We start from the raw sequence: 144,179 nt of genomic DNA on the forward strand, positions 1-144,179 counted from the left end.
ATTTATGTTTATTCAAGTTGTAGAATTGGGAAGTGGAGGCAAAGGGGGCTCAGTAAGGGAGAAACATGTAACACATCGACCTCATTTTTCTGCTAATTGTATGGAATATATTTGTTGGGGAGGGGAGGAAAACAAAGAGAATCTATGAAATATTTAAAATGTGCTCTGAATAAAAATAATGAGTTAATGTGATACCTTTATTACTTTTAAAATCCCCAAATTTTCAAATTTTTTTTCCAGCTACCTTTTATTCCAGTGTTTTCCTTTGTGTGAGTTCTCACTATATGATACACCCTAGGGTTAGTTCTCTGGTAGCCTAGGGTCTTGGAGTCAGTGCTCCCACTCCAAAGGCTCAGGGTTTAATCTAGACATTTCCTGTATTGTCAAAGCTGGTAAAAACATCTTCAACATTCAAAGATCCTCTATTATGCCTTAAGAAAATACTGTATTCAGGACAGAAGATGCTTGTATATTGGACCCAGGCATCAGCTTCCTCTTCAGTTTTCCTTTTTCTGACTTATGTTACTGAAAACAAATTAAATGATTCAAATCTTACAGATATATGTCATAGATAGTCATCCAAGTGTTTCTGTTTCAGAATCCTACTAGTGGGCAAGAAGAAAAGTCCCTCAGATACAGACTAGTGTCTAGGAAAGAATCTTCTACTTCAATCGGAGTTTCCCAATATTCTCAGCTACCTTTTAAACTGAGATATTAATAACATTGTGCCCTGTTCTGTACATGTGCAAAAATCCATTGTGTCTCAGATCTTTATTAGACATTAGAATTTGCTCTTACATCAGAACAAATGTTAGTTCAGAAATCACAAGCTTTTAGTCCACAAATAGTGTGAATCATATATGTATATTTTGATTTGCAGAGTATTACATAACTTTTTAAAAAAATTTTATTGGAGGAGACTTGCTTTACAATGTTGTGTGGGGTTTCTGCCATATATCAATATGAATCAGCCATAGGTATACATACATTCCCTCCCTCCTGAATCCCCCTTCCACATCCCACCCCATCCCACCCCTCTAGATTGTCACAGAGCACTATTGAGCTCCCTGAGTCATACTGCAAATTCCCACTGGCTATCTGTTTTAAATATGGCAGCATATATGTTTCTATTCTATTCTCTCCATTCGTCCCACCCTCTCCTTCCCTTTCCCACACTGTGTCCCCAAGTCTGGTCTCTGTTCACTGCTGCCCTGCAAGTAAGTTCCTCAGTACTATCTTTCTAGATTCCATGTATATGTGTTTAATATGCAATATTTGTTTTTCAGACTTGCTTCACCTTGTATAATAGGCTCTAGGTTTGTCCACCTCATTAGAACTGAGTCAAATGCATTCCTTTTCATAGCTGAGTAATATTCCATTGTGATTATGTACCACAACTTCTTTATCCATTCATCTGTCAAGGGACATCTGGGTTGCTTTCATGTCCTGCTGCTGCTGCTGCTGCTGCTAAGTTGCTTCAGTCATGTCCGACTCTGTGCGACCCCATAGACGGCAGCCCATGAGGCTCCCCCGTCCCTGGGATTCTCCAGGCAAGAACACTGGAGTGGGTTGCCATTTCCTTCTCCAATGCATGAAAGTGAAAAGTGAAAGTGAAGTCGCTCAGTTGTGTCCGACTCTGTGCGACCCCATGCACTGCAGCCTACCAGGCTCCTCTGCCCATGGGATTTTCCAGGCAAGAGTACTGGAGTGGGGTGCCATTGCCCTCTCCACTTCCATGTCCTAGCTATTGTAAATAGTGCTACAATGAACATTAGGGTACATGTGTCTTTTAGAATTGTGGTTTTCTGAGAATATATGCCCAGTAGTGGGATTGTTAGGCCATATGGTAGTTTTACTCCTAGTTTTTAAAGGAATATCCATAATGTTCTCCATAGTAGCTTTATCTATTTGCATTCTCACCAACAGTGCAAGAGAGTTCCCTTTTCTCCACACAGTTTTCAGCATTTATTTTTTGTAGATATTTTGATGATGGCCATTCTGACTGGTGTGAGATGATACCTTGTTCTAGTTTTGATCTGCATTTATCTGATAATGAGTGATATTGGGCATCTTTTCATGTGTTTATAAGCCATCTGTATGTCTTCTTTGGAGTAATGTTTCTTTAGGCCTTTTTCCCAGTGTTTGATTGGGTTGTTTATTTCTCTGCTATTGAATTGCATGAGCTGCTTGTATATTTTGGAGTTTAATCCTTTGTCAGCTGTTTCATTTGCTTTTATTTTCTCCCATTCTGAAGGTTGTCTTTTTACCTTGTTCTTCATTTCCTTTGCTATGAAAAGCTTTTACGTTTATTTAGGTCCCATTTATTTATTTTTGTTTTTATTTCCATTACTCTAGGAGGTGGGTCATAGAGGATTTTGCTGTGATTTATGTCATGGAGTGTGCTGCTTATGTTTTCCTCTAAGAGTTATAGTTTCTGGTCTTACATTTAAGTCTTTAATCTATTTTGAGTTTATCTTTATGTATGGTGTTAAGAAGTGTTCTAATTTCATTCTTTTTCATATAACTGTCCAGTTTTCCCAGCACCACTTATTGAAGAGGATATCTTTTCTCCATTATATATTCTTGCCTTCTTTGGCAAAGATAAGGTGTCCATGGGTGTGTGGGTTTATCTCTGGGCTTTCTATCATGTTCCATTGGTTTATATTACTGTTTTTGTGCCAGTACCATACTATATTGATGACTATAGCTGTGTAGTATAGTCTGAAGTTAGGAAGATTGATTCCTCCAGCTCCATTCTTCTTTCTCAAGATTGCTTTGGCTATTCAGGGCCTTTTGTGTTTCCATATGAATTGTGAAAATTTTTGTTCAAGTTCTATGAAAAAACACCATTGGTAATTTGATAGGGATTGTGTTTAATCTGTAGATTGCCTTTGGCAGTATAATCATTTTCACAATATTGATTCTTCCAACCCAGGAACATGGACTATTTCAACATTTGTTTATGTCATCTTTGATTTCTTTCATCAGTGTCATAGTTTCCTGTATACAGCTCTTTTGTCTCCTTAGGTAGGTTTATTCCTGGGTATTTTATTCATTTTGTTGCAATGGTAAATGGGACTGATTCCTTAATATCTCTTTCTGATTTTTCATTGTTAGTGTATAGGAATGCAAGTGATTTTTGTGTATTGATTTTGTATCTTGAGACTTTATTAAATTCATTAATTACCTCTAGTAATTTTCTGATAGTATCTTTAGGGTTTTCTGTATATAATATCACATTGTCTGCAAGCAGGAGAGTTACTTTTTTTCCAATCCAGATTCCTTTTATTTACTTATTTTTTCCTTCTCTGATTGCCATGACTAGGACTTCCAAACCTATGTTGAGTAACAGTGATGAAAGTAGGAACCCTTGTCTTGTTGCTGATCTTGGTTCCATTACATGAAGGTTTTAATGCTTTACTCCTAGTGTTGGTCAAATCTTCTGACTCCCATTCCTGGTGTATTGCTTCCATATATATTTTGTCATTTTGGATTTTGAACATATGTTAGATGAAACTTCACTGTTGGTATTCTATAAGTTTGGGGTTGATCTTGTATCATTCACAAGGATCTTATGTTTGATTTTTCTCAATATTAAGAGGTTTTACCAGGCTGTGACTACTTTTTTACACTAGTAGCAAGGCTTGGGGCTCATTACCCCTGTGGGTTGTACACAGTGTACCAAACTAACCTATCATTCAAGAGGGAAGGTTAAATTACATTACCAAACACAGAGAAACCAAATATTCAAAAAGTTTATCACTGAAGAAAAGAAGAATCTGGATAGGAACAAGAATGCAGGGTCTGAGAATAAATATTAAGATTGGACAAACTTGATAAAGTTGATAACTGAATGAAAAGAAGGAAATAGTCAAGTCACCAGTAACAGAAAGGGCGAAGGAGAGAGAGAAACATTGTTAGAAGAATGTGGAAAGGTTATGAGGCAGGGTGGAATCAAGATTGTAAGAGAGTTAGGATAGATGAGTACATGAGTATGTGGGAGAGGCAAAAGCAACTTTGAGAAACTGAGGGGAACAAGAAAGTAGACAGAGCTGACCAAAACCCAGTAAAATAACAGATAAAGAAACCTGAGAGCCCAATTAAAGTCTTAAATAATGAATTACTTACAGCGTAACTCTTACCTTTTCTACTTTTGAAATAAGGAAGAATTAGATTTCTAAAGCACAGCACTCTATTAATATGAGTGAAAGCTAAAAGTCTCTGATGAGATTTTTAGCCATTCAGTCTTTCTACTCGTGGATTTAGAAAGCTAAAATCAGTGATCCCAAAAGAAATTTGGAATGTTTGGATTCCAAAAGAAGTTAGGAATATTTGGAGTATTAAACAATTTATTCAGCTAACTAAAATACTACTTACTCAGCCATTAAAAAGAATACATTTGAATCAGTTCTAATGACGTGAATGAAACTGGAGCCTATTATACAGAGTGAAGTAAGCCAGAAAGGAAAACATCAATACAGTTTACTAACGCATATATATGGAATTTAGAAAGATAGTAACAATAACCCTGTATATGAGACAGCAAAAGAGACACAGATGTATAGAACAGTCTTTTGGACTCTGTGGGAGAGGGCAAGGGTGGGAGGATTTGGGAGAATGGCATTGAAACATGTATAATATCATATATGAAACGAATCGCCAGTCCAGGTTCGATGCATGATACTGGATGCTTGGGGCTGGTGCACTGAGACAATCCAGAGGGATGGTACAGGGAGGGAGGAAGGAGAGGGGTTCAGGATGGGGAACACGTGTATACCTGTGGTGGATTCATGTTGATGTATGGCAAAACCAATACAATATTGTAAAGTAATTAACCTCCAATTAAAATAAATAAATTTATATTAAAATAAAATAAATAAAATAATACTACTTACTTTCATAGTTGGCAGATATTACAATATTAACTTATTTTTGCTTTATTTGGTGAAGCTTAGATACTGGCTGGGATGCTGGCCTTGAGAAATAAGCACATAGGTAGGGGACAGCCAAGTTGTTCTGTGGAGAATGTGGGCTCAAAGACTAGGATGGGAGGTTGAAATTCAGGAGAGAGATGGTTTGGGGGGCATATTTAGCTTTAAAATTTACTTTACATCCCTGTATCTAATTGTCAATCTACTTGTGCTTGGGAAACCAAAGCAAGCGGTCAGTGTGTACTCATTGGGATCAAGGAGAACTAAAGAGAGCAGTAGCATTATTGAGAAGCAATTATGGAATGGCCAGAGGTGACTGGGGCAAAGGTTTCCCAAAACGTTGATCTGGAACAAGACATCTGATGAGGATGGCTTTGGGGAGAAAGTTCAGTTCAGTTGTTCAATCATGTCAAACTCTTTGCAAACCCATGGACTGCAGCATGCCAGACCGTCCCATCCATTCACCAGTTCCTGGAACTTGCTCAAATTCATGTCCATCAAGTCGGTGATGCCATCCAAACATTTCATCCTCTGTCATCCCTGTCTCCTCCTGCCTTCAATCTTTCCCAGCATCAGGGTCTTTTCCAATGAGTCAATTCTTCGCCTTAGGTGGCCAAAGTATTAGAACTTCAGCTTCAGCAACAGTCCTTCCAATGTATATTCAGGACTGATTTTCTTTAGGATTAACTGATTTGATCTCCTTGCAGTCCAGGGGACTCTCAAGAGTCTTCTCCAACACCACAGTTCAAAAGCATCAATTCTTCGGTGCTCAGCTTTCTTCACCGTTCAACTCTCACATCCATACATGACCACTGGAAAAACCATAGCTTTGACTAAATGGACCTTTACTTTCTATTCAACAGAGCTCAATATGAATTATAGCTGATTTGGAAATTGGAGAAAAAGATGACCTTTGAAAACTAGATACTTGATATCAGAGATTTCAGAATTATCTCTCAAACTGTTTCCATTTATATTAAAAATAATTTTTTCACATCCAGAAGACTTAGAACACATAGCATACTCTATGTAGTACCTTTTTTTTTGATACTTAATGAACTCCCTTAAATTATACTTAACTGTATCTTCTCAATATCCTTTCATCATTCCTCTGTGTGTGTTTCATATATGATATTATACATGTTTCAGTGCCCCTCATCACTCTAAGATTAAGCTCTAAAAGGAGAGAAATACACTTTACTTACCTTTTATCAACCTTTAATATCAATGCCAATATTACCAATACCAGAGTTCAACTCTTGAATTAGAGTCTGTTTTTCACATTATATGTTTTTTCTTCTCAATTGATTTGTTTACAAAAACTCCGAAGTCTGCTTCCAACTCATTTAGGTCATGTGATCTCTAGTCAAATCAAAGTATTTCAACCACAGAAACCCTTACTCCCTTGAGCAGTATCTCTCATTTTTCCTCTAACACCATCTACTCATTTCCATCTTGGTATTCCACTCCTGCTTTTCTTGTGTCTGGAATTCTCTCCCTGATTATTTGAGTTCTACATTCACTTACAACTTAATTCCCATGTTTTTCTCACCTACTGAATATTATATATCTGCAATCTTGGACCTTAGTAGGGAGAAATATCTTAGTGCTTTCTGTGCATCTCTTACCATACTGGTACTTACTAAGGCCCCCGATGTACTTAACACTTAATAACTGTTTGTTGAATTGAATCCAAATAATGTCTACCCAGGCAATTCCATGGTAATAAGGAAAGGATAGCATAGGAAAATACTAATTTAGCATGAATAAGCTATAATATTCATATCTCTAATTTTAGCTATAGGCACTGCAACTACTAGATCAGTATTCTTTTTTATTCTAAATCCTCATGGGCTTGACTAAAGAAGTTTAAATTACACCAGTGGATGTCAGTGGAATCACACAACAGGACTGAAACAATGAAATTAACTTTTGCATAATAGACTTCTTTGTTCCACATTATCTTTCAACGGTTGTTTCAATTCAAGTAGTTAAAATGGCCATTGAGTACAGTAACTGTGAATTTTATTAGGATTTCTGTGTATCTCTCTCTCTCTCTAAATATGTATATAAAATACACACACATACACATACACACATGTATATGGTTTGTGTGTTTATCCAATGCCTACTTACCTGATGTATCATCTTTAGCAATAACTTACTATTAGACTGTTTTTTTTCCTCGTGAAAGTGTTAGTTGCTCAGTCGAGTCCGACTCTTTGTGATCCCATGAACTGTAGCCCGCCAGGCTCCTCTGTCCATAGAGTTCTCCAAATAAGAATACTGGAGCAGGTTGCCATTTCCTGATTCAGGGGATCTTTAGAACCAGGAATCAAACTAGAGTTTCCCACATTACAGGCAGATTCTTTATCACCTGAACCACCAGGGAAGTCCCTCATAAATCATATTTACAATCCCTCTGCCCAGTATCCTTCTTAAGCTACATTTCTAACACTCTTGGTTTAGTCCCATTGCTTCAAAATCTTCCCAGTTTCAAGTCTCAGCTTAATTCTTTCCTGCTCCACCAAGCCCACAGAACTACCTTCTACTCCCCCATATTTCTCACTCACTGATCCTACATTCTGTATTGGAATCACACAGTTCACTGCTGAACTGTGTAGTGTTTTCCATAGCTTTTTACTTGCTATGTCTATTTCTGTTTTGTTTTTATTATCTTATACATTGTCAGTACTTCTAAAACTTAGCTTTTTGTCCCTCATTTTTTCAACATGAATGAAAAGAATGCATGCAATTAAATTCCTGTTGGCTGATTATTAATTAGTACATTCTTAGCTAATAAAAATAAAGTTTACCAAAGTTGAAAATAAATAAGAATGTAGTGATGCTGCTGCTGCTGCTAAGTCACTTCAGTCGTGTCCGACTCTGTGCGACCCCACAGATGGCAGCCCACCAGGCTCCCCCGTCCCTGGGATTCTCCAGGCAAGATCACTGGAGTGGGTTGCCATTTCCTTCTCCAATGCATGAAGTGGAAAGTGAAAAATGAAAGTGAATTCACTCAGTCGTGTCCAACTCTTCGCGACCCCATGGACTGCAGCCTACCAGCCTCTCCGTCCATGGAATTTTCTAGGCAAGAATACTGGAGTGGGGTGCCATTGTCTTCCCTGGCAGTGATGCTACTAGGAAACAAAAAAAGTTTCATCATTCTGTTATTATAGTGCATTATGTAAATTACAGCATTTATTTGGAAAGAAAAACAATTGGTGATAATGATACTACCCCAAAATTTCTATTATTCATTGTGTATTTTTCTTATATAATTACTAGTATTTAACTTATTTATTAATGGTAAGCTTTTTTTATTTAAAAAACCCCCTATTGATGTGAATTATAGTATTGATTTCAGCAAATAGACTAATCGTCTATTTGAATTATGGAAGACTGCACTGATCTTGTCTTGTTCTGTTTACAAGCTTCTTTTAAATCAATCTTTCAGATACTCAGCAGTCATATTATTACCAATCTCACTTTAAAAGGATTTATGCTCTTCTATGCCAATTTACATTCAGGTGTAAAATGTCAAAGACAAATTTGAGTAGAGAAATTGGTGGAAGCAATTCAATATTACTGTGTTTAAAAAGAGATTACTGGTTGTATTCATATTCATTGTATTTCAGCAGGATTCTGACTTGAAAATCAGAACATTAGTCAATTCTATAATGACACAGTACCTAGAGGACTATAAAGAAAAATTCAGGGCAGATCAATAGCATTATGTAAACAATAAATGTCATTAATATTATAAATATAATATTTGGAAAATATTATCAAATCAAAGGTATTCCATGTTTCCACTAGAGCACTAAAAGTAAAATTAGAATTAAAAGTTTGATAAATGAATATTATGAGGTAAGAAGTGGGAAAGAAGTGTATTTTTGAGCCTTATTAGATATATCTGTGGAGAAGGAAATGGCAACCCACTCCAGTATTTTTGCCTAGAGAATCCTGTGGACAAAGGAGCCTGGTGGGTTGCTGTCCATGGGGTCACACAGAGTCAGACATGACTGAAGCGACTTAGCATGCATGCATGCATTGGAGAAGGAAATGGCAACCCACTCTGGTATTCTTGCCTGGAGAATCCCAGGGACAGAGGAGCCTGGTGGGCTGCCATCTATGGGGTCGCACAGAGTCAGACACAAATGAAGCAGCTTAGCAGCAGCAGATACTTCTGAGATATAAATAAATACTCTTAAGATAAAATTTAACTCTAGTCTATACCATCAAGTAATATCTGTGCCCCTTAGAAGAACATTAATGCATAAAGAGGGTCAATGGTCATTTGAAAGGAATCATAACTAGTAAACTGAAATTGTCAGCACAAAGCAACATGTTAGTCAAATATTCTTGACCCCAATAGAAGATTTTCTGCAACTTGCTATTGATATTTAGACCATCTGTAAAGGAAGGTACAAATTAGAGTTGTTTTAAGGCTGCCAAGATTTTTATTACAGAAAATGTTTGTGATAAGTTTCAATAGCAGTCCTCCTTTATGATAGAAACTGAGGGAAGCAAAGGGACCTCTATATCCAAGGTCTGTATGTAGGTCTCGCTAGAGGGAAAAACATACCCTTGGCAGAGTGGTGGGCTATTAGGGGTCTCTCAGTAATAACAGAAACTTGGATGAAGTCGTCTATAATGGCATTTTCTTCAAGTTTTAATGCTTTATGTGGTGTCCTTTATGAGTCATCCCATGAGCTTAGTGCCTGGCATGGATCTAATTTTGGAAGTCAAATTTCTAATAAAAATATGTAGTTATTCTTTTTTGAATAATGTACTTGTGGAAATAGTCTAGAGCTTATATTTACATGAAATATGGTAAAGGCTACATTATATTTCAAGTGCTCTAGCATGTGTCTTCCTTAGGATATTATTTTACTTATGTACTACATAAGCTAACTGATCACTGGGGACTTTGTTTCCTCTGAGTAGTTATTGCTTGGCAAAGAGACATATGGTTGCATGCATTTAAATTCTTCATTAAAAATGTTTACAGGAGGGAAAAAGTAATATTCTCCAAAATGGCAAACATTATAGACGGTTGCAGAACTCAGCTTCAAAGAGTTTTATATCATTACACTACTACTTAGAAATAAACATTATGCCTAAACAAGTTGTTTATACAAACGACAAGTAATTCACTTCCCTGAATAAATATTTAGGTTGAAAGTATTCCCCAAGCATTCCATTATTCTAATTTACATGGGATAGAGGGAGAGAGTGTATTTAATCATATAATTATAGCCAATTTTAAGGAAGAGAGGATGTTTTATTGGTGTTTTACTGTTTTAGTTGAAAAGCTATAGATTATTTTGTTAGTCTGTGGTTAAATGTGACTGTATTTGTTTTCAGCAATTAAATTATTTGATTTAGAGTTTGATCTTAGTTAATGTGCCATCCACTTCAGCAGTCATAGTCGGCAACACAGTTTTCATTCTGAGGTGGGTATGAGTAATTGAAGTGTTCCTCCTACCATCTTCTGCTGGTCAGCTCCTGTTCATACAAAAGAAGTCAGAATGCCAAGAATGAGTGACAAAGCTAGACCAATAAATAGGCCAATACAACAGCTCTTGGGGATGCTGAAACCCTATCTTGTTTTTTAAAAAAGTATACATTAAAAGGAGCGAGTTTGTCTAGAGAACAATAAAAAGTAGTGGTTGAAATATTTGTGAAAGAAGGAGGTGGTATTACTCTTTTTTTAAATCTTAAAAAAAAAAAAAGAAGAAGAAGAACTTCAGGTAAAGTTCCAGGCACTAAGCTAGATAAGCATTTGGATGAAGCACAGAGGATGTTAGACACTGGAATACCAAAGGGAGCTCTAATCTGGTTAAGGGTCTAACTGACATTCACATTAGTAGTGGAATTATAGCAGTAAGTTTCTTTCCTTTTGAAATTTATGGTCCAGTGATGATACCAAATAGAGAAACATTTCTTAATAGTCAGGGACAGAAATTTAATCAAGAGTGTGCCATCAGTTGAACTCCAGGTTTTCCACTTAGATTGCCTATCCGCCTGCTTTAAAAATAATGGTACACATGTTACTCTAGGCATGGTTCCTTTTGTTAAACTTCTTTGGCTTAATAAATACCTGTCAAATTCACTTCCGTCCCCAGATAAAGCTCAGTAGTCATGGCAAGAATTCTGATGTTATAGTTTAGAATATAGGTCATTACCAACTCAGCTCCTGATTTCTAAATATCTGCTCAGCATGACATTCAAGGCCATTTATGACCTTTGAAACAAATCAAAACACCAGAATATTTCTAATCTCAACTCCAATTACTCTCATTCATGTTTTTGACAATCCTGCCAAATAAGTGACTCAACTTTTTTCATTTTCAAGTTTTATATGGAGGTTATACAAGTCAATATTTTTAAAAGTAGGGAAAATGATCCAGAAATATATTATAAATAAATAGAAAATTAACAAGAGAACTCCCCATACTCTGCTCCAACACATATACACATACACACCTTTCCTCTAAATAAAATAGACAACAGTTCAGTTCAGTTCAGTCGCTCAGTCATGTCCAACTCTTTGCGACCCCATGAATCGCAGCACGCCAGGCCTCCCTGTCCATCACCATCTCCCGGAGTTCACTCAGACTCACGTCCATTGAGTCCGTGATGCCATCCAGCCATCTCATCCTCTGTCGTCCCCTTCTCCTCCTGCCCCCAATCCCTCCCAGCATCAAAGTCTTTTCCAATGAGTCAACTCTTTGCATGAGGTGGCCAAAGTACTGGAGTTTCAGCTTTGGCATCATTCCTTCCAAAGAAATCCCAGGGCTGATCTCCTTCAGAATGGACTGGTTGGATCTCCTTGCAGTCCAAGGGACTCTCAAGAGTCTTCTCCAACATCACAGTTCAAAAGCATCAATTCTTTGGTGCTCAGCCTTCTTCACAGTCCAACTTTCACATCCATACATGACTATTGGAAAAACCATAGCCTTGACTAGACGGACCTTAGTCGACAAAGTAATGTCTCTGCTTTTGAATATGCTATCTAGGTTGCTCATAACTTTTCTTCCAAGGAGTAAGTGTCTTTTAATTTCATGGCTGCAGTCACCATCTGCAGTGATTTTGGAGCCCAAGAAAATAAAGTCTGACACTGTTACCACTGTTTCTCCATCTATTTCCCGTGGAGTGATGGGACCGGATGCCATGATCTTTGTTTTCTGAATATTGAGCTTTAAGCCAACTTTTTCACTCTCCTCTTTTACTTTCATCAAGAGGCTTTTTAGTTCATCTTCACTTTCTGCCATAAGGGTGGTGTCATCTAAAAAGCAAAATGGCTGTCTGGGGAAGCCTTACAAATAGCTGTGAAAAGAAGAGAAGCAAAAGCCAAGGAGAAAAGGAAAGATATAAACATCTGAATGCAGAGTTCCAAAAAATAGCAAGAAGAGATAAGAAAACCTTCTTCAGCGATCAGTGCAAAGAAATAGAGGAAAAGAACAGAATGGGAAAGACTAGAGATCTCTTCAAGAAAATTAAAGATATCAAGGGAACATTTCATGCAAAGATGGGCTCGATAAAGGACAGAAATGGTATGGACCTAACAGAAGCAGAGGATATTAAGAAGAGATGGCAAGAATACACAGAACTGTACAAAAAGGATCTTCATGACCCGGATAATCACGATGGTGTGATCACTCATCTAGAACCAGACATCTTGGAATGTGAAGTCAAGTGGGCCTTAGAAAGCATCACTATGAACAAAGCTAGTGGAGGTGATGGAATTCCAGTAGAGCTATTTCCAATCCTGAAAGATGATGCTGTGAAAGCGCTGCACTCAATATGCCAACAAATTTGGAAAACTCAGCAGTGGCCACAGGACTGGAAAAGGTCAGTTTTCATTCCAATCCCTAAGAAGGGCAATGCCAAAGAATGCTCAAACTACTGCACAATTGCACTCATCTCACACGTTAGTAAAGTAATGCTCAAAATTCTCCAAGCTAGGCTTCAGTAATACGTGAACTGTGAATTTCCTGATGTTCAAGCTGGTTTTAGAAAAGGTTGAGGAACTAGAGATCAAATTGCCAACATCCGCTGGATCATGGAAAAAGCAAGAGAGTTCCAGAAAAACATCTATTTCTGCTTTATTGACTATGCCAAAGCCTTTGACTGTGTGTATCACAATAAACTGTGGAAAATTCTGAAAGAGATGGGAACACCAGACCATCTAACCTGCCTCTTGAGAAAATAGACAACAGAGCACAATAAATTCTCATTTTATGGGAAAAGACTTTAACGTTAAAATTAAACAGATACAAATCAAAATATTAGGACTGTATGTTCACTTCAGATAGAAATTTTTTTATTATTGTCTATTGTTAACCAGGATATTAATTGCAACACAAGGAGACATTCTCACACATTCATGTCAATGTATGGCAAAACCAATACAGAATTGTAAAGTAAAATAAAAAATAAATAAATTAATTAATTAAAAAAAAAAGAAAGAAATGCAGTGGGGTATTTATTTGGTCAGCCACTTTGGGGGTATATTATTAATTTTTAAAATTACCCTATATCCAGTTTGACTTTTGTGTGTGTAGAGTTCTATGAATTATAACTTGTATGTTGGTTCATAAACATAGCATCATATTCAGGGAAAAAATTAGTTCTAATTCTCTTCCCAAACTCCATTATGGTATCATTTTACAGTTACTCCTTTCCCCACTCATAACTCTGGGAAACATCAGCCGTTCTAGAATGTCATATAAATAGAATCATACAATATGTAACCTTTGAGACAGGCTTCTTTCACTTAGCATAATGTCTTTAAAATTGACAATGCTACTCAACAGTACCCTTTGGAAGAAGGAGTTGTCACTTTTTATGAAGTCCAATTTATCAGTTGTTTTTAATGTTTCATAATTTAAATTTTCAAAGAAACATTGTGTGTACTTCAAGAAAGCAATACTTTTCCCCATGTTTTCTTTAAAAGTTGTGTACTTTTAGATTTTGGTCTTTAATTCATTTTGAGTTAAGTTTTGTGTGTTTGTGAGTTGTGTTCGCCACATCCTCCTGCCCTCACCATTTGGAAACCCTGTTTATTTAGGGTTATTTTTTCCCAAAAGACTCTCCTTTAGTTTAATTGCCTTGATTCTTTTGTCACAAGTCAGTTGAACACACATGTACTGATCTGTTTCTTGACTCTATTCTGTTGCACTGATTTATGGAACAGAATTTTAAGAATTCCAAACTGTCTTGGTTACATGATAGCTTTATAATAAGTCTTGAAATCAGGTATTCTAAATCTTTAAACTCAGTTGTATTCTAAGATTTCTATTTTCACTCTTAGCTATTCATTTTCTCCAGGAAATCCTCCCAAACCAGGGATCCACCCTGGGTCTCTTGCATTGCAGGCAGATTCTTTACTATCTGAGCAAACAGGGAAGCCCCTTGTTTACTTTAGAAGCTTTTAAAAAATTTTAGCAACTGTATTTTTCAGTTTTAAAATTCCGACTGTCTGTTTTTAATTTCAGTTTTTTGATTTGTACACTGATCTTACAGTTCTATTGGAGAAGCAAATGGCAACCCATTCCAATATTCTTGGCTAGGAAATCCCATGGACAGAGTCTGAGCCTAGTGGACTACAGTCTGTGCGGTCGCAGAGAGTCAGACATCACTTAGCAACTGAGCATACATATATATTATAAACTCAATTATACATATACATATATATAATCAATTTTCTTTATCCACTCATCCATTGATGGACACTTAGATTGCTTCCAAATCTTGACTATTTTGAATAATACTATTATGAATATTGGAGTGCAAATACCCCTTTGAGACTTTCTTGATTGGCAGGGCTTTTTCCAGTATTTTGAATACAGCGTGTCACTCCCATCTGTCATTCAAAGTTTCTGCTAAAAACTCTTCTCATGATCTTATGGGGGTCCCCTTGTCATGTGACAAGTTGCTTTTAACTTTTCATAATTTTAATTGTGTGTCTTGGTGTGGGTCTCTTTGGGTTCTTATTTGGAACATTTAGAACTTTCTGGATTTGTATATCTGCGTTTTTCCCAGATTAGGGAAGTTTCCAGACATTATTTCTTTGAATAAACTTTCTGCCCATTATTCTCTCTCTTATTCTGGGATTGCTATAATGCAAATGTTGATCTGCCGGCTGATATACCATGATTTTCTTAAGCTGTCTTCACCCTTTTTTTGCTGTTTTTTCTTTTGCTCTTCCGACTGGATGAATTAAACTGCCCTGTCTTTGAGTTTGCTCATCGTTTCTTCCACTTCATGTAGTCTGCCATTGAATCCCTCTATTGAATTTTTCAGTTCAGTTATTGTAATATTCAACTGTGTGACTTATGTTTGATTCTTTCTTATATTTCCTACTTCTTTGTTGAAATTCTCACTTAGTTCATGCATTGTTCTCTTGATCTTGGTGAGCACATTTATGACCATTATTTTGAACTCTTTATTAGGTAAATTATGTGTCTCCATTTCATTAAACTCTGTTTCTGGAGTTTTATCTTGTTCTTTTGTTTGGAAAATTTTCTCTCTTCTTCATTATCCTTGATGCTCTTGGTTGGTTTCTGGCCTTAGATAAAACAGTCACCTTTCCCAGTCTTACTGGAGTCTTCCTGTGTAGAGATGAACCCTATTATTTAGCCCAGTCTGAGCTCTAGGTTGTCTCTCAAATCATTTCATTGTGTGAACTGTCTTTTTCTATTGTTGTTTTAGTGGCTCCCAGTAGTGGAACGTGTGTCAAAACCTGTCATTATCTTAAAATAGAAGATATCAGTCAGCACTGAAATGCAGGTTAATTGTAAAAGAGACCCTTAGGCAGCAGTTTTTAAAGTATTCAGATATACCTATTTCAGAGAAAGACTTGAAAATGGCCAGTTCTGTCTATTCCCTCTGCATTGAGCCCTGGGAGATAGATGGTTAATAACCATTTGTTTGTCATAGTTGTATGGGACTATATTGAACACAGTTCTGCCTTGAGTGGGTCAGAGGGAGAATGTGGAGATGGCAACCTGCTGCCTCATGGAGAAGCTGAGAACTGTGTGTCCTCTCCTGGATGTCATTACACTGGGAGTGGGGTTTTTGGTAAGAGTGTGTCTCAGCCTTTCCTATCCATATTGATATAGGTTTGTTTTCATTTGCCCAATGTGTAGGAGTCTCTTGGGTATCTATCTTCTGGATTTCTTTCAGAGGAATCTGTTCCCTGTGTAGCTATAGCTGTTGATTTCTTGTGTCCATGGGAAGAGGTAATTTCAAGAGCTTTCCATGTTACCATAATGGATCATAACTCCATATTTTCTGTTTGTAGTGTCTATTATTCTGTTGAGGAGACTTCTTTTTTATTCCCTTTAAGTATTTTTCATTTATCTCATGAGACTCAATTATAATGGACTATAAAGACTTTGACTAGTAGTTTTAACATCTGGGATATCTCAGGGTTTTTATCTTTTGATTATCTTTTCGCTTGAGATTTCTCTTGACATTTTCTGCTTCTTTTTATGTCATCTGATTTTCTATTGTGTCTTGGATGTTGTTCAGACTCATGGGTCTCAGAATATATTTTTTGCATGTTAACGGCCCATCAACCTGTTTAGGGTTGTCTCATACAACCGTTTGTGTCTTCTGTGGGCAGTCAGTCAGATTTCAGTTAACGTCTCTTAAGTCTTTTTTATCACGGTTTAGGGCCATCTTGTAAATGCGTTATTGAAGGTTTAGGCTGAGCCTTGTAAGGATTCATATTGAGAATTAGGCAGTCTCCTGGAGATTTCTCTCCTTCAGACTTCTTAACACGACCCCACCCCCCGCCCACCTGCCCCAAACTATCTGTTCATAGAGCTCTTTTTCTGATTCAGTTCAGTTCAGTCACTCAGTCGTGTCTGACTCTTTGTGACCCCATGGACTGCAGCACACCAGGCCTCCCTGTCCATCACCAACTCCTGGAGTCCACCCAAACCCATGTTCATCGAGTCGGTAATGCCATCCAACCATCTCATCCTCTGTCGTCCCCTTCTCCTCCTGCCCTCAATCTTTCCCAGTATCAGGGTCTTTTCAAATGAGTCAGTTCTTCACATCAGGTAGCCAAAGTATCAGAGTTTCAGCTTCAACATCAGTCCTTCCAATGAACACCCAGGACTGATCTCCTTTAGGATGGACTGGTTGGATCTCCTTGCAGTCCAAGGAGATCTTTTCCAATAGCACAGTTCCAAACCATCAGTTCTTCAGCACTCAGCTTTCTTTGTAGTCCAACTCTCACATCCATACATGACTACTGGAAAAACCATAGCTTTGATTAGATGGACCTTTGTCAGCAAAGTAATGTCTCCGCTTTTTAATATGCTATTTAGGTTGGTCAAAACTTTTCTTCCAAGGAACAAGCATTTTTTAATTTCATGGCTGCAATCACCATCTGCCATGATTAAAAAATACACTTTGTCACTGTTTCCACTGTTTCCCTATCTCTTTGCCATGAAGTGATGGGACCAGATGCCATGATCTTAGTTTTCTGAATGTAGAATTTTAAGCCAACTTTTTCACTCTTCTCTTTCACTTTCATCAAGAGGCTCTTTAGTTCTTCACTTTCTGCCATAAGGGTGGTGTCATCTGCATATCTGAGGTTATTGATATTTCTCCCGGCAATCTTGATTCCAGCTTGTGCTTCTTCCAGCCCACTGTTTCTTATAATGTACTCTGCATAGAAGTTAAATAAGCAGGGTGACAATATACAGCCTTGACATACTCCTTTCCCAATTTGGATCTAGTCTGTTGTTCCATGTCCAGTTCTAACTGTTGCTTTTTGCCCTGCATACAGATTTCTCAAGAGGCAGGTCAGATGGTCTGGTATTCCCATCTCTTTAAGAATTTTCCAGAGTTTGTTGTGGTCCATACAGTCAAGGCTTTGGCATAGTCACAAAGCAGAAGTAGATGTTTTTCTGGAACTCTCTTGCTTTTTTGATGATCCAACAGATATTGGCAATTTGATGATCTCTGGTTCCTCTGCCTTTTCTAAAACCAGCTTGAACTTCTGGAAGTTCATGGTTCATGTACTATTGAAGCCTGGCTTTCCTGATTATTCTGGTCAAAATGATTATTTTCCATCCGGTTTTTTAAAGCCCACAATGACACATTACTCTGCAACTGGGACCTTTCTTAAGGTGTTACCTAGTCCATGCTCACTTTGCTTGCCACATGATAAGACAGTGAATCCAAGATGCGGTATTGGGAAGAGAAAGGGACTTAATTTGGGAGCCAGCTGACTGAGAAGATAGCAGTCTCATGCTTCAAAATAACCATCTTGTCAGGGCCTGAATGCCAGATTCTTTTAATGATCAGACATGGGGGGAAGTGAGGAAACAAAGTAAAAAGATCATTTGATTTCTGCAAATGTCTTCTAGAATGGCAAGCCTCGGATAGAGGATGTATTAGTTTCACTTCCTTACAGTCATTTCATGGGTGGTGTGAAATGGAATATCTCCTGTCATATTAACAAACAAGGATGTCACATTTATCTGTGATTCTGGCCTCCCCACAAGTGAATTTCTGGGCCATGCCGGTAAGTAGCAGAAGAGAAATGCAGGGCATTGTGTCATTTGCCACACAAAGAAGTCAAGAGTGTCACAGTCCTTCACAGGGCTTCCCAGGTGGCACTAGGGGTGAAGAACAAGTGAAAGTCAAAGTAGCTCAGTTGTGTCCGACTCTTTGCGACCCGAAGGACTATACAGTCCATGGAAATCTCTAGGCCAAAATACTACAGTGGGTAGCCTTTCTCTTCTCCAGGAGATCTTCTCAACCCAGGGATCGGATCCTGGTCTCCCACATTGCAGGAGGATTCTTTACCAGCTGAGCCACAAGGGGAGCCCACCTGCTAATGCAGGAGATGTAAGAGACATGGGTTCAATCCATGAGTCAGGAAGATCCCCTGGAGGAGGGCATGGCAACCCACTCCAGTATTCTTGCCTGGAGAGTCCCATTGACAGAGGAGCTTCGTGGGCTACAATCCATAGGGTCAAACAGAACCTGGAGCAGGGCATGGCAGCCTACTCCAGTATTCTTGCCTGGAGAATGCCATGGATAGAGGAACCTGGTGGGCTACAGGCCATAGGGTAGCACAGAGTGGGACATAATTGAAGCCATTTAGCATGCACGCACACACAGTCCTTCTCAGGTGGGCAGGGTCAGGTTATCTCCCTGAGGTATGTCACTGTGTATGCTTATAATAACAAAAGTGGAAAGACGGTGGTTAAAGTTACAGAGGCAGATCCCGCATAAATTCAAAATTAACCCTTCCCAGTTACAAAGGTAAAGCTGGGAAAGAAGATAACAGATTGGTCATTTCTCTAAGGTTTTCATTCTCCTGAATGATCTCCCTCTGTTTATTGTAGAATTTTCAACCCATCAACTATACAGTCCATGGAATTCTCTAGGCCAGAATACTGAGTGGGTAGGTGTTACCTTTTCCAGAGGTTCTTCCCAACCCAGGGATCGAACCCAGGTCTCCTGCATTGCAGGTGGATTCTTTACCAGCTGGGCCATCAGGGAAGCCCAACTAGGTAGGTAGATGTTGATTTTCCTGTCTTATACAGAATTTTTAGTTTCAATAAGAGGAAAGGATGGGCTTTAGGGTGTGATGCCTAATGTTGCCTAGAATCAACTCCTTCCTCTTTTTTGGATAATTATTTTTTAAAATAAATGATAGATAATATTTCTACAATTAAACCATTTAATTAAGGATACATCAATTGAAATCTAGATGTATAGATTGTAAATCTATTTATTTTTCTGAAATGGCCACTTTTTTTTTTCTGTTTTAACCTGGATTTGAAATTTGGGGGAAAGTCAGAGCTATTTCAAAGCCCCTAAATGCATATTTCTGTGCAATTTCCTAATCTTTAAATGTCAAGTTATCATGCTGCTCTCTGATGAGGCTTTTGCTAATTCGTAATTCAGATTTGCTCTCTAATGATTTACTGAGTACTAAATAGGAAAGATTCTATTAGTGTTTTGAACAAGGATTGCCTTTTTGCATTGTCTGCTCTTTGCTCTGACTTTCACTTTAGTAACAGCCAGTTCACTAGTAGGGTCTGCCTCCTGTTCCTTCACACTTGATTGTGTTTATTGCCACTTACTGTGGGGTGTTCGTTCATTAAATCCTTGGTCATGTATTGATAGCTTACCTCCTTACAACCAAAACCCACCTTAAATGCTTCATCAGTTTGTCAGATACTTACATTCTGCCTTATAGCTTTTCAGTCTACCTTTTTGCTGTGGCTGTTACTGACCGCAACAAATGTAACCTGGTAAGCCCCCTATTTTCCCAAGCCCTTCAAGTGAGGAACAGCAGCTTCCTTAGCCTTTCTAGAAGTGAGCTGCTTCCCTTTGCCGGAGACCTACAAACTATCCTGGCAGTGATAGCTACCTCACAAATGATGCTTATTGGCAACATTGTCCCCTCCCCCAACAAAACTGACTCAATATCATTAATTAAAATCAGATGATAGCACAGACCAGGAAACAATATACTGACCCAAAGGAATGTAAGGTTTGGCTAATGTGTTCCAGCAAGAACTATGGTAACATATGTGGGAGACGATGTTGAGGGAATTGGACCAGAGAGGGGAGATGTGAGGCTGGTAGGGAGGACTGTATTGGCAGCACTCTTGTATGACTCATGGTTTAATATTCTGGCAAGGACACTTGGAGTTGGCCCTGATATGCTGCTGGGACGGCTCCTTGAGGCATGGACACAATGACGTGCAGTTAACTGGAGAGAGATGCTAGCACTGCCTTGGCAGAATATTAAGAAAGGGATTTGAAGGCTTGAGAAGGGAAGATTTTAGATTGGGTTTACTATATGAAAAGAGAGTACCCTCTAGCTGACTAGATTCCTCAACAGGGCCAGGAAGAAACTTCCTTCATTAAGACATCAAGAAATAAAGACCTGGTGAGTGTTTGCATTTCTGAAAAGCTTACAGGAGGTTGTTATCTCCTACTGTCAAGCCAGTGTTGACAGTAGGGGTTATTGCCATTTAACTAGGCTCTTTAGTATTAGTTGAATAAATAGGCTTCTAAAATAGAAAAGGATCAAATGACAGAATTTGTTTAATGGCAGCAAGATGTAAAATAGGCAGTAAAGTCAGAGCAACAACCAGAGAGAAACTGTGTCGATGACTGATAGAGCATTCTGTTCTTAGAAATGAAATAGAGATGCAGCTGACTAGGGCTTTGCCTAAAATGTTTACCTAAAAATAATAATAATAAAAATCCAGGGCCAACAAACAGAAGGCTGATGTCAACCATTGCAATAGAAAATTCTTATCCCTTACCAACTTCTAGAAATAACCGAGTTCCCATAGTCACAGCACATTGATTGAAGCAATGGCAAGTCCCTTGTGACTAGCAATTAAAGTGAAATAAAATGAGGTATGACTGTATAATGAAGGTTAAGTTATGGGGTCAGAATGACTACATGGCTTTTGACAAGATTTGATAAGTAAATTAAGGAAATAATATTGAGATGAACTAAGTTCAGGTGTGAGAATTTGTCACTAAAATGCTCAGTACTTCAAGTTAAACTTGGGATTTCTTTTATAGAGTTAAGCGTACTATTTATTTGTAACATAAAAACATTACCTTTGTACTTAGAATTTAATCACATTCTTTTTCATTTGATATTTATGTTTTGTTTATTCCTAGAAAAAACAACTCCTCAAAGTTGAGGAGTACGGTATATTATGATTTCTGTGCTTATGTAGGGGGAGGAACAAGCTGTCAGATATCTCTGGATTTCTCTCTCCTTTTACTGAGTTTAATCTCTTACAATTTACTTGCAAAGATAACAACCAACTAAAAATATAATGGCAAAAATTAATCATTATAGAAACGACATCAACAACAGTTATGACAATATTTCAGAATAAACAACAAAAATGGCCAAGGCCTATGTAAAAATGCTTGTAGAATTTGAGGCACAAAAGAAAACATTCCTTGAAACAAAATCCTCAATATTTCAAACACTTAAATCATCCCCAAATTATGCATTTAAGTACATCTCATTCAAGACCCCAGGTTCTTTTTTTTTCCAAAGAAAACCTAATATTATTATAAGTTTTGCCTAAAAGAATAGTGTAATCATGGCTTCCCTTGGTGACTCAGACAGTAAAAATCTGCCTGCAAGGCAGGAGACATGAGTTCAATCCTTGGGTCAGGGAGATTCCCTGGAGAAGGGAATGGCTATCCACTCCAGTATTCTTGCCTGAAGAATCCCATGGACAGAAGAACCTGGCAGGCTACAGTCCATGGGGTCACAAAGGGTCAGACACAACTGAGCAGCTATCACTCACTCACGTATATTGTGTTTAAAAAACCAAATATTTTATAGAACTTGTGCTCTTCCCTCTGACTTGGCCTCTTCACCTCATCCTGTCTAGCAAGCATTATGTTTTCCTTTCCTCATTTAGAGTTTCCTAAGAGATCAATGACTTTTACTTCAACCCGCAATGTAGCAGTCCTCCCCTGAGCCTCTGACCCCTGTCAGCACTTCTGTATCTATGTGCAATTTTAGATCAACCCTGATAGAACAAATTGGTTCACGATTCTGCTCCACAGAGTTGAGAGCTATGCCCATTCAGGTCTCACCAGGCATACCATCAAAAGGTTAAAGTGGTAGCTTGAAAGATATATTATCAGATTGAAAGCTAATGTGGTTATTTGAAAGATATATGCCAGAAATCATGTTTTATGATGAATATACTAATTTAAAAGGAGTGATCAGGAGCTTACTTATAACTAGAAATTGTTTCACAAAAATTTAGATCCACAACATCCAATACATTTTTCTATTTGTGCAGTATTTATTTGACATTTTTGCTCTAAAAATTGTCACATCTTTAAACAAGTGAACATTTGGCTATATTTGCTTTATCTTTTTTCCTTTCTTGCTTCCTATTTCTTTTCCCTAGAATCTATCCCTGATTACTTTAGTATACATGTCCTAAGTATAAAGGCATTTTTGTAGATAATTTTCAGTATTTTATCACACCTAAGACAATAATGTCAGTTAGCATTTAGTGCAATCCAAACTTTCCCAGTTTGGGGAAATATTGTTTTTCCTTCTCAAACACTTTTGTTCAGAGAAATATGGGGAAGAAATAACATTTTCTTCTTGGTGTTACCTTCTGATGTTGTCTGGAGCAGATGTCTTTCCTTCTCTCTGGTGGTTTTCATTTCTTATTTCTACACAGAATTAGGACTAGGTGACTAGAAGACAGCCATGATGTGTGTTTGTCATCTTTTGTACAGGAATATCTCTGTGTGTTAACTATCTGTGTAGGGAGACTTGAGAAAATGATGCACGATGCCTGTCCTCTGACTCAGAAGAGAGGAAAGAATCTGATTTTTATTCCTAGTGCTCTGGGCACATTTGAGTACTTATTTCAGATTTACCTTGATATAACAAACTGGTTGCACAATACCTCTCCATGGAGTTTGAATCTCATCAAACTGCCAACAATAAACATTTTATGTCTGGAGGCACTTTGGACATTTGTGGTGTTGTTCTTTATATAAATTGAGTAATATACAGCTTAACTCCTTCCCATGGCTGACTGCAATGTCTTTAAAGCTTATGTTATTTTTTGGCATCATTTTTTAGTTCAGTTCTTACTTTTAAAAGTATCATTGTCCCCCAAACTTTTCTTTCCAGATGCTTTTTAGAAATGGTGCATCTCCTCCTTGCTAGAATATCTTCCTGAAAATGATATTGATGTCTACTTTTGTGATGTGTGAATATTTATTTTCTATGTCTTTTAACAGATTTTTAAATTAAAAAAAAAAACAAAGGAGAGTAATTGGTAATTTTAGAATAGAATCATTTGGAGAAATGTCAAGGTTAATTTGCAGGGGAAATTAATGGTGAGACCATTGGACTGTGAAAAGAAAAGGAGAAAATTTGACTTGGTTAAATATTCAGCTATGACCTTGTAGAATAGCCTTTCAATTTGGCACCTGAAAGACAGACCAGTGACCCAAATTGGACTCTTCTTATAAAAATTTTCTTAGGACTAGTGGAGTTAAAGTATGATTTTCCTGAGAACCATCCTTTCCAACTTAAGGGCAAGTATGTGATTTTTAAGTAGGCCCAGCTTTGGCTCGTGCAGCAACTGAGCCTCAAATAGAACTCTCTACTTTGAGTACGGTAATAGGATTAAGTGGGAAGCTCTTAAGAGAAGCAAATAATAACAGCAGACATAAGCTTGAAATATAATGATGCACATTACATTTTAATATAATACTTTAATGATATTTGAGCTTTGGCAAAGGTATTATAGCATTTCAGCATCTGAATGGATTGTTTGTTCTCGAGTGCTGTGTTTGTTACACAAAATCTTTATAAACCTTTATTAACTTTAATACTATAACTCGGAGTTCTACTAGAAAAAAGTACCTAATTTACACAGAAAAGCGTGTGGAAAATGTGCTTCACATTTCCAAAGATCATGGCAGGACTGCAATTTGTCTTGTTATTCATGAATTCGAGATTCTACAAGCCAAAGAATGGCATCCAGCTTCACCTGAGCACACTGTTCTACAGCCTTCTGGGGATGATGGCATCTTCTCCCATGGCGTCAGCTCCTCAGAGACTACACACCATTAATTGAAACCTTTGAAGTTCTTTGCACAACATGGACTAAGGGCTTTAGAGTTTCTCTATTTTATTCAGTAAGCAGAGGTGAAGCATCTCTCTTCCTAGGTAAGAGGCTACGAAATAAAACCTCCATCATCCTCCTACTCTGCCCTTGCCATAATTGGGCACCAAAATACGTGTAATCTTAATGCATATACACAATTATAAAGGTTGGTTAATTATAGAGGTTATAATGTACACTATTAGAAATGTTCCACTCGAACATCCAGTGGCCAGCTGGCAGTTCCTTTGTGCAGCAGCTGGTTTCTGATGTCCCTTCCTCCTAGATCACTGAGTTCTCTACCTTGACTGATGCTTAAAGGAGAAGTCCCTCTCGTCCATAAAAAACTTTTCATTACACTAATCTTTCCCTAGTAGAGGGCAACATATGGGCATGGAGGTAGAACTTCTGCTGTGCCTGCTGCTTAGAAAACTTGACCTCCTTGAGCTGCTAGTCTTGCATCTGAGATTATAAATCCATTTAAACTGGCATTTGCCTGTTGCCTCAATTCTTATTTCTTGACATTGCAGGATGATCTGTGGTCCCTATCTGGGAATGTTGCTGGGAACCCACTAAATAAGGCTTCTCAGGTTGCGTGCTCTTATTTACATTCCCAGACCAGTGTTCTCTCCGTGCAAGCACCAATCTTCAGTTGTGCTAAAGATGGGAACCTTTGCTTTCTCTAATAATAGGTTTTAAATCGGGAGTAAGAGAACTTTAACTCAGTCGGTGTGGAGGGCAGAGCATACGGTGCAGTGCATAAACAAAGACCTAGAAGGCTTTTGTCAGCCTAAAATACTCCCTGCGATTGTTTGATGAAATAATAATAATTACAGCGATGGCTGACGCTTGTTACTGAAAACCTGTAATTTCTAACAGCTGTAGCACGACCATGACAGCCACCAGCACATGTAAAATAAAATGTGCATTTCTCTGAACTGAGATTGCTCATATATGCAAATACCCTTCTTATTGTACCTGCTTTATTAAACTAGTGATGTACCTGAAACACCATCAAGCTTTATACATTTTCAAAACTTTTATCTTTTGAGCTCTGAAGAAATTATGAAGCCAATGAATTATTTTTAGTAAATAAATTAATAGGGCTTGTCATAATATAGTTAGATGATATTGGTTATTCCATGGCTCAAATTATACAGACACTGCAAACCTATTATTAACAGTTATTCAATAGGCAGAATTTTTCCCTTTTCCCTAGCATTCGTACTATTAAGTGATGATAGTAGGAGAGGGGGGTTGCATAGGTAATTTTCATAATAACCAACTAGTACATTACCAACTTTGCATTTCAACTGCCATTACAGTTTATTAATGGAAAGAACATCCACAGTTCACTCGTTAAATTTTGGCAGATTTTATATTATTTAACATCATTTGCTAAATAAATACATACTAAGTACAAGGAAGACTTGGGGAAGGTAAAATCAATCAGGTGTCTACCACAAGGAACATTAATTTATTATGTTAACTTGAAATAAGAACTTTGAGACTGGAATAAACATATAACTATAGGCATTCAGAGATGACAGTTTTCCATTTGAGATAGGAAAAGCTTCCAAATGAAGAAGCTGGGACTTGTGTGATTGCAAGTGATGACAGAAATAAACCCTGGTTAGTTTAAAACAAGAAATGTGATTTGTTTTGCTGGAGTTGTTTAGGTATTTGTGGGTCAGAGTGAGGAGGAGGACAGAGCTTAGATAGAAAGTGAGCAGTATTCCGCAGAATTACAAGGAGGTGTTCAGGGCAGATAAGCCCATGGGTGGGCATAGCAGACCTTGTATTTAGCTGGTTCTGGATGATTTTAAGAGGCAGAAATACAGAGGGAGGGAGGGAATCTGGGCAAAAGAGTGGTAGGGGCAAGAGTGTGGACTTGGGAGGCTATTGGTGAGAATACACATTGTTCACTTGGGTGAGGCAATTATGTGCATATTTTCGACATCTCCAATTTAGGGAAGAATGTGAATCTGGGACAAACTAGTTCTATAGGTAAGTTTATATCAGAATATGGTTGTATTCCTGTAATTCTTTTTCCTCCAGGAGATTTTGATATTATTATATATGTAAATATAAAATTGAGGACATCAATGAAATGAATTAAATCATTCCTAGGTTGGTGTGAAATCATAAATATGTTTCAAAACAATACTGCATGCTGATTTTTTTCATAAGCAATTTGATATCCCTTCATAACTTGGATGGAGCTACTTAGCTCAACAGGGAGGAAGAGAAAAAGCACAATGTTGTGGTCTCTGGTCCTGAGAAAAAATAGTGGTTGATTAAATGCCAGTTGGTTGTAAATGATAACCAGCATAAACAGTGGGAAGTCATTATGCTTAAGCAGTGAATTCTAATTTAATCTTATGGCTTTTGAAATAAAATCCTCTTGGCCAGTCAGCAGAAGCTAAGGAATAGTGACTGAACTGACTGTTAGGACTGTTAGCTGTTTCTGGTGGCCAACTCTGATGTGACCTACCCCTGCAGCAAGTAACTGTCTATCTAGATTCTTTCCTCATTCTCCTGATGGAGTAATTTTCCTGTGTAATCATCAATGTATAGATCCTAAATTCATATAAAAGCCACACCACCAAATTTGAGTGTTTGATGTCCATATGTTTCAGTTATCTACTGTGTTGCTGTACAGAAAAATTCTTCAAAACATAGTACCTTTATATATAAGAAGTTTGTACATCAGGATTCTATCAGGGCTTAGCTGTCTGATTCTTCTGCTTCATATGGTATTATGTGGGGTCCCTTGGTGGTACCCAGTTGCTGTCTTAGACATTCTGAAGGAATCAAGACTGCTTTACTCACAGGTTTGATGTTTTGATGGTAGCAGTTGAAAGTCTGGGCTCAACTGGGCTCCTCTTTTTCTTCATGTAGCTGTAGGACCTCTTCATGTAGTCTCTTCAGTGGGATTTCAAACTTCTTACAAGGAGGCTTGGGTCTCCAAGAGATCAATGTGAGAACTGCCAGTCATCCTAAAGATTAGGTCTAAGGCTGGAATAGCGTGACTTCCACTGTGCACTTTTGGTTAAAATGGTCATAAGCCAGCCCAGATTGAAAAGGAAGGTAAATATAATTATATCTCTTGATGAGGATTTCCAAGCATCTGACTCCTTTCACGTACAAACAGAATATACTAAGGAAAGGAATCTTCCAAAAATCCCAAACTGTGAATATGTATAGTTACATGACCTTTTCAGGTCACTGGAAAATTATTACTTATGGTCAAACTATTCTTTCACCTCAGTGCACAAATGCAGTCCTGCTGAACAAGGGCTGTCTAGAGAAGATTACCACTGGCTCAAATAACATTTTAAAAAGTAGATCATTATAGATTTCTCCCTATGAAAATCTGATATACTGAACTGCTATTTCACTGGTACCTTGACCTCTGTTTTCGTGAGCACTCAGATTGTGCTTGGCTTCTAAGGCAATTCCTCCTCAACTGTTTGCTTGATATTCATGTTCTTGGCTTTTCTCAAACACTAAATTCTATAGTTTATTTGCTGAATGTTGTAGATGTGTATCCCAGGCAACAGATGCAATATACCCTGTTGTCCCGGCAGCACACAAACTTTACGTACCTCAGTGCTTCCCCTAACCCTGTTAAGGTGGTTGTTTTGGCGCTTTCTGACAGCAAGTGCGGTAACATGAAAGATGCCTTTTGGCACTGATTTGGCTTTACAGTCAGAAGACCAAGAGAGACCACCTTTCAGCATCGTGTGCTGGGCTTGTTGATCTAATCTGATCTATACAGGGGCTCATATGCAAGTTGTGTTAGGCAGGCATCTGGAACTGTCTGGCTAAATGAAAGTTATTGGAAATCAGAACACATCAGGCAAAATTAGCATAGCAGTTAAATGGCACCAATACAGGTGCAATATTGGCTGACTGCTAGAATATGTCACATGGCAACACAATCACTCAGTAAAAGAAGAAAAAGTTACATAGGAATGGTGTGAGAACAGGAAATATCATAGACGACTGATGAAGTAGTGGGCTTCCCCGGTGGCGCAGAGGGTAAAGCATCTGCCTGCAATGCAGGAGACCTGGGTTCGATCCTTGGGTTGGGAAGACCCCCTGGAGAAGGAAATGGCAACCCACTCCAGTATTCTTGCCTGGTGAATCCCATGGATGGAGGAGCCTGGTGGGCTACAGTCCACGGGGTCACAAAGAGTCGAACACGACTGAGCGACTTCACTTACTCACTAAGTAGCCATGATAGGGTCGAATTTTTTCAAGCACTTACAAAACCTACCAAGATACACTTCTAAGTATTTTGAAACATTTTGGGTCAGAAGAGGAAAGACAGAATGATAAGTGAAATGTAGTTTCTAAATTTTACTTTGGAATTTCTTTTTCTGCTTCTGTATGTACTTCAATTCAATAAGCATTTACTGGGAACCTTCCTACACTGCTAATGGGAACATAAACTGGTACAGACACTATGGAAAACAGTATGGAGGTTCCTTAAAAACTAAAAACAGAACAGTCATATGATCCAGTGATTCCACCCCTGGCTATGTATCTGGAGAATATCATATTTTGAAAAGATACATGCACTCCCAATGTTCACTGTAGCACTGTTCACAATAGCCAATACATGGAAGCAGCCTAAATGTCTATCAACAGATGAATGGATAGAGAACATGTGGTACATGCAGACAGTGGGATATTACTCAACCATTAAGAACCATGAAATAAAGCCATTTGCAGCAACATGGCTGGACCTAGAGATTACCATACTAAGTGAAGTAAATCAGACAGAGAAAGACAAATATACGATATTACTTATATATAAAATCTAAAAAACTGATACAAATGAACTTATTTACAAAACAGAAACAGACACACAGAGTTTGAAAACAAACTTCTGGTTACCAAAGGGAAAAGTGTGGGAAAGGGATAAATTAAGAGGTTAGGATTAACATATATACACCACTATATATACAATATATAATCAACAGGGACCTACTGTATAATAGCATAGGGAACTCTACTCAATACCTTGTAATCATCTATATGGGAAAAGAAACTGAAAAAGAATATATACATCTGTATATATATATACACACACACACATATACATATGTATAACTGAATCACTTTGTACACCTTCAACTAACACAACATTGTTATAGTTAACACAATATAAGATAAAAAATTAAAATAAAAAACAATAAGCATTTATTAACTTGTACCTGATGAACATGTTTTCTGTTATTTGTACATTCCATGGGATTTACTGAGACATTGCTACATACAAGGCACAGGGCCAGGAGCTAGACACTTGCTGGTGAGCAAAAGTAGGCACAGTTTCAGGCTCAGGGGAGCTTTTAGACTATTTAGGGAGATAAGTAAATAAATAGTATATAATTACAATTGAGATAAGTGCTAGTATTATTAATGGGTACCTAAATGCTCATATTTTAAAATCTCCACATTTCAGAGTGTTTACATGATAAGAGTTGATTTCTTATTCATTCTAAAGAATGAATAGCATGGTTGTTCCTATATTATACAGCAATCTAGGTAGCTCTTTATGGGCAGCAACTCAGGAACAGAAGTACCGTTCATCTTTCAGCTCAGTTCTTTTCCAGAACTTAACTTCAGTTCACATTCTGTTGTTCACAATTCAGTCACATGATCTCAAACAGGGGTGGGGACAGAAAATAGAATTTAGTTGTGTGTTCCAAGGAGAATAACTTTTAACCTACCAACTTTTAATCTACCAAAATCTGTGAATGAAAAGAACATGTGCTTTCAGATGTGATAAAGAAAACAAGTATAAGACATAATATCATCATGAAACTTACAGTTTTCTTGGTGAAATATGCTAATGAAGTATTTAAATAATACTGCAAGGCAATCTGTATTTGAATGAAATAGAGTATCAGAGGAGAAATCTTTTGCCATCATTGAATATAATCCCATTCTTTATGTTAAAAAAAATGGAAGTCCAAGTTTTTGTGCTCCAGGAACATGGGATATCTTTCCATTTGTTTATGTCTTTAATTTTTTAAAAATCAAAGTCTTATAGTTTTTATTGTATAGATTTTTCACATCCTTGGGTAAATTTATTCTTAAGTATTTTATTATCTTTTTTGCTTTTGAGAGTGAGATTGTTTTATTTCTTTTTCAGATATTTCACTGTTAGTTTATAGAACTATAATTGATTTCTGTATATTGATTTTATATTATGCAACTCAGCTGAGTTTGTTGATTAATTACAACAGTTTTCTAGTGGCGTCTTTAGGATCTTCTATATATAAGATCATATCATCTTCAAACAAAGGCAACTTTACTTCTTCCTTTCTGTGTCTTTCTTTTCTTTTTTTTTTTTGAATTTCTTTTTTTAAAATTAATTAATTTATTTATTTTTTATTTTACTTTACAATTCTGTATTGGTTTTGCCATACATTGACCATGTACACCCGTGGTGGATTCATGTCAATGTATGTCTTTATTTTCTGGATTGATGTCTCTAGCTAGGACTTCCAGTACTATGTTTAATAAGAGGAGTGATAGTGGGCACTCTTGTAAAAGTATTAAGCTGATGCAAAAGTAATAGTGGTTTCAGAGCCTGAATTTTAAATCATTATAACTAGGCTTAAACACATCTTTATTAATTAAAATAGGAACCATTACAATCAACACATTTCTGCCAATGAGAACTAAGTTTGTTTATTTGTGTAGCATAAAAATCCTTGTTTCGAGATTCTACAAACTCTTGGAAAGCATTTTTCTGTCACCTGATAGTTGTGAAAACATTTTCCCTGCAAAAGTGCTGTTGAGATGCTTGAAGAAGTGGTAGCCAGTTCGTGAGAAGTCAGGTGAATATGGTAGATGAGGCAAAACTTTGTAGTTCAGTTAATTAGTTTTGAAGCATTGGTTGTGTGCTGTGCGGTCGGGCATTGCCATGGAGAAGTGGACCCTTTCTGTTGACCAATACTTGCTGCAGGCATCGCAGTCTTCAGAGCATCTCATCTTCTTACTGAGCATTCCAGATATAATGGTTTCACCAGGATTCAGAAGGCTGTAGTGGCTCAGACTGGCTGCAGACCACCAACAGTGACCACGACCCTTTTTTTGGTGAAAGTCTGGCTTTGGGAAGTGCTTTGGAGCTTCTTCTTCGTCTAGCCTCTGAGCTGATCATTGCTGGTTGTCATATAAAATCCACTGTTCATCACACATCACAATCTGATTGAGAAATGGTCCATTGTTCTTGCACAAAGTAAGATGACACCACAATGATGATTTTTTTTTTAATTTCCAGTCAGCTCATAAGGGCCCCTACTTACTGAGCCTTTTCACCTTTCCAACTTGCTGCAAATGCCAAATGACTATAGAATGATCAATGCGGAGTTCTTGGGCAACTTGTTGTTTAGTTGTAGGAGGATCAGCTTCAGTGATGCTCTTGGCTGTTGTCAACTTCCAATGGCTGGTCACTGTGCTCCTCATCTTCAAGACTCTCTTCTCCTTTGCAAAGCTTCTTGAACCACCACTGTGCTGTATGTTCTGTAGCCTTTCCTGGGCCAAATGCATTGTTGATATTACAAGTTATCTCCGTGGCTTTACGACCATTCTGAACTTGAATAAGAAACTCACTTGAATTTGCTTTTTGTCTAATATCATTTCCATAGTCTAAAATACATACAAAATAAACAGCAAGTAATAAGACCATTAGCAAAAACCATAAACAAAGAAATGCACATTAAAACTGTGTATAACACAACTACATTTATTTAAGAATGTATTCCAATATCAAATGGCAAATTTCAACAATGAAAAACCACAATTGCTTTTACACCAACCTAGGCAATGGCACCCCACTCCAGTACTCTTGCCTGGAAAATCCCATGGATGGAGGAGCCTGGTAGGCTGCAGTCCATGGGGTCGTGAAGAGTTGGACTGAGTGACTTCACTTCCACTTTTCCCTTTCATTCATTGGAGAAGGAAATGACAACCCACCCCAGCGTTGTTGCCTGGAGAATCCCAGGGACGGGGGAGCCTGGTGGGCTGCCATCTATGGGGTTGCACAGAGTCAGACACGACTGAAGTGACTTAGCAGCAGCAGCAGCAGCAATACTTGCTTAGGTAAAATGGCTAGTAAGTATCACAACTGGGTTACATATTTTTCAGAGAAATTTGTAATGCTCAATGTTCATGTCCTTACCTACAAAATTGATTCTTTTTTCTGTTTACCAGCAGATGAGCCCACTTCTCCACTTAGAGGTGCTTATTCCCAGTGCTGAAACTTCTTTTGAGAAAGTCAATCAAAAGGGCCTGGATACTCCATCAAATTTCACTATCCACAGCTGGTAAATACTATGTGCCAGACAAACTCATGCATGAAGTCTGATCTTGCTCTATTGGTCTTTTAGTTTAGGGCCAAAACTCTTACAAATACATTTCAGACCTATCTTTCTTGGATTCTTGGCAATGTGTCATTTGGCCATGGAGGCTGACAGAATTGAGCAGTTTGTACCATCAGGTATGCTGGGAGCTGAACCTGGGTTAGCTTTAAAGTCACTCATATAGGAGAGAGTAGTAACCTTCATTGTGTATCTCTATACATTATTAAAAATCTCTTATACTGGAAAAAGTCAAAGTTTGGCCAGTTTTTTGGAGACAGTTTCTGAGATGAGAGAAGGAGTTGGAGGTAATCTAGTAGAGACTGTCAGTCACTAGACAATTTGGTACCTATGTCTTGTCCAGTCTTTCTTATATTATGTTTTCTGAAAGTGATATGAATAATATGTAATTTGCAAATCAGGGGGTTGGGGAATTGAGGGTGGGCACAGTTTTAATGTGAGTACACTTAGTGGATTGATGGGATTAGGTAGTGCCTCTCAAAATATACTTTGTAGATATTTTGTTTCCTAATCCCCTAGAGAGTCTAATGAAATGAAGATTCCTGGGCCACTTCTAGATTAAGACTAAAACTCAGGTTTTTGACTTCTGAACCTGCATGTTAAACAGAATTCCCTTTATTTTAAAGAATGACTGCTAGAGAAGGATGGAGAAAAAGCTAAACGATGGTATTGGAATATAAAGCATCAAATTACTCTTATGCATTTCTTGTGCATATTAATTTACCAAGTAAAAATTTACTTAATAATTCCAGATTTGGATCTAATAAAAGGCTATCTCTATACATGATCAGATCAAATATATTATTTATTCTTGCTTCTTTCAGACAACTAGTCAAAAAAAGTTATTTGTCTGCTATGATTGCTGTTTGCTAGAATCAGCTGTCATGGATTATGTTAGGCATGTCAGAGGCCTTGTGAGAATCAGCTGTCAGGCATGAAATAGAATTGTACAGTTGCTATGGGTCAAAGAAGAGAGTGTTTCTGCTCTTGGAATTTTGACATTGTGTCAAGGGTTGTATAACTAGTTATATTTAACAAAGTGAGGTTCCCAGAAAGTCTCACAAAAAATTCTAAAGCACTGAAATATCTCTTGACTATGAAATACTCATATTATGAGTCTAATATTGCTTATGGTAATTAGGAGATACTAAGTAAACATTTTTCATGCTAAATCCTGATCCTAAGATTTTGGAGGCTTTTAGAGAGACTCATACTTGAAATTGTGAATTGGACTTTCTTGAAATTATTATATATTCTAAGTAGATGCTACTAAGTTGATTATGTTGAATTTTTTAACTGCTAATATTAAAAACTATAGAAGGAGTTCAGTAAATTCTTTTGGATTTAATGCTCAGTTAAGAATACAGAAAGAAAAGTGAAAGTGAAAGTCACTCAGTCATGTCCGACTCTTTGCTACCCCATGGACTATACAGTCCATGGAATTATCCAGGCCAGAATACTAGAGTGGGTAGCCTTTCCCTTCTCCTTCTCCTACTGCTATATAATTTGGCAGTATTTTTATGAAGATAGTATCAGTAAGTGAAAAGTTCAATGTACATCAGTAGAGTGATATGACTACTTTTAAAAGGTTGCAAAAAAGAGGCATTTTAAGAGAAATGTACAAAGGATGGAAATTGGTCTTTGGACTCTGTATTTGGAAACTGAATATAGAGGGATGTTTTCTCTGAAGTATTCAAAAGACATTGACCACAGAGTTTCAGGAAATGTGAGAACAGGTGACTGAGATGGAGAAGGATCTAGCATTACATCATATAAGGAATGATTGACAAAGCCATAGGTTTTAATCAGAAAAAATGGGAAAAGTTTAGGGAAAATAGGCAAGGCCTTCAAATATTTGAAGAGCTGTTATACATCTGAGGGTTTATACTTATACTCTATGACTCCAAGGATGAGAAAATGAGAAAGACTCATGTAGTTTCTAAACTGTGGGAGAAGGCAAACTGCAGATTGTTCAGACAAGTAACACTGAAGACTGTGTATTGAGAACTAAAAAATCCATGTTAACAGATGGATTTGGACCACTTGGTAAAGACAACATGATACAAGGGCCAAGACAGACAAAACAGAGTGCTGAAATGTAATTTTCTTTTTTATTAGAATTGTAGAAGTTCATAAAAGTTACAAAGACATCAGACAGAAAAAAGCCTAATTAAAACTAAAGATGGAGAAGCTCTATACAGTCAACAAAAACAAGACCAGGAGCTGACTATGACTCATATCATGAACTCCTTATTACCAAATTCAGACTTAAAGTGAAGAAAGTAGGGAAAACTGCTAGACTATTCAGGTATGACCTAAATCAAATCCCTTATGATTATACAGTGGAAGTGAGAAATAGATTTAAGGGACTAGATCTGATAGATAGAGTGCCTGATGAACTATGGACTGAGGTTCATGACATTGTACAGGAGACAGGGATCAAGACCATCCCCATGGAAAAGAAATGCAAAAAAGCAAAATGGCTGTCTGGGGAGGCCTTGCAAATAGCTATGAAAAGAAGAGAGGTAAAAAGCAAAGGGGAAAAGGAAAGATATAAGTATCTGAATTCAGAATTCCAAAGAATAGCAGGAAGAGACAAGAAAGCTTTCTTCAGCGATCAATGCAAAGAAATAGAGGAAAAGAACAGAATGGGAAAGACTAGAGATCTCTTCAAGAAAATTAGAGATACCAAGGGAACATTACATGCAAAGATTGGCTCGATAAAGCACAGAAATGGTATGGACCTAACAGAAGCAGAAGATATTAAGAAGAGGTGGCAAGAATACACAGAAGAACTGTACAAAAAAGATCTTCACGACCCGGATAATCATGATTGTCTGATCACTCATCTAGAGCCAGACATCCTGTAATGTGAAGTCAAGTGGGCCTTAGAAAGCATCGCTACGAACAAAGCTAGTGGAGGTGATGGAATTCCAGTTGAGCTATTTCAAATCCTGAAAGATGATGCTGTGAAAGTGCTACACTCAATATGCCAGCAAATTTGGAAAACTCAGCAGTGGCCACAGGACTGGAAAAGGTCAGTCTTCATTCCAATCCCAAAGAAAGGCAATGCCAAAGAATGCTCAAACTACCACACAATTGCACTCATCTCACATGCTAGTAAAGTAATGCTCAAAATTCTCCAAGCCAGGCTTCAGCAATACGTGAACTGTGAACTTCCTGATGTTCAAGCTGGTTTTAGAAAAAGCAGAGGAACCATAAATCAAATTGCCAACATCCGCTGGATCATGGAAAAAGCAAGAGAGTTCCAGAAAAACATCTCTTTCTGCTTTATTGACTATGCCAAAGCCTTTGACTGTGTGGATCACAATAAACTGTGGAAAATTCTGAAAGAGATGGGAATACCAGACCACCTGACCTGCCTCTTGAGAAAGCTGTATGCAGGTCAGGAAGCAACAGTTAGAACTGGACATGGAACACCAGACTGGTTCCAAATAGGAAAAGGAGTATGTCAAGGCTGTATATTGTCACCCTGCTTATTTAACTTCTATGCAGAGTACATTATGAGAAATGCTTGACTGGAAGAAACACAAGTTGGTATCAAGATTGCTGGGAGAAATATCAATAACCTCAGATATGCAGAGGACACCCCCCTTATGGCAGAAAGTGAAGAGGAACTAAAAAGCCTCTTGATGAAAGTGAAAGTGGAGAGTGAAAAAGTTGGCTTAAAGCTCAATATTCAGAAAACGAAGATCATGGCATCCGGTCCCATCACTTCATGGGAAATAGAGGGGGAAACAGTGGAAACAGTGGCAGACTTTAATTTTTTGGGCTCCAAAATCACTGCAGATGGTGACTGCAGCCATGAAATTCAAAGAGGCTTACTCCTTGGAAGAAAAGTTATGACCAACCTAGACAGCATATTCAAAAGCAGAGACATTACTTTGCCGACTGAGGTCCATCTAGTCAAGGCTATGGTTTTTCCTGTGGTCATGTATAGATGTGAGTGTTGGACTGTGAAGAAGGCTGAGCACCGAAGAATTGATGCTTTTGAACTGTGGCGCTGGAGAAGACTCTTGAGAGTCCCTTGGACTGCAAGGAGATCCAACCAGTCCATCCTGACGGAGATCAGCCCTGGGATTTCTTTGGAAGGAATGATGCTAAAGCTGAAACTCCAGTACTTTGGCCACCTCATGGGAAGTGTTGACTCATTGGAAAAGACTTTGATACTTGGAGGGATTGGGAGCAGGAGAAGAAGGGGAGGACAGAGGATGAGATGGCTGGATGGCATCACTGTCTCGATGGGTGTGAGTCTGAGTGAACTCCAGGAGTTGGTGATCGACAGGGAGGCCTGGCCTGCTGTGATTCATGGGGTTGTAAAGAGTCAGACACGACTGAGCGACTGAACTGAACTGAAAAACTACTTTGAGTCCTATCATTTGGATAAAAACTATTAACAATTTTGGTTATAGGTTTTCAAATTCCTTATAAGACATTATATATAAAAAATTCTTTTTCAAATTGAGATTCTACTATAGAAATTTTCCTATAGTGGTTTCTCTCTTTTTTTGAAGATGTTATTTATTTAAATTTTTTTTTTTTTTTTTTTGCCACACTGTATGTGGGATCTTAGTTTCCACACTGGAGATTGAACCCACCCCGCCCCCCCCAGCAGTGGAAGGGTGAGTGTTAACCACAGAATTGCCAGGGAAGTCCCATGTGGTGTTTCTTTTGCCACTTCAAAATACATAAATGCCTTCTTCTTTCACATTTATGTGTGTATTTAAATTACCAGTAGCATGTTTTATTATACTATATTTCTATATAGTAATTAAAAGTTAAAAATCCATTTGTCATTGGAAACCTATACTGTTTCCTATTGTGACAAATTATGAAAAATGATGAAATATATAATTATGTCTATAGGATATATTTCTCAAGTGAGATGATAGTATCAAAGTGTATGCATGCTTTTTAGGGACTGTGACGTATATTACAAGTATTCCTAAAAAAATATTTCAAAATTTATACTCCTACCAGCTGGTAATGATGGAGACATTTTCTGAACATTTATATTAAATTCAATGTTATCATTGAATTTAAATTTTTTCCAAGTTTAAATTTTTCTGTAGTTGTATATATATATTTATTATTAAAATTTTGTATATTTTTAGCATCTTACATTTATATTTACTTATTAAATAAATGTAAGTTCATATGTTTAGCTGATACTTTAAGATATTCATCTTTTTCTTATTTTCAGAAACTTTTTTTGGGCTATTAGCCCATTGTCTTCATATGGTTAAATATGTCTTCTTGTTTATCATTTATATTTCAAGCTTATTTGTGATACATGCACATATATCAATAACTGATGGATCTAAGATTTTATCCTACTTGGAAGCTAATGAGTTAGCTTGTCACAATTTCATGGACACTGGCAAAAGACTCAAGAATTCTAGATCAGAGAAAATGTATACTTGAATACTTAAAGCAATAGTAGTCGACAGAACGTCAGCATTTTCTTAAGCTGATTTTACAAGCCCCAGTTCCCACAGGGCAACATGACAAGGACGAGGTGATGTTTGCACATGTAACATCCTTGTTTTACAGGATAGTAACCCCAAGCTTGGAGAAGACAATGGCACCCCACTCCAGTACTCTTGCCTGGAAAATCCCATAGATGGAGGAGCCTGGTAGACTGCAGTCCATGGGGTTACTAAGAGTCTGACACGACTGAATAACTTCACTTTCATTTTTCACTTTCATGCATTAGAGAAGGAAATGGCCACCTACTCCAGTGTTCTTGCCTGGAGAATCCCAAGGACGGGGGAGCCTGGTGGGCTGCCGTCTATGGGGTTGCACAGAGTCAGACACGACTGGAGTGACTTAGCAGCAACCACAAGCTTAGAAAACCACAATATTTTATAAAGCAAGAACTCTGATCAGTATTTGCCCTAGAGGGAGACATACATGTTGGAGATCAGACAAACATACCCTATCTCTATTTCCCAAGGCTGTTGCTGAATAAACATTCTTAAAAAGCTAATTCAGAAAAGCTTTTCAGTGTCTTGGTTCCCAACACATGCAAAAATATTAGGGACTGATGGAGAACTGTATTCTGACAATATGTGCCACAAATAATTCCAAAACTATATAGTAGAATTTATCATTCTTAAATAGTTCCTTTTATTATTAGACTGAAAAGGTTTCCCCCTTTTTTGAGATTGTTATTAAACTGCTGTCAGAGAATTCCCACTCTAGTACTTATCAGAAGTTACTACTAATGTGTTCCAACAGAAGAGATCTGCTTCATGAAGGGATTTCCAGGTCCCCCATTTTGTCTTAAATATTCAAACAAATAATTTTTTATATGATTAATAATAAATGATGTATTATACTATATAAATAATTCCCCAATTCAAGTATAATTCATACAGGAAGATACACCTTGTTCATCCTTTAGCTTTGATAATTCTGCCACACCACATTCCTTATAAAAATTTACTAATATATATTTAATACCAACTGCCTGTCAGTAATTGTTCCAGTTACTTCACATATATTAGTTCATTTTGTTCTTACAATAATCTAAGATAGGTACTATTCTCCCAGTTTAAAAAATGCATAACTGAGATTCAGAGGCAACAAGAAATTTATTCAAGATCAAATTCTTGAACTTGACAATTATAATCACACTTCATCTGATTTCAACAAGGAATTTTTCTATTGACTCATGTCCTTGGAAATAAAGGACAAATTTAGGTATACAATTCAACAGAGGTGATCCTATACAATGCTGACTTTTTGTGTATCTGTAACCCATCTAATAAAAGTTACACATTGCAAGGGAGAAGAAATGCTTTCTCACACACACACACAGACACACACAGTGTACTGCATGTACTTTCAGTATTATTTTAAATGACATATTTGATATTAATTTATAGTGGTATAGGATGAGCTATATACATTTTATGTTCAGTTACTTACTGTTTTTATTTGTCCTTTAGTTCTTTAAATCTTCTGGCCGCAGATATTTTTTAAAGGTAACTTATCATCAAATGCTTAGGGAAAATGCTCAATGAGATAAAATTAGAGCATCTATAGTTGAATCACTCTTGGGAGATGAGATTATTTGGCCTTCCCTGTATCCATTAATGTGGAACCAGAATGGAATCTGCTTACAATGATGGACTGTGGAGTCAGAGAGCTGGATTCCAAATCCTGGCTCCACACAATAGTTGTTTTATAAATATTTAACAACTGGTAATGAGGGCATTGTCCAGTCAGAATGGATGGAGGCTGTGAAGACCTGAGATGGCTGCACCAGCTTGTAACCGACTCTGGCTCTGCCACTCCACTAGCCATGTTTTTATCTGTAAAATGATCAGTAGCAGTAGTCATTATCTCACAGGGTTTTTAGGAGTATTAGATGTGATAATATAAATAAAGCACTTAGGACAATGTTTGGTAGAAAGAGACACTCATTGTCTATCATCATCAGTAGCAGCAGCAGCGTTATTACTAATAGTTGAAGAGCTTTGGAGGAACTTCAGAATTTTAGTTAAAATGTTTAAAACTCTCTGCTTAAGGGAAGATGGGGGAGACCTTGTTAAATTTGTGAATGGTGCAAGTCTCTAAAGAATATCATTTGGATTGAAGAATTAAGGATCAGAGAGATGCGGAAAAACCAGCAAGAAAGGCAGGAACTAATACAATGATAGTCGGTAGGGATAAATACCAAGTTCTGCCTTTTAGTTATTCTATTTAAAAACCTACCTGTTTATAGAAATGGGGGAAACAAGAAATAAGGGGATTCTAGTGAAAAATACTCCAGGATTTTAGCTAAACAGTCAATAGGAAATGTGCTATTGCCCCTAACTATGGTTGATAGGATTTCTGACACAGTGGCCATGTTGGTGCTATCACTCCCAGTGGACATATCACACCTAAAATATATTGAGTACCAGGCACTAGGCTGTAGATAGATGCATGGATGTATTAGATTTATTCAGAAAACTGTGAAGGAGCGTGCATACTGAAGTTTCTTGAAACCAGGAAGGGTAACCAGGCGTGTTTTGCTGAATTAAGCAGAGACCTAAGGGAGAGCTGATGGTGATTTTCTAATGCCTGGCTAGCTTTCATATGGATGAGTTGACTGTGCTCTGGCAGGCAGGAATAGAGCCAATCAGTGAAATTCACAGAAAGGCAAAGTTCAGCTCTACATAAAACATTCCCCAAATAGATCTACCTGCTTACAGATGAGGCAACTTGTTCTTTTTAAGTTGTGTTCAAAACCAGAGGGTGTAGCAGTTGGGTAAAGAATGCTGGAAAAGGAATGTTGTCATTGGTGAGAAGTTAGTAATCTCTTTATTTCCTTTCTAAAACTCTTTAAATGTATAATTTCAAGTTATGATCCAAGTTGTCTATGAATAATGAATGGAAAAATGAAGAAAGAGTATAAAAGGAGAATAAAAATATTTTAGTTACTCCAGAAAGAAGATTTTATCTCAACATAAGAATTTTCTAACAACTAGAATTGTTGAAGTACAGAATAGACAGCTTTCTGACAAAGTGAGCTTCTACGTTTGGAACTGTTCGCTGGATGATGTAGTTATTTATTCTTGGCAAATGATGGGTAGTTAGAAAATTTCATTCCATTGAATGAATTATCTCCTGTCAGGATTGTTGTTTCAAGGATTCTTGAAATTTTGGAAGATGTGCTAGGTGAAATCTAAGGTTTCCAGCTCTAAAGTTTATTTGTATTGTGTCTGTCTTGTATCCAAGTGTATTTTATCTTATTTGTTCCATATTGAATTCTCTCAATGCCCACCTGAAAAATTACTCTGTTTACTAAAACCAAATCAATATTATATGAACCAAACATGATTGCTGTTCCAGAAGTTCTTTATTGCTTTTACAGAGCTGCTTAGTTTACTTTGATTTTATTATAAATAAATTTTAGTGATGTTTGTTCATTCTTAGATTTTCCTTGCTTATCCCCAAATCTTGTAAATGTAGAAGATAGTATTGGGGCTTCAGATGCTCATTAGTATTATAGAGTATGTTTGAACACAGATTTTTCTCTGCAAAATATGTGGATTAGAACTTTTCAGTTCAAAGGAATATATAATTATCAGTTATTAGATATTTAATTATTAGGTCACAATATATCTTTGACTTTTATTACTATGAAAGTTACATATTAAATTTATAAAATAGAATAAAAACCATACACATGAAGAGGAAAATAAATATCGCTTACTGTTTTAGTTTCCCAGGGTCGCCTGAACACGTGACCTCAGATTTGGTGACTTAAAACAACAAAAAAATGTGTTCTCTCACAGTTCTGTAGACAAGAAATCCAAAATCAAGGTGTCAACAAGGCTATGCTCCCTCTGAACACTGGGAAGAATCCTGCCTTGCTTCTTCCTAGCTTCTGGAAGCTCCCAGCAATCACTGGCATCCCTTTGTGGCTGTATCACCCCAATCTCTGCCTCTGTCTTCACATGGCCTTCTTCTGCTTTGTCTTTGTGTATCATCTCTTCTTATAAGGGCACTAGTCTTTGGATTTAGAGTCCACCCTAATCCAGTCTGGCCTCATCTTAACTAATCACATATGCGTGAGTGCTTAGTCACCTCAGTAGTGTCTGACTCTCTGCAACCCTATGGATCATGACCTGCCAGGCTCCTCTCTCCATAGGATTCTCCAGGCAAGAATACTGGAGTGGGTTGCCATTTCCTTCTCCAATAATATATGCAAAGGCTCTATCTATATCCAAATAAAGCCACATTCTGTGGTTTCACATGTATATGGCATCTGAGGGGACTCTATTCAACCCACTATACCTAAAATGTAATTTTAGGTATATAAAATATTTTGATACACATGCTTTCATTTTTATTTCGTTCAGGTCTATTATGAAACTGGGATCTTGGTACACATACTGCTTTGGATCTGCTTACTTCATTTGATATTGTGAGTTGGTACTGTGGCGTTAATTATCTACACTTCACATTTCTAGTGTACCAAGTTTCAACCAATCCTCTACTGATGAATTAGGTGGTATATTGCCCCCTCCTTTTTGCTATTATAAATGAGGTTATGAGAACTTCCTTGTATATAAATCTTTGGATAAATCAGTGATTGTTTCCTGTGATACAAAGTCCTATGCTACATATACAATTGCTTGGTCCAAGAGTATATATTTTTTCCAAGACATTTTACTAATATTCAGCTTACACCATCTGATATTCTGAATGGCAGGTCCCTAGACTGTGTTTATGTCTTTTTGAAAAGAACTTAGTTCTAGGAAAAATTTTATTAAACTTCCAGCATGTCGTCTTGTCAATATTTACATCAATATTTAATATATTAATGCTATGAGTAGTTTATGTTCCGGGTTTGATCTTGGAATAGGTAGTTTTGACTTTGGGCAAATATTGTAAATGACTAATCTGAAAGGACTGCCTCCCATTCTGTCTTCTCTAACCCCAGTCATTTCCATGTGTTTGGTCGTCAGTCATAGTGTGGATTCTAGAGATAGTTTTTAGCAAGCAGGGAGCACAATGTATCTAAGGCTTTAAGGCTTCCTTTCCATTGTGCTTTGAAAGCTAGACGTATGTCCAGAAATGTGTACAGTACTTCTAAAAAGTGATCAGAATCATTACTTATGTCAAAACAAGTGCATTGAAGATATACTTTTAGGATTTTAAACTTTTTGAAACCAAATTGTTTATTCTTTTAATAGAAACATTTATTTCTATTTTGGTGGGAGAGGCATAAATTTAGATGCTTAGAGGTATAGGTCATATAAATCAGGAAAGCTAAGAAATTATTAGTGCTGTAAATCCTATAAACAGACTGAAAACAATGTTTCTGCTGTTGTTGCTGTTCAGTTGCAAGTCCTGTCTGACTCTTTGAGACCCCATGGACTGCAGCAAGCCAGGCCTTCCTATCCCTCACCATCTCCTGGAGTTTGCCCAAGTCCATGTCCTTTGAATCAGAGATGCTTCTGATGTGCCCACATCTAAAAAAGCATGTTTTACTTATTTCTAATTTCTTGCTATATGTGAAAAATTTCTTGCTATATGTAGTTGCCAGGTAGTAATTTTTTTAAACAAAATCCAGATATTCAAAAATTTTTGTGAAAATCCCAATTTTTAATCATAGATAAATTAAAACTGTGGAAAAAATTTTATAGGAAAAAAAATACTTTTATGGAGAATATTTGCCTTTATAGATTCAGTCTATGACTTCTGTTCTAAATTTTGACTTTTGTTTATTGAAGTGTTCACTTTTCTGATGAGTTTATTGTTATATTTTTTTAAAGCCAGAGTTTTAGTTTGATACCCCTCACCCTTAACTAACTAAAAGGCATTGCGCGTAGGGGGAATAAAAGATATTCAGACTGTTGTGGTATACTTTCCAAGTATGCTAGCATGCAGCTGGTCAACCTTAAAATTGTAATGTCAACTTAAATCCCTTTTTTGGCAATCAATTATTTTTGTCTTTCAAACACCTCAAAGGGTCAAAAAAGGAATTTTACTCTTCATACACAAAAGCGCTCAATCTTACTTATTGGAAAAAGATAGGAGTCTCAATAATTAGACATGGAGGAAATCAGGATATCCAACTAATAAGGCAATTGATTTCATTTATAATGAATGATTTAGATGAAATATATTTAAAGTCATTGACTTACATAATTGATTGTATATTGAAATTAAGGTAATAATTTTAGTATTTTATTTTCCTTTTATAAAAGTTTAGCCAATGATACTAGGCCTAAATGCATTTACTTTTATAATAATCCTATTCATGAAAATTTTATATATAAAAATTTCCCAAAGTGATCTTTATTATAATAAAGTTTATGATTTGCCATTAATATAATGATGAGTCTTAATATTATGGAATATGATTGAAATATTAGAATAAAGTTGATAGTTTATTCTAACACTTATAATAGTTCTTTAGAGTTAATATTAAAATAAATTTTAAATTATTCTGCTATACATTGCTGATTATATGACATGCATCACAAGATCCTAAATATTAATTAGTTGTGTACTATTTTCTTATATGAAACTGACAATTTAATTTGTTGTCTTCAATGTGTACTATGTCAATCCCAGTATTTACAAGGTAGTTTTCTTGCACTAGTTTAATTGTCAAGTAAAACAAACTGGTATATTTCTGACTATAATTGATTCTTTTGTAAATGTCCAGTCATGACTTGATTTTCCTTACAGGGTCTCCTTTTTTCTTGGTTCAGTCAAAAGCTACAAAAAGCTATTGACTAGAAAATGACTTGAGCTCCAAGTGGTAATTGAACAAGGGAAAATTTAAAAGAAAATGTGGACAGAAAGAGGTGTTAGAAAATTCACACATCTGTTGCTCATTTCATACTAGTGGTTTCTCAGAGAGAGCCTGTGTGAAATAGATAAGAAATTTGTAGAAGCGAAAAATAAGCATGACCTATAAAAGTGGATGAATTTACTGCTCAGCAGAAGTGATAATGCTGTCCGGATTGAGTTAATTTGGGGGGAAAGAATAACAGTGCAAATATTTTAATTTGAACATTTTTCCACCTCTCATAGCTATATAACTAGTGGCATATGTTAAATGATATAAAGATATGCTTTTGGCTGACAAAGTTTAAATACTTAAATTTTTCATAAAATGGCATTGAGCTAATAGCAGACCACCTTACCTGCCTCCTGAGAAACCTACATACAGGTCGAGAAGCAACAGTTAGAACCATACATGGAACAACGTGTGTTAGTCGTTCAGTCATAGCTGACTTTTTGCAACCCCATGGACTGTAGCCCACCAGGCTCCTTCATCCATGGGATTTCCCAGGCAAGAACACTGGAATGGATTGCCATTTCCTTCTCCAGCGGATCTTCCCAACCCAGGGATTGAACTCGGGTCTCCAATATTGTAGGCAGACTCTATACCATCTGAGCCACCAGGGAAGCCCCATATGGAACAATGGACTGGTTCAAAAGTGGGAAAAGAGTACATCAAACCTGCATACTGACACCCTGCTTATTTAACTTATATGCAAAGTACATTATGCAAAATGCCAAACTGGATATAGCTCAAGGTAGAATCAAGATTGCTGAAAGAAGTGTCAGTGACCTCAGACATGCAGATGATACCACCCTAACAGCAGAAAGTGAAGAAGAACTAAAGAGCCTCTTGATGAAGGTGAAAGAGGAGAGTGAAAAAGTTGGCTTAAAGCTCAACATTCAGAAAACTAAGATCATGGCATCTGGTCCCATCACTTCATGGCTAATAGATGGAGAAAAAAAGGAAACAATCACAGACTTTATTTCTCTGGGTTCCAAAATCACTTCAGATGGTGACTGCAGCCATGAAACTAGAAGACGCTGGCATCTTGGAAGAAAAGCTATGACTAACCTAGACAGCATATTAAAAAGCAGAGACGTTACGTTGCCAACAAAGGTCCATCTAGTCAAAGCTATGGTTTTTCCAGTAGTCATGTATGGATGTGAGAGTCGGACCATAAAGAAGGTTGAGCACCAAAGAATTGATGCTTTCTAATTGTGGTGCTGGAGAAGACTCTTGAGAGTCCCTTGGGCAACAAGGAGATGAAATCAGTCAATCCTAAAGAAAATCAGTCCTGAATAGTGAAGCTCCAAAACTTTGACTACCTGATGTGAAGAGCTGACTCTCTGGAAAAAAACCCTGATACTGGTAAAGATTGAGGACAGGGGGAGAAGATGGCAACAGAGGATGAGATGGTTGCATGACATCATCAACTCAATAGACATGAGTCTGAGCAAACTTTGGGGGACAGTGAAGGACAGGGAAGCCTGATGTGCTGCAGCCCATGGGGTCACAATGAGTTGGATATGACTGAGCTACTGAACAACAACCTTGGCCTATTAAGATTCAATATAACTTATTAATGTCTTCTTAGTTTTGAAGGTATAGGAAGCCTTTCCAGGAATGATACATATGTATGATACTATGTTGGATGAATACTAGAAATAGTCAAATAAGTTTTATGACAGTCCAAGGATCTATAGATGTACACAGAAATGACTGGCTGATTTTTAACACCAGGATATTTTTTCATCAATTGTTGAAAAGTCAGATATACACATTTCCAAATCTTCATAAACCATGAACTTGGGTGTTCATGTATTTGTGTGGCTATGAGTGAAAATGTCCATTTTTTAACAGAGTAGATCTGAAACGAAAGATGACTCAGACTGCTTTCCATAATAACAGCTTTATTGAAATATAATTCTCATAGCATAAAATTCATGCTTTTGAAGCATGTAACTCAGATATTCACAGTTGAACAACCATTGCCACTAACTTTAAAACATTTCATCACCCTAAAAAAGAACTTGTGTATCCATTAACAATAACTCATTCCTTGTTTATCCCAGGCCCTGGCAAAAGCTATTCTATTTTCTATTTCTGTGTATTTGTCTATTCTGAAATTTCATATAAATGGAATCATAGGCGTATGCCCATTTCTGTCTGACTTTTTTCATTTAGCACATTTTTAAAATTTATCTATGTTATGGCATGTATACCAGAACTTCATTTATTTTTATGACTGATACTGTGTTTATGTATATACAATTTTGTTTATCCATTCACCAATTTGTAGACATTTGGATTGTTACCACCTTTTGGCTCTTGTGAATAATGTTACTATGAACCTTCATGTATAAATTTTTGTGTAGAGATATTTTTCTGTTTTCCCGTTCTCTTGGAATTGCTAGGTAATAAGTAACTTTTTGTTCAACATTTTAACTAACCACCAAACTGGTTGTACCATTTTACATTTATAGAGATTTATTGAGGGTTCCAATTTCTCCATATCCTTGCCAACACTGGATATTCTCTATCTTTTGTATGTTAGTCATCTTACTGATTGTGACCTTGTATCTCATTATGTTTCTTTTTGTATTGCCTAAGTCATAAATGATGAACACTTGTTCATATGCTCATTGGCCATTTATATGTCTACTTTGGAGAAAGGTCAGTGTAAACCTTTTGCCTATGTTTTAATTAGGCTGTCTTTTTTAGTGTTTTAAGAGTCCTCTATATTTTATGGATACAAACTGCTTTACAGAATATGACTTATATGCTGTCCTTTATCAGATATAGTTTTTATCACTCACTTGAAGTTATTTTTTGAAACCCCAAAGTTTTTTTTTTTTTAATATCATGATTCATTGTCTTTAATACTCTGAGAGGCAAGTGAAAAGCAATAGTGGTTTTTTAAATTAAAAAAGCTATTGAGGTGTAGTTGATGTACAATATTACATATGCTTCAGGTGTACAACCTAGTGATTCACAATTTTTAAAGGTTATGTACTCCAGTTATAGTTACTAGAGAGTATTGACTGTATTCCCTATGCTTTACAATATATCCCTGTAGCTCATTTATTTTATACATAGTATTGAGTTGGCCAAGAAGTTCATTCAGCTTTTCCTACAATGCTATGAAAAGCCTGAATGGACTTTTTGGTCAACCCACTAGTTTGTACCTCTTAATTCTCTACCCTTGCCTTGCGCCTACCCTTTTCCTTCTCCCTACTGGTAACCACACTCTGTTCTTTATATCTGTGAGTCTCTCTCCCTCTCTTTTTTTGATTATATTCACTAGTTTGTCTTTTAGATTCCACATATAAGTGATATCATACAGTACTTGTCTTTCTCGGACTTATTTCTCTTGGCATCAGTTCAGCTCAGTTCACTCACTCTTTGTGACCCCATGAACCACAGCACACCAGGCCTCCGTGTCCATCACCAACTCCCAGAGTCCACCCAAATTCATGTCCATTGAACTGGTGATCCCATAATACCCTTCAAATCCATCCATGTTTTTACAAATGGCAAAATTCATTCTCTTTATGACTGAGTGGAATTCTATTATATGGAATATATGCTATAAATATATCACATTTTTTATCCATTCATCTGCTGGTGGCCACTTAGGTTGCTTCCATAATTTGGCTACTGTAAACAATGCTGTTATGAAAATTGGAATGCATGTATCCTCTTGAGTTAGTGTTTTTGTGGTTTTGGGGTATATACCCAGGAGTGAAATTCCTTGATAATATTGTAGTTCTATTTTTAGTTTTTTGAGAAATCTCCATACTGTTTTTCACAGTGGCTGGACTAATTTAAATTCCCTCTAACAGTGTACAAGGGTTCCCTTTTTTCACCACCCTCACCACATTTGTTATTTGTGTTCTTTTTGATGATCACCATTCTGACAGGTGTGAGTTGATATCTCATTGCGCTTTTAATTTGTTTTTCTCTGATTAGTGATGTTGAGTATCTTTTCATGTGCTTGTTGGCTGTCTGTATGTTTTTGGGAAAATGTCTTTTCAGGTCTTCTGCACATTTTTAATCAGATTATATTTCTAATGTTGAGTTGCATGGGGTATTTATATAATTTTAATATTACCCCCTTAAAACATGGAAGGAAGCTAGACTGTCCATCGGCAGATGAATGGATAAGGAAGTTATAGTACATGTACACAATAGAATATTACTCAGCTATAAAAAGGAATGCATTTGAGTCAGTTCTAATGAGGTAGATGAAACTGGAGCCTATTATACAGAGTGAAGTAAGTCAGAAAGAGACACACCAATATTGTATATTAACACATATATATGGAATTTAGAAAGATGGTAACGATGATCTTATATGCAAGACAGCAAAAGAGACAGAGATGTAAAGAACAGACTTTTGGACTCTGTGGGAGAAGGCAAGGGTGGGATGATTTGAGAGAATACCATTGAAACATGTATATTACCATATGTAAAACAGATGACCAAGGCAAGTTTGATGCTTGAAGCAGGGCACTCAAAGCTGGTGCTCTGGGAAAACCCAGAGGGATGGGGTGCAGAGGGAGATGAGAGGGGGTTCAGTATGGGAGGACACATGTGTACCCATGACGGAGTCATGTTGAAAGAGAAAAACTATCACAATGTTGTAAAGTTAAGTATCCTTCAATTAACTAAACTAATTAATTAAAAAATATTACCCTCTTATAGATCATATCATTGGCAAATATTTTTCCCATTCAGTAGATTGTCTTTTCATTTTGTCAATGATTTGCATTGCAAAAAGTTTTATATTTAATTAGGTCCCATTTGTTTACTTATTTTTCTTTAGAAAGTAGTAATGGATTTTTAAAAGGACCGTATCTAACAATACTCAGAGTAGGGAATGAGAGAAGTCAGGAAGCTAGCAATAGTGCCATGTACATAGTAAGCACTACATTTGTTAAACTGAAATGACTTGCAATTGAGGATCATATTACATCTCTAGGACTGGAGGAAAATTAGGTTAAACTTTGATAAGCTTAACTTTTAACTGACTTCTATTAGTTGACCTTGTTTCCTCTGATTAGCACCTCTATATTTTAAAATTCCTCTTCTCTTTCATTCACATAGCTTTCTTTGATATATTTGGTCATTTTGAAATAATTTCAAAAATAAATTATATTAAATTAGAGCTTTCCTTTCTGTTTTTTTAAAAAAATTTAGCAATAGTTGGTATTATGCTAGTTTCAAGTATACAGCTTCAGATTCTTGTCCATTAGAGGTTATTCCTTTATAGGTTATCATATTGATTATACTCTAAATTCTTGCTGATTATCTATTTTCCTTATAATGGTTTGTATCTGTTAATCCCAAACTTCTAGTTTAACTCTCCCCCTCCCCTTCTCACTTTGGTAATCATGAATTTGTTTTCTATGCCTGTAAGTCTGTTTCTGTTTTGTAAATAAGTTGATTTGTATAACTTTTTTTAGATTCTACATGTAAGTGATATCATATATTTGTCTTTCTCTGTCTGACTTACTTAATAATCTCTAGGTTCATCCGTGTTGCTGCAAGTGGCAATATTTCATTCTCTGTATTATTTTTATTTGAAATATTAATATATCTGGGAGATTGAAATAGACAGTCACATAATGAAAAAAAACCTCAAGTGGACATAGGTCAGCTTCTGACAGATCTACTTAAGCTTCGAGCATATTTCAAAAAAGGCCTATTTAAAATAGGTAAATACTCTCTTTGCTCCTCTCTTTTTAAGAAGAAACAGCATTATTGTGGAGAATCCTTAACTTAGGGCTATAAATGGACATTTTGTCCTCAAGAAGGAGACTGCACTACAAACCTGACATTCTCAAGAACCTTTTCCATATGAAGGTACAGATATAAAATCCATTAATGCTCAGCAAAGAGTGTGGAATTCTTTTACAGGTCACTGAACTAGGTTCTCCCAATAGGTAAACTACTTTGGACATCTATGCATTAAGTATGTACTCTTTCAGATCACTGGAGTTTAGTGTAAGAACTGGTGTAAGGACTGGAACTTCTAAAATAAATTCTACATCTTGAAAAATATCCCAAATCACAGGCCATTTATTTACTTTAGTACTAATCTGTTTGACATGCATTTATTTAATCCTTCCTACATATATGCCAGGTTCTGTACCCTAAAAGTCTCATTTAATCCTCACATATTGTTCAATAATATATTATTAAATGTATTTTGCAGATGAAAAATCTAAGCCTTTGAGAGGTTAAGTGGCTTGCCTCAGGGCAAGTTTTTGAGAATTGGAACTTGAGTAGGGGGAGGGGGCACTTCTAATATTTACTTTTTCTTTCAAATCATGCTGTCTCCTGTTGTGAGAGAGAATTAACATATTTGCAGAAGTACCTGAAATATCCCCAAAAAGTAAACAATGAAGATCAGATCTAGAGGTCTGCTTCTTCACTCCTGGAAACATTAGTTCCATTCTTACTTAATGTTGCATAGTCTAATAGTGTCTATGATGATTCCAGTAGTTTTAACTGCTTTATTTAGTAGACAGAGTTGATTACTTCCATTGTCTGTGTTTTCCTTTGTCAGTGGTTAATTACAACTATTTCTCATGTTGAGACTTTCCATATATTTCAAAAAAGTTATCAGAGCCAGAGTTAAATTAAATGGCTAGTAATTGTTCACACTATTTCACACTTTTCACTCAAAAGTGTCTCACTTTTTTTTTTTTCCAAAGAGTTAAAAGTTCTCATCACAAGAAAAAAAATAATTTTAAGATTTATTCCCTTTGAAACTTTCAAATAGTCACCAAGTTACATTCCCAGGACATATTTATAACTGGAAGTTTGGATCTTTTGATCCCCTTTACTCATTTTGCCCGCCTCTACCCCTACCTCTGACAGCCACCAATCTGCTGTCTCTAAGTGAGTTTGATTTCTTTCTTTCAGAGTCCACATATAAGTGGTATAATACACTATTTGCTTTTCTCTATCTGGCTTCATCTGTTTGAATTGCTGTAATCAAAAAGATATAACATGTGTTGGCAGGTGTACTTCCTCTCAGTATTTGATTTGTCTTTTCATTCTTTCAGTTTTTTTTTTTTAACAGAGAAAGAAGTTTAGTTTTAATGAAGACCAGCTTATAAATTAGTTTTTTTTTCATGCAAAGTATCTTTTTTTGTATAATAAAAGAAAGCTCATCCAGATTTCCTCCTATGTTGTTTTCTGAGGGTTTTTTAGCTTAGAATTTTACATTTAGGTATACGATCCATTCTGAATTAATTTTTGTGAAGGCAGTAATATCTGTCTCTATATTCACATACAAAATATGAACGTTAGCGTAATTTGTTGAAGAGACTATCTTTACTTCATTGTATCACATTTGCTCTTTTGTAAAATATCAATAGATTGCACTTATGGGGTATATTTCTGGGCTCTTTTAAATTTTTTTTCCACTGATAGATTTGTCCTTTCACCAGTCCCAAACTGTCTTCATTACTGTAGCTTTATAATATGTCTTGGAATTGGGTAGTGTCAGTTCTCTAACTTTGTTCTTTTCTTTCCAGACTGTGTTGGTTCTGAGTTTTTTTTTTTTTTTTGCCCCCACACTGAAACTTTAAATTTAGTGTGTCATTATTTATAAAATTACTTGCTGGGATTTTTATTGGGATTTCACTGAATTTATAGACAAGTTGGGTACAACTAACATCTTGACCATATTGATTCTTCCTATCCATGAACATGGAATGTCTTGCCAATTAATTCTTCTTTGATTTCATTCATTGGAGTTTTGTAACTTTCCTCATATAAATCACACATATATATTTATATTTATATCTAAGTACTTCATTCTGGGTGCTAATATAAATAATATTGTTTTAAATTCAATTTCTGCTTGTTTGTTGGTACATAGCAACTGACTTCTCTATACTAACCTTGTATCCTGCAGTCTTTCAATTCTGGTTTCCTCAGTGTGTATGCCCAGCAGTGGGATTGCTGGGTCATAAGGTAGTTCTATTTCCAGTTTTTTAAGGAATCTCCACACTGTTCTCCATAGTGGCTGTACTAGTTTGCATTCCCACCAACAGTGTAAGAGGATTCCCTTTTCTCCACACCCTCTCCAGCATTTATTGCTTGTAGACTTTGGATAGCAGCCATTCTGACTGGCATGAAATGGTACCTCATTGTGGTTTTGATTTGCATTTCTCTGATAATGAGTGATGTTGAGCTTCTTTTCATGTGTTTGTTAGCCATCTGTACGTCTTCTTTGGAGAAATGTCTGTTTAGTTCTTTGGCCCATTTTTTGATTGGGTCGTTTATTTTTCTGGAATTGAGCTGCAGGAGTTGCTTGTATATTTTTGAGATTAATTCTTTGTCAGTCGCTTCATTTGCTATCATTTTCTCCCATTCTGAAGGCTGTCTTTTCACCTTGCTTCTAGTTTCCTTTGTTGTGCAGAAGCTTTTAATTTTAATTAGGTCCCATTTGTTTATTTTTGCTTTTATTTCCAATATTCTGGGAGGTGAGTCATAGAGGATCCTGCTGTGATTTATGTCAGAGAGTGTTTTGAGGCAACATTCTTAACTTGCACCAAAAGCAATAGAATACAAAGGTTAAAGTAAAAGAAACATCCACGATGGAGTCAGATTTGTTCTTCCCTATGACACTGTCTCTTTAAATTATTTTTTCTTGTTGTTGTTTGCCTTTTGGTGTGTCTTAAAATTGTTTCTGAATAGCTAGGCATATGTACTGGGTAAAAGAAACCTCTCTAAAGACTTTGCTAGTATGGTGGTGAGATATGGGAATAGGGAAAACATCCTCTAGTCTTTGATTAGGTCAGTCTTTTAATGTCTCTGCCTTTGAACTGTGAATTTAACATGTGTTTCTCAATTTCTTGTTCACAGCTTAGATGGGACAGGACAGCAATAGTGAGTGTAATTTGGGTGTTTTCCTTTCCTGGTTCAGTTAGACTCTGATAAAACCCCAGTAATTTAGACTTTGGTTAAGTAGTTTTCCCTGAAGGCAGGCCTTGTTAAGAAAAGTAAGTGCTCTGGCCCATTTAAAAATATTTCCCTTTCCCCCTCATCCTTCCAGAAGCAAGACAGAACTTTTTATTTATTTTTTATTAAAAAAAATATTTATCTATTATTTTTTATTTTTTGTGGGTATCTGGTTGATTTACTGAAGATAAATCTCACCATATTGTGGAGCACCCCTACCTGTCCCCATGACTCTCTGCTTCTGGAGTTTTTAACTCTGAGACTTATTCACTTGTTCAAGCAGTTCGTAAGTTATCGTTCAGCTTGTCCTACCCCAGCACTGGTTCCTGTGGTAGGTATTACTCATCAGATACTGTTCTAACTAGCCACAAATCTCTGTACTTCCCTGCTCGTCTCTCCTGTCTTGAGAGCAGCTGTTTGTTGTGTCCTGCCCTCTCTTACAGATCACAGGAGAGTTACTGATTTTTCTTTCTGGTTAGCATTTTACTCGTTAGCATTGACTGGTGACTTCAAGTTCTTTACTGAAAACTGGAAGTTATTCTAGAGTCAGGTTTGAAATCAGATATGTGATTTCTCCAATTTTTTTTTCTATTTTTCAAGATGGTTTTGGCTACCTTTGACCCTTGAATTTCTATGTGAATTTTAGGATCAACTTGTCAATGTCTATAAATAAGCCAGATGGAATTTTGGAGGGATTGTATTGAATCTGTATTTGGCAGGTATTGCCTTCTTTGCAGTATTAATTCTTCTGATCTGTGAAAATGGGATATCTTACCATTTATTTAGATCTTGAATACTTATCAGTATGTTTTCTACTAACTGAAATTATCATATACTTCTGTCTTTTAGTCTTTTGCTATGGTGACTTACGTTAGTACTTCTTGAATGTCAGCTCAATGTTGCCTCCCAGGGATAAACCCCATTAGGTCATCACGTGTAATCTTTTTCATGTGTCTGAATTCAGTTTGTTAGTATTTTGAGAATTGGTGCATCTATAACAGATACTGGTCTATAGTTTTCTTGTTATGTCTTTGTTTTTGTTATCATTGTAATATTGGCCTTATAAAAGTGAATTGGGGAGTAGTCCCTTTTTTCCTACTTTTGAGAAGAATTTGTGAAGGATTCATTTTATTTATTCCTTACGTGTTTGGTAGTCATTGCTAAAGCCATCTGGGCTCAGATTTTCTTTGTGATATATTTTTTATCTTATTTAATCTCTTTACTTGTTAATACATCAATTGAGGTTTCCTCTTTCCTCTTGAATCTGTTGGTAGCTATTTCTTAATGAGAACTTCTAAATTTCATTTGTTATATAATGTGTTAATTGTTAATTTTGATTTTTCAAAGCAGAACTTTTTGGTTTTGGTGATTTTTCTCTGTTATTTCATTATTCTCTATTTTGTTTACTCTGCTCTAAGTTTTATTACCTCATTCCTTCTGCTTGCTTTGGATTTTGTTTCCTCTGCCTTTTCTAGATTCTTAAGATGTAAATTTAGATTATTGATGTAAGATTTTTCTTCTTTTCTTTGATAGGTGCAACTCAGTTATATCTATTACAGAAATTTCTAGTATATCTGGGATGGTATTATTTAAGTAAATAATAAAATAGTTCACCTTTGGTAATACATTTATGTATGAAAAACACAAAATGCAAGCATGGATGGTTATAAATCAACACTATCCAAGTGATAGTTGGCTGGTTACATCTGCCTCCCCATTGCTTCTTTAGGTAACACAAACACAACTGAAACTTTCTGGTTTTCACCTTTATGATTCTCCCTTTATTATTAATAATACTGGCACTTTAATACCAAAGCTACAGAAAAGAATGGCTTTTAAAAAATTATTACTCTAGTATATTAAGTCAGCCATGTGAATTGGTAAGCTAGCAAAGTTTCAATGACCTTGAGCACTGATGATAAAACTCTTGGTCTTCTTGCTGCTTTATCACAGCCGTCTTTTTTCTTTCCTGTAAAAAATAAATCAATTGTTACAGAATCAGAATATACAAAATTGCACAGGTGTATAAACCTGAATATTTTTTCCTCCACATAGTCATCATGGCAGTATATATAGTAACTGTGAATGACACAGGAGTAGAATTGATTATTGCATCACCTATGACTTACTCATGTAAGTACACAAATTTTTAACATTAAATAACTGAAAGTGTGCTAATTTTAATCTGCTAAATGGGATTTGGAAAACAGGTTATATTATTGAAAGAATGAAGTACAATTTCTCAGGTATGATTATTCACCATGTCAAAGTATTTGAGAATCAAATATGAAATATCAATTAAGTAGGTAGAGAAGGCAAATCTCAATATTTGCAATGAAATAGAATGGGAAGATACCATATATATTTCAAATAAATAGTCTTGATTTAAGTTTTAAGACAGCTAACCAAAAGGGTTCTTATGAGTGTAGTGCAGTAAATAAAAAGTGTTCATCCCTATAGGCGTGCTTAAAATTACTACTACTACTACTACTAAGTCACTTCAGTCGTGTCTGACTCTGTGCGACCCCATAGACAGCAGCCCACCAGGCTCCCCTATCCTTGGGATTCTCCAGGCAAGAACACTGGAGTGGGTTGCCATTTCCTTCTCCAATGTATGAAAGTGAAAAGTGAAAGTGAAGTCGCTCAGTCGTGTCCGACCCTCAGTGACCCCATGGACTGCAGCCTTCCAGGCTCCTCTGTCCATGGGATTTTCCAGGCAAGAGTACTGGCGTGGGGTGCTTAAAATTATACAGCAGCAAAATGCACCCCATACATGTGTCAGTTTTGCCTTTAAAAATTCATTAAAAATTTTTTATTCTTCTTCTAAATTTTGAGCAGTGAAGCTAGCACTTGCATATGAAATTGTTGAATTATAACATGATCACAAATATTCATGATAAAAAAATTGATCTGATGAGTCTATGCTTTATTCAGGATCTAGTACAAGAGTTAACACAATTAATCACAATTGCTGGTACTCTCTCAAATGAAGGGTCAGTAACTGAAATGAAGTCAGATTTATGAAGAACAATGAATTTGGTGTATAAATCCTTGAGAAATGACAGAAACAGAAGGACTATACAATGTATATTCTTTGTCTTGCATCTTTATTTTAAAATATGAATATTACAGCTGTAAGTTTCCCACTAAATGCTGCTTTCAATGTTGTGTTTTTGTTTTCAATCATACCTACATATTTTCTAATTGTGACTTTCTCTTTGACCCACTGAGTGTTAATTTTCAAATATTTGTGACTTTCCTAGGTTCTCATTGGATAATGAGTTCTAGTTTGATTCTATTTTTGTAGTCAGATATTAAATAACATATTTTAAATGATTCTGAACAGTTTACATTTATTATGGCTTTTTTATGGCCTCGTAAACATTCTTTACTGGAGTATAGCCATGTGGGCTTGAGGAAAATGTGTACTCTTTTGTTGTTATGTGGAATATTTTAAATACATATATACCCATTAAGTTTAGTTGATTTGTACTGTTGTTCAAGTTTTACATTCCTTATTTCTTCTGATATAATCATGTAGTAGAAGACTTGCTTGAAATGGAGTCTTGAATTCTCTATTCCTGTTGAATTGTCTATTTCTCATATTAAGTTCATACATTTTTGTTAACATATATTTTGAGTTTCTGTTGTTTGATATATATTGGTTATAATTATGCCTTCCTAATATATTGACCATCTTATTATAAAATATCCTCCTTTTTCTGTAGTAATGACTTTTTGTCTTTAAGTTTCTTTTGTTTGATATTAACATAGCCATGATACCTCTTTTGCTATTTGCATGGTATATATTTTTCCATCCTTTTAATTTTCATAATTTTAACTTGTCTTTTAAAGTGTTTCTTTTAAACACCATGTAGCTGGAAATTGTTTCTTATCCACTTTGCTAACTTGTTTTTTGATTTTTCATATGTCATTTGTATGTTTTTTCTTCCTTCGCTCATCCATTCTTCTTTTGTGTTAAATATTTTCTAATATTTCATTTTCATTCCCTCATTTATTTTATGGATGGAGAAGCCTGTTAGGCTACAGTCGATGGGGTCACAAAGAGTAAGGACATGACTGAGTAACATAACTTCACTTCATTTATTTTAATATATTTTTGATTATATGTAATCCCCAAGTACCCCTGAGTGTTACAATCAACATGTTGACACCAGTGATCTAGTTCAAATTCATACCTGGTTAAATTCAATTGAAGGCAGGAATTTTACACCAACATATCTATATTTCCTCTCCCTCATTTATGCTATTATTATAATCTTTATACATTAATATTTTTATATTACATATTTGTGCTTATAAGAGTCAACATAGTTTTATAATTATTGGTTTATTTAACTGTTGTTAAACAAGGTAAGAGAATAAAAAAAGATACTTAGTCTCTTTTATCTGTACCTATATAGTTAACTTCTCTTATTTTTGTGGATTCAAATTTCTTGCTGCTGCTGCTAAGTCACTTCAGTCGTGTCCGACTCTGTGTGACCCCATAGACGGCAGCCCACTAGGCTCCTCTGTCCAGGCAAGAACACTGGAGTGGGTTGCCATTTCCTTCTCCAATGCATGAAAGTGAAAAGTGAAAGTGAAGTCACTCAGTTGTGCCCGACTTTTAGCGACCCCATGGACTGCAGCCCACCAGGCTCCTCCGTCCATGGGATTTTCCAGGCAAGAGTACTGGAGTGGGTTGCCGTTGCCTTCTCCGAATTTCTTGCTAGTGTCCTTTATTTCAGTCTGAAATACTCCTTGTGTTAATTCTTGAGGGACACCTCTGTTATCAATCAATTCTGTTTTTATTTATCCATAATACATCTTAACACCTTCATTCTTGAAGAATAGTTTTGCTGAGCATGGAATTATTGATTTCTGCACTTTGAAAACATCATCACACTGCCTTTTGGACTTCATAGCTGAAGGTGAAATATCATCTGTTAATTTTATTGAGTGTCTCTTGTACATGTTTGGTCCTGTCTTTCTTGCTACACTGAAGATTATTGTTTTAGGCTTTCAAAATGCTTACTGTTATGTGTGCAGCTGTGGATCTCTTTGAGTTTATTACTTGGATTTTTTTGAGCTTCTTGGATAGGTAGATGAGTTTTTTTTATCATTTCAGGAGTTTTATGCCATTGATTCTTCACATATTCTTTCTGCCCCTTTCTTTCTCTTCACTCCTTCAGAACTCTCATTTTTTACATGTTATCCCACAAGTCTGAGTTTCTGCTCATTTTTCTTCATTCTTTTTTATTTTTGGTACCTCAGACTACATATTCTTAACTGACCTATCTTCAGGTTTGCTAATTTTTCCTTTGTTCAGCTCATAGCTGTTGTTGATGCTTTCTGGTACTTTTTTTTTTTTTTCTCACTTAAATTGTTTGACTTTAATGCCAGTATTTCTATTTCATGCTTTAAAAAAAAAATTACATCTCTTTTTTGGTTATTTTCTATTTGGGACATCTTCCTCTTTTTTCCATTCATTTTTTAGACATTGTTTCCTTTAGTTCTTTCAACATATTTATAATGAACGGTTTAATCTCTTTTTCTATTAAGTAACATCTGGTCTTCTTTAGAGACAGTTTCTATTAATTTCTCCTGCATATGCAATATACTTTAGTGTTTCATTTCATGTCTCATGAATTTTTTATTGAAAACTGGGCATCTTTACTAATATGTGGTTACTCTAGAAATCACATCCCACCCACTCTTGCCGTCTTCACAAAGAATTGTCTTTCTGTTTGAACTGAACCAATTCTGTACTCTTTGTCACGTGTAGCCTCTGATGTCTCTGTTTAGTTACCTCAGTGGTCAGCTGATGATTGGACAGAGATTTCCTCAAATATAATGAATCAATAATTCTCCCAGTATTTTCTAAGGGTATTTGTGTGCATGTTTGGACACAAATGCTCTGGCAATTTACACTATGCCTTAACTTTCGCTTCCTGATTACGCAGAGCTATCAGTGAGAGCTTAGGACTTTTTTGAGGCTTTCCTCAGTACTTACACAGTCCTGAATACAGTCTTTCCTGAGTGCAGCTCTGCACATAAATGACCTTCTTTTCCAAGAAAATGTCAGAACTTTTAAAAGCCCCATCAGTTCAGTTCAGTTCAGTTCAGTCACTCAGTCGTGTCCGACTCTTTATGACCCCATGAATTGCAGCGTGCCAGGCCTCCCTGTGCATGACCAACTCCCGGAGTTCACTCAAACTCACATCCATCGAGTCGGTGATGCCATCCAGCCATCTCATCCTCTGTTGTCCCCTTCTCCTCCTGCCCCCAATCCCTCCCAGCATCAGAGTCTTTTCCAATGAGTCAACTCTTCATATGAGGTGGCCAAAATATTGGAGTTTCAGCTTTAGCATCAGTCCTTCCAATGAACACCCAGGACTGCTCTCCTTTAGAATGGACTAGTTGGATCTCCTTGCAGTCCAGGGGACTCTCAAGAGTCCTCTCCAATACCACAGTTCAAAAGCATCAATTCTTCGGTGGTCAGCTTTCTTCACAGTCCAACTCTCACATCCATACATGACCACTGGAAAAACCATAGCCTTGACTAGATGGACCTTTGTTGGCAAAGTAATATCTCTGCTTTTGAATATGCTATCTAGGTTGGTCCCATATGGACATCTAATTTCTAGTGTTTCCTTTTATATTTTCTGGTAAGCCTCTTGATTTCCCCAACTGTTATCACTACTTCAGGTAGCTGCAATCTTAAACAATTGCCCCTAATTATTTTAGACAAATACCACCCCTCCCAAAGGGCTTTTCTCATTGAGTAAGTTCTAAATCAGGTGAAATAAATACAAGTCCTTTAAGTGGTGGTTTTCAGGCAGCTGTCAGGCAGATCAACTAGCAATAATTCTCTGACTTTGTGGGGAGCCCTAAATTCATTCTGCTCCACCAAGTGACTGCTAAACTGAAGATTTTCACAGTAGATTGCAAAGCTGTTGGTTTTCAAGGATATCACAGAGGTGGTAAGAGCAGATGGGGACAGAGCAAGTTAAGACACCACAGAGTTCACTGCTTTTTACCAAGATTGAGCCAGTTTTATTGAATGAATATTCCTTGGATTATTACAGACCATTGGTTAATTTTCTGAGTTTTGAAGGAGCTGATTTTGGGGGATTTTCCTATTGCTCTAATTGATATTATGAAAAAATTTTATACCATGGATATATTTTATATCTTCATCCATGTTAAAAGGCACAAAAATGATCTCACATTCAGTATAATCTGTAGAACTGCCAATAAGTGGCTTTTTGGTTTATATTGCAGATTGGCTTCAAGTAGAAGACACAAATAATTATTTTATCTCACTCCCCTCACCTGTTATTAATGATAAAAATGGGGAAATTGAGGCTCAAGGCCATACTACTTCTCTGGGGATGAGCAAAAATTAGAAGCCAGTTCCTCTTTCCTCCCAACGCTGTGCTTTAATATACTGCATTAAATATGTTTATTTACCTTTGTAATGTGAAATAAGAAGTGTCAGAATCTTTATTCTCAACAAGATTGAGGCAAGCAGCTCTTCACTCCTTCATTGGAAGTTTGACAATTAATCTAAGTCTACTCAGGAACAGTGGGAACTCAATCTCTTTATCTCTGCAGGTTATGACTCGTTACCATTATTCAGATTTTTTTTTTAGGTTACACAGTTATTAGGCTACTTTTCAAGTACATGTTTCATTTGTTACTAAGAAAGCAAAGTTCTAGTATTGTCAGCTCATCGCACTTCAAATCCTAGATGTCAGGGAACACATCAAAACCTAATTCAGGAAAGACAGACATAGATTCTTATATCAAATATTTAAGACCAGCCACAAGATACACTGCAGTTCTCTTTGAAGGTGAAAGTGTTAGTTGCTCAGTCCTGTCCAATTGTTTGTGACTGTAGCCCACCAGGCTCCTCTGTCCATGGAATTGTCCAAGCAAGAATACTAGGTGGGTTGCCATGTCCTCCTCTTTGAAGATCTCAAATTGCACCCATCTCTAGAATGACTTCTTGGGTCATCTTGTTTCATCCCTTAAATATACAAACTCCTAATATATATAAATATAATTTTTCCTAATTACTAAATATATTTTCCTAATTACTAAAATTATTAAAAATTAGATTATTTAAAATAATGTGATTGTATTGGTAATTATTTAAATCACTTATTTTTACTTAATGATGTGCTGTGGTATGTTTTATTCATTGTATCATTTATTGCTTGATTTTCACCTCAGGGTAAGATGTGCCCAAATATAGAAAGTATTACAAATGAATGCTTATTTCCAGTTACCTATAAACAACATAGGGTTAATATAATGCTTCCAAAAGTATAAGCTTAGTAAATAAGAGAAATGAATAAAGTTTCCAAAAGTTAGGAAAGCTTGTACCAGGTGCTATCTTGCTGAATATGGAGACTAGTTCATTCAATAGTCAAATGAATATTTGAGTGCCCAAGATACTCCAATGAGAGTTCTTAGCTCTAGGGATAGAGTTGAGAGCAAAACAAAAATCCTGTGGCTATGGCATTTATATAAGAGTGGAATAAACAGTAAATATACAAGCAAGTAAATTAGAATGCAAAATCAGGTGGTGATAAATGCTAGAAAAAATTATAACAAGTTATGGGGTTAGAGAAGAGTTGGTATTAAGAGGGTTGTCTCTTAGGAAATGACATTTGGGTGGTACATGAACATAGTGAGGGAATGAGCCATCTGATTTCCTGGAGAAAGATTGTTTCAGGAAGTAGTTACAGTGATTATAAAGATTCTGAGGTAAAAAAGTGAAACTGGTAAAAAGGCCAACAGAGTGTCATGAGCAAGGAGAAAATGACAGGAAATGGAAGTGAGAATTTAAACTGAGCCTGATAAAGTAAAGACTAAGATTTTATTCTGAGTGTTGGAGAACTACCACACAGTGTCCAGGAGCTGGGTTCAGTTCAGCCACTTAGTCATGTCCAACTCTTTGTGACCCCATGGACCGCAGCATGCCAGTCTTCCCTGTCCATCACCAACTTCCAAAGCTTGTTCAAACTCATGTCCATTGAGTCAGTGATGCCATCCAACCACCTCACCCTCTGTTGTCCCCTTCTCCTCCTGCCTTCAATCTTTCCCAGCATCAAGGTCTTTTCCAATGAGTCAGCTCTTCGCATCAGGTGGTCAAATTACTGGAGTTTCAGCTTCAGCATCAGTCCTTCCAATGAACATTCAGGACTGATCTCCTTTAGGATGTACTGGTTGGATCTCCTTGCAGTCCAAGGGACTCTCAAGAGTCTTCTCCAACACCACAGTTCAAAAGCATCAATTCTTTGGTGCTCAGCTTTCTTTATAGTCCAACAATCACATCCATACATGGCTACTGGTAAACCATAGCTTTGACTAGCCGGATCTTTGTTGGCAAAGTAATGTCTCTGCTTTTTAATATGCTGTCTAGTTTGGTCACAACTTTTCTTTCAAGGGGCAAGCATCTTTTAATTTCATGGTTGCAGTAGCAGTGATTTTGGAGCCCAAGAAAATAAAATCTGTCACTGTTTCCACTGTTTCCCCATCTATTTGCCATGAAGTGATGGGACTGGATGCCATGATCTTAGTTTTCTGACTGTTGAGTTTTAAGCCAACTTTTTTACTCTCCTCTTTCACTTTCATCAAGAGGCTCTTTAGTTATTCTTTCTGTTCTGTCATAAGGATCTGGGTGATGTGATATAATTTTCATTTAAAAATATTTTTCTCTGGCTACTATGGGGAGAACTGGCTGTTGATTTACCAGAGCAGAGGCTGAAGGCTTCTTGGAGTACCGGGTGATGAATCCAAGAGAGAGACATTAGGTTAGGGCAGGGTATTATTCAAATCTAATTCTATCAATATTCATTTGATGGGTTTGAAGAAAAGTTATGACACCAGATTTTTGACATAAGATGCTTTATGGCAGTAACTACTGTGATAAGAATCTCTAGAGGAAAACCATGTTTGGCAAGGGGTAGGGAGGTGAATCAAGAGCCCAGTTTCAGATTTTCAAGGATTGAAACACCCATTAGACATTTTAGTACAAAGTATTACAATTCAGAGGAAAGATTCATTCTGTAAATAGAAATCTGAGGGTCATCAGCACATAGAATGTGTTGAAGGCCATTGGAGTGGATCGAATCATCTGCGTAAGGGGTCTATAGCATTTCAAGGTTGGGGAGATGAAGTTCCAGCAGAGAAGACTGAGAAGTAGAAACCATATAGGTAAGAAAAAAATCAGAAATATATGGTGTACAAAATTCCAAGTTTAAAAAGTATATATATATTTAAAGGAGGAGACAGAGATGATCTGTATCAAATGACACTGATAGTTTGAGCTAAGAGAGTGAAAGGAGAGCAGAAAGAGGTGAGGGTAGAGAGATGAGACTGGGCCTGATAGAGAGTATAGCATGCTTTTATGATGATGTCCGTGATACAGACAGAGAAGACAATGGCACCCCACTCCAGTACTCTTGCCTGGAAAAGCCCATGGGTGGAGGAGCCTGGTGGGCTGCAGTCCATGGGGTCGCTGAGGGGTGGACATGACTGAGCAACTTCACTTTCACTTTTCACTTTCATACATTGGAGAAGGAAATGGCAATCCATTCCAGTGTTCTTGCCTGGAAAATCCCAGGGATGGGGGAGCCTGGTGGGCTGCCGTCTATGGGGTCGCACAGAGTCCGACACGACTGAAGCAACTTAGCAGCAGCAGTGATTCAGAAAAGAGGAGCAAACCATGACGTAATGAGAGAGAAGAGAAAGGAGATAATTGCCTGAGGAAAGTTGTTGACTAGACAGAGTTGGGACACAGTGTGTGAGAGAAGTTGGTCTATGTAGAACATGGACAGTGAATCCACTGTGTCACCGCAGAGGCAAAGCATACAGTTTTAGAGATGCTGGTGGGTTGGAAGATTTGGTGGCAGAAGATGAAGAACGACTCTTCTAATTCATCTTTTTGATGGAACAGGAATGTCATCTGCTCTGAGAACAGTTTATATTTCTCTCTCCCTCAGCAGACTCTTGGTCCAAGTTAGAGATTTTGTTTTCTTTATCATTAGCATCTGACCCAGTACCCAGCACTCATTAAATACCTCATGAATGATTGTAAAATGTAAATGAATTAAAGTGGGTTTCATCTTTACTTTGTAGGCAATTTAAATGTGTTTAACGTCTATTTTATTGGAGTAGAGTTAAAGATAGTGTTTATAGAAGGCTGATTTTGAATATCTTTCCTCCAAGCCAGATTCTCATGTGCTGGCATTGGTTTTATTTTATTTTTGTTCTTTTTGTTTGTTTGTTTTGTTTTAGAAGTCAAGGGCAAATGATTCTCTCAGACCAGTTGGAGACTATGTATAGACAAAACATTCAACGGAGTATGTCCAAAGAACCAGAATTTTCCCCTTTTCCACTGATATAAACATGTAAGTAGCTTATAACATTGTCAGTGACGATCCTAACTTGTAAAAATATGCTTTAACAATTTTCCAGGTGAAAGGTGACATGGAATGTGAAAATTTTGCCTGTTTTGAAAGGAATCTCAAAGAAGAGTGAATAGCAAGTAAATCATTGTACACATTTTTCTATATTGACTTGAGGTTTTCTAACAAAGTTTTCTTAGCCTCAGGACTTGATAGTTTAGTCTGGATAGTTCTTTAATTCTTTGTTGTAGGGATGAAAGGGGAAGTTGGGGCGACATTCTGGGCATTGCAGGATGTTTGTATGTTTGACATCTGTCCACAAAAGACAATGGCACCCCTCTCAAGTGTAGGCACTGTCAGTGTCTCTAGACATTGTCAAATGTTCCCTGTAGTCAGAGTGGGAAGTGGGGGAGAAAATTGCCCTGGTTTGAGAACCACTGCTGAAGGAACGACGGCTCAGCTAGTAAATATGCCTGCAATGCAGGAGACACAGAGATGCAGGTTTGATCACTGGGTCAGGAAGATTCCCTGGAGGAGGGCATGACAATCCACTCCAGTATTCTTGCCTGGAGAATTCCATGGACAGAGGAGCCTGGTGGGCTCCAGTCCAGGGGGTGGCAAAGATTCGGACATGACTGAAGTGACTGAGCATGCACACATTGAAACAGCCCAAACAAAAACTCTTCTGAGGACAGTTTTGTTGGAGTTTTTATTTAATGAGGGCATGGTTAGGAATGTATAATCATAGGGATGGCAATTAAGACAATTCTCATTTCACGTGCACAGAATACATTATAAAACATGCAAAGCTAAAGACTCATCAGTTAGAATATAGCCATAGCTGTCATGCGGAAGAGGAACTCAGTTGCCTGAAGTATATTACCAGAAGGCAGACCTATGAGGAATGGTGCTAATTATAGAGAGATACAGTTTGATATGTGATAAGGACCATGGTTTTTATGATTAGCAGTGTTTAAAAAGAGAGAAGTGTCCCAGAGTTCCCTTTCAATTGCCAATCAAGCCGAAATCACATGGTAACATTTTAGGAATGTCACAGAGGGAGAGAATATCACTGAGCATTGGTTGGATTTGAGATTCCATTCAATCTAGGGAGTCCAGAAAGCACAGGAGGACCATGCTGCTGCTGCTGCTGCTGCTAAGTTGCTTCAGTCATGTCCGACTCTGCGATCCCATAGACGGCAGCCCACCAGGCTCCTCTGTCCCTGGGATTCTCCAGGCAAGAACACTGGAGTGGGTTGGCATTTCCTTCTCCACAGGAGGACCATGGGAACATCCAAATGAAGTTGTATCTGACAAAAGAGGTAGAGAATGAAAGCAAAGGAGCCATAATGGGAAACAGCAACGTCAGACTAGTATTGCAAAGAGTAAGGCATTCATCTTCAGCAAGCACAGCTCAGGGAGGAGGGCAGAGACAATTCAGATATGAGTGTCTTCGCTTTGGAATTCTCTGTGACTCTAGCCATGTAATCTGAGGCAATTCCTTGAACTGTTTGATGGTGGCTAAGGATCCTTCCTTCAATCCATCCTCACTCCTTAATGGCAGCCTTTGCCACTTTTCAGGTGTTAGTGCAAAGGTTCTAAAAATTCACTGGGATGCTTTTCATCCATGCATGCTTGTGAGACCCTTATGCAGAGTTTGCATTTCCTTAAGTCTCTGTGAGCTGGTGATTTATTCATTTTAAATAGCACCCTTAGAAATTCCAATACAGGTGAACCTAGGGTCATCCCTTTGAGCAACATTGTTTCAATGGAAGGGGGTGTGTAGTTCAGTTTGCTCTCTGACCCCTACCTGAACCCTGTAAATTTTTGTAGTTTTCCCAGGAAAGATTATTTTAAGAAGAGCAGTTAGACTACCCACACTAAGTATTGGGCCTCTAATCTAAACTTCACTACTGGTATTCCCTTCCCAGATTTGACATTAAACTCAAAGAGTATGGCGATGTTTTTCTGGAAATGTCAGGTGTTTTTTTGAGGGGGAGGGTGGTTAGGGAATTGCTTACTTTTTGGTAATAAAAAGATTCTCTCTGATGGTGCTAACCCTAACCCTCCATATCTGGTGACTGTAAATTCCCAAGCTCAAAAACGTCTGATAGTCCTAAAAGAAAATGTTTAGAAATTCTTAACATGTCAGTGCCATTACTAATAGACCCATATAAGCACTAATCTCCTCAGCTGGATTACTCATTCAGAGTAACACATCTGAAAGAAACTCCTCTGAAAACCACTAGAGTGTCAAACAAACCAGGGTAATTAGAGATGTATGTCACTGTTTAACCACTTAGACTAACACCTTCTCTTTCATATTCTGGGAGTGGACAAGTTCTTATATTGAATGCCTTTGGCTGTATCCAGGTGTTACCAGAAAACTGGCATTCAATGGGGAAGGCATCTGTGGGTATAGTGGCACCTGTGGTTTCGTTTGGTAATCCTGAACCCTGATATTCATTTTCATATTCCCATCTCTTTCATCTGATACTTCCTACCTCTTCATTAGAATCGCAACCCTGTCATCCTATTTTCTTGTTAAAATTCCTTTTTTGTATCTGCTTGATTTCACACCCTAATCCTTGCTCAAGCCTGAAGAAGTATAATTTGACTATCACTCATCTACACCTGACATTATTCTCCTGTGATACTCATGAAAAAGGCCAACAAAGGGAATATTTGTTCCTTGGCTTCATACATCATTGATTCAGAGACAGACTTATTATGAGGCTAGTTGATCTTAAGCTCAGATCCCTCTTTTGCTTGGGTTGCTTCCAAGGATCAGAGATGACCTTAGCAGTGTATTCATATGGCATATGCTTTAAAAATATTTGCAGACAAAGGCATTTTGACTATTCCCAGTGAGAATTCTATATCCTACTAGGATCCTAATTCTATCCTGTCCTATATGACAAGATTTGTGTGACTACAGAAATTTTGAGGATGTAAGCAAGGGAAGTAAACTCAAGGATACATTTAGTTTGGGTAGACATATTATTTTGTAGTTTAGGAGATATATTTATGAGGTATGTTATCACATCTGTGAATCAAAGTAGGGTTTGCTTCTAGAAGTTTTCCACTGTACCACCTCACCTGGTGTCTTCTCAGAAATGTGTAGGATTGGAGGTCATATCTTGATATGAACTTGTCCCAGAGATCCTGTTGTGGGATATATGTGGGAAGACAAGAGAAACAAGGGTAGAAATGTATAGAGTCAGAGTTATCTGTGGTAAATCCTTCCAAAAAGCTGATGTGTGCAATTGTAAGCAGAAGATACAGCTTTTACTGATATCAGGTCTAAACAGAAGTTTCTCTCCCATCAGAAATATTTTCAATAATGAGTATCAATAATTACAAATATACTATGCATATTGGCCTTCCCAGGTGGCTTTAGAGATAAAGAATCCACCTGCCAATGCAAGAGACATAAGTGGCATAGCTTTAATCCCTTGATTGGGAAGATCCCCTGGATGTAGGCATGGCAACCCATTCCAGTATTCTTGCCTGAAGAATCCCATGGATAGAAGAGCCTGGTGGGCTATAGTCCATGGAGTCCCAAAAATTGGACATAACAGAAGTGACGTAGCATGCACACACATACTATGCATACAATAATTTAAAGAGACCATTAAATTTATTAGAATTGCTAATATAGAAAGCACAAATCTGAGGTATTAAAAAGGGTACATGTAAGCGTGAAGATAAGATAATCACGATGGTGTGATCGTTCACCTAGAGCCAGACATCCTGGAATGTGAAGTCAACTGGGCCTTAGAAAGCATCACTACAAACAAAGCTAGTGGAGGTGATGGAATTCCAGTTGAGCTGTTTCAAATCCTGAAAGATGATGCTGAGAAAGTGCTGCACTCAATATGCCAGCAAATTTGGAAAACTCAGCAGTGGCCACAGGACTGGAAAAGGTCAGTTTTCATTTGATCCCAAAGAAAGGTAATGCCAAAGAATGCTCAAACTACTGCACAATTGCACTCATCTCACATGCTAGTAAAGTAATGCTCAAAATTCTCCAAGCCAGGCTTCAGCAATACATGAACTGTGAACTTCCAGATGTTCAAATTGGTTTTATAAAAGGCAAAGGAACCAGAGATCAAATTGCCAACATCCACTGGATCATCGAAAAAGAGAGTTCCAGAAAAACACCTATTTCTGCTTTATTGACTATGCCAAAGCCTTTGACTGTGTGGATCACAATAAACTGTGGAAAATTCTGAAAGAGATGGGAATATCAGATCACCTGACCTGCCTCTTGAGAACCCTGTATGCAGGTCAGGAAGCAAGTTAGAACTGGACATGGAACACCAGACTGGTTCCAAATAGGAAAAGGAGTATGTCAAGGCTGTATATTGTCACCCTGCTTATTTAACTTATATGCAGAGTACATCATGAGAAATGCTGGGCTGGAAGAAGCACAAGCTGGAATCAAGATTGCCAGGAGAAATATCAATAATCTCAGATATGCAGATGACACCACCCTTATGGCAAAAAGTGAAGAAGAACTAAAAAGCCTCTTGATGAAAGTGGAAGAGGAGAGTGAAAAAGTTGGCTTAAAGCTCAACATTCAGAAAATGAAGATCATGGCATCCGGTCCCATCACTTCATGGGAAATAGATGGGGAAACAATGGAAACAGTGTCAGTCTTTATTTTTGGGGGCTCCAAAATCACTGCAGATGGTGACTGTAGCCATGAAATTCAAAGACACTTACTCTTGGAAGGAAAGTTATGACCAACCTAGATAGCATATTGAAAAGCAGAGACATTACTTTGTCAACAAAGGTCTGTGTAGTCAAGGCTATTGTTTTTCCAGTGGTGATGTATGGATGTGAGAATTGGACTGTGAAGAAAGCTGAGTGCCAAAGAATTGATGCTTTTGAACTGTGGTGTTGGAGAAGACTCTTGAGAGTCCCTTGGACTGCAAGGAGATCCAACCAGTCCATCCTAAAGGAGATCAGTCCTGGATGTTCATTGGAAGGACTGATACTGATGCTGAAACTCCAGTACTTTGGCCACCTCATGTGAAGAGCTGACTCATTGGAAAAGACCCTGATGCTGGGAGGGATTAGGGGCAGGAGGAGAAGGGGATGACAGAGGATGAGATGGCTGGATGACATCACTGACTCGATGGACATGAGTTTGGGTGAACTCTGGGAACTGGTGATGGACAGGGAGGCCTGGCGTGCTGCAGTTCATGGGGTCGCAAAGAGTCGGACACGACTGAGTGACTGAACTGAACTGAAGTGTGAAGAGCCATGTTTTATACATTTCAATTATCAATAGTAAATAAAATAGTTGTCAATCTATTATATTAAAGACTAAATTGTCATTTTGTTTTCTCTATGAAAAATGGTATCACAAAATTATGTTTATATGAAAAGGTAATAAAAGTATAAGCTGAAAATTTTATGAAAAAACTCTTTAGATTGTATGTCAGATGTTCATTAAAGTTTTATTATTATCCTAGAATTTGTGTTTTTGAGCTATTTGTCAGTCTTTTAAAATTTGTGATTGTTATTTTTTTCCTCATTCTAAGTGCATGTTCATTCTTTTCTGCCAAATTATATATTTATTATTTATTTTTCCTATAAAAGGTCATTAAACTGTAAGCTTTAGGTCAGGTAAAACGTGGGTGTGTCCTTTGGATATATGTTCTAACAGTTTTCAGACTTAGTTTCCTGTGAGGGAAAACTGCTTGCTGGCCCCTGGATGGCCATTGTCTGGTTGGTAAATAGGGACTGGGTCATAGAGAAGATCTGGATGCCTCAGGCATTACAGCCATTTCTAATATCCTTCTCCAAAGTTCACCAACACCAGAATTCGAGTGCCATATTAAATTATGAAATACTTTGTAATAATAGTATAAGGGTTTTCATTTATATATGCCTTTGCAGTTTATGGATATTTATATTTACCTTGCTACACTATATATTCAAAACAGTTCTGCAGGATATCACAAACTCAGTAATATAGAGACCACTCCTAGAATCCTGATTTCTAGCCTAAGTGATTATTCCCACTACATTATCTGGTAAGGGGCACAGTGAAATTTTGAACAAATGTGCCAATTTTAGTGGCAAAATTTATTAAGTCCTTTCTAAATGATTCCAGGTAGACCTACTTCTCAGTGTGTGATCTACTTTCCTGGCATAAAAATAAATTACTGTGAACTCTTGACTCACATTCTATCTCTAACTGAATCTGTTGATATTTTGTAGGCAAAATCAAAATTACACGATTCTGCCTTAAAGAACTGAGAGGTATGAAAATGGATGAAAAGATGTACTTCATAGGAATATGAGAGCTTGCCACAGTGGTAAAGAATCCCCCTGTCAACACACAATATATAAGAGACACAAATTTGATCCCTGGGTTGGGAATATCCCCTGGAGGAGCAAATGGCACCCTACTCCAGGATTCTTGCTGGGAGAATCCAATGGACAGAGGAGCCTGGAGGGATACAGTCCATGGGGTTGCAAATGAGTTGGACATGACTGAGCTTCTGAACACATATCGGGATATGGCGTTGAATAATATTTAATGCTAGATTATCTTTCCTGTTGAATCCATCACTTCTAAGAATGACTATGACAATAAGAGCAAGATGGAAGTGAAAGTAGGGGACCAAGAAATTCATAGTTGACATGAAACCCCTCAGTAAACCATGCTCCCTACCAAGGTCTCTGTCTTTAACACCCTGCTATCTTCCCAAACCTCATAGTAAATCTGCAGCCTTTTGACTCTTTGGGCATGAAGATACTGCATAGCATCACCACTTGACATCAGCCACCTCATCATTCTCTCCACACTTGTGATTTGTTCCCCTTACTCTCTGGGGAGCTATCCCTTGGTGCTCTTCATACACACACACACGCACACACGCACACACACACACGCACACGCACACACACACACACGCACACACGCACACACACACACACATACATGGAGGTAGTTGGTGGTAACTTTGCATGTTTTGTCACTTGTACTTCCTTATTTTGATATCTCAAGGAAGTTGCATACCCCTTAAAATTAATGGACTTTCCTTGGCTTTGGTGAAATTGTACAGTGTCTATGATTTTATGGGGCTTTAATCCACCTGCTACTATAAAGAAAGCTGAGCACCGAAGAATTGTTTCTTTTGAACTGTGGTGTTGGAGAAGACTCTTGAGAGTCCCTTGGACTGCAAGGAGATCCAACCAGTCCATCCTAAAGGAGATCAGTCCTGGGTGTTCATTGGAAGGACTGATGTTGAAGCTGAAACTCCAATACTTTGGCCACCTGACGCAAAGCGCTGACTCATTTGAAAAGACCGTGATGCTGGGAAATATTGAGGGCAGGAGGTAAAGGGGACGGCAGATGGTTGGATGGCATCACTGACTCAATGGACATGGGTTTGGGTGGACTCTGGGAGTTTGGTGATGGACAGGGAGGCCTGGCGTGCTGCGGTTCATGGGGTCGCAAAGACCCAGACACACCTGAGTGACTGAACTGAACTGAACTATCAAAGCTAAGTAAGCTGGCAGATACACTTGACGTGTAAAGTCATAGAAGAAGGGGGGAGAGAGAGCACTAGGGCAGTGGTAAATATAATATGGTAAAAAAAAGAGAGAGAGGACGAATAAGTCAACATGATAACATCCTACAAATAAAATAATTTGCCCTTTTGGATCTCAAAGCTGCAAGATTCCCAGAAAATTGTCATCTTCTTTCTCCCTGGACCTCCCATGCCTGTCATGACTTTAAGTCCTGTAAGGAGATCTAAAAGTGACCTTTTCACCTCCATACCTAACAGGATGCTTTGTGTACTCTATTGAAGTCCTAACCTGGCCTCAAAGTACTTTCCCATCTCTTTCCCTTTTTCTACATACTTCTTTCAGGGTAACTTCCCAACATTACTTCTCTGTTCAGTCTATTCCCCTGAAGAATGTCTCCCCATTGACTATATTGCCTTAATGTTTTTACACTTGGCAGGAGTGCAAAGATCTCAGTGATGTCATGCCACCACTTGCTCACTCTCTTTAATTTTACTGTATCTTCCAAGTAAAGTTGGACTACTTCCTGTTCCTGGCAAGTTTCGGTTCCCCGGGGCTTTGCCCTTTTAATCTGGCTGGAACACTTTCCCTGTGTCTACATTGTAGGCAACCTCATTGTTCAGGTATCATCTTAAATGTTACTCCCTCTAAGAAACATTTCTACTTTAAAATGAAATAACTGTCCATTACTCTCTCATGCCACTAGGCACAGTCTAACCAATACTGGAGATATCTGTGTACTGGCTTTATTTCTATAAGTGAAGTGAAATGAAAGTCACTCAGTTGAGTGTGACTCTTTGTGACCCCATGAGCTATACAGTCCATGGAATTCTCCAGGCCAGGATACTGGAGTAGGTATCCATTCCCTTCTCCAGGAGATCTTCCCAACCCAGGGATTGAACCCAGGTCTCCCGCATTGCGGGCGGATTCTTTACCAACTGAGCCACCAGGGAAGCCCTTATTTCTGTAAGAAGACTGTAAGCTTTATAAGACTTGGGCATGCATGCTGAGTTGCTTTAGTCATGTCCGACCCTGTGCAACTCTATGGACTGTAGCCAGTCAGATTCCTCTGTCATGGGATTCACCAGGCAAGAATACTGAAGTGGGTTGCCATTTGGGAGTGTTGTAATAATTTTTATGTGTTTATGGTTTATAGAATACCATGTACATATTAGGCACTCAACCAATATTATTTATGTTTTACAGCTAACTGTAAAGCATGAACCAAGTGACTGGAGCAACTCAGAGAAAAAGAGACAGCTAGGCCAATTGCTGTTGTATTAAGATATATATATACATATATATATATATATATATATACACACACATATTTATATACTTTTATATACGGAGACATAAAGACATACAGGAAGAACTAAGGCTGTCTGAAAATACTTCATCCCGGTTCATTTCATGCACATTCTTAAAGATCATTCTGTATATTCTGGTACTTCTGAAACTCTCTGCTTGCCTTCCAAATCCATTTAGCACAGATACTAGCATCCTTACAAACTGTTGAGAGGTCACAGGAAGGCACCTGTAGGATAAATTGCTTTAGGATCCTCTCCTGTCCCCCCTGCCCCCCAATACTAAGGTAATCGTGCTGGATCTGATGTGATTACTTTAGTACCCAGTGAATATACTCCACAAAACATCATTCATCTTGAACTGAAGTTCACCATAATATGAGGTCAGAAAGGGCAGAAACTGTGGAAAGTTTTCCATGAGGGATCAAAGCTATATACTTAGCTGAGCTATAAAGCAGTACTATGGCCCAGAAAAGCAAAAATGTCATCTTGTAATTGACTTCAACTTTCTTTTTCATATCCTTTACTAGATAGAGCAGATTTACTGTGAATCTGAACGAGCGTGGCTGACACTTCAGAACTTCACATTTGTACAGGCCAGAGCAATATTGTATTTGTAATTTTGTGTTTTCATACTTCAAACACCACTTCAAGTGTCACAAAACATTGATGTTTCTATATCTTCTTCTGTGCATGATTCTAATTTTGCTAATTGTTTGAATCTGTGGCAATTTAGTTGATAGAAAGGAGTTAGTAACCTTAAGTCTTTATTTTGATGGGGCAAAAGTCCACATGGGCTTCCCTTTCTATGCCTTTTATTAAACATTTATCAGTACAAAAACAGAAATAACGGACACGTAAATTGGCAGCTTTAATAAAGTGGCAATTAGAAAATAACCTGTTTTCATTAAAACCAGGAAGAAAGCAATAATTTGTACCAAATTTAGGGATATCGTTTCAATATGCAGATGACACCACCTTAATGGCAGAAAGAGAAGAGGAGCTAAAGAGCCTCTTGATGAAGGTGAAAGAGGAGAGTGAAAAAGCTGACTTAATATTGTAATTAACCTCCAATTAAATAAATTTATATTAAAAAAAACCCCTAAAATCATGGCATCCAGTCCCATCACTTTACAGCAAATAGATGGGGAAACAATGGAAACAGTGACAGACTTTATATTCTTGGGCTCCAAAATCACTGTGGATGGCAATAGTAGTCATGAAATTAGAAGATGTTTGCTCCTTGAAAGAAAGCTATGACAAACCTAGACAGGGTATTAAAAAGCAGAGACATTGCTTTGCTGACAAAGGTCCATATAATCAAAGCTGTGGTTTTTCCAGTAGTCATCTATGGATGTGAGAGTTGGACCATAAAGAAGGCTAAGTGCTAAAGAATTAACGCTTTCAAATTGTGGTGTTGAGAAGACTCTTGAGAATCTTCTCCCTTTGACTGCAAGGAGATCCAACCAGTCAATCCTAAAGGAACTCAACCTTGAATATTCATTGGAAGGACTGATGGTGAAGCTGCATCTCCAATACTTTGGCCACCTGATGCAAAGAGCTGATTCATTGGAAAAGACTCTGATGCTGAGAAACATTATAGGCAGGAAGAGAAGGGGACAAAAGAGGATAAGATGGTTGGATGGCATTACTGACCCAATGTTCATGAGTTTGAGCAAACTCTGGGAGATGATGAAGGACATGAAAGCCTGGTGTGCTGCAGTCCGTGGGGTTGCAGAGATTCAGACACAACTGAGTGACTGACATGAAAATAGTATGCATAGCAGACCAAGGACCACAGGAAGGAGGATAGACATTGACAAAATAGAAATGCTGTTATAGGTGGTGATTGAGAGAAAAAGTGTGCAATATATTTGATCAAAGGCTGATTTCACTAATAGCTGGGAGCCTATTTTCCTTGGGTCTTTTGTGTTTCTGCCAGTCTTATGTACGAGGCATTAACTATGTTTTGTTCAGGACTAATTTTTTCAAAGATGCATGACTAGCAAATATCCTTGGAAGATAGAGATAGTGTCTCCCTCCAAGGCGAAGAACAGGCATGCTTATGGACGGGTTTCTTTCCTGTAGTACAACCCACTGTACGTGCAGACATCATCGGGCACCCCGAAGGGATTTGGAGGCAGGGAACTGACACAAATATGCTGACACTCATGAGGCCTCCTGTGATATGAGAAATAGTGCCCTTTGTCTCTGATCTAGGTATCTTGTGTCTTCTTCTAGTATCCACAAAACTACAGTAGACTAATTGTTTGCTTGCAAATAGGACAAAATCTCAGATCTTCACAGCCCTTAACAGTACCACACTGTGAGTTTATACAACTTAATAAAAACACAGCCAAATAGAAAAAGGGACAACTTTATAATGAATACTTAGTAGAAATAGTAAAATGTAACTATACTTGAATATCTTTGTGTGCTCAGTTGGTCAGTTGAGTCTGATTCTTTGTGACCCCATGGACTGTAGCCCACCAGGCTCCTCTGTGCATGTGATTCCCCAGGCAAGAATACTGGAGTGGATTGCCATTATCTCCTCCAGTGGATTTTCCCGACCCAGGGATCAAACCTGCCTCTGCTGCGTTGACAGGAGGATTCTTTATCACAGAGCCACCTGGGAACATCTTGACTAATCAGGAAATATAAAAATAATATTGAAGTCACTTTTTAACAACCAGATTGTCAAAAACCAAAAATAGGAATAAGTCAGATATAGAGAAGAAATGGAGAAACATACCTGCATTTATGGTGGATGTAAAATGTAATTAAATAGTTCAGAAAAAATTGTACCTATTTGGCCAGTCATTCTACGTTTGGAAGCTATCAATGGGAATACAGTCTCGAATGTATTTGTCTATGTGTGTATGCATACACACACACACACAAACACATATAAATAAATAAAAATATATGTATATGTGTGTCTGTCTGTGTGTGTGTATCTTGTATACACATATAGATACTCTTTATAATAGCATTGTTTGTCAAAGTAAAATCTGAAAACAACCTGGATGCTCTCCAATAGAGGAATGTTCAGATGCAAATAGTTTATTCTACTATGAAGTGGAATGAAGTTATGAGGAAAATATGTTGATCAGTATGTGCTAACTTGAAAGAATGCACTGAAATACTGTTATAAGAAGAAAAATTATATATGTAATATAAAAGTGACCCCATTTTTATTTAAAAAATATATATACACACATACAATTACTTTATTGTGAGCTTCCACAATAGACAAGTAAGGTTTGGGTGTATTCAGTTCAGTTTAGTCACTCTGCTGCTGCTGCTAAGTCGCTTCAGTCATGTCCTACTCTGTGCAACCCCATAGACGACAGCCAACCAGGCTCCTCCATCCATGGGATTTTCCAGGCAAGAGTACTGGAGTGGGGTGCCATTGCCTTCTCTGAGTCACTCAGTCATGTCCAACTCTGTGACCCCATGAGTGAAACATGCCAGGATTCCCTGTCCATCACCAATTTCTGGAGCTTGCTGAAATTCATGTCATCTAGTCGGTGATGCCATCCAACTATCTTATACTCTGTTGTCCCCTTCTCCTCCTGCCTTCAGTTTTTCCCAGCATCAGGGTCTTTTCCAATGAGTCAGTTCTTTGCATCAGGTGGCCGAACTATTGGAGTTTCAGCTTCAGCATCAGTCCTTCCAATGAACATCCAGGACTGATATCATTTAGGATGGGCTGGTTGGAACTCCTTGCAGTCCAAGGGACTGTTAAGAGTCTTTTCCAACACCACATTTCAAAAGCATCTATTCTTTGGTGCTCAGCTTTCTTTACAGTCCTACTCTCATATCCATACATGACTATAGGAAAAACCATAGCTTTGACTAGACAGACCTTTGTTGACAAAGCAATGACTCTGCATTTTAATAGGCTGACTAGATTGATCATAGCATTTCTTCCAAGGAGCAAGAGTCTTTTAATTTCTTGGCTGCAGTTACCATCTACAGTGATTTTGGAGCCCCTAAAAATAATGTCTGTCACTGTTTCCACTGTTTCCTCATCTATTTGCCATGATGTGATGGCACTGGATGCCATGTTCTTAGTTTTCTGAATGTTGAGCTTTAAGCCAACTTTTTCCTCTCCTCTTTCACTTTCATTAAGAGGCTCTTTAATTCTTCAATTTCTGCTACAAGGGTGGTGTCATCTGCATATCTGATGTTATTGATATTTCTCCTGGCAATCTTGATTCCAGCTAGTGCTCCATCCAGCCTGACATTTCACATGATGTACCCTGCATATAAATTAAATAAGCAGGGTGGCAATACGTAGCCTTTATTTACTCCTTTCCCAATTTGGAACCAGTCTGTTGTTCCATGTCCACTTCTAACTGTTGCTTCTTGACCTGCATACAGATTTCTCAGGAGGCAGATCAGGTGGTCTGGTATTCCCATCTCTTTAGAATTTTCCACAGTTTGTTGTGATCCACACAGTTAAAGGCTTTGGCATAGTCAATAAAGCAGAAGTAGATGTTTTTCTGGAACTTTCTCGCTTTTTCGATGATCCAGTAGATGTTGGCAATTTGATCTCTGGTTTCTCTGCCTTCTCTCTGCATTCTCTAAATCCAACCTGAACATCTGGAATTTCATGGTTCAGGTACTGTTGAAGCCTGGCTTGGAGAATTTTGAGCATTACTTTGTCAGATGAGTGCAATCGTGCAGTAGTTTGAACATTCTATGGCATTGCCTTTCTTTGGGATTGGAACGATAACTGACCTTTTCCAGTCCCAGGTCCATTTTTGAGTTTTCCAAATTTGCTGGCATATTGAGTGCAGCACTTTCACAGCATCATCTTTTAGGATATGAAATAGTTTAACTGGAGTTTCATCACCTCCACTAGCTTTGTTCATAGTGGTGCTTCCTAAGGCCCACTTGACTTCTCATTCCAGGATGTCTGGCTCTAGGTGAGTGATCATGAAGATCTTTTTGTAAAGTTCTTCTGTGTATTCTTGCCACCTCTACTTAATATCTTCTACTTCTATTAGGTCCATACCATTTCTGTCCTTTACTGTGCCCATCTTTGCTTGAAATGTTCCCTTGGTATCTCTAATTTTCTTGGATGTACTGGATTTCTAATTTTCTTGGGTGTATTATTTAACCCCAAAGTGACTGCAAATTGACTTTCTATGCTATGCAAGAAACTAACAACTTGTACTGACTTAGTATCTCATTGTCAATAGCAGCCTGATCCAGAGTCGAGTTTTGCTTTGGATTCAAACAGACTGGAGTTCCCATTTTGTTTGGATAGCTGACTAGCTGAGTGAACTTATGTCATTTGGTCTTTCTTAGACTCAGTTTTTTTAATCTGTAAATGGAACAAACAATAGTACTTATCTCATATATTTGTAATAAGTGATTTTTGTAAAGTCTATAATGTAGTAGCACAGTTCTGTTAGAGTCAGTAACGATGTTGACAATGAAATCACACACTTACTGAGCATTTATTATGTGACTGGGCTCAGTACATGGCACCTGTTTGTTTCATTTTTCTTTTTCTCTTGCCTTTTTTAAATAGCATTTTCCTCACCTAGTTGTCTATAAAGGTACCTCAGATTTTTATATGATTTTGTCACACCAGCCTGGTCAAATAATAATGGAATCAGAGCCTTGGGGTGATCATAAAGCTGTGTGTCCATTGAGTTGCCCTACCTTCAGTGAAGGATATTAGAACTGCAGCCAGTAGATGACCTAATGTGTGAGGAAAACCTCTAGCAGTGCAGCTAGGGAAACATTAGCTTGTTTACAATTTGACAACTAACACAGTGGTTATATTTTACAAATGAAAAAAAAAATCACCCCACACCTTCCTTCAGTAAAAGCTACCGTTTCATATCACACTGAATGCAACAAAGCCCTAAAAAAATTTTAAAAGGCAGTCAGCCAAGTCTTTATTGCAAGAACATCAGAGAAATGAACCCGCTGAGCTATTTACTGTCTGCTTAAATTTCTCAACTATCGATCCTTGCAGCAGAGAAGCTATTTATAGATCCTATGTCTCCTTTAAATCCTTACCTCATAGGAATCTAGCTAGATTGGGAAAAGCCCCGTTTTGTTCAGGATTGCATAGTCTGCCTGCAGAACACAGTTTTGAACTAATCAGGAGTCTGATTACACTCCCTGCAACTAATCAAGCATTAATGGTTTCCATGTCAGCATTTAATGAGCATTTCCTTTGGATTGATAGTCTCCACTGCTTAATTCATTTACCTACAATTTTTGATCACCAGTTTAGGCCAAGATGTAGGTATTTGTTTCCGAGGCCATTGGGATGACAGTTAGAGAGAACAATGGAACAATTAATGTGACTTAAAATTTGAGCTTGGGAAGCTGGCAGCCTAAAATATGAAAATAAATCTGCCCCTGCAAACGATGTGTCTCAGGGAGCTGAAATTGTTGTAGAAACCAATTGAAATCCTGGAGAGCAGGGATGATACCACAGGCACTGTCTCTATGCTTTTGGTACTCAGGCCAGTGCTGGGCTCCTAGTGCCAGGGGAGAAGAAGGAAAGAGGAAAATGCCCAACCAAAATGTAGCAGAGTAAGACATTAATTAAAACATCCCTTTCATGCTGGAAACCAAGCTGTAGATTCATTTAAGTGCCAGAGCTTCCTTTAAACTTTTTCTAAAACCAACGCGTTTGATGCTTTATTTCATCTGAGATAGAATGTCACTGTCTGGGGATGGAATTAGTGCAAGTGTCCTTTCTGTTTTATTCAGAAGCCTTCTCAATCCCTCATCAAGTGACAACTTGAAGAGCTATTGAAAGGAAAGTTGCATGTGCACAGAACTAGAACATTTCTTACAAGGAGCTAAGAAGGTCAGCAGGGATTTCAAGGTTAGATGTGCCTTCTCCCATTTTCTTGGGACCCTGAGGTAGAAAGTAATTTATAAACTATAACACTTCTCAATAAATTGCTTGGCTTTGGGAGTATACCACCTAAGCATTCTAAGGGAAAATATTTTAACTATTTTTTTATTTTTAATTTTACTTTATTTTACTTTACAATACTGTATTGGTTTTGCCATACATTGACATGAATCCACCACAGGTGTACATGAGTTCCCAAACATGAATCCCCCTCCCACCTCCCACCCCATATCATCTTTCTGGATCATCCCCGTGCACCAGCCCCAAGCATCCTGTATCCTGCATCAAACATAGACTGGTGATTCATTTCTTACATGATATTATACATGTTTCAATGCCATTCTCCCAAATCATCCCACCCTCTCCCTCTCCCTCAGAGTTCAAAAGTCCACTCTACACATCTGTGTCTCTTTTGCTGTCTCACATACAGGGTCAACATTACCATCTTTCTAAATTCCATATATATGTGTTAGTATACTGTATTGGTGTTTTTCTTTCTGGCTTACTTCACTCTGTATAATCGGCTCCAGTTTCATCCATCTCACTAGAACTGATTCAAATGTATTTTTTTAATGGCTGAGTAATACTCCATTGTGTATATGTACCACAGCTTTCTTATCCATTCATCTGCTAAGGCCAGCTTTTAGTTACTCTTTCAGATTTTCAAATATAGTAAGATAAAATCTCAAGGCTTTTAATTTCAGGATAAATTGTTTAATTAGTTTATTTTTCAGTACATGAGGCTAACTATATAAGATGTCTAGGGAACCTAGAAATTTTGAGTGGCCTGGTCCAGATGGAAATACAGGCAGAGGAAGAACAGTGGGCAGAGAAATTAGGAAATAAAATAGCATCACATGGCAGTTCAGATCCCAGACTCAAGAGCAAGATGATACCATATATCTGCTCTTTAAAAATTCCCCAGTCTCTCTAGGGCTTGATTTGCTCATTTATAAAATATGGATAATAGTAGTATCTTCTTAGAGTTGTTTTTAGGATTAAATTATTTAATTAACCAATGTAAAGCTGTTAAAAATATACCTCATACACATTAAATACATTGTAGCAATTATTGGAAGACATAAAAATGTCAGAAATAAAGACAAATATCCAAATGGCTATCACTTGTTAAATGTGATGAATTTGTGTTGCCTCTAAATTCACATTAAAAAAAACAGACAGGACTCTTGTAGCTCTTCCATTCAGGAAGACCCTAGTTGGGTAACTGCTAGTGCAGATTTAGGGACATCAGAAGAAGGTACAGGATGTAAAAATCATAGTCATCTCCAGGGCCTGGATGTTTCAGTTCAACAGGTAGTCATGGGAAATGCTTGCCCATTCCCAAGAGTCACTGGGCAAGCAGCAGAGGTGGGCTCAACTGGGGAAGGAATGGAACAGTAATTCTCAATCCTTGTTTTGTGGCCATTGCTTACCATCTCCCCTTTACAATTGTGTTTCCAAAATGACAGGGTGTAGCATGTCTTTGTGTTCAATCGATGATGGCTTTGGTCAACGTCTGCCAGAGTGAATGTGGGACTGAGAGTGCCCTGTGACCTGGTAGAGAGCAGAGCTGATGTTTCCTGTTCAGAGGTGCAGGTAGCAGCCCCAAAGGGAGGTCAGCTAGTTGCTTGTACCTGGTCTTCTGAGGAAAGTTTAAAGGGGGCCAGTTGCAAACAGTGACAGAGCTGAAGAACAGCATGGTGCTTTCATAAAGCATGTGAGATCTAGCTATCTGGTAGTTGTGATGGTTCATTGTGGTTGACTTTGGGAATTTTGAATCCCTCTCCAAAACATTTCCCCCTCATCCACACCCTCAACTGTAGTTCCTCAGAGGGCCAGGAACAGAGTTAGCAATCACCAGACTCCTTGCCAGGAGTACTCTTGCCTGGAAAATCCCCTGGATGGAGGAGCCTGGTTGGCTGCAGTCCATGTGGTTGCTAAGAGTTTGGCACTACTGAGCAACTTCACTTTCACTTTTCACTTTCATGCATTGGAGAAGGAACTGGCAACCCACTCCAGTGTTTTTGCCTGGAGAATCCCAGGGACAGGGGAGCCTAGTGGGCTGCCGATTACGGGGTCGCACAGAGTCGGACACAACTGAAGCAACTTAGCAGCAGCAGCAGCAGACTCCTTGCCAAGGCTGCAGGTGTGGTTTGTAGGTCACCAGGGAATCTTTGGGCTTCCCTGGTGGCTCAGCTGGTGAAGAATCTGCCTGCAATGCAGGAGACCTGGTTCGATCCCTGGATTAGGAAGATCCTGTAGAGAAGGGAATGACTACCCACTCCAGGATTCTGGCCTGGAGAATTCCATGGGCTATATAGGGAATCTTTAGTATGCGAACGCAGTCTTTGTGCATGTGAATTGGCATATTTGTTATGTTTTGTGTCAAAACAAATATGAGCCCTTTCCTGATATCTATTCTCTCCTCTAAATCATTTGCAAAAGGGGTTGAGAAAAGGAAGATAATTATAAATTATTTTTTTACTATAAAGATGTAGAGACTTGGGGATATAGAAGGGGTGGGAAGGTGAGCATTTTCCTAAAATTTTCACATGAAACTTTTGTCTTAAGTAATTATTGGTTAATAGATTACTTTTTTGTAAGTGTACCTGTGCTCAACTGCTGAATTGCTATTAATTCTGATGGACTATGCCATTAATGGAAATTAATATATTCACTTAGGAGCTATTTTCTTGAATGGTATTTATGGCAAGCATCCATTAGAAAAACCAGAGGTCTTGCACTTGCCATGATTTTGAAGAAAAAGTTTTGCTGAACATAATTACAGTTATTTTTTTCTTAAGAGGAGAGCTTAGTATTAAAATTTTTGTGCATGTTCCTGTATTTGTTTATGTCTAAGCAATTCTATGAAGTAATTGATCTGTTTTGATTAATATAAAACTGTGACTATATTGATAACTTGAAATATATACTGTATATATACATATATATATGTCAGAAGTACTTAAAATGAAAAAAAGAGTTTTATAGCAAACATAAGGACAGTAAGAATATATTTGCTGTTGATGTTTTCAGAGCAGAAAATGAAGAGGAGAGTAGGGCTTACTTAAAGCAACAGGAGCTTCAATCATGCTGGAAGACTCAGGTTCTTGGTCTTAACTTAGGAACTTAACTGAAAACTTAGCCATGTCTCTGAGCCTCATTAAATTTCAGACTTTATCTATGTAAGTGAGAATACTAGTATCTCATTCAATCATCCCACCAAGTGTTTGTGAAGGTTTAGCAATACAATATATATGAAAGCACTCCATAAATACATGGCGTTGTTGATCTAACTGTGGCCTTTGGGGCCCTATTTTCTTCTTGATATCAATATTTAGGTTTCTCTGTTTTAAAATTTACTTTTTATTACACAAGGAATATATGAATATATTATCATGGAAATATGAGTATTATCATAATATATAGAAAAGAAAATGGAAGATCCTTGACTTACCTATCTCCAAATCTCCTTTTATCTTTAGTGGTGTCACTAAAGATAATTAACAGTTTGAATTTCCTTTCAGAAACTTTCTAAACATACACATGTACATACACACACACACACACACACACACACACACACACATGTATATGCATGCTATGGCATACAATTTTAGTTCACGTGATTTGGATCAAAGGTTTATTTCTAACTCATAAATTTACCTTATTAAAAGGGTTTTTTTCCCCTAACGTAAAATGTGACATAATTAGCACACAGTTGTTTCAGGTAGAAGATTGATTGTGAAAGGTTAAAAGAGTACTTGAAAGGTGGAATGGGTTTGGTACCTGTAAATACAAAACCCATACACAAATGAATGTATTTCAGTTGTTGTCATGAAACCCCATTGTGTTAACAAATGGGAAATAACACTTCATGGCAGCCGATCTAAAATAATCTCTATGTGATGAGTAGCACTGGCGGGTCTGCCAAGATGCACCGATTCTCAGTGTGATCACATAGATTTCATTGGTCACAAACAGAGAAAAGCACGTGATTGCTCTGAAATCGATGCGGCTTTGCCAGCCCAGAAATCACAGCTCAGGCTCTGTGATAGCAGACTATCACACCTGCCAGTTGACAGGTGTGCACTAAAATTTATGAAAAGCTTTTCTAGCCAAGCCATCGGCTGCTGAAAAGAATGGTGGATGCCTTGAGCCTTGACATTTATTACAGCTTTGCCAGCATATCTGTCTTGTAGAGTGTGATTTGAAAAACGATATGTCTAAGCATGATCTTAATAAGCTCATTTGTTCTGGGATCTCATTGTACTTGTGCTTGCTGATAGAAGAGGAGAGGGCCAACAATATAAATAAGGGAGGCTTCCTCGGGAAACAGCTCTAGCTATTTCAATATGGAGACAGTCTGATGTTGAACATTGCCAGTTCCCTGTACCTAAGGGAGGAATTACAATGCTGCTTTGAGATGAGAAGCTGCAGTTCTTTAATAACCTTGATTTCACTTAGCTTGGTCAAAAACAAATTAAAGCACATGATGAATATTCTGGTAAAGATCCAAATATATTAATGTTACCCAGGAAAGATATGTCTTTAAATATATATTTTTAAACAACTTTGCATTTTCTTATTAACCACCCATTTATAAAAATTCAAAATACTTTGTATATTTCCTTACCCATTGTCAAAATACCCTTGGAGGCTGAAGATGGGGCCAGGATCATCCCCTATTGGTACAGGATGGACAAGAAAAAGCTAAAATGCTTAAAACAGTTTTCCCAGCCTTGTATCATGACCAGCCAACACATTTCTTGATTTTCAGTGTACTTTTTTCTGGATACATATAAGCCTTAGTCCATACTGCCTATATTTGAAGATATTTTCTTTGATAAATATACTTGCCTATTAAGATACAATAGTTATTTAAATGAGGATAATAGAATATTAAAAACATTATTATGTTACCAATACAGACAATATTTCTCATCCACAGAAAACTCAATCTTGTTTTTCTCTTACTACTAAAGAAGTATTTCATTTAATAAAAGTACTGTTTTTCTTTTTCAACAGAGCACTGTTTACAATAGCTAGGACATGGAAGCAATCTAGATGTCCATCAGCAGAAGAATGGATAAGAAAGTTGTGGTACATATACACAATGGAATATTCAGTTCAGTTCAGTTCAGTTGCTCAGTCATGTCTGACTGCGACCCCATGGACTGCAGCACACCAGGCCTCCCTGTCCATCACCAGCTCCCAGAGTTTACCCAAACTCATGTCCATTGAGTCAGTGATGCCATCCAACCATCTCATCCTCTGTCATCCCCTTCTCCTTCGGCCTTCAATCTTTCCCAGCATCAGCGTCTTTTCCAATGAACCAATTCTTACTCAGCTATTAGAAAGAACACATTTGAATCAGTCCTAATGAGGTGGGTGAAGCTGGAGCCTATTATACAGAATGGAGTAAGACAGGAAGAAAAACACCAATACAGTATGCTGCTGCTGCTAAGTCGCTTCAGTCGTGTCCGACTCTGTGTGACCCCAGAGACGGCAGCCCACTAGGCTCCCCCATCCCTGGGATTCTCCAGGCAAGAACACTGGAGTAGGTTGCCAGTTCCTTCTCCAATGCATGAAAGTGAAAGTGAAGTCTCTCAGTCGTGTCCGACCTTCAGTGACCCCACGGACTGCAGCCTTCCTGGCTCCTCTGTCCATGGGATTTTCCAGGCAAGAGTACTGGAGTGGGGTGCCATTGCCTTCTCCACCAATACAGTATACTAACACATATATATGGGATTTAGAAAGAATGTAATGATGACCTTATATGCAAGACAGCAAAAGAGACATAGATATAAAGAACAGACTTTTGGACTCTGTGGGAGAAGGGGAGGGTGGGATGATTTGGGAGAATAGCATTGAAACCTGTATATTACCATATGTGAATAGATGATCAGTCCAAGTTTGATGCATGAAACAGGGCACTCAAAGCTGGTGCACTGGGACAACCCAGAGGGATGGGATGGGGAGGGAAGAGGGAGGGGGTTCGAGATGGGGGACACATGTATACCCATGGCTGATTCATGTCAATGTATGGCAAAAACCACAACAATATTATAAGTAATTACCCTCCAATTAAAATAAATTAATTTAAAAAATATTTTTCTTTTTGCTATCTCTAATGTCTTTATTACAATGCAATTAGCATATCCTTTCCTGCCCACATTTATACCTTACAATCTCAGCCATCTAGAGGACTAGCCCTTCTGGTGAAAATAGATAACTTTTTAAAAGACTCAATTAACAAAATTAGAGAAAGAACAGAGTTACAGAGACAGAAAAGAAGTCTGTTAAAAGACTGCAAGGGGGAAGAAAACTAAAATTCTATGAAAATGAATTCTAAAATCTCAGTGAAACTGAGAAATCTAAAATCTTAATTAAATGGACAATTTTCTAAAGAATATTGATTACTGCAATGAACTTAGAAAAAAATAACAAACATGAACAGTGTTATTGATGTGCCTGTAGCAATGGAGGAAACTGAAAACTCCGTAAGAGTTTTCTAAAGGAAAATGGGCCCAAAGCAGGATGTGTTTACCAGAATCATTTCTTATTTTCCAAGGGACTATGATCCCGATGATAAATTCTTCCAGTGCATGGAAAATGATGGAGTGTTACGTGATTTATGTTAACCTGATAATAAAATTTGATAAAGATGGTACATAGAAAGAAAACCCCATCAGTCTCCTGGAATATACATAAATGTACAGATGTTCAAAATAAAATACAAGTAAGTTGAATCCAGCATATTTTAAAATGTAGTTTTCCTTACAGGGATATATACAGATGACTCACTAATAAGAAATTATTAAATAAGCTATATAAATTTATCAAAACAGAAAAAACATTATTTTAACTTCACTTAAATACTAAACGGGCATATAATACATTTCAAAGTCCATTTTTAAGCCTAGTTGAAACGCTGCCTCTTTCAAAAAGTTGTGCTTGATTCCTTTGGCTGAAAATAACCGCTGCTTTGAACTTTCGTATCTGCATTTATTTCTTGCACTTTTCAGACATAATCCTGTATTACAGAAATTATGTATACGTTCCATGTGGTTTACTCCATACTAATCACCTACTGGTAGAGATTCTATTTGTTCTTATTTCTCATTTCTCATAGAAACTGAGAGTAGCTTCCTTAAAAAGGCTTGACAAATAAATAAATGTTTGAAATTAGGTACATCCTAATTAAAGTTATAAATGCCAGGATGTATATAGATAAGAATAAAAATTACTTGTATAAGCATTTTCTTATGATATCATATAATAATTGGGAACATCAGTATATGCCAAAGGTCAGAATGTAGCCTTTCTAACTACTTTGTCTTTATGATACTTCTCAATACAAAGTGAAGTGAAAGTCACTCAGTTGTTTCTAAATCTTTGTCACCCCATGGACTATACAGTACATGGAATTCTCCTGGCCAGAATACTGGAGTGGGTAGCCTGTCCCTTCTCCAGGGCATCTTCCCAACCCAGGGATCGAACCCAAGTCTCCCACACTGCAGGCGGATTCCTTCCCAGCTGAACCACAAGGGAAGCCCTCAATACAAAACCATGGTGTGTGTTACTCTGTGAGGAGAGTTACAGCAATATTTACCCTGGGAATATTATTTTTGCCTTTTTTTTCTTTTTCATGTTTGTAAATTCTAGCCAATATTTTGTACATTTTCTAGGCAATATGATAATCAACAAAGGAAATTAATTTCTGTAAGTATTTGAAAATTATGGCTATAACAGTTATATTAGAAAATTCTATAGTAAATGGAAGTTCCCATTAAAATAATTACATTTCCTCTAAATAATTCAAAATGCTTTTATTAAAATTACCTCATATGATTTTAGTTACACATGTACATGTACTTACCCTGGTGGCTCAGAGGGTAAAGAATCCTCCTACAAAGTAGGAGACTCGGGTTCAATCAATGGGTTGGGAAGATCCCCTGAAGTAGGAAATGGCATCCCAGTCCTTACCTGGAGAATTCCATGAACAGAGGAGCCTGGCAGGCCGCAGTCCATGAGGTGCAAAGAGTTGGACACGACTTTGTGACTAACACTTTCATTTTCACACAGGCACTCATTTTTAATGGGTCTTCAGTAGGGAATTTTTGGAGAAGGAACTGGCAATCCACTCTAGTATTCTTGCCTGGAGAATTCCATGAAGAGGGGAGCCAGGTGGGCTACAGTCCATGGGGTCACAAAGAGCAGACTTGGCTGAGTGATAACATACACACATAGTAGGGAATTATACCTTAAGGATAAAATCCCAAACGACCTCATACTATATGGAATTTTCTTTATAAGGCTCATAAGAAATGCGGTCCCATAATGCTCTGATCCCCAAATTATAAATTATTAGGTATCTCTTCTGCATATTCAGTTTACTTCTATGTTGCTATTTCATAGAGAAGCCACTTGATTGTAGTGGAAAAAAACACAGGGTTTGGAACCAGATAAATGTGGTGTCTTATTACTGATCTGGCATTTATATGGCTGAGTGAACTTGGGCAAGTTACTTAATAATTCTGAGCCTCAATCTGTTTATTCCCTACATGGGAACAAATACTTATACACCAAAAATTAAATTATGCAGTGATCATAAAAATATCTAGTACATAGCAAGTGCTTAGACATTCTTTCTTCTCTCACATGAAAGATCATCCATCCTAGAAATTTCTTTGCCCTTGCTAAGTGTCTTGAGAAGTTTTTTCTTTTGCGCATCTCGAAGAAAGAAAAAAAGTTTCAGAAGAACAGGAGGCGATGTGGTATGTCTCAGTGAATTAGCAGGTGTTTGGTACATGAGATGTTCAATCATTTGAAAAAAAGAATATGAAAATATTTCTGAGACTTGTTTCAATTTATGACAACCAAAAGCTGATTTCTAAGAATCATGACATCAAATTCTTCATTGGCAATTTTAAATTGTTAAATTCTTCAGTACCTCTTTTGACATCCTTGCCTACATCCTTATTATTCCTAATAAAACCCAAATTAATCTATATTTTTTCTCTTTGGCCTTATGAAGTTATATTATTATTCTACATTTATTCCTCATAATAGGGTAAACCTAAGAGGATATGAACATAATAATACTTGTTTAATCTTTTCCTCCAGTTGTTGTCCCAAGTGGACCATGCAGACTTACCCACTATCATCCCCCAAAGCTATCTCAGATAGATCCTATAACTCTTTGATCATTATTTAAAAAGTTATTTTTGGTTGAACCCAGTTTAAAAGCATCTACCTCATATTCAGTTTCATTATCATCTCTTCCCCTCTTCCCAAGAATACCTGAACTTCATCTTGAAGTAGAAAGGAGAAACAGTCTTCTCCATTCATTTTCCCTTTTAGATCAATATCTCTTTGAAGTTGGAGTCTGGTAAGAGGGAATATGAAAGGTGGAAAAGGACAAATGTCTCTTTCTTAGGTGGTGTTGTGGTCTTCTCTCTGCTATTGCTGCTCTTCTGGAGAGTCCTGACTGGCCATTGATATTCTCTTGCCAGCAGACATACAAATGCTATCACTTTCATTGAAGGCATGGTTGAGTTCTTCAGCTGCCCTATGGAGACATCCTCATTACTGCCAAGATTTTTTCACTTCTGCTTTTTTTGTATATACCCCAGCAGAGTACCCATAACTACTTGGTACTGAGGTTATTTTTCCAGCAGGTGATAATCTTGGATAAAGGTCAGGCTAACTTTCTTTGTATCTAATTGAGCCACAGACTAGACATGCCAAGTGATGGAACTGAAGATTGCTACATGGTTGAACTCTTCATTGCCCTGCCGTCTCTATTTCTTTTCTCTCTAGTTCAAATAAATGCAGAGAGAAGATCAGAAAACTTGATGCTGCAGAAGTATTCTGATAGAGGAATGAAATGCTAGTCTTTATTCACTGGCATCCTCAGCTGTTATGAGTGATTCTTCAGGGTCTCTTTCCCCTTGACTCTCTATGGACTCTTCCTCTGAACACAATCAATGCCTCAGGACTCTTGTGACTCCTCCTTTCTCACAACTCTCTCCTATTTAGTTTTCAATGTATATAGACGGGGGTTAGGAAGCTCAGGGAAATGAGCAGAAGATAATAGAAATTGTTTGGCTGTCTTCTAATGAATTCAGAAGTGTCTTCTTTTTTCCTCCCTAATTTTTCTATCTTCAGAATGTCAGATACCTGGCAAAGTTTTGTCCTCAATTATGGATTTTAGTAACCAGTTCTGGGGAAATAGTAAAAAACCAAAAGAAAGAAAAAAAAAAAGATTACCATTTTGTTAATTTCTAAAAAATAGTGCTGTGTTTTCTCTTCAAAATTTCAAATCAAAATGATGAAATTCTAACTTATTGTAAAGCTATTATTTTGTCTTTAATCTAGACAATTAAAAATTGCAGAAATAAAGGGAAGTCTAAGAGGAGCAAATTTCTAAAAGTTTCCTCTGATAAAAGATTACAGTTATCAAAGAGGTGGGGAGGGCAGTGCCAGTTCAGTTCAGTTCAGTCGCTCAGTCGTGTCCGACTCTCTGTGACCCCATGAATCGCAGCACGCCAGGCCTCCCTGTCCATCACCAACTCCCGGAGTTCACTCAGACTCACGTCCATTGAGTCCGTGATGCCATCCAGCCATCTCATCCTCGGTCGTCCCCTTCCCCTCGTGCCCCCAATCCTTCCCAGCATCAGTCTTTTCCAATGAGTCAGCTCTTCACATGAGGTGGCCAAAGTACTGGAGCTTCAGCTTTAGCATCATTCCTTCCAAAGAAATCCCAGGGCTGATCTCCTTCAGGATGGACTGGTTGGATCTCCTTGCAGTCCAAGGGACTCTCAAGAGTCTTCTCCAACACCACAGTTCAAAACCATCAATTCTTTGGTGCTCAGCCTTCTTCACAGTCCAACTCTCACATCCATACATGACCACAGGAAAAATCATAGCCTTGACTAGACGGACCTTAGTCAGCAAAGTAATGTCTCTGCTTTTGAATATGCTATCTAGGTTGGTCATAACTTTTCCTCCAATAAGTAAATTTCTTTTAATTTCATGGCTGTAGTCACCATCTGCAGTGATTTTGGAGCCCCAAAAAATAAAGTCTGACACTGTTTCTACTATTTCCGCATCTATTTCCCATGAAGTGATGGGACCGGATGCCATGGTCTCTGTTTTCTGAATGTTGAGCTTTAAGCCAACTTTTTCACTCTCCTCTTTCACTTTCATCAAGAGGCTTTTTAGCTCCTCTTCACTTTCTGCCATAAGGGGGGTGTCATCTGCATATCTGAGGTTATGGATATTTCTCCCAGCAATCTTGATTCCAGCTTGTGTTTCTTCCAGTCCAGTGTTTCTCATGATGTACTCTGCATAGAAGTTAAATAAGCAGGGTGACAGTATACAGCCTTGACGTACTCCTTTTCCTATTTGGAACCAGTCTGGTGTTCCATGTCCAGTTCTAACTGTTGCTTCCTGAGCTGCATACAGCTTTCTCAGAGGCAGGTCAGGTGGTCTGGTATTCCCATCTCTCTCAGAATTTTCCACAGTTTATTGTGATCCACACAGTCAAAGGCTTTGGCATAGTCAATAAAGCAGAAATAGATGTTTTTCTGGAACTCTCTTGCTTTTTCCATGATCCAGCAGATGTTGTCAATTTGGTCTCTGGTTCCTCTGCCTTTTCTAAAACCAGCTTGAACATCAGGGAGTTCACAGTTCACGTATTGCTGAAGCCGGGCTTGGAGAATTTTCAGCATTACTTTATAGCATGTGAGATGAGTGCAATTGTGCAGCAGTTTGAGCATTCTTTGGCTTTGCCTTTCTTTGGAATTTGAATGAAAACTGACCTTTTCCAGTCCTGTGGCCACTGCTGAGTTTTCCAAATATGTTGGCATATTGAGTGCAGCACTTTCACAGCATTATCTTTAAGGATTTGAAATAGCTCAACTGGAATTCCATCACCTCCACTAGCTTTGTTTGTAGTGATGCTTTCTAAGGCGCAGTTGACTTCACATTCCAGGATGTCTGGCTCTAGATGAGTGATCACACCATCGTGATTATCCAGGTCGTGAAGATCTTTTTTGTACAGTTCTTCCATGTATTGTTGCCACCTCTTCTTAATATCTTCTGCTTCTGTTAGGTCCATACCATTTCTGTCCTTTATCGAGCCCATCTTTGCATGAAATGTTCCCTTGCTATCTCTAATTTTCTTAAAGAGATCTCTAGTCTTTCCCATTGTGTTCTTTTCCTCTATTTCTTTTCATTGATCACTAAAGAAGGCTTTCTTATCTGTTTTTGCTATTCTTTGGAACTCTGCATTCAGATGCTTATATCTTTCCTTTTCTCCTTTGCTTTTTGCTTCTCTTCTTTTCACAGCTATTTGTAAGGCCTCCTCAGACAGCCATTTTGCTTTTTTTGCATTTCTTTTCCATGGGGATGGTCTTGATCCCTGTCTCCTGTATAATGTCACGAACCTCATTCCATAGTTCATCAGGCACTCTATCTATCAGATCTAGGCCCTTAAATCTATTTCTCACTTCCACTGTATAATCATAAGGGATTTGATTTAGGTCATACCTGAATGGTCTAGTGGTTTTCCCTACTTTCTTCTATTTGAGTCTGAATTTGGTAATAAGGAGTTCATGATCTGAGCCACAGTCAGCTCCTGGTCTTGTTTTTGCTGACTGTATAGAGCTTCTCCATCTTTGGCTGCAAAGAATATAATCAATCTGATTTTGGTGTTGACCATCTGGTGATGTCCATGTGTAGAGTCTTCTCTTGTGTTGTTGGAAGAGGGTGTTTGCTATGACCAGTGCAAAACTCTATTAGTCATTGCCCTGCTTTATTCCATATTCCAAGGTCAAATTTGCCTGTTACTCCAGGTGTTTCTTGACTTCCTACTTTTGCATTTCAGTCCCCTATAATGAAAAGGACATCTTTTTTGGGTGTTAGTTCTAAAAGTTTTTGTAGGTCTTCATAGAACCTTTCAACTTCAGCTTCTTCAGCATTACTGGTTGAGGCATAGACTAGGATTACTGTGATAGTGAATGGTTTGCCTTAGAAATGAACAGAGATCATCCTGTCATTTTGAGATTGCATATTAGTACTGCATTTCGGACTCTTTTGTTGACCATGATGGCTACTCCATTTCTTCTGAGGGATTCCGGCCCACAGTAGTAAATATAATGGTCATCTGAGTTAAATTCACCCATTCCAGTCCATTTTAGTTCGCTGATTCCTAGAATGTCTACGATCACTCTTGCCATAGACTAAGCAATGGTAAGTAACACTGCTGTGACTCAGCAGTAGAGAATCCACCTGCCAAAGTAGGGGATGTAGGTTCGATCCCTGGTTTGGGAAGATTCCCTGGAGATGGAAATTGCAACCCACTCCAGTATTCTTGCCTGGGAAATCTCATGGACAGAGAGGAGCCTGGCAGGCTACAGTTGATGAGATTGCAAAGAGCCAGACATGACTTAGTGACTAAAAATAAACAAGAGACTTATAAGTAGTTCATAGCATATGACAAGTCCAGAAGTTATTTCTATCACTTAGATATCAAAAGTTTCAGCATATAATTTCAAAAATGAAATAAAGAACAAATTTCTATCATACTTTCAAAAGGGAAGGTTCTGAAAACCTTCCCCATCCTCCCCAACAAACAACAATCTTCATTACCTACTGACAGATTTTACTCCCAGCAAAAAAGTGGGATTGAACCAAAAAGAGGAACCTAGGATCAGGAATCAGAGGGTATTACACAGGAGAGAGGTAAGAAGAATTCTCTTAGTGATAATTAAGGGAAATAAAAGAATGAAAGATGTGTGCTAGCAATATATCAATGCAGATTGGAGTCGAGGTATATAGAGAGGTCTAAGAAGATGAAATTGAGAGAATGACTGACAGCAGATAATAGAGAGAAAAACGAGAAAACAAGTAAAACTAAACAATTAGTTGTGAGAAGTTATAAAAGAAAAATGAAATTTTGCACTACATGGCTTAGCTTTTAATATTTACCTATTTATAATTACATGAAAAATGAATGCTGATATAACTAAGAATTATAATTCCTGATATAACTAAGCTGATAATTACTGATATAAGCTGATATAACTAAGAGTAAACTGGATCCTAGATGGATGGGAAATATGTGATTTGGGGAGAGTGGTGGTGAAAAACACCAAATCCTTATCATTTATAGCAAAAAGAAACATTTTTTAAATGGCAGCATAAACCTAATGTTTTGTAAAAATATGTTTTGAATGTAATACTGAAAGATTTGATAGTGGTTGCCTCTGAGGAGGATATGGAGAGAATCCTTGGGACAGTAAAAAAAAAGTTAGAAAATAATTTCTGGTACATTCTTCTATGAAAAGTATAACAAAAACATGATATCTAGATTTATCCATGTTGCTGCAAATGGCATTATTTCATTCTTATTTATGGCTGAGTAATATTCTATTATGTATATATCCCACAGTGTTTTTTATCCATTCATCTATTGATGAACACTTAGGTGGCTTTCAAGTCTTGATTATCATAAATAGTGTTGCTATGGACATTGGAGTGCATGTATCTTTTCTTTTCTTTTTTTTTTCTTTTTTATTTATTTATTTATTTTTTTAAATTATTTTTTATTTTTACTTTACAATTCTGTATTGGTTTTGGCATACATTGACATGAATCCACCACGGGTGTACATGCGTTCCCAAACATGAACCCCCCTCCCACCCCCCTCCCCACATCTCTCTGGGTCATCCCCGCATACCAGCCCCAAGCGTGCTGTAACTTTTCATATTATAGTTTTCTCCAGCTAGATGCCATGAATGCTATTGCTGAATCATATGGTAAAAATATTTTAGTTTTTTAAGGAACCTCCATACTGTTCTCCAAAGTGGACATATCAGTTTACATTGCCACCAACAGTTGAGGAGTATTCCTTTTTTAACACACCCTCTCCAGCATTTTTTATTTGCAGACTTTTGATGATGGCCATCCTGACTGGTGTAAGGTGATAATTTCACCTCATATTTGCCTTCCTCTTATAATTAGCAATGTTGAGCATCTTTCCATGTGCCTGTTTGTTGGCCATCTGTATTTCTTTGGAGAAATATCTATTTATATCTTCCCACTTTTTCATCTGGTTGTTTCTTTTTTGATGTTGAGTTATGAGTTTTTGGTATATTTTGGAAATTAAGCTCTTGAAAGTTGCAGTCTTTGCAAATATTTTCTCCCATTCTTTAAGCTGTCTTTTTGCTTATAGTTTCCTTTGCTGTGCAAAAACTTTAGAGATTATCTTACTAAGTGAAGAAAGTCAGACAAAGACAAATATTGTATAATATCCCTTATGTGGAATCTAAAAAAATGATACAAATAAACTTATTTACAAAACACAAGTATACACTCTGATATAGAAAGCAAATTTATGGTTACCAAAGGAGAAGGGGGGAAGGAATAAATTAGGAGTTTGGGATTAAAATATACACACTTCTATATATAAAATAGGTAAACAAAGAAGACCTACTGTACAGCACAGGGAACTATATTCAATATCTTGTAATAACCTATAAAGGAAAAGAATCTAAACATATATATGATTGAATCATTTTACTCCACATCTGAATCTATTAATAGCACAACATTGTAAATTAACTATTTCAATCAAAATGTATTAAACAAATACAAAAAAGAAAAAATTGATACCAATGAAAGGAAAAAATAAATTTTACAAAAGAATTGTAGGAGAGACATTGGGTACATTACTACAGAGTCTACTGGTTGCTCTCATATTTCTAAAAACCTCTTCCTTCATGGTAATGGAATTTTTAGCTCAGCTCATAGGAGGCTAGAATAAAAACCATATTTATCAGCCTTCTGTGCAAGTAGGTATAGCTACATGACATCTCTAGTCAATGAGATGTAAGCAGTAGTGTCCTATAAGCATCTCCAAACCTTCCTTAAGAAAAGCATTTATGTGCTCTTTGCTGTCTGCTTCATCTTTATCCCTTCCTCAGCCTTCATTTTTCTCCCTATCCTGCAGCTGGGAACATGGTTGCACCTATCCAGGACCATAAACTTCAGTCTACTCACAATTGAGTAACAAAGACAGGAGGCACCTGTTCCCTGACACAGGAAGCACCCTGTCCTAGACCACTAACCTTCCAGAATGGTTAAACAAGAGTCATTTGGGGTTTCTCATACTCATAGTTGAAGTTAATGCTAACTGATAAACACATTTTGCAATATTAATATTAAACTTAAAATTCAAGATAAGAAAATGAAAAGAATCAGACATTAGAATGAGGAAGAGAATATTGTGTCTCTTAAAATCAGAATTCTGGAACCACTATGATCAGAAAGGTTATTAGGATAAAATAAAAAGAAGTGTTCAAATATATATAAAAATATGATTAATAATGCATTTCAGATTAGTGTGTTAAAGAATGACCAATAGATTGTTATAAAATATATACATATACAAATATGTATATTAACTATAGAAAGACTAAAAGCTTTTCTGGGGCTGAAAGAATGAAAATCGTCTTGTACAGAAAAAGAAAAGCAGCTTTTCATCAGGGTTTGGGTACAGACACAAGGAAAATCTATTCCAAAGTTGACAGGAACCACTGTTTCTTCTGAGGTGATACAGCAACTGAAAAGTGTCACAACAATACTCTGCGTAACTAACACTTTTGTACTAATGATGCCCCTGGACCACTTTGCTGCACTGATCTGTTACTGGGGATACACAATTGCTAAGCCATCCTTGTCTAGTGACAGCACCCAATCCAAATTAACCCAGCTTCTCCAGTCCCACCTCAGAAATAGTAACCAATTCGTAACTGAGCCCAGAGCCCCTTATCTCCTCTTCATAATACTCATGTGAGAACACAAAGCTTACAAAAGACATTTCCTCCCCTCTCTGTGATAAAAGGTAGCAATCCATGGTTCCTCTGAAGTGTCTCATCTCACTAGGTCAGTAAATCTGATTCTGTTGAACTATAAGCTTGTTCCTGCATTAGTCTCTGGCTGATTGGAGTTTAACAATATAATTATATATGCAAAGTTGGAATTTTTTATGTATAAAACATCTTTCCTTGAGATAAATTTCAGACAGACTAAAAATGAAATATTTAATGAAGTGAAATCAGAAATGTACTAGAATAAAATTACATAATTCTCAATGTATATTTTAAGCAGGTAGATTTTTTTTATCACTGGTATCAGAGCTCCCAAAGAAAAATGTTTCTCAGTTTGGTTAAATACGCATTTTAACTTTTATGTAATAAAAGAAAAAAATAATCAGGAAAATTTAAGGGCAAATAACAAATGGGAAAACATTTACAACATTTAAAGTATAAAAAACCTCATTTATGACAAGATTTTGCCAGTAAACTTTTATTTTATTATTATTATTATTATTTTTTTTTTTTGGCAAAAGTCAGCAATGAGCACGGGACTGGAAAAGGTCAGTTTTCATTTCTGTCCCAAAGAAGGGCAATGCCAGAGAATGTTCAAACTATCGCACAATTGCACTCATTTTACACACTAACAAAGTAATGCTCAAAATTTTCCAAGCCAGGCTTCAACAGTACATGAACTGTGAAATTCCAGATGTTCAAGCTGGATTTAGAAAAGGAAAAGGAATCAGAGATCAAATTGCCAACATCCATTGGAACATCAAAAAGCAAGGGAATCCCAGAAAAACATCTACTTCTGCTTTATTTAAAATGCCAAAGCCTTTGATTGTGTGGATCACAACAAAGTGGAAAATTCTTCAACAGATGGGAATACCAGACCACCTGACCTGCCTCCTGAGAAATCTGTATGCAGCTCAAGAAGTAACAGTTAGAACTGGACATTCAGAAAACAAAGATCATGGCATCTGGTCCCATCACTTCATGCCAGGTAGATGGGGAAACAATGGAAACAGTGAAAGATTTTATTTTCTTGGTCTCCAAAGTCACTGCAGATGGTGACTGCAGATATGAAATTAAAAGACATTTGCTCCTTGGAAGAAAAGCTATGACAACCCTAGACAGCATATTAAAAAGCATAGACATTACTTTGCTGACAAAGTCCGTCTAGTCAAAGCTATGGTTTTTCTAGTAGTCATATATGGATGTGAGAGTTGGATAATAAAGAAGGCTGAGCACTGAAGAATTGATGAATTTGAACTGTGGTGTTGGAGAAGACTCTTGAGAGTCCCTTGGGCAACAAGGAGATCAAATCAGTCAATCCTAAAGGAAATCAGTCCTAAATACTCATTGGAAGGACAGATGCTAAAGCTGAAACTCCAATACTTTGTCCACCTGATGGGAAGAACCAACTCATTAGAAAAGACCCTGATGCTGGGAAAGGTTGAAGGAAGGAGGAGAAGGGGACAACAGAGGACAAAATGGTTGGATAATATCACCAATTCAACGGACATGAGTTTGAGCAAACTCTAGGAGATGGTAAAGGACAGGGAAGCCTGGCAAGCTGCAGTCATGGAGGTCATAAAGAGTCAGACAGAACTGACAGACTGAATGACAACAACAACATGCAACTCAATATCAGAAAAACAAACAGCCCAATCAAAAATGGGCAGAAGACCTAAACAGACATTTTTGCAAAGAAGACGTAAAGATAGCTAATAAACACAGGAAACAATGCTCGATATTGTTTATTATTAAGTTCAGTTCAGTTCAGTCGCTCAGTCATGTCTGACTCTTTGCGACCCCATGAATCTCCAGTCTACTCCAGTTCAAAAGCATCAATTCTTTGGTGCTCAGCCTTCTTTACAGTCCAACTCTCACATCCATATATGACCACAGGAAAAACCATAGCCTTGACTAGGCAGACCTTTGTTGGCACAGTAATGTCTCTGCTTTTGAATATGCTATCCAGGTTGGTCATAACTTTTCTTCGAAGGAGTAAGTGTCTTTTAATTTCATGGCTGCAGTCACCATCTGCAGTGATTTTGGAGCCCCCCAAAATAAAGTCTGACACTGTTTCCACTGTTTCCCCATCTATTTCCTATGAAGTGATGGGACCAGATGCCATGATCTTTGTTTTCTGAATGTTGAGCTTTAAACCAACTTTTTCACTCTCCTCTTTCACTTTCATCAAGAGGCTTTTTAGCTCCTCTTCACTTTCTGCCATAAGGGTGGTGTCATCTGCATATCTGAGCTTATTGATATTTCTCCCGGCAATCTTGATTCTAGCTTGTGCTTCTTCCAGTCCAGAGTTTCTCATGATGTACTCTGCATAGAAGTTAAATAAGCAGGGTGACAATATACAGCCTTGACATACTCCTTTTCCTATTTGGAACCAGTCTGGTGTTCCATGTCCAGTTCTAACTGTTGCTTCCTGAGCTGCATACAGGTTTCTCAAGAGGCAGGTCAGGTGGTCTGGTATTCCCATCTCTCTCAGAATTTTCCACAGTTTATTGTGATCCACACAGTCAAAGGCTTTGGCGTAGTCAAGAAAGCAGAAATAGATGTTTTTCTGGAACTCTCTTGCTTTTTCCATGATCCAGCGGATGTTGGCAATTTGATCTCTGGTTCCTCCGCCTTTTCTAAAACCAGCTTGAACATCAAGAAGTTCACGGTTCACATATTGTTGAAGCCTGGCTTGGAGAATTTTGAGCATTACTTTACTAGCGTGTGAGGTGAGCGCAATTGTTCGGTTGTTTGAGCATTCTTTGGCATTGCCTTTCTTTGGGATTAGAATGAATGCAAATCAAAACTACAGTGAGGTATAACCTCACCCCAGTCAGAATGGCCATCATCAAAAAATCTACAAAAAATAAATGCTGGAGAGAATGTGAAGAAAAGGGACCCCTCCTACACTGTCAGTGGGATTGTATATTGATACAGCTACTGTGGAGAACAGTATGAAGATTCCTTAAAAAACTATGAATAAAATCACCATATGATCCAGCAATCCCACTACTGGGCATCAGTTCAGTTCAGTTCAGTTGCTCAGTCGTGTCCAATTCTTTGCGACCTCATGAACCGCAGCACACCAGGCCTCCCTGTCCATCACCAACTCCTGGAGTTTACTCAAACTCATGTGCATTGAGTCACTGATGCCATCCAACCATCTCATCCTCTGTTGTCCCCTTCTCCTCCCACTTTCAATCTTCCCCAGCATCAGGGTCTTTTCAAATGAGCCAGTTCTTTGCATCAGGTGGCCAAAGTATTGGAGTTTCAGCTTCAACATCAGTCCTTCCAATGAACATTCAAGACTGATTTCCTTTAGGATAGACTGGTTGGATCTGCTTGCAGTCCAAGGGACTCAAAAGTCTTCAGTACCACAGTTCAAAAGCATCAATTCTTTGGTGCTCAGCTTTCTTTATAGTCCAACTCTCACATTCATGTGACCACTGGAAAAACCATAGGCTTGACTAAAAGCACATTTGTTAGCAAAGTAATGTCCATGCTTTTTAATATGCTATCTAGGTTGGTCATAACTTTTCTTCCAAGGAGTAAGCCTCTTTTAATTTCATGACTGCAATCACCATCTGCAGTGATTTTCGAGCCTAATAAATTCAGCCACAGTTTCTACTGTTTCCCCATCTATTTGCCATGAAGTGATGGGACCAGATGCCATGACCTTAGTTTTCTGAATATTGAGCTTTAAGCCAACTTTTTCATTCTCCTCTTTCACTTTCATCAAGAGGCTCTTTAGTTCTTCTTTGATTTCTACCATAAGGGTGGTGTCACCTGCATATCTGAGGTTATTGATATTTCTCCTGGCAATCTTGATTCCAGCTTGTGTTTCATCCAGCCCAATGTTTCTCATGATGTACTCTGCATATAAACTAAATAAGCAGGGTGACAATACACAGCCTTGATGTACTCCTTTCCTTATTTGGAACCAGTCTGTTATTCCATGTCCAGTTCTAACTGTTGCTTCCTGACCCTCATACAGATTTCTCAAGAGGCAGGTCAGCTTGTCTGCTATTCCCAGTTCTTTAAGAATTTTCCACTGTATGTGGTGATCCCATAGTCAAAGGTTTTGGCATAGTCAATAAAGCAGCAAGAGATGTTTTTCTGGAATTCTCTCACTACTGGGTGTATACCATGAGAAAACCATAATTCTTGAAGGCCATGCACCCCAATGTTCATTGCAGCACTATTTACAATAGGCAGTACCTGGAAGCAACCTAGGTGTCCATTGACAGATGAATGGATAAAGAAGTGTGGTACCTATGTAATATGGAATATTCAGTTCAGTTCAGTTGCTCAGTCGTGTCCAATTCTTTGTGACCCCATGAATCACAGCACGCCAAGCCTCCCGGTCTATCACCATCTCCTGGAGTTCACTAAAACTCACGTCCATTGAGTTGGTGATGCCATCCAGCCATCTCATCCTCTGTCATCCCCTTCTCCTCCTGCCCCCAATCTCTCCCAGCATCAGAGTCTTTTCCAATGAGTCAACTCTTCACATGAGGTGGCCAAAGTACTGGAGTTTCAGCTTCAGCACCATTCCTTCCAAAGAAATCCCAGGGCTGATCTCCTTCAGAATGGACTGGTTGGATCTCCTTGCAGTCCAAGGGACTCTCAGGAGTCTTCTCAAACACCACAGTTCAAAAGCATCAATTCTTTGGCACTCAGCTTTCTTCACAGTCCAACTCTCACATCCATACATGACCACTGAAAAAACCATAGCCTTGACTAGATGGACCTTTGTTGGCAAAGTAATGTCTCTGCTTTTCAATATGCTATCTAGGTTGTCATAACTTTTCCTCCAGGGAGTAAGTGTCTTTTTATTTCATGGCTGCAGTCACCAGCTGCAGTGATTTTGGAGCCCCCAAAATGGAATATTACTCAACCATAAAAAGGAACAAGTTTGAGTCAATTCTAGTGAGGTAGACGACCCTTCAGCCTGTTATACAGAGTGAAGTAAGATAGAAAGAGAAAAAACAAATATCATAAATTAGCTTATATATATGGAAACTAGAAAAATGGTATTGATGAACCTATTTTCCAGCAGGACTGGAGACACAGATATAGAGAACAGACTTGCAGATAAAGTGAAGGGAGGCGGGGTTGGGACAAAGTCAGAGAGTAGCATGGAAACATACACACTAACACATGTAAAACAGATAGCCAGCGGGGATTTGGTGTATGATGCAGAGCTCAGCCTAATGCTCTGTGATAACCTAGAAGGGTGGCAGGGGGTGGAATATGGGAGAGCGGTTCAGGAAGGATGGGGCATACCTATACCTATGGAGGATTCATGTTGATGTGTGGCAGAAACCAACACGATATTGTAAAGCAATTATCCTCCAATTAAAAATATTTTTAAAGAGTCACAAAAATTTAAAAAGTTATATTTATTAGTATGGAAATGATACATTTTTAGTAGAAAAAATATTCAGAGGTTTTCATCTATGAAATGTTTGAAAAGATGCAATCCAAAGTGCTGTTATAGTGGTTATTAGCTGCAAGATAGAATGCAGTTATTTTTCTTTTGTTCTTCTACGTATTTCCTCAGTTTGTAAAATAACAAATGTGCACTTTATGATTACATGCCAATTATTGATTCATTATTTTAATGAATGGAAACAGTAGCTTAAATCATACGCTTTTGCTTTAGAGTCAGTTTGATTTTTTTTTCATTTTTTTTCCAGTTAAGTTACTTTAGGCTAATTATGTTTTCTGTGGGGATATTAAAATTAAACTAAGTAAGTAAATGTGACCAATACATTGAACAAGCAGTTTTCACATGGTATAACTGCAAAGCAATTTCATTTTGTCCCTCACAGTCTCTTTAAATCTGATCAGTGGGTATTACCCCCACCTTGACAACTGGATAATATATTTTCTGGTTATTCTTAGGTAATAGAAATCACACCCCCCCCACACACACACACGTGTGCACACACGCACTCCCACACACATCACATCTCAATTCAGTAGTTAAGACAGTCCTGTCTCAGATAACAATCAAACTTTTGAGACTGACAGGCAGAACCGAAATACAGGAAAATTGATCTTTCCTCTCTCTTTCCATATTGTTATAGGGTTTCTATTTTCTCTCAGGCAGCTAATGGGAGAAATTTGCAGGTAGAAGAAAGAGAGAGGGAAAGGAGCAGGAGGACAGGGAAGCTATTACCTAAGATCATTGGTCCTCTGTGAACCCCAAGATTTTTAAGTTGCCCCTTTCTGGAAACACATTCAGGGTTTCTTAGACACTCTAAGAACATCCCCTTGCAGCTTCCTGGGATGCAGGCTACATTTCCCTCAGACTGCAGCTTTGCTACAGCTTTTCTTATGACCCTTGGGTTTTGGGGGCAGAACACTCCTCAAAGTGTCTTCTGTTGGGGTCCCATTATCTCGCATTGTCTAACAGGTTCTAGGTCATGATGCGTAATACTCACCCAGGGATAGAGCATCTATTATCTTCTTGTTCAGCTGCAGGAAGCAGGAAGGATCTCATTGTAATATTCTGTCACATGTGGTTTTTATTTTTTCAACATATGGAAGTTGTTTATGAAGGGAGGTGATCTAGTTCATGGCTAATGGCAAATTGCCAGCTTGGGAATCATTGTCGCTACCAATAATGTGAGAACATTTCACATTCTTTGTATTTTTAAACACATTAGCCTGTGTTTCCCCCCACATTATGAAAAGTATCCTCTATAGAATTATCATTTATCTTTCTTCCCAATACCATTCTCACATTCTTTTCTTTAAATTGTAGACTCACGGATTTTATAAATACTTATTTACCTTAATTCTTTCACTATACACCTCTCACTCCCCTTTCCAAAACTCACTTTGTATTTTCTTGCAAAAAGCACTGCATTGTCATAAGAAACAATGTCTTATACTTCCTGGGAGGAAGATGCTAAAGCAGTTGGCCAGGATCCGTGGGATTCATTCTCTTCCTTCACCAGATGGGAAAAGAAGGCCGATGATCCATTCTAGTCTCCTTGTCAAATGTATCTCTGGGAAAATAGACTAATGTTATTTTGCTAGGAGGTATAGACCCTTTTTTTTTAAATTAATTAATTTATTTATTGACTTTATTTTACTTTACAATACTGTATTGGCTTAACCATACATCAACATGAATCTGCCATGGGTGTACATGTGTTCCCAATCCTGGACCCCCCTCTCCCACCTCCCTCCCCATACTATCTCTCTGGGTCATCCCAGTGCACCAGCCCCAAGCATCCTGTATCCTGCATCGAACCTAGACTGGCGATTCATTTCTTATATGATATTAGACATGTTTCAATGCCATTCTCCCAAATCATCCCACCCTCGCCCTCTCCCACAGAGTCCAAAAGACTGTTCTATACATCTGTGTCTATTTTGCTGTCTCACATACAGGGTTATTGTTACCATCTTTCTAAATTCCATATATATGCATTAGTATACTGTATTGGTGGATTAAAGATCTAAAGGTAAGACCAGAAACTATAAAACTCCTAGAGGAGAACATAGGCAAAACACTCTCCAACATAAATTACAGCAGGATCCTCTATGACCCACCTCCCAGAATACTGGAAATAAAAGCAAAAATAAACAAATGGGATCTAATTAAAATTAAAAGCTTCTGCACAACAAAGGAAACTATAAGCAAGGTGAAAAGACAGCCTTCTGAATGGGAGAAAATAATAGCAAATGAAGCAACTGACAAACAACTAATCTCAAAGATATACAAGCAACTCCTGCAGCTCAATTCCAGAAAAATAAACGACCCAATCAAAAAATGGGCCAAAGAACTAAATAGACATTTCTTCAAAGAAGACATGCAGAGGGCTAACAAACACATGAAAAGATGCTCAACATCACTCATTATTAGAGAAATGCAAATCAAAACCACAATGAGGTACCATTTCACGCCAGTCAGAATGGCTGTGATCCAAAAGTCTTCAAGCAATAAATGCTGGAGAGGGTGTGGACAAAAGGGAACCCTCTTACACTGTTGGTGGGAATGCAAACTAGTACAGCCATTATGGAGAACAGTGTGGAGAGTCCTTAACAAACTGCAAATAGAACTGCCTTATGACCCAGCAATCCCACTGTGGGCATACACACCGAGGAAATCAGAATTGAAAGAGACATGTGTACCCCAATGTTCATCGCAGCACTGTTTATAATAGCCAGGACAAGCAACCTAGATGTCCATCAGCAGATGAATGGATAAGAAAGCAGTGGTACATATACACAATTACTCAGCTATTAAAAAGAATACATTTGAATCAGTTCTAATGAGGTGGATGAAACTGGAGCCGATTATACAGAGTGAAGTAAGCCATAAAGAAAAACACCAATACAGTATACTAGACCTTATTTTTTAAATGACCATAGAGGGATATCTTTAAGGATTACATACAATAAATGAAATCCAGGAAAAATGACATGGCTCTTTGGAGAATGTCACATAGAGTACAGAAAGCTACTGAGTATTAAATTGAGACATTTCATAATTTAATCATGGCCTGCTACATGAGGAATCCAAGAGCCACCCTTTCAGACTTTATCTGTTATCCTAGGCTAGAGGTGCACGTCTCCCGTATGTTTCTTCGTGTGGGAAGAAGGGACCTAGGGAATCACTGTTAATGTCCTGGAACTCACTCCGCTTCATCTGAGCCTCTTGAATGCCTAATATTCTTACAGTTATTTAGTAAAATTTTATATTGAGTAAAACCTGAGTCATATGAATCTAGTTTGACAATCTGATCCTGTGTATTGACTCATTTCTTTGACTTTTCTTTAAGAGGTTCATTTTAGATTGAACTAATAACAATGAACTTTTCCCAAGACTTTAGTGACTACCTCCAAAATATGTCATACTGATATATTCTTGACCTTGACTTCTACTTATTCATGACTGGGATTATATTTCTATTTTGGGAAAGGCATCTATAGTTTCCATTTTTATAGCTGGTTTGTTATTCCTATAGTTGTTTGAAGAGTAAATGAGCTTCTCCTGATGGACTCTGTATGATAGATCCTTTTTTCTTTTTTGCAGGTTTATATCATCATCTTATATCTTTAGAATCATTTTAATTCTATTTGTTGTAATTTTCCCTTCATGAGTTTTGAATTTTATTTGATTTTTCTGGTATGAAGTCCTATACACAAGGTCCTTTCCAATTTTTGCTCCTATGTGTCTAGTCCAGATCTTACACTCTGCTCTTGTCTAAAGACCCTATTATATTACCTAGTTGGCATCCATGACTACATCACTTTATTCTTCTCTCTTTAGTCTTCTTTTTACCTGCCATTTTAGTCCAGTTCAGTTCAGTTGCTCAGTCGTGTCCGACTCTTTGCAACCCCATGAATCGCAGCACTCCGGGCCTCCCTGTCCATCACCAACTCCCGGAGTTCACTCAGACTCACGTCCATCGAGTCCATGATGCCATCCGGCCATCTCATCCTCTGTCGTCCCCTTCTCCTCCTGTCCCCAATCCCTCCCAGCATCAGAGTCTTTTCCAATGAGTCAACTCTTTGCATGAGGTGGCCAAAGTACTGGAGTTTCTTTCAGCTTTAGCATCATTCCTTCCAAAGAAATCCCAGGGTTGATCTCTTTCAGAATGGACTGGTTGGATCTCCTTGCAGTCCAAGGGACTCTCAAGAGTCTTCTCCAACACCACAGTTCAAAATGTTAAGATGCTGATAATTTGGCTTTCTTTACCTAGGGAAAAAAAAAAATCTCAGAGCTAATTTAATACAATTGATACCAGTATCCCTAACAACCATGGCAATGCCAAGTATATAAAGAATTGGCCTTCATTTTTGGCTAGGTCTAATTAAAAACAAATGCCCATTGGGTATGAAGTAATTTCAAGAAACATTTGCAACACTGTTCAGGAAACTAGAAGGTACAAAGTTGGTAGTCTAATGGTTGTGATAAGGATTGTACTGTGGTACAATGCCAAAGGGAGAAATGAGAGATGTAGAAAGACACTGTGGTTGAAGCAAAGAGGAATTAATTTCTTTTTAGTTGTTAAAAATAAGAAAGCTGTAATATAAGAAGAATCACTTCCATAATGCATCTTGATACAAGAGGTTGTGTAGTGTATTAATAGTCAGGGTTCTATAGAGAAATACAACAAATAGGAGATAGATAAATAGGTAAGAATATTAAATGGGATTTTTTAATAAGAAATTGACTCATGAAATTATTGAAACTGAGAAATCCCACATTGAAGCTAGAGACCCCAAAAATCTGGTAATGTAAATTCCAGTTTGAGTCTGTAGGCCTGAGTACCAAGAGTGTAAAGTACCAGTCCAAGAGCAGGGAACCATTGTCTCAGCTCAACAGTCATGCAGAGAGAGAATTCACTTGCATTCTCTTTTTTATTCTGTTTGAGTACTCAGTGGCTTGGATAGTGCCCACCTACACTGGGGAGGTCAATCTACTTTCCTCAGTCCAGTAATCCAAGTATTATTCTCTTCCAGAAATACTCTACAGACACACCAAAAATAATGCTTGACTAAAATACCTGGGCATCTTCTGGTCCAGTCAAGGTAATACAAAAATTTAACCATTGTAAATAGAGTTCAAGGGTAGGATAGGGAAAGAGGAAGGGACAGAAAAAGCATGACAGATTAAGAGATTAGCAGAAGCAGCTAGGAGAAAAAGACGGGATATTGAAGGGCTCTTGGGTCACTTTACTAAGTATCACATGTATTGGTTCTTTTGAAACAGACTTCCCTGGTGGCTCAGATGGTAAAGTGTCTGCCTACAATGCAGGAGACCTGGGTTCAATCCCTGGGTCGGGAAGATCTCCTGGAGAAGGAAATGGCAACCCACTCCAGTATTCTTGCCTGGAAAATCCCATGGACAGAAGAGCCTGGTAGGCTACAGTCCATGGGGTTGCAAAGAGTTGGACACAACTGACTGACTTCACTTTCACTTTTGTATATGACAAGGATTACAGAGTAAAATAAAATGTTCTGAGTATTTGAAGTCCTCGTTAAATGAAAAATTCTACCTGAGAAAGTGATCACTTCTCACCAGCTCTGCTGCCATCACTTTGCCGACAAAGGTCTGTATAGTCAAAGCTTTGGTTTTTCCTGTAGTTATGTATGGATGTGAGAGTTGGATCATGAAGAAGGCTGAGTGCTGAAGAATTGATGCTTTTGAATTGTGGTGCCAGAGAAGATTCTTGAGAGTCCCTTGGACTGCAAGGAGATTAAGCCAGTCAATCCTAAAGGAAATCCACCTTGAGTATTCACTGGAAGGACTGATGCTGAAGCTGAAACTCCAAAACTTTGGCTACCTGATGTGAAGAGTTGACTCATTGGAAAAAATACACTGATGCTGGGAAAGATTGAGGGCAGGAGGAGAAGGAGGATGACAGAGGATGAGATGGTTGGATGGCATCACCAACTCAATGGACATGTGTTTGAGCAAACTCTGGGAGATATGAAAGACAGGAAAGCCTGGTGTGCTGCCATTCATGGGGTGTCAAAGAGTCAGAAACAACTTATCAACTGAACAACAACTGATGCCATCATCCTGGACAAATCCCCATCACCTCTCTCCTTGGTGTAGCTCTGAACTTGGGTCCCCATTCCTTACTTTGCTCCATTTATGACTCCCCAGGACAGCTGGAGTAATTCTGTTAAAACTCAGTGAGATCCTGCCATGTCACCTGTGCTCAAAGTTCTTCAAAGACCTCATCTTCCTCAGAGTAAAGCCCAAGTCCTCCTTGGGCCCCTAATGCGTACTTCTGCCTTCCCTATCTCAAACCTCGTCTCTGGTATCGTGCCCTCCTTCACTCTTCGATGGCAGTACTGGCCACCTTGCTGTTTCTTACTCACGCCAGACTGAACCCTGCCTCAGGGACTTTCTCAATCGTTGTTTCTACTTGAAGGTGGTCTTTCCCTAAGATGTGTGTGAGGCTCATCGCCTCACTTCCTTTAGGTCTTCACTCAAGTCAGCTTCTCAGTGGAATCTTTCCTCAACACAGAATCTAAACTTTCTACTCTCATTCCACACCCCTCAGCCACATGTCACATCGCTCTTCTCTGCTTTTATTTTTATAACTTTTAACTGATTTAATGTACTATGTATTTTATTTACTTACTTTACTTTGTATCTCCTGGGGTAGAATGCAGACACCATGAAGGCAGGGAATCTTGTCTACTTTGGTTATTGCTCTATCTGCCCAATACCTGGAACAGTTTCTGGCACAGCATGGATGCTAATAAATATGTCTTGGATGAATTAATGTTATTCTTTACAGACTTCCTATTGCTACATATTTTGTATGCTGAATTATGAATATAGTATTTAAGTTTTTTGTTCATTACACAGCATGGGAAATAATTATTCAAAAAAAAATCTAAGTTTTGTATTTACAAGGTTTGCAGTGCTCCATGGTATTAAAAAATGTTTCAGAGCTGGAAACTATTTCTTGAAGTTTAATTACAATTTAAAAAATATTATAAGATAGCAGATATTTAAATATTAAAAGGCAACAGATTTTTTCTCCATATTGTCTTCTGACTGGGGTGCTGATACTATAACAATTAAGAACTTCATTAGTGACCAGATGGCTGAATGATCTCACTATGGACCTTTGAATTAATTTGCATTTTCATTATAATTCTGCTTCTAAATTGTATGTATTACATTTGGTCATTTATGTTCTCTCCAAAGAATTAGAGAATTATTTCACTGAAGAATAGTATATCTTGAGAGATATAACCTAAGTAGTATGTACATTCTAAATTTTAAAAAATCCATTACTAATTTATTAACAAAAGTAAAAACAAAACTGAGTTGTTTGCTTTATTTCATTGCCTCCTGCCACTCTTCCATGTATCTCAATGAGAGAATCTCTCATATGGTAACCATTATTTGTTTACTAAGTAGATTTGGTGAAATTTAAAGAAAATTGCCATTTGAAAGTTAATTTTGTCTCTAGCTTTAATTTCTAAGCAGATCTCTTAATTTAAGAAAATCCTCTGAGAACATCTCCCTAACTCCTCTACCATCTTTACAACCAAAACCATATGAAATACAAGTGGTAGCTGCTACCTTGGGAAAAAATATTACAAGACCGGTATGGCTTAGGGGTGGTTAGACTTTCCAGTCCACTGTGCTGGAGCCATGGTCAGTGGGGAGGAAGTAGTGAATCAGAAAAGGAGACTTGGAGTTTCCTGGGAGGAAAACACTCAGGAAGAAGATGAAAGGAAATAGTACCACCTTCTCCCACCACACACACAAAGAAGATGAAGTTTGGAGTACAAGTTGTTTATTAGGGATCAAGTCTTATGAGATGCAGGAGGGTTAAGTAGGATTGGCCAGAGGAAAAATTTGAACTGTGATTCGGGCCTGACAGTGCCCAGGCCAGTCTGGCACAGAGCCTGGAGGTGTGTTGCCTGTCAACCACCCATGTTAAAGTGAAATGGTTGGGCCTCTTTGTTCTCTTCCTCATTCTGTCACCAAGTGTGGCTACCCTGGGGTGATGGTCCTTCTCACACTTTCTCTTGAGCCACTCACCCTGGGGAAACCAGCTATCATGTTGTGAGATAGCCCTCTAGAAAGGGTCACTTGTAAGGTACTGTAGGACCATGTCATTAAGCTTAGAAGTGACCCTCCAAATACCTGACATAGTAGAATCTTCAGAGGCAGGTGCAGCCCCAGCCAGCAGATTGATACAACCTCATGAGTGACCTTGAGCAAGAGGCACCCAGTTAAGCCATATACAAATTGATAACCTGTAAGAATCTGAGATAAATTCTTAAGCTTCTAAGTTTGGTAGATAGCTTGATAGCAGCAATAGACAACTCATATAACTGTAACAAATCCTGAAGGCAGCTAGCTAGTCCTTCCCTGAAGGAGGATCTGAGTTGCACATATTAATATTCATTATAGCCCTCTCCTCTTTTGTCCTATGTATCTACTTTTCTGTATATATTTAAGGAGCTGCTCGTCTAGGATTCTTGCGGGCCTGAAAATGGAGGTAAACAGAATTAATTCCAGCCCTGCTGCTACAGTTGATCTTAGGGCCACAATTGCTTTCTTTCACCTGTACTATTCTTTTTAGATTTCTTGCACCATTAGCCACCACTTCTGCCGATTGTGGCTCATCTGGTAGCATTACCTAGACTGTTGTTCTTCAGCCATCCAATACCTTGATCGCCATGTTCTTCTCATACCTGCATTGCTATATCTGTCTGTTTACACTTAGCTTGGCAGAGAGTATCACAAGGTCCCAAACTGGGTCAGCTGGGTCCCATAGGTATCTCTTCTAGCCCCCATTCTGTAACAGCAATTCTGTCTCTTCCTGATGATCTAATTCCTACCAAGATGATGATTCCTTTGCTCACCCCAAATCCCTAGACAGAAGTCATAGCTTGTAAGCTTGTATGTTTTCTTCTGATAAAATTGTCACCCTTCTGTAGATAGGAGTTTAAACCCTTCAGAGTTGCAGGGACAGGGAGCACAAAGTTCTCATGGATCTTTGATTATGACTGTAAGTTGGGCAATGAAGACTCAGTTACCAACTGAATGTGGATAAATGATGGTGGTCCCCATGTTAGGGAGTCCCCTTAAGGGCATTTTCCCTTCTTTTTCATGTATAAAAAGGAAAAAAAGGGGGGGGATCTGATAATTGGGATGCCTAAGTTCTTCATTCAGTTCTTCCCATAAAATTAGATTGGGTTGTTGTTGAGTAAAACATACAGAGGCTTGGCCATAAGAGAGAAATCTGGAATCCAATTTCAGCAACCACCAATTGGCCTCAGAAAACCTGGTAGTTCATGCTAAATTTGGGGTTTGGGGACACTTAGAACACCATGAAGCCTATCTGGATCTAGGAATAATTCCTGTCCTGATATCTGATATCAGATGCCCTAAATATCAATCCTGAGTTCGGGACAACAGCAGTTTTTTGGGCAAACTTTTGTCGCTTTAAGGGTAAACCTTAGCAAGTAGATGCTCTCTTCCCGTGAGAAGGCTTGAGAAGAGGCGCAAAAAAGCAAATCATCCACATATTATAACGAAGTAACATTTTAGGGATCTTTATGTCATCCAGTTCAGCCTTTAGAATTTGCAAAAAAATAGGGACTATTAACAGCCTTGAGGCATTACTGTCCAGGTGAATTGTTTTTCCTCCCAGGTGAATACAAAAGGGAATTGGCTAGCTTCATCAGCCGAAATACTAAAAAACACACTGCATAAATCAATTATAGTAAAGAATTTACTTCTGATGGGAGTGGATGTTAGGAATGTATGAGGGCTAGGAACAGCAGGGTGTTGAAGGATAACAATGCTGTTTATTGTTTATCGTTCAGAGGGCTTGAATAAACCATCACCCTTGGCCTTTAAGTTTTCTCACTGGTAAAATGAGAATGTTACAGGGGCCAGTAAAAGGAATCATGAAGACTTGAACCTTGTAATCTTTTATTATGAGTTTTATGCCTTGAAGGGCTTCTTCACTTATAGGATATTGATTAATTCTGGGGAGAGGTTTGTGGGGTGTATTTGAATTTTAATGGAAAGTGCACTCCGAGTTTTGCCAACATCTGTTGGAGATTTTGCCCATAAGGAAGTGGTAGGTGATTTATTAAGGTCAAATGATTAGTGTTAACAGAATCTGCTCTAGTACCATCAGAGATGAAATAAATAAAAGATGTTGAAATGTCTTTTAATTCACCTGACTGTTTTCTTTGATAACTACTGTCAAAATCTAGAATTACTTCCCCCCTTTGGGAGAATGCCAACATTGTCCTCCCTCTAAAAAATCTTGATGTAATAAATGGACAAGGGCAGAGGAACTAAGGAGAAAAGGGTGCATATCTCTCAAAGAGCCTTAAAAAAAAAGGAAATACATTCAGAGATAGGAACCTCTTGAGGTTCATCAGAAATCCCAATTATTTGAAATGAGTTAGTACCATGAAACAGAGGCTGTTTTATAATAGTAGAGTTGAGTACCAAGAGTGTGGTTCTAGTCAATTATAAATAGAAGAGATTCATCCCCAATCAGGAGAAATGTTTCTCTAAACTGTTAAGAAGAAGGATTGGAAAGAGCCCCTGGATTTCCTCAGAGCCCTTTCATTAAAAATTGGGAGGATACAGAAAAGGCTGGTTAGAGGGCTGAAGTTAACTAAAACTTTAAAATTTGTAACAGTCTCTAACATCCTGACTGTTTGCAATAATAGCATAAACTAGGAGGATTTTGGTTTCATTTAGAAGCCTTCATTTACAGGAGTTGAAGATCAAGAATTTTATCATTCTTCCTTGGAGGTGGCACATTTAGAGTATGATAGAATTGGCTTGCTCAGTTAACTAAATCTGGAGTGGACATAGTTTCCCATTTCATCCTAGTCCTTTTTATTAAAAGGGAAACATCCTGGCTGAGCCCATTAATAAAATGTTTGAAGCTACCCAGGTAGAATCAATGTCTTAAGGAAGATCAGAATTTTCATTAAAAACATTCTGAAATTGATTTTAATAATCATAGACAGATTAATCATATTTTTATGTGCAAACATGAATTTTGTTCTAATCAATAGAATTCAGAAAGCCCCTAAGAATTGCTAGATGAAGTTGCCTAGAGATTGTCTAAGTTAACATCATAAGTTAACTGGCTGGTTTCCCAGTTTTAATTCTAGATACCTTTCAGAATTTTCTCCATGCTGATCCTGGCCTTCATTGACAGTCATATGAACTAGCTGATATAAGTCAGAGGAACTAGATTGATAAGCGCAAATGACTATATTGAACTACTTGGAAAATGTGAGAATCTTTGATGGTGGTTTGCAGTTCAACTTTAGTCCAGGGAATATAAGAATTTAAGAGTCTAGCTTCTGGATCATCAGTTCAGTTCAGTTCAGTTCACTCACTCAGTCGTGTTCAGTTCAGTTCAGTTCAGTTCACTCACTCAGTCGTGTTCGACTCTTTGCAACCCCATGAACCGCAGCACGCCAGGCCTCCCTGTCCATCACCAACTCCTGGAGTTATCAGAAGGCTTAATTTTAAAGGAAGACATTCTGACAAGTTCAGAAGAAAAGAGAGTGGGGATAGTTTCAGTAAAAAGGGGAAACTTGGTGAAATAATTAGTGCGGGGACTTGAGGTTATAGTGGAGACATGGGAGGAGAAAGGATGGAGGAGGATGGAAAGGAGGGGAAGTCTTGCTATGATGAGATGAGTAAGAGGGACAAGATGGCACCAGAGGTGGAATCCAAGGGGGAAAAAAAAAAGCCATGGAAGAAGAGCCTGGGGCTTCAGGGGTCATTTTATCATTTGTTTGCCTCAACAAGTTTTAAAATAGTGTTTTGCAGAGGGGTAGTCTTAGATTCCTGATAAGATTGAGAAACCTCAAATTACTATTTGAAATAAGCATTCCACTCAGTTCTGGAAATTTTTGAGCTATTATAATCCAATTCAGTTTTAAGGAAATTAAGTTTAGGGATTTCAGAAGTTCTCTATAATGGTATTCTAAACTGAGTTTTGTCAGGTTGGTGCGTTTAGTTAGAAATGTACATAAGAAAGGATTGCAGTTCTTAAACATAAAATAGGCTGGAGTCCATGTGCTGGGGGAGCCCTCATTATGTTTAGATAACTGGGATCCCATTCCCTAGAGGCCTTTCCTCTACAGTAAAGAACAATTTTCAAACAATTTATGCAGCTTACAGCACAACCAGCTCAGTTCAAATAGCTTGCAAGCCTGAATACCAGTCAGTTCAAAGGAAACAGCTTAGTTCTGGAAGAGCTAGGTCAAAGGCTTTTTCAACTAGTTTCCAAAGAATAGCCTTTCCAAAAGAGAGGTTGGATTGGCACAGTTTCATTTAAAGTAGCCCCTTTCCAAAGGAGCTAGGCTGAAGGCATTTTCAGCCAGCTTTAGTTGAAACAGTCTGATCAGACTGAAGTCTCAAACTGTATCTCACATACAGAAAAAGGCTTTAGTAATAAAGATGAAAGTTTTAAATCTGGAATAAAACCTAGAGGGCTTCAAATACAAGGAGGTCATGGGATCAATTCCAAGGAAAAACATCTCTTCAAATTTCAAGGTCAGAGATAAAAACAGTGAGCAACAATGGACTCAATTGGCGTGCCACAGCTGTTTGCTCACTAGCCCCAGAGCCATTGGGAGTCTTCTCTAGTCACACCAAAACCTAAAACAATAGGTTGTCATATGTTACTCCAGGAACTATGAATGTATTCATGATCAGCAGAGAATTGCAGCTTGGGATCTGCAGCCATGTTGAGCCATATGCAAGTTCCCCCACAGCAAGGGAATAAGAATGATTTTTATCGAGAGAAAAAAGAAGTTGGGAGATCTGTAGTAAACAGTCTATGGCTTCTCACTGGCTGAGTCTTTGCCAGAAAAGAAGAGGATTCTTTCTTCTTCCTGTTGGACTCTGCTATCGTCATAGGGCATGAGAGCTTCAAATTCTGGTCTTCTAAATCTGTTTAGTTGAGGTTTCTGTTTATTAGTTATTTTTTAAAAAATAGGTTCTATACTTTGGCTCAAGCTTTTCATAATCTCTTATCTACAGTGCTGCCTGAGGCTTTTGGACAAAAAAAAAAAAAAAATCAAACCCACGCCTGGAATACATTGTTCTATTTAGTCCTATGAACATAAACTAATGGCCCCTCTCAGATGGAGATGGCTTATGTAGTTAGATGCACTCCTTGAACAGTGCCATATGGGGACTCCACATTGATGTCTACTGTTGACAGGTTGGAAATCCAGTAGCTCAACTGGCCGTGATATGTGGGAGTCCATAGTGTTGGCACATTCATGTTCTTTTCTGCCACTTCATTCATCTGTTCCTCAGGCAAACACTGAATTGACTGATAACAGAGGCTGGCTGACATTAATTGGTTGAGTTATTTTGCCTACTTCATTGATTACTGCATCTTCTATGGTAGATATGTTTTAGTGAACATTGACTCATGATACTTAGATCTTCATACTTTATGCCCATTTACATATGCCTATCTCATAGATAATTGACATGCTTAATCCAGTCTCCTACTCCTCAAACTTATAGTCTTTTTCTTTCCATATCCCTGAAGAGTTAGTTGGGCTTTTACCATTGTCTATAATTCTGAATTTCTTATAACCTCACTGATTGTATCCAAAATGAATTAAAAGGTACACTGCACCTAATCTGTCCATTTAGAGTATTTTCATTCTCCTCTAGCTCATCATTCAAGAATCATCATATAGATGTAAGAATGAGCAGAGAAGGGACACAGTGTAACAGTGGTTGATTCCAATTCTGCTTGTGCTCAGTTGCAGATCTACAATTTTCACTTTATAAAGGACTGCTTCTGAGTTCACAGTACTTTATCACTGGTAAGTTTTATAGGACTCAACTCATGATGGACAGTTATAGCCATATGTTCATTTTGTGATTCATGGTCAAATATTCCATTTTTACTGAAGTCCAGTAACACATCAGGAATTATTTTTCAAAAGATGTATAATTTTATACTGCAAGTGGCAATACCTTGCCCCCAGACTTCAGGAGACCCACTTTATGAATCTTTAATTGGAACTTGCCATATGGTGTGTCTTCCCACCAGTGGTACCTCCCACACCACAAGGTGGACCAGATCATATGGTCCATGTGTGAGGGCTGCTTGTACTATAGCCAAGACCTGCAGCAGAGCTCTTTCCTGCTTTGCGACTCACTTAAAGCTGACAGTCTTATCATCCTGGATATTGATGTGAAATGCACTGATTCCAAAGATGGAAGAAGCCCACCAGCACAGTGATTCTTTATCTAAATATTACATCTTGAGCATCATGATAAAATGTACATAATGTGATAATTTGTTCTTTACTTTGAAGAGGGTGTCGTGACAGACCTTGACCATTGAGCTACTAAAATTTTATGGTTGTGGTGGGTCCCTGAATCTTAATAAAGTTTATTTCCTTCCCTCTGGAGTACATGTGACTTACTGAGACCTCCAATGTGCTTGTCATCTCTTCCTCATCTGGAAGGTCACCAGTAAAATGGATCAAGTAGTGCTTTGTATGATTTCCAGATCATCCCACATGCATGAAAGGAGGAAAGAGAAATGACATAGATCTAGAGCAATACTCACTCTTTGCTTACTCCCATTTCTTCCTTTATCTCTCAGAGGAGTTTCTTCCAATAAACCTCTCTCATTTCTATCCCAATTTAGCATCTATTTCTCAGGGCACCTGATCTGGCACAGTTCAGTTCAGTTCAGTCACTCAGTCATATCCGACTTTACAACACCATGGGCTGCAGTATGCCAGGCTTACCAGTCCATCACCAACTCCTGTAGCATGCTCAAAGTCATGTCCATTGAGTTGGTGATGCCATCCAACCATCTCATCCTCTGCCGTCCCTTTCTCCTCCTGCCTTCAATATTTCCAAGCATCAGGGTCTTTGCCAATGAGTCAGTTCTTCACGTTAGGTGGCCAAAGTATTGGAGTTCAGTTTCAGCATCAGTCCATCCAATGAATATTCAGGACTGAATTCCTTTAGGATTGACTGATTTGATCTCCTTGCAGTCCAAGGGACTCTCAAGAGTCTTCCAAAGTTCAAAAGCATCAATTCTTCGGTTCTCAATTTTCTTGATAGTCCAATTCTCACATCCATATGTGACTACTGGAAAAACAATAGCTTTGACGAGATAGTTCTTTGTCAGCAAAGTAATGTCTTGGCTTTCTAATATGATGTCTAGGTAGGTCATATCTTTTCATGCAAGGAGCAAGCGTCTTTTAATTTCATGGATTCAGTCACCATCTGCAGTGATTTTGGAATACAAGAAAGTAAAGTATCTCATTATTTCAATTGTTTCTTCATCTATTTGCCATGAAGTGGTGGGACCAGATGCCATGATCTTCATTCTTTGAATGTTCAGTTTTAAGCCAGCTTTTTCATTCACCTCTTTCACTTTCATCAAGAGGCTCTTTAGTTCCTCTTCACTTTCTACCGTAAGAGTGGTATCATCTGTGTATTTGAGGTTATTGATATTTCTCCTGACAATCCTGATTCCAGCTAGTGCTTCATCCAACCTGGCATTTTGCATGATGTACTCTGCATAGAATTTAAATAAGCAAGGTGACAATATACAGCCTTGGCGTACTCCTTTCCCAATTTGGAACCAGTTTATTGTTCCACGTCCAGTTCTAATTGTTGCTTCTTGACCTGCATACAGATTTCTGAGGAGGCAGGTCAGATGGTCTGGTATTCCTATCTCTTGAAGAATTTTCCACAGTTTGTTGTCATCTACAAAGTCAAAGGCTTTGGTATAATCAGCAGAGCACAGGTAGATGTTTTTCTGGAATTCTCTTGCTTTTTCTATTATCTAACGGATGTTGGAAATTTAATCTCTGGTTCCTCTCTCTTTTCTAAATCTGGTTTGAACACGTGGAATTTCATAGTTCATGTATTGCTGAAGCCTGGCTTGGAGAATTTTGAGCATTACTTTGCTAGCATGTGAGATGAGTACAACTGTGCGGTAGTTTGAAAATTCTTTGGTATTGCCTTTCTTTGATATTGGAATGAAATCCAATCAAGGACTGGACTCAAGGACTGGGCCTTTTCCAGTCCTGTGGCCACTGATGAGTTTTCCAAATTTGCTGACATACTGAGTGCAGCACTTTCACAGCATCATCTTTTAGGATTTGAAATAGCTCAACTGGAATTCCATCACCTCCACTAGCTTTGTTCTGGTGATGCTTCCTAAGACCCACATGACTTCACATTCCAGGATGTGTGACTCTAGGTGAGCGATCATACCATCATGGTTATCTGGGTCATGAAGATTTTTTTGTACAGTTCTGTGTATTCTTGCCACCTCTTCTTAATATCTTCTGCTTCTGTTAGGTCCATACCATTTCTCTCCTTTATTGTGCCCATCTTTGCATGAAATGTTCCCTTGGTATCACTCATTTTCTTGAAAAGATCGCTAGTCTTTCCCATTATATTGTTTTCCCCTGTTTCTTTGCATTGATCACTGAGGGAGGCTTTCTTATCTCTCCTTGCTATTCTTTGGAACTCTACATTCAAATGGGTATATCTTTCCTTTTCTCCTTTGCCTTTCACTTCTCTTCTTTTGTCAGTATTTGTAAGGCCTCCTCAGACAACCATTCTGCCATTTTGCATTTCTTTTCCTTAGGGATGGTCTTTATCCCTGCCTCCTATCAATGTCACAAACTTCCATCCATAGTTCTTTAGGCAGTCTATCAGATTTAATCCCTTGCATTTATTTGTCATTTCCACTGTATAATCATAAGGGATTTGGTTTAGGTCATACCTGAATAGTCTAGTGGTTTTCCCTACTTCCTTCAATTTCAGTCTGAATTTGGCCAAAAGCAGCTAATGATCTGACTGATCCTCAGTTAGCTCTCAGTCTTATTTTTCCTGACTGTATAGAGTTTCTCAATCTTTGGCTGCAAAGAATATAATCAATCTGATTTTGGTATTGACCATCTGGTGAAGTCCATGTGTAGAGTCTCCTCTTGTGTTGTTGGAAGAGGGTGTTTGCTATGACCAGTGCATTTTCCTGGCAAAACTCTGTTAGCCTTTACCCTGCTTCATTTTGTACTCCAAGGCCAAACTTGCCTGTTACTCCAAGTATCTGACTTCCTACCTTTGCATTCCAGTCCCATATGATGATAAGGACATCTTTTGGGGGGGGTGTTAGTTCTAGAAGGTCTTGTAGGTCTTCACAGAACCGTTCAACTTCAGCTTCTTCAGCATTACTGGTTGGGGTGTAGACTTTGATTACTGTGATATCAAATGGTTTGCCTTGGAAATGAACAGAGAACTTTCTGTCATTTGAGACTGCACCCAAGTACTGCATTTCAGATTCTTTTGTTGAATGTGAGGGCTACTTTATTTCTTCTAAGGGATTCTTGCCCACAGAGTAGATATGATGGTCATCTGAGATACATTCATACATTCCAGTCCATTTTACTTCACTGATTCCTAAAATGTTGATGTTCACTCTTGCCATCTCCTTTTTGACCACTTCTAATTTACCTTGAATTCATGGATGTAACATTCCTGTTTCCTATAAAATATTGCTCTTTACAGCATCAGACTTTATTTTCATCACCAGTCCCATCCACAACTGGGCATTGTTTTCTCTTTGGCTCGATCTCTTCATTCTTTCTGGAGTTAATTCTCCACTCTTATCCAGTAGCATTTTGGGCATCTACTGACCTGGGGAGTTCATCTTTCAGTGTCATATATTTTTGCCTTTTCATGCTGTTCACTGCATTCTCAAGGCAGCAATACTGAAGTGGTTTGCCCTTCTCTTCTCCAGTGGACCACGTTTGTTACAACTCTCCACCATGACCCATCCATCTTGGCCCTACACAGCATGGCTCATAGCATGATCTGACACATGTCCCCACTGTGCCAGAGATTCCTTGACTTTTAAGTTCTCCAGGTATGGATGTCAACTCTGACCTTTTGTGTGGCTGTCCTTAAAATGTCTGCATATATCTTATTTTCTACAAGGGACAGTTGTCTGAGTAGATGATCATAGATTCCTTTAGGGAAGGAGTGGAGGGATCATTATTGTGTAAACTTGATGTAGTTTGCAAGATCCTCCCCTCAAAGAGGCAACCACTTCTTCAGTCATTGCGTTATGTGCCTAAGAAATAGCTCAAGTCTGAAAAATGAATTAAGAATTGTAACCTTTCATTGGGACAACAGTTTTCAGCCCTCTGATTGTTCATGCTTGAATTCCTCTGCTATTACAAGTTGAAAGGCATCCTTGTTGGCTACATACTCCTTTCATACCTGGATTTCAATAGGCTTTCACTCACCCTTTGCTGCACAATATCTTTCTTTAGAGCATACTGGCACTTAGAAACAGTCATCTAATTGTGTTAGTTCAGTTCAGTCGCTCAGTCATGTCCGACTCTTTGCGACCCCATGAATCACAGCACACCAGGCCTCCCTGTCCATCACCAACTCCCAGAGTTCACTCAGACTCATGTCCATCGAGTCCATGATGCCATCCAGCCATCTTATCCTCTGTCGTCCCCTTCTCCTCCTGCCCCCAATCCCTCCCAGCATCAGAGTCTTTTCTAATGAGTCAACTCTTCGTATGAGGTGGCCAAAGTACTGAAGTTTCAGCTTTAGCATCATTCCTTCCAAAGAACACCCAGGGCTGATCTCCTTCAGAATGGACTGGTAGGATCTCCTTGCAGTCCAAGGGACTCTCAAGAGTCTTCTCCAGCACCACAGTTCAAAAGCATCAATTCTTTGATGCTCAGCCTTCTTCACAGTCCAACTCTCACATCCATGCATGACTACTGGAAAAACCATAGCCTTGACTAGATGGACCTTAGTCGGCAAAGTAATGTCTCTGCTTTTGAATATGCTGTCTAAGTTGGTCATAACTTTTTTTCCAAGGAGTAAGCGTCTTTTAATTTCATGGCTGCAGTCACCATCTGCAGTGATTTTGGAGCCCCCAAAAATAAAGTCTGTCACTGTTTCCACTGTTTCCCCATCTATTTCCCATGAAGTGATGGGACCGGATGCCATGACCTTCATTTTCTGAATGTTGAGCTTTAAGCCAACTTTTTCACTCTCCTCTTTCACTTTCAAAAAGAGGCTTTTTAGCTCCTCTTCACTTTCTGCCATAAGGGTGGTGTCATCTGCATATCTGAGCTTATTGATATTTCTCTCGGCAATCTTGATTCCAGCTTGTGTTTCTTCCAGTCCAGCGTTTCTCATGATGTACTCTGCATATAAGTTAAATAAGCAGGTTGACAATATACAGCCTTGATGTACTCCTTTTCCTATTTGGAACCAGTCTGTTGTTCCACATCCAGTTCTAACTGTTGCTTCCTGACCTGCATATAGGTTTCTCAAGAGGCAGGTCAGGTGGTCTGGTATTCCCATCTCTCTCAGAATTTTCCACAGTCAAAGGCTTTGGCATATAGCTGCTATAATTTTAAGTGCAAGCATAATCTGGTAGTCCAGTCATTAAAACTTTCATTGGTAGTGAATTAGGTGGGTGAACCAGTGCATGGGGTACAGGCTATCAGGTGTTTGAAACATACAGAATAAATAGTAGTTATAATACAATTAGATGACTACAATTAGATGACTGAGTGTCATACCAGTTCAGTTCAGTTCAGTTCAGTCGCTCAGTCGTGTCCGACTCTTTGCGACCCCATGAATTGCAGCACGCCAGGCCTCCCTGTCCATCACCAACTCCTGGAGTTCAAACAGACTCACGTCCATCAAGTCCGTGTTGCCATCCAGCCATCTCATCCTCTGTTGTCACCTTCTCCTCCTGCCCCCAATCCCTCCCAGCATCAGAGTCTTTTCCAATGAGTCAACTCTTTGCATGAGGTGGCCAAAGTACTGGAGTTTCAGCTTTAGCATCATTCCTTCCAAAGAAATCCCAGGACTGATCTCCTTCAGAATGGACTGGTTGGATTTCCTTGCAGTTCAAGGGACTCTCATACCAGAGGGCCTGCTATTTTTGACAAAGAAGGTTTTCCTGCAATTATTTTAAGTATTAAAACAGATACAACAATTTATATACCAGGCTGGAAAGAAGGTCAACCAGATACATGTACTTGTATGTTAATCTATTTAAAGAACTTTTTTGGTAAGATGTTTCTTTTCCAGAACAATTTCTAAGGACTTACTCTAAACTCCTTGAAGTTAGTGATAACATTGACTGGTGCTTTAAGATTGGTGATTCATTCTTTCAGTTGGCATTTATTCAAAAATTAATTTTGTGTATCTACTAACTGGTGGACATTAAGCTGACCACTCTGAATATACAATTGATTGGGATAGTCCCTGCCTTCATCAAAGGGAAGATAATGAAAGCATAAAGTTGTAGTATATTTGACTGTACCATGTGGTAATGCATGGGAACAAAAAGTAGAGTAAGACCTTTTTGATGTTTTGTTTAAATCACTTGTAGTAATATCTGTACTTGCAAAAACTGAATTTGGCTTACAAAACTTGAATGGTTCCTTAACAGTATTGGCTCATCTTTTCCTTTTTCTTACTTGTCCTTTCCAGTTTCCTTCTGGGTTATTTTAGCTTTTCTTAAGAAACACAAAATCTGCTTATAGAGAAATACACCAACCTAGGTACGCACTATCACAAAAACAATAAACAAAGTAACCAAATGGAGAGGATTTAGTAACTGCTTCTGATTTAACTATTTACTGGACTGTTGTGATCTTTAGGAGAATATGCATGCAAACATTTCAAGAGCTGGGTACATCTAGTGGGGAAGTGTTGTAATGGTAGGGAGGGGGCAGATTCTGATTTTGTTTTCTGAGATGTGCCTGGAGGTATTGAGAATTAAAAAGTGTTCAAAAGAAATTGTACAGATATATCATCATTTGTAGTCTAAGAAACACCCTCTTCCTAATTGAGGCTGAGGACTTATAGCATGGGACACAGTATTTGAAATGTGGAAGGGCAACGGCTCTACCATACACACACGCTGGTGATCCTTGCACCCAGGACAGAGATGCTATGATCCAGACTGGCATCACAGCAGATGGCCAGGGCTAGCAGTGGAAGCAAGTCTTACTAGGAATTTTACAAAATGACTCTGACCTGGCCAGAACCAGAAATATCTAATTCCCATTTCAATGTGATTTGTGATCTAAAACTTTGCATAAAAATTGCATCAATTGCTTCAACACTAAGGAATTATTAATAGCTTTTTAGATATATGTTAAAGCACTCTTCTTGTGGAGTACATGTAGGATTTATTTCTTTTTTTCTTATCAAATATGACCTATATTTAATAAAATCTATTTCTCCTCCAGTTGTGGACCACAGATGCAATACTTGCATAATGCAGTGTAATGTGGCTGGCAGCTGCCAAGGGCCATAAATAATGCACCTCGGTAAAGCACTGTGATCAGGTTGCCTGTTGCATATGGGCTTCTGGGAGCCAATCTGACACCAGCTGCAGGCTATTTCTACTCAGTGGTTCAGTGTACTGAAAACAAGATGCCAAGCTTTCCTTGGGCAAACCAACAGGTCAAAGCTGGGCTCTGTCGCCAAAAGTCATTATTTATTATGAAAGTGTAATGAACAAAAAAAAAAAAGAGAGAGAGAGAAGAGAACACTAGTTAACAAACATGTACATCATTTCAGAAATTAATATTATCCTATTTATCAAAGTTTTATGAAAAGATTTTATGTTCTCCTTTAAGATTTTGAAAATAGCTTGTGTCAATTGTCTCAGGTAGTGAGGGCAAAACTGGGTCCATATTTGACCCCTATCTGAATTCACAAAAATCCTAAGACAACTCATATAAGGGCAAAAAAACAAAGTTTTTTTTTCTTTTGTTATCATTATTATAGATATTATTAGGCATTATTATAAGAGCTAATAATTGGTATTAGAAAGTACACAATGTAAAAATATCACAACGTATTGAGGACAGACTTTATGAAACCAATTCTTCTGATATTTTGAGTCTTACCTTGGAGTCAGCATGCTGCTGCTGTTGCTGCTGCTAAGTCACTTCAGTCGTGTCCGACTCTGTGCAACCCCATAGATGGCAGCCCACCAGGCTCCCCCATCCCTAGGATTCTCCAGGCAAGAACACTGGAGTGGGTTGCCATTTCCTTCTCCAATGCAGGAAAGTGAAAATTGAAAGTGAAGTCGCTCAGTCGTGTCCGACTCTTAGCGACCCCATGGACTGCAACCCATCAGGCTCCTCCGTCCATGGGATTTTCTAGGCAAGAGTACTGGAGCGGGTTGCCGTTTCCTTCTCCAGGAGTCAACATAGTCATCAATTTTAAGATTCATAGTTGTGAGGTATGATTTTCTCTCCTTTGTTTGATCACTTGGTTAACCTGGTTGGGGAAAAAACTGTTTACGAAATGTGATGGTGACTTGACATTTTTGCAACATACTCCCTTTGGGAAAGATGGCTATATTTTTGTATGTGAAAAGTGACTTCTTTAAAATGATAATATTACATTGAAGGAAGAAAATTGATACTTTTTCATAACTTTTAAATGATCACTCTCCTAAGCATTTAAGAAGTAGATTATTAAAAGGGTTGTTATATAAATATGCTTTGCACACCTTTCTGGTTTATTGGAAGTATTTTTATTATGTGTTCAAGTATTTTCTGTTTCAGTTAATTATTAGAAGATGTAAGGAAGTTTTTTTTTTTGTTGTGTGATTTTATCTGGCTGGAGCTTTAAAATATGAACATCATAAATGATGTGATAGGACTTCCACTATCTGAACTGTTCTGGAGAGAGAGTAATCAAGGTATTAGATAGTCTGGAATCCTTAAAACAACTTGTCATGATCTCACTTTTATGTTTCCACTTTCAAAATATCTTCAACCACTTCCATTAGACAAAGTCTTCAGTCTTGCTCTGGCTTCAGCCCCAATTTGTTTTGACTTCTGTTTCTCTCCTGCTGCCCTACATTCATTTCCTTTTGGCCTCAGCCCTAATTGCAACTCTATTCTTAACCCTTGGTCTTCTATCTCCCTTTCTGGCCTCAGTCACAATCCAAAAATTTTCAGGGTTAAGCAGACATCAAAAATGCTGGACAACTAAGATTGAGAGTATCTCCTTTATCCTTGCTTTAAAATTAAGCCAGTAGAACTTGAGCAAAAGGAAAAGAACATTTATTTTTGTCCAATGTGTATGCCATTTTTATCCATTTTCATGTCACCTTGCTCAAATATAGTGAAAAATTCATACTGCTCTTAGAAAAACAGCTGGGAAATACTGTTTCAATTTTTCTACCTGTTAAATTTGAAATCCAAGTTATTTGAGTATCTACTGAAATGATAAATAACCTCAAGCATACAATTATTTAGAAGTGAGTATTTTGTGGTTGTCATGTTGTTTACAGGCTATTAACTGCAAATCATTCTTTGACTTCCTTGTAATATATTAGTGTACTGCTGCAGTATGAACTGATTAAAACAATTTTGTTTTAAACTGTCACGTAGGTAAAATTTTAATTCTCACAAGAAAGACATAGTGGCAAATCAAATTTTTCCAGTATTAATTAGTATGAATTCCTCAAAAATGATAATAGGAGATCATTTTTCAAAAGATTATATGACCCAGTTGTTTAGAAACCTAGATATATATTTAAAGATAACTGTATTGAAGTAGTCATGTATGGATGTGAGAGTCAGACTGTGAAGAAAGCTGAGCACTGAAGAATTGATGCTTTAGAACTGTGGTGTTGGAGAAGACTCTTAAGAGTCCCTTGGACTGCAAGGAAATCCAACCAGTCCATCCTAAAGGAGATCAGTCCTGGGTGTTCATTGGAAGGACTGATGCTAAAGCTGAAACTCCAATATTTTGGCCACCTCATGTGAAGAGTTGACTCATCGGAAAAGACTCTGATGCTGGGAGGGATTGGGGGTAGGAGAAGAAGGGGACGACAGAGGATGAGATGGCTGGATGGCATCACTGACTCGATGGACGTGAGTCTGAGTGAACTCCGGGAGTTGGTGATGGACAGGGAGGCCTAGCGTGCTGCAATTCATGAGGTCACAAAGAGTTGGACACGACTGAGCGAATGAACTGAACTGAACTGAACTGAACTGATGATTAATTAAAAAACAAAACATCAGTTTTGCCATAAAAATCTTAAGAATCAAAGGGTGAGGACTTTCGTTTGAAAAATATTTACTATGAGGATTAATAGCTTTTATTTATCATTGTATGTTTCTAGGCTGTGTTTATAGATGGTATATTTATAGGCTCTGATGTGAATGAGGTAAAATGACACCCCAATTGTGGGCTAACCTTTTAGAATATGTATTACTTAATTCTTATTCTTAAATGTCACAACAGTTGATCATTTACCCTACTGACATTTTATTAACATTTACAGTCATTTATTTAAAAAAAGATTTTATTTATTTATTTTTTCTAGTGCAAAGCAAAGATTTATTCTTACGGCTCTTTTTCTTTATCTTGAGTCCTGTACATCAGGCCACAATGTGGCTGAGGAGACTAGATAAATCCAGGATTTCACTGTAATTTTTAGGTTCTTTTGAAACTCCTCCCACATCAGCTGCCTATTACTGAAATATTCAAACCATGCTTTGCATGGTGGTCACTCAGAGTCCTGATTTAAGTTAAAGCCAAGCTTGTGTAATAATGGCAAAAATTAATATAAAGTATGCTAACATTATTCTGAATTTATCATAAAAATGGGACATACTAGCCAACCACAGACATATTTTTTTCCTGAGGCATCATGCCTAAAGGGTCAAATTTGCCTATGACAAAAGAACAGGAGGCTAATTACAGAATCCGTGATCTTTGATTTTCTGGATCCTAAAGTCACACCAATGTGGCAACTATCCATTTGGTAGTGGGACCACAGGGGCACTGGAAAGTCTTGCATATGTGCTATGTATTTGTCACATTCATGAGCACCTGTATCTTATGGCTAAAGGGTTCCATTGATGTCAGCTCCTAATGAACGCAGGAAGAGTAGGAGAAACTGAGCAATGTGGGTAGACTCGTTTTGGAGCCAGACAGAACAAGTTCTCTGGCTCTAATACCTTAGACATGACTTTTCTAGTTGATTTGATTAACTTTGAATTAAGAATAACTGCATCTTACAAGGCTAATACTAAATGAGATGATTCAGGGAAAGTGCATAGTACAGTACTGTGCCTATAGTAAATATTAAGTAAATATGAATTTTTATTACTAGTAATATTATATTGATATAATATTATATGTTTCTAGTTTAACCATAGCATGAGTTTTCTTAGGTAATAAGACTCCTAATTAAATTGTCTAGACTTCAGGTATGGAAACACACCTCCTCACAATAGGAATTCAGGGATATTTTTAAAAGTAACTATGATGTAGGTTTTAGGGCCAATTTGTTCAATATTTACACAAGAATATGTATGTAGTTTCTTAATCATTATATAAAATCTATATAAGTATTTCCTCTGTCAGACAGGAGTGGAGGGAAATTTCTTCAGTGATTTTCAAAGTGTGGTTTTGTTGCCAGCCAAAATCTTGGCCTTTTCTGCCCACTGAAGCTGAATGAAAAATACAGACAGAGTTTGGAGGAAATAGAAAGATGGCTTTTATTTTCAGCCAGTGGAGAGGGGAACCCAGTGGGCTCATGCCTTAAGAACTGGGTCTCCCCTTCATGAGGAGTCTAGGGGCTTATATAAGGCAAGGGCTCACAGTCAGGAGTCGGTGATGAGGAACAAAGGTGATAGGAACTTGATTTTTTCCTCTTGGTTTGTTTCAAAGACAATAAAAAACTGGAGTCAGTAACCCAGTAATTGAGTCTGGCAGTTAGGTGGCTCTGCCTTCATCCTGATATGTAACTACAAGGGGAAGGGTGTTGTAAGGGTAAACACCAGATAGGAGATGTATTTGGGCTTCCCTGGTAGCTCAGCTGGTAAAGAATCTGCCTGCAATGCAGGAGACCCCAGTTCGATTTCTGGGTCAGAGAAGATCCTCTGGAGGAGGGCATGGCAACCCACTCCAGTCTTCTTGCCTGGAGAATCCTCATGAACAAAGGAATCTGACAGGTTACAGTCCATGAGGTTGCAAAGAGTCAAACAGGACTGAGCGACTAAGCACAGAGGATGCATTTAGCATAGCGTCAAAGGAGAAAATGTAAACTGTAGCTCCTGCTGAGTTAGGGGGCAGAAAAGCAAACTTCAGTTACAGACGTGCAAAGTTAGGAACAGTCAAAGAAAAAACAACAACAACAACTAGAAATGTTCAGGGCTACGCACTGTTCTCTTTATCTTCTTAGTTCTCAGGAAAGGGAAAGAGAAAAACTTCCAGCATCAATGGAATCTGGGAATTTGTTAGAACTTGGCCCTCACACTTGACCTCCTGGATCATAAACTCCAGGGTGGAGCCCAGCAATCTGTATTTGAAGCTTTCCTCATGATTCTAGAACCATGTTAAAAGTTTAGGATCAGCTGCTTTAGTGTTTCTAGGAACAGGGGGGCAGAAATACTACTGGTTGTTATGTAGAAATTACATGAGGAAACTCCTTTAAATTAATGAGATAATCCCTGCTGTATAGTCTTTTACTATGAGAATAAATTTGACAAGTGAGTATTAATCTACAGGGTGGGCCAAAGTGAAGAATCTGAGGGTGGGTGGATTTAGGAGAAAGAAAGGTGATGATTGGGACTTCCCTCATGGTCCAGTGGTTAAGACTTTGCCTTCCAATGCAGGGGATATAGGTTCAATCCCTAGTCAGGGAGCTAAGATCTCACATACCTTGTGGCCAAAAAGTCAAAGCATAAAATAGAAGCAATATTGTAACACATTCAATCAAGATTTTAAAAATAGTCCACATTAAAAAAAAAAAAGATGATGATAGCATCTTAAAGGGTTCAGTGTCTGTTTAAAGAACTTTTGCTATTGAAAGCTCCCCCTGGAATTATGTTAGATTAGCAAAAGAAACTCTTATGTTACATAAAACAGGACTAAAGTAGTTGGTTTCATAGGTCATATTCATTTTCTTTAATTTTTAAGGGCTTATGGTCAATTTAAATTGTTTTAAAATCAAAATACAAATTAGAAAACTGAGTGAGAAAATGAACAGATAGTGGAAGTGCTAAAGAAGCTAAAGAATTTTCCTACTCAAGGCTGAATAGAGACAGAAATTTCTATAATATGAGTCTGGAGTCTAAGCACTGTGGAGTCCTCATTTCAGTCCTACCTAATTCAGTTACCTGTGCATTTTCTAAATGGAAGAATAATTGGCCTAAGAGGTCAGTGTGGTGTAATGAGAAAAGCCCATTCTTCAGAAACAAATTAGTCATAGGTCAGAATCTCACTCACTAGCTATTTACTTTAGGCAAATTATTCAGATTTCCATGAGTCAGGTGTTAAATTTATAAAGTAAGGCAATGATTCCTACCCTTTAGGATGGTGGTTCCTCAAATGGGAAGCAGAATTTTCCCTTGGAGGGAGTTTTTTTGTGGTCACAGGACTGGAAGAAACAGTAGCATTCAGTGGGCAGGGACTGGAAGAAACAGCATTCAGTGGCAGGGACCAGGGATAGTAGGCTCCTGCAGCATCTGAGACAGTCCCAGCATGAAGGACTGTATCATGTCCTGCGCAGATTTGCAGTGTCCCCAGGATGTTCATGTAAGTGAAAATCTTCATAATTATCTAAGCCTAGAATCTAACTGTGTTTACACATAAACATTTTTGCATCATTTTAAAATACACTGAATTTTTCAAGGACTGTAAATTACTGTCATGTAAATTGAGGGAAGATTATACATTGTTCAGTTCTTATTCTCTTATCAAAATTTGCTCATCTCTTTGGGAAAAAAAAATCACATAGCCAGCAGCAAATCTCTGTATAATATTTGATTTCTAGTAAAACAGCTTTATCAGATTGTTTTTGAGGAGGATCACAATGCTAGTACATATGGGTGTAAACAACTGGCTATTTCATTGTGTCTTCTAATAATTATGTCTGGCAAGTCTTCATTCAAATAAACTAATTGAAATGTATTAGTGAAAAATAGTATTTTAATATAAATCTTTTTTTTTTTCTCCTTTCAGTTCAGTTCAGTAGCTCAGTCATGTCTGACTCTTTGCGACCACATGGACTGCAGCACACCAGGCTTCTCTGTCTATCACCAACTCCTGGAGCTTGCTCAAACTCATGTCCGTCAAGTTGGTGATGCCATCAACCATCTCATTCTCAGTCATCCCCTCCCCCTCCTGCCTTCAATCTTTTTCAGCATCAGGCTCTTTTCCAGTGAGTCAGTTTTTCTCATCAGGTAGCCAAAGTATTGGAGCTTCAGCTTCAGCATCAGTCCTTCCAATGAATATTCAGGAATGATTTCCTTTAAGATGGACTGGTTGGATCTCTACAGTCCAAGGGACTCTCAAGAGTCTTTTCAACACGACAGTTCAAAAGCATCAATTCTTCTGCACTCAGCTTTCTTTATAGTCCAACTCTCACATCCAAGTATGGCTACTGGAAAAACCATAGCTTTGACTAGACAGAACTTTGTTGGCAAAGTAATGTCTCGGCATTTTAATATGCTGTCTAGATTGTCATAGCTTTTCTTCCAAGGAGCAAGCCTCTTTTAATTTCATGGCTGCAGTTACCATCTGCAGTTATTTGGGAGCCTCCAAAAATAAAGTCTGTCACTGTTTCCAAGGTTTCCCCATCTATTTGTCATGAGCTAAAATATTACCTTAATTTTTTAAAACTATGTGTACAGGTAGGTAATATCAGCTACAAATTGTATTTCAAGATAGTAAATGTGGAATGATACAATATTGTTCTGAAAGGAGATGTTAGTTCTGAAGACTGGGTCTGCTTTCAACTTGAGAGGATTAGATGAGGCCGTGCTAGTAAGTGATTAACATAATATCTAGTACATGGTAAGTGCTCATATATAGTAATTATTCTTACCATAAGTAAGGACTTGTTGGAGTGGATACGTGTTAAGTCAAGGCAAATAGATGTTCAGAGGCCAGTAAGTCTGTTTCTTACCTGGGAATTTAAATCTGGGCCAGCCCCATGCTAGGCATGTATGATCTCTACTTCAGGATGATGGTGAGAGCAGCCTGGGAATTCTGAACTTAACCTTGAAACCCTAAGAGAAGGGGAGATGGAGGAGATAGAACTGGGAATGATGGGAAGATTAGGAATTAGATCCAACACATTGCTTCTTAATCCACTTTGGATAAACAGTAGTGCCGTGGGTGTTTCTGTTGCTACTATTATTCTCTGAGTGACTGGTTTAGCCATCTGGTTGCTGTGCAAATCCCTCAAGTGTTATAGTTCCTGTGTTACTAGAGTTCATTATTAAAGGAGAGGAGCATTCAAGCAGCATTTAGAAAAGAAGCTGACCTATCCATTTGGGGAATGACTGCAGTGGACCTGAAGTCTGTGCCATGTAACTGACACATAACTGTAACATACCAGAACTGTTCAGCAGGAATCCTACCACTATACCTAATCCCCATTTGGCTACTGAGCTGTGACTGCTTCTCAAGACTAAGATGTCAGCAGTACTTTTGGTCAATGAAATAAACAGTTGAATTCTTGAATAAGAATTCTGAGACATTTCATGGGCTAGATGGCATCCCAAGATATGGTGACTTTCTTCCCATATGCTAACCCCAAGTATTATAAAACAATTTCATAAGAACTAGTTATGTACCAAGTGTAATAATAGACATATGTTTTGGTCAGTGTAAGAAAAACATCTCTTCTATACCCAATCTTGTTAGAACATATTAAAACCCTCATTTAAGAAATCTTCTGTGACTTTTTTATTTCAAGGCAAGGCAACAATCTGGATGATATTTCTTTATATAATTGCCACCATTCACCCAGGTGTGGCCATTTGCTTTGTAATGTTAGCTAGTCAGAATAATATGTTAAAATATTAAGTTAGCATTTATGTAATTCTTGATGATAATGATAACTATGCTGCTAAGTCACTTCAGTCGTGTCTGACTGTGCAACCCCATAGACGGCAGCTATGTAAGTAAGTAAATGCGTGTGAGACAGTATTCTAGGTTATCATACTGAAATAACAATTGACTAGTGAATAGCATTGAACAATTTAGGCCCTAGATATTTCTATTTGAAATCCTTTAAAAATGTAACAGTGTCGAAATCAGTATGGACTAGAAGGATAGACTGGGACATCTGTGTCTTAGAATATGCAGGCCAGAAATGAAAGATGATCCTGTCCCAGAAGCCAATTTACCTCTGAGGTTTGTTTGACTAGAACACTTCAAAAACACTGAAATACACACTGTCATTTAGGAATGCATAAGCTTTCAAAGTTCTGTCAATTCTGCTATAATATATTTATGTGGTAGAAATGTTCGCTCCCCTCTGTCTTTTCAATGCTATTTTGGTAAAAATTAAAAGCCTAGGAAATTTCTTTAAGGGTTATTCAGCTTCTTTCCTTTGACTTTTGACTTGTCATATAAAATATGTTCTTCCCTTTGTAAATGTGCATTTTTCCTGAAAGCTAATTCTGTGTAAAGCACATTCTGGATGGTATGATATCTAGTTTGTTACCAGCTCAGAAAGGAATAGACGATTCCAACTGGGACTCCAAATCTCTACACTCATAATTGAAATATATACTGTACATGGTTCCTTTGCCTTCAACATTAATATCCATCTGCCAAAATGGCAAGGTGCCTGCTCTCTAGCTGATTGGATGGATGCCCTGGAGCACAGGTGCCTGGCAATGATGGGTTTAGAGAAATCCCCAACATAACATTGTTCATGACATTTCCTCTGCAGGATCTCTCTCCTGGGTGTGTTATACAGAGGGCTCTCTCTTCCTGTCTGATGTCATGACTGCTACTGGACATCTTCAGAAATGTGTCTGTTCATAGTTAAAAGCAAAAGACTTAGAACAAGATGACATTTAAAAAGTAGAAATCACAGTATTTTGATTCTTGAGGTCTAGCTTACGTTTTAAAAATATGTTCTTTCTTAGAACATCTTAAATGCCAAGTCTTTAAACTCAGAGTGTTCTTCCAGGTATCATTCATTCATTACTTATATTTTATGACCTATGACAGTTGGTGATATAAAGCTAAAAGTTATGCTGTAGTAGTATACATGTGGCAGTATTTTATAAGGTGGATGTGTGAAGATTTCAAAGTAAAAGTCATCTTCTGATTATCTCCTTATAAAAACTATTGGGGCAAAAAAATACCACAGAACCTTTTTTAAAAGCTATTAATCAGTATTCTTTTTGTCCTTGATTATTTCTCTTGGAAGGAAGTACCATATTGGAGTAGCTAATAGATTCTGTGTTTAATCACTCAAGGATTAGGTGCTACAGTATGGAGAAAAGAGAAACTCCATGCATTATCCTAACTGTGGTTTCTAAATTCTAAGCCTTTAGTAGAAGCAAGAGTTTGTAAAGATTGGAGAGATATTTGGGAAAAACAAGAAGAGTGTAGGGCCCTAAACCAAATTTACAGTCTAGGAAACAATTCCCTTAGGTAGAGAAAGGGAGAATTAGAGAAGAAGAAATGAGATATAAATGTGTTAATAGGCTGCCACTTAACAATGAGCAGAGTTCCCTATGCTATACAGTAGGTTCGTATTGGTTTTCCATTTAAAATATAATGGTATATATAATGGTAATATAATGTCAATTTCAAACTCCCTAACTATCCCTTCCCCTGACCCTGCCTCTGGTAACCATAATTTCACCCTCTAAGTCTGTGAACCTGTTTCTGTTTTGTAATTAAATTCATTTGCATCATTTCTTTTTGGATTCCTCATATAAAGGGTATCATATGATAGTTCTCTTTCTATGTCTCACTTCACTCAGTACTCCAGTGAAAAGTAAAAATTAAATTTAAAAAAAGAAGAAGACGCCTTAGAGAAGAACATCATTTGCATTTGCACCCATTCTTGGGTGGAGCCCAGAGGTATCATAATTATAATTATTATAAAATATTTTAGATTTCTTATTTCAGAGAAGAAATGACTGTGAGCTTCCTATAGGTGACTATGAGCCATAGAAAGCTTGCAGAGATACTCATACCTCAGGTTCACTGAGCTTGTGCCTAAATGGCTCATAGATTCAAGAATTTGTTTCTCTCATTTCTTATGAATTAGAGACTTATAAACCCTCCAAAACTTTGATATAATCTTAAGAAGGAAGGGGGCTTTCCTGATAGCTCAGTTAGTAAGGAACCCGCCTATGAGGCAGGAGACCCCTGTTCATTTCCTGGGTCGGGAAGATCCACTGGAGAAGGGATAGGCTACCCACTCCAGTATTCTTGGGCTTCCCTTGTGGCTCAGCTGGTAAAGAATCTGGCTGCAATGCGGGAGACCTGGGTTCAATCCCTGGGTTGGGAAGATTCCCTGGAGAAGAGAAAGGTTACCCACTCCAGTATTCTGGCCTGGAGAATTCCATGGACTAAGTCCATGGGGTCGCAAAGAGTCAGACACGACTGAGCAGCTTTTACACTTAAGAAGGAAGAATGAAACCCAAATCTCACTGAGTAGATTTCTTCTCTCTTGGGAGGTTTCCAATTGATTTAAATTGTTACAGAATATAAAGTTGTACTTTTAGTTCAGCTGAGCATGTATAGTCGCTAAGTAGTATCTGAGGCTTGGACTCTTGGGCACTTGCGACCTCATTGACTGTAGCCTGCCAGGCTGCTCTGTCTATGGGATTCTCTAGACAAGATTACTAGAGCAAGTTGCCATTTCTTTCTCCAGGGCATCTTCCAAACCCAGGGATTGAACCCAAGTGTCCTGCACTGCAGGTAGATTCTTTACCAACTGAGCTATGAGGGAAGTCTCTGAGTGTGTATACTAAGATTCATATTAACCATATTTTATTTATATATTGTGAATTGTTCTAGAAAAGAGTTAAGGACTATTGCAAAACTTTTAGAGTTTCCTTTTCCATTTTTGGAACTTTTATTAAAGGTAGTGTTTATGAGATGTTCTCTATTGAGATGGAATACACATCACCTGCGTTGCCCACCCTGTTCACTAGAAACCTAACTCTATAGCCTGATATATTCAGTATTTTAGTTTCACTATCTATCTACAGGCATACCTAGAGGAGATTTTAGGTTAGTATTTTGCAAAAACAAAAGGATTTGTTGATAGTGACCAGAGCAATACCCTATAATAACTCTATTTAATCTAGTGCACATATTTATATAGAGTTATTTGCAAAAGTTATGTATTGACTATCAGCATCTATTTTCCACTTTCTCTTAGTTAGGAATATGTAATAACCTTAAAAGTGTTATGAAGGAATATGGAATAATCTGAAATGTGTTTACAAAAGTTCTGATCAAGAGAGAATTCCCCTAGTGGGTGCCATGCTTCTCTTGTGCCGTGATATCTGTACTCTAGTTTCAGGTCTTATGAATGACCTTGTTTTTATTTTTCATCTAACTTTGCTTACAGAATCACACCAAGGAGAACTTTAAGCAGTAAATGTTCTTGGTAGATTTCCATGGCAAGATAATGCTTGTCCCCAGAATGCTTTATTTGCATTCTTAGTGCGAATGGCTTCCTGGTGTTGCTGCTCTACCTCTTTCAGTGGAGAGTTCTTGTGTTGTCACTGAGTCTTCCTGCTGCCTGATCAGCATTCTGGGCGCCCCATTGGGGATCTGCAGTGAGGAGAGCGAGAGGACACTTTAAATGTCTTTTGTGGGCAAAATTCACTTTATGTATGGTATAAAATAAAAACAGATTTCCCTCATTACTCAACATCAGGAAAATAGTGGGTTAACACAATGTAGGATTCTCTTGCCATCTTTCTGTTGATTTAGTTTCTGTCTTTTACTTCTTATGCAAAAGAGGATGGGCATATTTGTATTCAAGAATTTGGAGAAACATCAGTAAAACCTGATCCTTGGCTGTGGACCTTTGCTCCCTTTGCTTGTAATTGTGTTATTATATGAGTCAGCCTTTGCCTACCACCGTAGTATCAATATTTTTCAAAAGCTGGGTTTATCCCAAGGAGAAAAGCATTTTCTAATATGCTCAAAATTGTTGTGATTTTTCTGAATTTCAAAAAACTCATAAGGATTCTAAATGGTACTTTGGGGCCTCCTGTTGTATTGAACTTGGGAAAAATAGAAAGAAACTCATGGGAATAATTCCTAAGACATTTATATACCAAATAATCTAGTTGTAAATCCATGTAACAGGAGAATCTTTGGAAATAATTTCCATTGCTTAATCTTTATGTCAACTTGTTATTTTAAATAAGACCTTTAGCCTCTGATTCTTCCAGTTTAGTAATTATCAAAAAATTAATTATTTGATAAGTGCCAGTAAATTTCTTCTAGTTGTCCTTCCTCTAATGATTTCTTAAAAAATAGAATAGCACTTTCATATACAGTTCCTCTAGATAATCTGTTTCCCTCTTTGAATCTTTAAGTAGAGAAAGGAAACAGGATAATAGAGCATTAATATTTTCTTTTTCAGTATGACAAATGAGATATTTCCAAAATCCGTCCAGTTGATAACACTACATTGAGTATAGTATGTAGTGAATTAATTATATTGATATAGGAAGAGTATAAATAAAATTTAAAGTATTTTTTATGAAAATCTGCCAGTTTTTGGTTTAGAGATATAATGCAATAGACAATGCTTTTAATCTGATATTACTATAAAATTTTATTTTATTATTATTTTTTAATTTTACCTTTACTTTATTTTACTTCACAATACTGTATTGGTTTGCCATACATTGACATAAATCTACCACAGGTGTATACGAGCTCCCAATCCTGAATCCCCCTCCCAACTCCCACCCCATATCATCTCTCTGGATTATCCCCATGCACCAGCCCAGAGCATCCTGTATCCTGTATCGAACATAGACTGCCACTTCATTTCTTACATGATAGTATGCATGTTTCAATGCCATTCGCTCAAATCATCCCACCCTCTCCCTCTCCCACAGGGTCGAAAAGTCTGTTCTATACATCTGTGTCTCTTTTGCTGTCTCACATACAGGGTCATCATTACCATCTTTCTAAATTCCATATATATGTGTCAGTATACTGTATTGGTGTTTTTCTTTCTGGCTTACTTCAGTCTGTATAATCGGCTCAAGTTTCATCCACCTCATTAGAACTGATTCAAATGTATGCTTTTTAATGGCTGAGTAATACTCCATTGTGTATATGTACCACTGCTTTCTTATCCATTCATCTGCTGATGGACATCTAGGTTGCTTCCATGTCCTGGCTATTATAAACAGTGCTGCAATGAATATTGGGGTACATCTGTCTCTTTCAATTCCGGTTTCCTTGGTGTGTATGCCCAGCAGTGGGATTGCTGGGTCATAAGGCAGCTCTATTTGCAATTTTTTAAGGAATCTCCACACTGTTTTCCATAGTGGCTAGTTTGCATTCCCACCAACAGTGTAAGAGGGTTCCCTTTTGTCCACACCCTCTCCAGCATTTATTGCTTGTAGACTTTTGGATCATAGCCATTCTGACTGGCCTGAAATGGTACCTCATTGTGGTTTTGATTTACATTTCTGTGATAATGAGTGATGTTGAGCATCTTTTCATGTGTTTGTTAGCCATCTGTATGTCTTCTTTGGAGAAATGCCTATTTAGTTCTTTGGCCCATTTTTTGATTGGGTCGTTTATTTTTCTGGGATTGAGCTGCAGGAGTTGCGTGTATATTTTTGAGATTAGTTGTTTGTCAGTTGCTTCATTTGCTATTGTTTTCTCCCATTCAGAAGGAGGTCTTTTCACCTTACTTATAGTTTCCTTTGTTGTGCGGAAGCTTTTAATTTTAATTAGGTCCCATTTGTTTATCTTTGCTTTTATTTCCAGTATTCTGGGAGGTGGGTCATAGAGGATCCTGCTGTCATTTATGTCGGAGAGTGTTTTGCCTATGTTCTCCTCTAGGAGTTCTATAGTTTCTGGTCTTACGTTTAGATTTTTAATCCATTTTGAGTTTATTTTTGTGTGTGGTATTAGAAAGTGATCTAGTTTCATTCTTTTACAAGTGGTTGACCAGTTTTCCCAGTACCACTTGTTAAAGAGATTGTCTTTACTCCATTGTATATCTTGCCTCCTTTGTCAAAGATAAGGTGTCCATAGGTGTGTGGATTTATCTCTGGGCTTTCTATTTTGTTCCAATGATCTATATTTCTGTCTTTGTGCCAGTACCATACTCTCTTGATGACTGTGGCTTTGTAGTAGAACCTGAAGTCATATTACTATAAAATTTTAAAAAAAGAAAGATTAGAAAAAAATCTTTATGTTTATACAGTTTTACTCAATTAAAATGAAGAAGAAAATTAAGCCAGTTATATGATGATTAAGAGTAAATCACCTTCTTGAAATATATTATTACAGCAAATAATCTTCCAGGATTTCTTTTTTCTTTTTCATTTTATTCTGCTAACATGGATCTAACCTTTCTATGAATCTCAGGGAAAAAAATATCAACAGATAGGATCCAAATATAACAAATTAGAGTTATATTTATAACACAAATTCAGCATAGTCTATTTAGGCAAGACTGACATTATACTAAAAGCCTGATACAGATTCCATATTTATTTACTTCAGAGCACTGAATCAAGCTCAATGAAAAGTGATTTGTAAATTGCTTATTTAGTGAACTTGAATAAATAAGTCACAAATCAATGTCTTACAAGAATTTGGTAACCAGCCTATTTCATCTGAAACTGTACTACAGCCTATCAATTCCCTTCTCCGGGTAATGTTGCACAGGAAAAATTTAAAGAGAAGCAGGCCATTCTACCTACCTGTTCAATTCCAAAAGAGGGGGAAAATGTGATTGGAGTTTTAAAAACAACTCTCTTTCCAGCTGCCAGTACCACCCTTACTAGTAAGGAAGTGGGACCTTTCAAATGGACCCTGTGCTTTGGAAGACCTGGATATGACTTCACTGCATTGCTCTTAATAGAACCAGTAGTCCACAGGGCAAGCAGATGTGTCCATACAGAGCTTATGTTCACTCCTTCTAGACTATGTTTCTAGAACCAGAGACCCTAAGCCCACCTTTAGGTCCCTCCTCCCAAGCAAGCGCCACATTGCACATTGGGTCAAAGATGTTGGCAAGTGAGGGCAATTTGCTTGGGCAAATAGAGCTTGGGCAGCCAGGCTGAGGTATCCTCACTCAGAAGTATGACATACTTCACGGGACCAAAAGAGGAGAAAGTACAGGGATACAGACCTAGAATAGGCCCTCTGTATGTGTCATTTTCTAGGGAACAACTCTGAGAAGTCCAAAACTTTCAAATTTGAACCTGGTTTTCTCGATTGTTACAAAGACATATTTAAGTAGGAAGATAGTTTATTTAACATTGTGTCAGCTTAACTTATTAAATATTTAGACATACGACCTAGGGGCCATCATTTGTACTCTTGCCCCAGACTCATTAATGTTAAGGACAGCCTTACCAGCTATTACTCTCTCTACTTTTTTCCACAGCCAGACTTCTCAAAGTTTTCTTAACTTGCCACAGCCCATTTGTTCATTCCATATTTATTTTTCTCCTCACCTGGTCTTGTTTTGGCACTTACAATTTCAACAAATCCCCTCTTGCTTTATTCAAGGGCTTGTGTGCATGCGTGTCTTCCTGTTTTTTAAAAAAAAATCCAATGAATATAATCTTCTGAACTAATCTTATTCTCTTAGCAATATTTAACAATATTGGAATCTGGCTAATCCAAAGTAAAGGCACCCGCAAATTCAGGGTCAGATGAGTTCCCACTTCCTGGTTCCCAGATGTATCCTCATACAGTGGAAGGGGCAAGGAAGCTCTCGAATTTTACTTTTGTAAGGGCACTAAGAAAGCCTTTTTAAGCGAACAATACAAAAAATAAAGGAAAATGATAAAATGGGAAAGACTAGAGATCTCTTCAAGAAAATTATAGATACCAAGTATATTGCTGATCCTGTTCATGACACCAGCTGTCTTGCTCTTCACACTGCTCACACTGTTCACTGAACCCAGGGTAGGCAAGGCACAAACTAAGAGGCTGGAAGAAGACTCGAGGAGCCATAAGAACTGCAGATAGGTTTATTCTCTCCTGGCTGATACAGCAGCCAGAGCAGCAGACACACTATATTCTCTTCTCTCATGACTGACTCAATGGACACAGTTGTGGTACAGCAGTAAATGCCTCCACTTTCTTGTGGAACTCACAGGGGCATACTGCACACAACCTGTGACCAAACAAGTACCTGGTGAGGCATGCGTGCAGTGCTACAAATGATCTCAGCTGTTCCATAGTCATTGTTTACACGTATGGGCAAGAGGGCATGAGAGCGTGGGGTGAGAGAGCCTGATTGGTGCAATCTTGTTAATTTCCCCACACCAAGGGAACATTTCATTCAAATATGGGCATAATAAAGTACAGAATTGGTATGGACCTAACAGAAGCAGACTCTATTAAGAAGAGGTAGCAAGAATAAACAGAAGAACTGCACAAAAAAGATCTTCATGACTCAGATAACAATGATGATGTGATCACTAGAACTAGATATCTTGGAGTGTGAAGTCAAGTGGGCCTTAGAAAGCATCACTACAAACAAAGCTAGTGGAGGTGATGGAATTCCAGTTGAGCTATTTCAAATCCTGAAAGATGATGTTGTGAAAGTGCTGCACTCAATATGCCAGCAAATTTGGAAAACTCAGCAGTGGCCACAGGACTGGAAAAGGTCGGTTTTCATTCCAATCCCAAAGAACAGCAATGCCAACGAATGTTCAAACTACTGTGCAATTATGCTCATTTCACATACTAGCAAGGTAATGCTCAAAGTCCTTGAAGCTAGGCTTCAACAATATGTGAAGCAAGAACTTCCAAATGTTCAAGCTGGAATTAGAAAAGGCAGAGGAACCAGAGATAAAATTGCCAACATCCACTGGATCATAATTCAGAAAAAAAAAACATCTACTGCTGTTTTATTGACTCTGCTAAAGCCTTTGATTGTGTGGATCACAGCAAACTTGGAAAACTCTTAGATGAGAATAACAGACCACCTTACCTGCCTCCTGTGCAACCTGTATGTGAGTCAAGAAGCAACAGAACTGGACATGGAACAATGGAATGGTTCCCAATTGGGAAAGGAATATGACAAGGTTGTACATTGTCACCCTATTTATTTAACTTATATGCATACTACATCATGCATAATGCTGGATTGAATGAAGCTCAAACTAGAAGCAAGATTGCTGGGAGAAATACTAATAACCTCATAATGCAGATGAGAACACACTAATGGCAGAAAGGGGAACTAAAGAGCCTCTTGATGAAGCTGAAAGAGGAGAGTGAAAAAGCTGGCTTGAAACTCAACATTCAAAAAGCTAAAATCATGGCATCCAGTCCCATCACTTCATGGGAAATAGATGGGGAAAATGGAAACAGTAACCGACTTTATTTTCTTGGGCTCCAAAATCACTGCAGATGGTGACTGCACCCAAGAAATTAAAAGACGTTTTCTCCTTGGAAGAAAAGCTATGAAAAACCAAGATAGCATATTTAAGAGTAGAGACATCACTTTGACGACAGAGGTCCATCTAGTCAAAGCTATGCTTTTTCCAGTATTCTTGTACAGATATGAAGCTTGGGCCATCAAGAAGGATGAGGACTGAAGAACTGATGCTTTCAAACTGTGGCATTGGAGAAGATTCTTAGGAATCCCTTGGACAGCAAGGAAATCAAACCAGTCAATCCTAATGAAATCAATGCTGAATATTCATTGGAAGGACTGATGCTGAAGCTGAATCTCCAATACTTTGGCCACCTAATTCAAAGAGCTGATTTATAGGGAAAGACCCTGATGCTGGGGAAAATTGAAGGCAGGATGAGAAGGGGGCAACAGAGGATGAGATAGTGGGATGGCTTCATCCATTCAATGAACATGAGTTTGGGCAAACTCTGGAAGTTAGTGAAGGAAAGGGAAGCCTGGAGTGCTGCAGTCCGTGGGTTTGCAAAACATTGGTTACAAATGAACAATAACAATTACAAAAGCACTAATCCCTTACAAAGGCCCTCATCTCCAGATATCATCACATTGTGGTTAGATTTTAACATGTAAATTTGGAGGGGACACAGTCTATAGAAGCTCCACTCCAGACATGGTTCAAACATCCCTAGCCTCATCCAGTGTTAGGTCAGTCTTGTACTTTCTCTTCTGTAGATCAGAATTTCTCAACTATTGTCACCATGTGGTAGATTTGCAGACCTAATTCCAAAGAAACCCATATCTAAAACACACAATATCGGAAGAATCAATA

General features: G+C 37.9%; 1 long non-coding RNA gene across 1 annotated transcript; it reads left to right on the plus strand.

The window, feature by feature from the left end:
• The first annotated feature begins 20,711 nt into the window (after positions 1-20,711).
• Positions 20,712-86,553, plus strand: LOC120853980. The gene is made up of 3 exons (XR_005718894.1): positions 20,712-20,874; positions 65,627-65,739; positions 86,521-86,553. It is a non-coding gene; the product is annotated as an uncharacterized LOC120853980 (long non-coding RNA).
• Positions 86,554-144,179: the final 57,626 nt, after the last annotated feature.

This window comes from Oryx dammah, unplaced genomic scaffold, assembly GCF_014754425.2.
Source record: "Oryx dammah isolate SB20612 unplaced genomic scaffold, SCBI_Odam_1.1 HiC_scaffold_27, whole genome shotgun sequence".
NCBI lineage: Eukaryota > Metazoa > Chordata > Mammalia > Artiodactyla > Bovidae > Oryx > Oryx dammah.